The sequence below is a fragment of the Amia ocellicauda genome, chromosome 11, assembly GCF_036373705.1.
Source record: "Amia ocellicauda isolate fAmiCal2 chromosome 11, fAmiCal2.hap1, whole genome shotgun sequence".
Lineage (NCBI taxonomy): Eukaryota > Metazoa > Chordata > Actinopteri > Amiiformes > Amiidae > Amia > Amia ocellicauda.
Window position 1 is genome coordinate 19,469,638 of NC_089860.1, and position 144,179 is coordinate 19,613,816.

The following is a 144,179-nucleotide window of genomic DNA, read 5'->3' on the forward strand; positions in this document are numbered from 1 at the left end:
AATACCCTTACTAACGAATTGTACCGTATTTAATGTTTTAATAGACACAAAACGCCTTACTATTGTGGGTTGTTGGAAAAATAAAAAATAAATTAAAAAATGTCCGGACTTGGTAAAAGAACTCACGAACTAAAGGATTATGAACAAGCTAGGGCCCCAAAAACACCTACCCGAGAGAACATCCCCGGCCCTGTTGTGAACTCCTCTAATGTCCCAATGAACCTGGAACTATTACAAATGATAAATGATTTAAATAACCCCCAATTACCACCAATAGAATGTGAATTAACAGACTTACCGGTGAACCCCGACCTGTTACAGATGGTCAATGATCTAAATAATCACCTCCCACCGGTAGCGCTTATAGAGGTTCACCCCCTAGTTCACCCCGATTTGTTTGAAATGGTGGAGGCTTTGGAGGAGCTACCCCGACCAAATTCTGCCCCTATTATAAATGATTTGAGTCAATTAGAACACAGGATGGCGGCAGAAGCAGCCGTCACTATAGAGGAGGGTCTTGACATTAACCGGTTGGATATCTTTGAAGGACTTTTACAGGCTTTAAATGAGCCTCCTCAAAAAAGGGTTTTTGTAGATGTCAGCAGTGGGGGTGTTCGGAATGTGGAGGGTTCTGAGACTGATAAGGCTGTGGAGGACATGCTCTGTGAGAATGTAGGGGGTGAAGGCTTTGTTCAAAATGATGATGTGTCCAAGAGTTCCAGTGATCCCGTGATTATAGATAGACCGGCCTATAACAATTTTGAAATGATTCAGCGTTTTAATTTTGCAGAACTTTTAAATTGTGACAATTATGCAGAAATATTTGTCAACATACACGAGGCCTTGCAAAACATGCTTGAACAGGTTGCTGAAAGGGTCAGACCTCGAGATGTTGTACAGTTAGAACTCAGAGGGGATGATTTGTTTAGCAACCTATCTGTAATGCTGAGTGGAGATAATTTAGATGTTGATGAATTTCTGGCTAAAATCGAAGCGTTGTTGCAAAGTAACGCAGCCATCTTAGCTGATGAAAGTCTGTCTCTGGTAATGAATGTGGTTCGTAACCCTGAGGGTGGGGCGCTTAGAAGACTGTCGAAATGCTTGAAGAACGACATAATTAGGACCAAGCTCAGGCAATTAGTGGTGAGTTCCAGTGGGGACAATAAGCTCTGTTTTACTTACAGTTTAATAAAACTACTCACCCCCGACATGCCTGAACCCCAAGCTCTGCAAGAGGCTTTAATGCTTCATCAGAGGGCCGGCTTAAACTCTCAACAGATGGTTGCCTTTTCAGACATTACCAAGTTTGAGGAGTTGTTGTCTTTAAAAATTGTTGTGTGGTACCGTTGTGAGGTAAAGGAAGTATTTGTGAAATTTCAGACACATCCTGAAACCCATACACAGACACTGTTTCTCTTCCTAAGTGATAGTCATTACTTTGGAATAAAGAGTTTGACGGCTTTTTTGGGTTGTTCGTATGTTTGTAATTGGTGTTATAAGGCCTTCAATGATAAGCTTAAGCACCGCTGTGACGGTTACTGTAACGTCTGTTTCAATCCGCAATGTCGTAAGGGTTTGGCCCCTACCATCCGATGTAAAGATTGCTTAAGGATTTGTCTCTCAGCGTTCTGTTTTTCTGAGCATAAGGTACAGAGGGCCGCTGCTGAGGGGGTTAAAAAACTGAGTTATTGTGATCAAACTAACTATTGCCCGCAGTGTTGCCTCCAGTACCGTTTTCATGAGGTTAAACCACACAAATGTCTGGAGCCGAGATGCAGGATCTGTAATGCTGATTTAACCCCAGGGTCCGAACACCAGTGCTTTATTCAGCCGGTTAAAAAGGAGCCGCCGCACAACCGGTATGTCTTTTTTGATTTTGAATGTCGGCAAGAAAACGGGGTCCACGTTGCTAATTATATACACTGTATTGACATGTTGGATCGTGAGTGGTCAGCTAGCGGTGAGAGTTGTGTCAGGGATTTCTTTACGCGGTATCGCGGTCCAAAATACCTCAATTATCAAGGGTCCTACCCGCCCACCTCTTATTATGGGGTTGATACTATGACGTCTCATGAGAGGGAGGAATTCTTTAAATGGTACAATACGGTTAAGGGAGGTGTTTTTGATTTCCGAGAAGAGATGGCCGCTTATTGTAAAAATGATGTGGTGATCCTTAAAGAAGCCTGTGTGCGTTTCCGCGCTGAGGTTATCAACACCTCGGGTCTCGACCCTTTGCAAAGTGTGACCATAGCGTCTCTCTGCATGAAAATGTATCGGTCCAATTTCTTGCAGAAAAACACTATAGTGGTCACCACTTCTGACAACTATCGTGCTAGACAAAATAACTTTTCGACTGTCTCCATACAGTGGCTGGAATACCTGAGTGCCCGGGATAACATCTTCATCAGACATGCTTTAAATCAAGGGGAAGTCAAAATGGGGCATTACTACTTAGACGGTTTTAGCGACGTGTCCGGGCGGCGTACCGCTTATGAGTTTGCTGGTTGTATTTACCATGGCTGTCCTCAGTGCTTCGACCCAAACACCTTTAACCCCGTAACACAAAAACTCTGCGGTGATATGTACTATGATTTCCAGGAACGAATTGAAACTTTAAAAAACACCTATGGTTTGAACGTGCTGGTGATTTAGGAACACGAGTGGATGACCCTGAAGCAACAGGATGCGGGGGTACAACGATTTATGGAAACCTTGGACTTTCTTGAATGTCTAGAGCCCCGGGATGCGTTATTTGGGGGTCGTACCAACGCCCTCTGTTTACATTATGAGGTAAAGGAGGGTGAGAGAGTAGATTACTATGATTTCACCAGTCTGTACCCTTATGTCAACAAGACCAAAATGTACCCGGTGGGGCATCCAACCATTGTTTATCGTGACTTTCTCAAAATCGGACATTACTTTGGTTTGATCAAAGTCACCATGTACCCTCCTCGCGAGCTGTTCTTACCCGTGTTGCCTTACAGGTGTTCGGGAAAATTGATGTTCCCTCTGTGTAGAATGTGTGTGGAAACTGAAAATCAAACTATCTCTTGTCTGCACAGTGATGAAGAGAGAGCGCTGACGGGTGTCTTGTGTAGCATTGAGCTTGACAAGGCGGTGGAGAAAGGTTACAGAGTCGGTAAGGTGTATGAGGTTTGGCATTTTTCTGAAAAATCTGATACCCTTTTTGCTGATTACATTATGACCCATCTGAAAGGGAAACAGGAGGCATTGGGCTATCCCTCATGGTGTGTTGACGCCGCGGCCAAAGAGCGATACGTTCAGCAATATTTTGAAAAGGAAGGGATCCGTCTAGAGCCGGGGAACATAACTGTAAACCCCGCCAAGAGACAAATGTCCATTTTAAACAGTCTGTGGGGTAAGTTTGGGGAAAGAAATAACCGTCTAAACACAACCTTGATTAAAACCCCTGAACAGTTTATAGAATTTATGTTTTCCAAACAACATGCAGTATCACACTTTCAATTCTTAAATGACCACGTGGCACAGGTCCAGTGGAGGGCCCCTAAAGATTTCCCCACCAAACAGGGGAACGTTAATGTTTTCATAGCGGTTTTTACCACGGCTTACGCCCGGCTTGAACTGTACAACTTAATGGATCAGTTGCAGGAACGCACGCTCTATCATGATACTGACTCTGTAATCTTTGTCACCAGGCCAGGGGATTGGGTCCCTCCCCTCGGGGACTACCTTGGGGAGTTAACGAGCGAACTAGATCCTCAGGACCACATAGTGGAGTTTGTTTCAGGGGGTCCTAAGACTTACGCATACAGAACGGCTGCGGGTAAGACCTGTATGAAAGTTAAGGGTTTCACTCTGAACCATTGTAACAACAAGCTCATTAACATCAAGTCTCTGACGACCCTGGTACAAAGTTTTGTAACCGAGAAAGACACGCCTCCTCGTGAGATTATTACAGCCGGAAATCAGATCTATCGCAATAAAAAGGGGTACACATTGGAAAATAGATCACTAAACAAACGGTTCAGGGTGGTGTACAATAAAAGAGTGTTGAAGACTGATTATACCACTCTGCCTTATGGATATTAGCAGTGGTTTTGATAACAGACTTCAACACCCTTTCTCCTGTATTATAGCCGGTCCCTCCAATTCGGGTAAGAGCTATCTTATAAAGAACATCATAGAAGATGTGGACGCAACCGTGTCCCAAGCTCTTGACAACATAGTGTGGTGTTACTCTTGCTGGCAACCTCTCTACGATGATTTGGCTTCGAAAAAAAATAATCTGAAATTTGTGCAAGGTCTCCCCGCCTCGTTGTGTGACGATGACTTGTTCCCGCCCGGTCAAACTAATCTAGTGATCCTTGATGACCTGATGGAGCAGGCCGGTGACAACAGTGAAGTGGAAAAAGCTTTCACAAAGTACACTCATCATAGGAATTTAAGTATTATTTATTTAGTTCAAAATCTATTTTTCCAAGGTAAAAAATGCCGCACTATTAATTTAAACGCCAATTATATAATTCTTTTTAAAAACCCCAGAGATAAACTACAGGTCACCGTCTTGGCTCGTCAAATGTACCCTAATCAGACCAAGTTCTTTTTGGAGGCATTTGAGGATGCCACCAAAAAACCCTACGGGTACTTGATTGCGGACTTAAAAGCACAAACCCCAGAAGACTTTCGCCTCAGAACAGGTTTGTGCCCGCCCGATTGGCCGGCAGTGTATGTGCTAAAGAAAAGGAAATAAATAAGAATGTCTGTTCGGATTAAAAGAAATCTGCCGCTTTTGCAAATGTTATTTGAGGGGAGCCCGCGCCATAGGAAAGCTGTGCTGGCAGGGGCCCCCTCGGATTTGATCGAGACCCTGTGTGAAATAGCTTTTAACATCTTACGCGGTAATATACCCCTAACCCCTTCTCAACATTCTAAACTCAAAAAACAAAAAGCGGTTATCAAGATCATCGCTAATAAGAAGTATTCTATTAAAAGAAAAAGAAAGAAGATTAATCAAACCGGGGGTTTTATTGGACCGCTGTTGAGCATAGCCGTGCCTTTCCTAACCAGTCTTCTAGCTTCCAGAGTGGGTTAATAATGGAATATGCTCAGAAAATGTTTTTGATCCCTCAGGAGCAGCTTGAGAAACTGAGAAAAAATGTTGTCGGGCCAGAGCCCATTAGACAAATGGCCGAAAACAACCTGGACTCTGAAATGAAAGCTATACTGGCCAGGGCCGATTTAAATCAGTATTCCAAAGCCCAGTTGTATAGCAACACGTTACAGCGCTACCTCCGTCTGGTTAGACAGGGTGAAAAAGATCAAAACATTTTAACTTTAACCATGGCCTCTCAAGAAAATGGTTCTGGGGCTGATGCGGGGGGTACGGTTGATAAAGATGTTGCGGTGACCGAACCTGTTGAGAGTTCAGAGGGAGATGTTGTAACGGATGTTTTGAGAAACATGCCGGCCAGAAGCAAAAGACATGCAGAATATATCCTGCACAAAATGGTTCAGAAACCGCGGGTAACGGCTTGGAATGAACAGGGTGAATTTGTTTTTAAAGGACAACTGATCAAAGGTTCACACATGTTTGATTTGTTGAAGAGTGTCACTAGCACTAATAAGGTACCCGATAGTCGCAGACCTGTAGGCTGGAATGCTTTCCTACAGGCGATGGCCTGTCTGAACATGCCCCAATCAACAGTTCCTAACCAGGAAACGCGACAAAAAAATCCGTCTGTGTAAAGAGGTGGAGACTGATCTGACTCCGATATCTCATTACTCTGACCGTGCTGAGCGACCATCCTCAGGATCTATCCATCGTTGGGAAGCTTATTAATCTCATGTTTTTATTTGTCTCCCCTGTAAATAATGACCCGACAAACAATTTTTTATTTTATTTTTTTTATTTTCAAATGTTGTACATTTATTTATAACATAACCCCTGCTTTGTATAAGAATTGTGTTGAATAAAAACAAAACTAATGATTCAAAGGCTGTTTTCATAATTTTTTCACCTTAACACGGATGACATCTTTTAAAATCCTCACAAGAACACCCCATCTGTATACATGGCTGGCTAGGGTCGTAAGTCATTGTGTTATAAGGGGGGGTTCACAGTGTCCTGACAAACTCTGCCACTTTTTTATCATTTTGGCCTAAATCCTCACTGTACAAGGCCATAATATCGGGGTATGACCTTCCTTTAGATCTATGATATAAGAATAACACACAGTGTTGACCACAAGTGAAGGTCTGAAGACTTTGTACTTGACGACCGCTGTAAATGGTTTCTTGACAGTTGTTGAGCAGAAAGTTATTGATCTTCCGAGGGAAAGGTCTGAAATCCGGGGGGTTTCCATAGGAATCAAAAAATTCACCACGGTGGTCCTCCCTTAGATAAATAGCCAGCCAATGTTCTCCTGGCATATTTTTAGGGTGTGTGTTGATTATGTACATTGCAGGTAAATTCTTGATCTTAAATTTAGGCAGCTGGTCGCAGGCGTAGACTCCTTGAAACAGTTTCCGTGAGCCGGCCAGGGCATTCATGATGTGGTTGAGCTCTCTGGTGTTCATTTTAATAATAATCATACAGAACGTTTCTCCTCTGATTCACCTCAGTAATGTTGTCAAACACAGCATACACGACCATATTTACAGTGCGTGGTAGAGGCTGCTTGAAACGCATCTCCAAACGCATATTGCCCGTCTTCATCAGTGAAAAATGTTGTCCACACTCTTCGTCAGGGGTCAGGTTGAAACCGTACAGGGTGTAACCGCTACAGTATTCCTGGCGATCGATCAGCAGAGGTTGATCCTTGAGATGGCGACCCGTAGCCAGTACTAGACTGTAATATTCACGAACCGCATTGCCGTTTTCAAAGTCAGGTTGAAAAGGTCTGGATGGAACCTGCACACCATCGACGTACAACGCTATAAATTCCGCGTTATAATGTTTAAAGTTAAAGGGGTTCTTGTTGTAAACCCCGGTAAATGCATCATTATCCACGAGACCTATAATAACCTGTTTTGGGAGCTGTCCTAGAAACAGATTTTCCTGGTTCATCACCCGTGTCCCTGCGGGGATACTGTGGACTTTCATATAGACTCTTTCGATCGGGTACTTGGCGTTTGCCGTCATTAACGCCTGCGCGTGTCCTAGTTTAATCGCCGGGGAGACGGACACTTTTTTCACAAACAGCGAGGCCGATAATATGGTCAGTTTATATTTTTCAGTATCAAGGGTCATCAGACAAAAAGCACTTTTACTACGGATCATTTTAATTTTAATGTCTACCCCGTTGAGCATGAGTTTTTCTTGGAAAAATATGTCTGCATGGATATGCCCCATTAGCTCAAAGGTCCGCCCTTCTGTTGAAAAGGCCGTTCTTTTTTGCAAACCCTTATTGAGTCCCTCTGGATCCTTGTCGTCCATAGCTTCCGGGGTGTCTTTGAAGAAAAGGCCGGGGCTGAACTGTTTGCTTAGGGTCTCCTCACTATAATTAAGGATACACTCCATCATGGCTCTATAGGGGTAAGTATTGCTGCTTTGACTAATGAGCCGATCTCCCAGGGTCACATCCACCTGTGAAAACATGGTGGCCACCGGGTAATTGATGACCCCAGCATTGGCCGTCTTCTCGATTGCATCGCCATCCTCATCAGTCACTTTACAGTTCATTAAAATAAATGTGTTATTCAAATCAATATAATCCTCGCCATTGCCAGCTATAAAAAACTCCAGCGGGGCCGTGTCTGAAATTGCGGAAAGAGGGGGAATCTCTACATATATGCTCTTATCTATACTCGTTTGAGTGTATGGAACTGTAAACAGATCCAGTTCTGATTTGACGCATTCTTCCGATAGACTGTGGACAAAGACATGTTTAAAAGATGTATCCTGAGGCTCTATTTGTCTTTCTTTGAGACTTTTTTTTTGCAGGTTTTTTCTTGTGCTGCTTCCTTCTCCGAGTGTTTCCACGATATGTTGGAGAATGAGAGATTCCTCGTTTTTTGTTAGCCACGGATCTTCGTCGCCCTGGTGGACACATGCTGTTTCTTCTTTTACCCCCCCTCCTCGCCATTACCATGAGACCTGAACCCTCCTGATGCTCATGGCTAGCTGCCCGGTTCATAACATTGGTGAACACGTCACTAACAATATTTTTAGCCACTGATTTCAAGTGGGGTCTGGCTATAGCAAAGCCTCTCTTATGCAGGGGTACGGCCATTCTAAAGAGACCACGAAAGAGTCCTCCTTGACCGGCACCATACATTGTGGGGGCTCCTACAAAACCGGGCAAGCCGTTCCCGGCTTGCATCTTGTAATAATCCACATAGGCGCTAGGATCTACATAACCCCTCAAGGTAGCCATTTTAATAATGTAACTTTACCGAAGCGGAAGGGTACGTTGATATTCTGATCCGATTTTACTTCGATCGTGATGTTGTCAGAGTGGGTCTTTGAGACTGGTACGTAGTGTGGCTTGTCATAAGTAATTATGACCATGTCATTGCTTTTACCTTTAATAAGTACATTTCTCAAAAGGGGGACATAACTATCCCCGACCCTCTGGTGGGTTATGATATCCGTATACACATAAAGAGTGTAAAAGCCGCCCCTGATGTCAGCCGGGAAGGGGGCCACCACTTCTGAGAACCTGCTCTCTGTGTCAGAATAGAACCCTAATATACGCCCCAGTTGGCCACTGGTTTGAATGCTAATACCTGGTTTTGACACCTTGTACACTCTGTTTTTAATAGGGTTGTAATATAGCTTGATGTTGGGGGTGCCTTCTGAGAACTGTTTATGCATCTCATCTAATATTTTATCCACATTGTCATAATAACCTCCTTGTATCGTGAATGTCCATTGACTCTTTTTAACATCATCAAAAATGGCGAAGGTGGCATCCTTGTGAAACAGCCCAAGTGTAAGGATACTGTATTTCCGCCAACCCCACTTCCCACGACCCCCTTAGATCTATAGATTTTCCAAATTGTACCGTGTAACTGGATATTTCATTTTTAGGGTATATATCGAGAGAGGCGTTACTGGGTAGAGTCACGTAGAAGCCTCCTGATTCCATCTTGAGTATCGAAAGTAATGCCCCCAACACACCCGCAGGCATGTTGTTATAAGGATTGAATGTCACAAACCTGTTGTTCCGGGACCCAACTATTGAACTTTTCAGGCCATCCAAGCCATTTCACCAACACATATTTTTTCCGGTTCTGGGTTTTTTCAGCTAATATCTTTTCAACTCTGTATACACTGTCTTTACCCACAATAATTTGTTGTAACTCGGCTTCGTAAAACGTTCCTTCTATATCCTCCCTGTCATAGTCTTTTAACCGGTACACGGGGGGGTCTCTAGCCAACTGTTCGGTAACTGTAAAATATTCGTCAGAAAATGTTTGTTCATAACCTTTGGCAAAAGTACTCCTTAGCTTTGAAACGCGAACCACATCACCGATGTTGAACTTATAAGTAGTTTTTCCCTTCTTAATAAATGGTCCGTATAAATTTTTATAGACCTTAAAAGAATTACTTTGATCAACATCTATAGGCTTCATTTTAATACTGGTGTGATACCCTTGGTTGTAAGCATCGATAAAATCCTGAACTTTATCAAAATACTTGAACGTGTTGACCACTGTAAAATATCTCCACATTTTGGTCTTTATGGTGCGGTTAAACCTCTCCACTACCGATGCCTTAAGCTCATTACCGGTGATGAAATGATGTATTTTGTGTCTCTTCAGTAGATTCTGAAATTCTCTGTTGAGAAACTCTTTTCCTTTATCAGTCTGCAGTTTTTTAGGACATCGACCCTGGGACAATATATCCTCAAAGGCCCTTGTCACCTGTTTTATTATGTAGAATGCAAGCCCAGGCATATTTTGATAACACATCGATACACATCAACATAATTTGTGACCATTGTTATGTTTTGATAAATTTGACATATCGACTAGATCCATTTGCCATTGTGAGTCTATCTCAGTTGCATATACGCGGTTTCTTTTAAAGTTAATCCTGAGAGGTTTATGTAAGGTATAGGCGTCTTGTTCCCGTAACCATTCTGAAACAACCACATCATTAACCTTCACTCCGGCCTCAGCGAGTCCTCTTTGAAAACCCTTCTTACCCGCCAAACCCCCAATCTTGGCTGGGTTGTAGTATAGTTCCTGCATTTGGGGAGCTTGCCGAGTCATTCTGTCAAATAACCACACAGACCCACACTATGCGCAAAGTTTTTATACAAGGTTTTTTATTCAACTTCAGGAGAGCAGATACCCCTTTTTAGACATTTGAGAAAAGTATAACATACACAACAATTTTTTCTACGGTCCAGACAAAAAGAAATCAGATGATTGGTTACTTGATCTATATCAACAAATACCTGTTTCTTTATCTTGTAGGCACACACCTCAGTTACATATGTAAATAAAACAACAATATGACCTATTTTAAAAGTAAACAGAGGTGTATTAAACATGCTCAGTAAAAGGTCATACAGATGTTGATGAAATGGCCTAATATCATTCTTGGCCGCCTTGAGCGCTTCATCCCAGTGTTCGTACCCCCCGGTCTTTGTTACAGCAGCCATTAACTTTTCCAGGTTTGAAAGTTGATCCTCATCGATGGTTAAATCTGTAGAGAAAAGGCTCGCTTTGGCTACTTTTTTGTCAAGCACATGGTGTAATAGCGCTCTCAGGTTAGCTGCAGAGTGTTGATGACAGAACCAGTTGCAGAAGCAGTCCAGAACATTCCCCATGTTCAAAGTCCCTTAGTTCAGGTCAGAGTCTGAATCAGTGGCGTAGATGTCGAATTCTTCATCGCTGCCCCCAGCTTTAACTTCTTTATGGAAGAAATAAGCTTTTAGCTTGCCAGCGGTTTTTCTGCTCGGCTCATCCAGGTCATTGAGCAGCTGCCCAAGTTTCTCTATTATAAACGGCTCCTTTTTCAGCTCCAGCAAAATCTCATCTATGATTTTCTGGACTTGTCCCGCAGTGACATGTATGTGGGAGTAAGACAGCGCCTTGATTAGTGCCGGTTTCAGCCACGGTTTGTTCAGTCTTCTGTAAAACACGTTGAAATAGAACAGGAAATAGTAACGGTCTGGTTCAAACAAACAACTGTGTCTCAACTGACTGGGGTGATTCACTTCACACCCCCGACAGACTTCTTTCAGAGCTCGGTCGATGAGAGCACTCAGAATATACACCAGGGTGCTTTTAACCACTCTGCTTACTTGGTCACATACCCCGGGCATAAATCCTGCGTCACGCCCCCGGGACAGTCCGATGCTCATTGGGTCGCCTGGTGGTTTGTGGGGTGTTTCTACATCCATTGGACTGACCTCCTCCTGAGACGCACAGACGGTAGACAGTTCGGCAAAATCGAGGCCCTCCATGAGCTCCAGAGGCTGGGGATCCCTGAGACTCATTTGGACATCCATCGCACCGCATGTTGTTTCGTCCTGAGGGACCGGGGTCTGAGGTCTTGGAGGGTAACCGCAGTCAGAGGGTTCCGGAGTGTATACAAAATCTGGGGAATAGAACCAGGGGTGATCCCGGGTTTGAAGAGGCCTGTAGAGCCTGTCGACGTCCGCAGCTTTCGGGTAAGACATTCTCTTTAATTTTAAACCATGAATGAATTGTTGCGCCTTTTATCCTATCTCTTCACTAGATCACGACACACCGCCCTCTTAGAAGAGAGTAGCCCCTGAGCCATCAGACCCCCCTCCAAAACCCCACACGTCGTCTGTTTTATCATCGTCGTCGTCCTTCAAGGGGGATATATAATCCATAATCCAGCATATTCTCCTTCTAACCGAATCCAGTTGCGAACATTTGGTCAAGATGTCAAAACCGTCATTTATACAGGTTATGACCTCTTTCAAGAACGGCCAGTCCACGGCGTCAAACATAATTTCAGTAACCTGTTTTTCTGGATCCTCCACACCCCCTTCAATAGGGTTTGTAATCAGGGTACTGCTAAACAAAACCTTACGATCTGTAGTTAGAGATAGACTCTTCACCACTCTACCGTAGTTCTGCAAGCTTTCCCATTCACACCTTTCAAAACCCTGAGTCGGAGACTCCGTTTCGCATTCTCTTGGACCCTCTTGCAAGCCTTCTAGAGTCTTATCCACAAGCCCCAGATCTCTCCAGGCCATCACCTTCAACCAGTCCTCATAAGAGTATTCAATTACCGTCTCAAAAGGTTCCAATGTACCCTCCTTCTCTCCCAAAGCAAAAAGCTCCACTCCAACATAGCTGGGGTCCCTTTTAAAGCGGTAACCCCGTCGAGCCCCCCAGAACAACACCCAGGAGCGTTCAATCTTCAAATTGGTGAGTACAGGAACCCTTGCCCGGGATTGTTTCTTGCGGGGTTTCATGTTGATGTCGCTGGACATGTTGAAGAAGCGGGATGTTTCAGATGCTGAGAATTAAAGAGGTATTGCCTAAAAGCAGCGCGGGTTCTTAAATAGAGAGGAGAGTTTTGGGGCGTTGCCTTCAGAGGGTGGGGGTATTTATGGGTGGCCTTGTTGTTCAGGGTTTTATGGGTATACACTTTCTGACGGATATGACGTAGGAATAATTAATAAGCTTAGGGCATACGTCATAACAAAATAGGCCGCGCCCAAAAAACCCTACTATCTACAGGTGTTCCTAAAGTATAAAGCATTAGACTTCCCCATTTCTTGCTATAGATGCTTGAGTTTTCTTTTATTTTTTAGCAATCTATTTTTCATTGAACAGTCTATAGTTCCACACACACACACACACACAATTTATTTACTAACTGTAAAACCTTGATATCTGTTTCACTTCTCTTAGTCCTTTTCAAGTCCACGTCACACCTACATAATTATGGAGGATAATCCATGCCAAAATTTAAAATAAATACAGAGAGAAAATAATAAATAAACACATGAATAAATAAATAAATGTTGAAATACATGTTGAAATAAATGAATCAATAAATAAATGAATAAATAAATAAATGTTGAAATGCATAAATAAATAAATGGACATTTCTGTATTTATTTCTGTATTTATTTCAACATTTATTTATTTATTTATACATTTATTGATTGATTGATTTATTCAGTTATTTATTTCAACATTTATTTATTCATTTATTTATTTCCCGTTTGCCGCTTTGCTATTGACACTTCTCAGTGCGCTTTTACATTTCGAAGCATGGTTCTGTATTTCTTTTTCTTTTTCAATGTGACAAAGCCCTTTCTGTCAATCACAGCTAGTGGGCGGGATCCAGTGCGCTTATTGGCTAATCCGATTCAATTTGAGTGTAAATTTAGAGTTTGAAAGAATAAAAGAGTCAAAACATGTATTGTTTTTTTTATTCCAATACATACACTTCAGTTATTGATGTAATCATCTACAAAAACAAACTAAACCCCACAGGAACCCCACTACAGTGTGCTGGAGACATCTATTGGGGAAAAGTGGAAGTGCTGGGACTATGAGAAGAGTGCTGGTCTGTGACTGTGACAATTCTCAAAATGGATTGTCATTTAATTTACATTCCTGTCCTTGGGTTCTGGTCTGAGGCATAGACTTGATTGACTTTGTGGGGCATTTTCATTATTTTTAGTATATCTGTCAAATCTCCACAGAGATTTGATTTTGTCCCCAAGCTTAAAACAAGTCCTTTAACCCCTTGATGGTGACATATGTTATATATATATATATATATATATATATATATATATATATATATATTTGTCTCTTTACAGAACAGTAGTGCCCTTTCTCTGTAGTTTGTGAATTTTAAACATCTATTTTATTTAATTTTTAAGTGTTGATATATTGTTTTTGTTTTACTTGTATTTGAATTTGGAACTTTAAAACATATATATTACCAATTGATCTTGGAAATAGTTGTGCCGGTTGTGAGGAAAGCAGTATATGTGATGAAATTCTTGTGCTTAAAAGCAGAGCATGGTAGCAGCATTAGAATAGATTAAGACAGCAGACTACAAACCACCTTGACAAGTCAATTTAAAGGATTTGTCCCTGAAGATTTCATAAAGCGGTGCTGGCTCCCTAACTTTTCCTATCACATTTACATTTTAATTAATGTAGTCATGTCCTAGGTGGAAAAAAAGATCACACACACACACCAAAATATAAAGTAGTACTTAATATTGGCTGGAAGAAAAAAAATCTATTCTTTAGGTGGATCGATAAAAAGTGTCTTTATCTGCTCATATTCTTCTAATGTTTCACATTTTTCTACAGTCATTAAGTATAGTATGCAATATTTTCTTCAATCCTTCTTATGCACAAATAATGCATGAACCATCCAACAGTTATTAAAAAAATGCTTTTATATTTTTTCCATGTGTCACTTTGGAAGGTCCAAGTATACAGCTGTAATCACAGAATATTTTTGCAGGGCACTTTCACATTTATTAAAGTTGGTGGCCTGTGATTGCGTTTTAATGAGAGAATGACTGTGAAGGAGAGATAACAGAGGGTTCAAACTGCGAGGTCCTTGGTGGGATTAAAATAATCATCAAAAATGCCATGTCTTTAAAAAATCACAATGAAACATCACTCAGTGCTACATTTCCACTTGGAAGGCAATCAATTTGCATTACATTTTAATGGTTCACTGGGTGCTTTTGAATTTTAAATTTGTCCCTTTAAAGTTCCGCCATTTGACAGATTAAGAAAAGCAAAGGTGTGCTATACAGCAAAAACTCTCATTATAAAACAAATGCAAGATTTACATGGAGAGTAATTAAATTTGCAGAACTTGGTGGTCCAGGTTTAATGAGCTGCATTTAAGGATATGGATTTGTAACCATTTTAAACCAAATGTACTGATCTATGGAACCCAAACAAGAGGGAAATAATGAAAACAATGGATTAAATCCATTTGTATGTTACAACTGTTTTCTTACTTATTGGATTTCAAATGCAAAAATATTCTTCTTGGTTTGTTTTTTCTTTCTTAAAATATTTTTAAATAAATAATTATTTAGTGCATAAGAAGCAAAATGCTGAAGAGTTGAGAACAAAATAAATTGAATGATTTGCAGTAGAGTTCTACCAAACCTAAGAGTTTCTGTTACATTACTTTAATGAATGAAATCTATCCAAACTTTATGCAAGGAACTTTTTGGTTCGCCAAGTACATTTTCTGCAGTCCTTACTTTACCTAGCATGCATCATGCTGTAGGTTTGTAATCCAACTTTATTGTCTGTTCTTCAACTCTTCAAATAATAGTGTAATGTTTGCCCACACTCTTTTGACAGGAGTTTCACAAATAGATATTTAATTAAATTACCCAGTTTATTAGCTTTAGAAAAAGACACATTCCAAAAATGCCTCGTACTCAACATTTTAATATAGATTATATGGGGAAATAAATGCAGAGTTCACATGGATTCATGAAGTAAAATATATGAAATCAATTTATTTTTCTTACCCAGGAGGTGAGTTCTGAGGAAAGGAAACAGTATTAATTAGGTTGCCAGCTGTCTGCTACCTTGTAAGTCTAGATAAGAAAATTTGGGTAGTGAATTTATTTATTTATTAATTTTGCTTACACCACTGTATTAAAATGTAACACCTAGCGGGCCCTTCAAAGTATGCATTTAGTTTGCATTAACATTACGACTGCAGAAATTCATCAGATTGTATCCTGCAGCATCTCACTTTATCAGCAACAACAGAAAAATTTGACAACTGATTCCATGTTTGTATCTCTAGAGCTGTCTCCTATGTATTACTTGCCTAATTGGACTCAGGTTTAAAGTACAGAATTGCCTAACCTCTCTGATGGTTTAAATATTACCCATTGTTGTTCTTTGTTTTACACCACATTTTCACTCATTTCACTCCTCTAGAAAGGTAACACACTTTGACCTCAGGATCTTTGGCATATTTCTTCTATTGATATGGTACAGTAATACCTTTTGCCCACTGACAAAGAAATTATCAGTCTATAATTTTAATGGTAGGTGTATTTTAACAGTGAGAGACAGAATAACAACAAAAAAATCCAGAAAAATGCATTTCAAAAAAGTTATAAATTGATTTGCATGTTAATGAGGGAAATAAGTATTTGATCCCTTCGATTTAGTACTTGGTGGCAAAACCCTTGTTGGCAATCACAGAGGTCAGACGTTTCTTGTAGTTGGCCACCAGGTTTGCACACATCTCAGGAGGGATTTTGTCCCACTCCTCTTTGCAGATCCTCTCCAAGTCATTAAGGTTTCGAGGCTGACGTTTGGCAACTCGAACCTTCAGCTCCCTCCACAGATTTTCTATGGGATTAAGGTCTGGAGACTGGCTAGGCCACTCCAGGACCTTAATGTGCTTCTTCTTGAGCCACTCCTTTGTTGCCTTGGCTGTGTGTTTTGGGTCATTGTCATGCTGGAATACCCATCCACGACCCATTTTCAATGCCCTGGCTGAGGGAAGGAGGTTCTCACCCAAGATTTGACGGTACATGGCCCCGTCCATCGTCCCTTTGATGCGGTGCACTTGTCCTGTCCCCTTAGCAGAAAAACACCCCCAAAGCATAATGTTTCCACCTCCATGTTTGACGGTGGGGATGGTGTTCTTGGGGTCATTCCTCCTCATCCAAACACGGCAAGTTGAGTTGATGCCAAAGAGCTTGATTTTGGTCTCATCTGACCACAACACTTTCACCCAGTTCTCCTCTGAATCATTCAGATGTTGGCAAACTTCAGACGGGCCTGTACATGTGCTTTCTTGAGCAGGGGGATCTTGCGGGCGCTGCAGGATTTCTGTCCTTCGTGGCGTAGTGTGTTACCAATTGTTTTCTTGGTGACTATGGTCCCAGCTGCCTTGAAATCATTAACAAGATCCTCCTGTGTAGTTCTGGGCTGATTCCTCACCGTTCTCATGATCATTGAAACTCCACGAGGTGAGATCTTGCATGGAGCCCCAGACCGAGGGAGACTGACAGTTATTTTGTGTTTCTTCCATTTGCGAATAATCGCACCAACTGTTGTCACCTTCTCACCAAGCTGCTGCTCCAGCCTCGTGTAGGTCTACAATCTTGTCCCTAACATCCTTGGACAGCTCTTTGGTCTTGGCCATGGTGGAGAGTTTGGAATCTGATTGATTGATTGCTTCTGTGGACAGGTGACTTTTATACAGGTAACGAGCTGAGATTAGGAGCACTCCCTTTAAGAGAGTGCTCCTAATCTCAGCTCGTTACCTGTATAAAAGACACCTGGGAGCCAGAAATCTTGCTGATTGTTAGGGGATCAAATACTTATTTCCCTCATTAACATGCAAATCAATTTATAACTTTTTTGAAATGCATTTTTCTGGATTGTTTTGTTGTTATTCTGTCTCTCACTGTTAAAATACACCTACCATTAAAATTACAGACTGATCATTTCTTTGTCAGTGGGCAAATGTACAAAATCAGCAGGGGATCAAATACTTTTTTCCCTCACTGTATAGCCTGAAAAGTCAGCCTCCTCACCCCCAGGCTAACTTGGAACTGAAGTCTGTCTTTCCATTGAATGTGCTGCCCGAGTCACTGCGACACTGACGCTGACCGGACGGAGCCTCCCGCCGGCTCTCACACCCCCTGTCCCGCCCACTGTGATCCCCACAAACAGAGACCCCTCCCGACACACTTCAGTAACCAACTGTATATTTTACCTGCACTTCTGTATTTTCGAAACTTTAATTTGTATTATGACCGATTAGTAATTGTGTGCTGTATTTAGCACTTTTGTTTTGCTATTTGCTATCCTAATTCGCCCTGGATAAGGGTGCATGGCAAAGGAATACATAGTAATAATAATAATAATAATAATAATAATAATAATAATAATAATAATAATAAACTGCACTGCTTTGCGTTTAGTACGCGGATGTTTCCTCTTAAATTAGCATATTATTTAATCGTTTCTCCTGTCTTTACAAACCTCACAACGCACACACAACGGTTTGACGGTGTTAACTTTTTCTTCATTTTATCCCACACCTTGTGTTTGAATGCGTTAGTGAAAGTTTCCGAAAATAGCGCCAATTGATACATTTCTCTACATTATATTTCAATAACTAGCATAGATTATCAGTTAACTGGGATCATCGCCATTTTAGAGAAACATCCGCCATGTTTTTTTTTCTTCAGGTGTCTTAAAATTCCCAGAATGCAATGCGTAATTAACTAAGTAAGACCAGTCTAAGACCAGTCTAAGACCAGTCTAAGGAAAGACTGTTTTATGCAACAGACTTAATGGGGTGTCTATCGTTAGTAGGACTTATTATCATACTAAGACAAAGACTTAGTCTATGTTTATGCAACCGGCCCCTGGACTCATTCTGCCCAATGGACGGTCCCAGTGGCCTTTCCAATTGGTCAGGCCATTGCTCCCTCAGACTGGAAGGGTAAGGGCAATGTATTCGATTCTCCATCTACACATTACTTGGTGTTTGGTAAAAAAAAAAAAAACAACATGTAAGCTTTCTTTTAAGTGAAGCTGCTGTAATACATCTTCACAAACTCGAAGAGCATATCAAAAGTTAAGGAACCAAATTAAGCATAGTTTTGTTATTTAAAAAACATTTGTGGGTTTTTCTTGTACACGGATCAGGCACAAATAAGTGAAGGGCTTTTCTACAGCTTAAGTTTGAAGGAAGACGCTTGTGTTCTAATTCTTTGGTGTGTCAGTTCAAACAGAATATATTAAGCTCTGCTTCCCCACAGCTCTCTAAATCGTACATAGGTAATGATAGGATTTGTTGTTTCAAAGAGAAGCTAATTTTTATTATATTAGGAACAGCTACTGTTTGTTAGTTACTGTCTTACTTAGCGTATTTTGTACTATATATTTGAAGACTCTGTATAGGACGTTGAAGAAAGTGTTTTGTGATAATTATATAATGTTTTATATTAATACTAGCATTAGAAGTAGTTTGTATACAGACTGAGCAGATTAGATTTAGCAGGACAAGTAAAGGGTCAACAAGGTTGATTTGTTAGAAACTCGTGTCAGTAATGAAAGATTACACAGTGCCGAAATAGCCTACAGAAGTCTGCTGAGAATTTGTTTATGACTTAATCGTTTCTCAAGATAGGCAGAAATTGTTTCTGTTAACGAGCGATTGACACTAGGTAAATGACGACCGTGGGATCGCATCTTCCTCGTGCACATCAAAGACAGACATCTGCTTTTTGTATCCATCACCTCTTCACGGGAGGACAGATCGTAAACGGACCCAGACCTGCTTCTTCTGTTTGGATGAACGGCCATAAGATGTTACGTCATTTTCCTATAAAGCTGTACTCATGTCTGTAAACATTAAGTCTCACTGAAGGAATTATTCCTGACGTGGGGCTTCCGAGCGGCTCGATTAAAGTTCTATTTGCTTTATCTCCGCGACTTCTCCACTTATTTCTGAGACGGTTCTACAATATTGAATCAATTTCTGTAACCAGAAACGGCTGCATTGCATACCATTGTAGTGAGATATTGTACAGTGTTATTGTGCGCTTAGCTTCACCTTTTCTGTAACCAGGATAGTCAGTTAATAGAGTTAGCATTCCAGACATTCCAAGCACTTAGTTCGGCCGATTGCTGTACTAGGGCGGGACCTGCGGGCTCTGGACAAAGCAGTGAAATCCAACGCAGTTCAGGTGTGCTGTCTTTAATTAGTTACAGGTGGACTATTTAACAGCCTCCCAGGACCTCCGCACCAGCACTCAATGCCAGCAGCCTTCAGTGCCCCCCTTCCGAAGGGGAGGGACTCCAGTGAGGAGAAGACTGTGAGGAGACATTGCACATCAACACCAGGCAGCTATGACTATCTCTCCAATTCCAATCCTGCTATCTACTTCCTCTCGGCATGCGCCTGCACGCCATTGCCTCCTTAATCCCTCTAACCTCATCTCTCTGCCTCTTCCCTCCTCCTCCCTCCCCTCTATTCCCCTCTCTGGAGGTCTGTGGAACTGCCACTCAGCTTCCAGCAAGGCTGACTTCATCTCCGCCTTTGCCTCCCACCACTCTCTGGATTTCCTCGCAGTCACAGAGACATGGATCTCCCCTGAGAACTCAACCACCCCTGCTGCCCTATCCTCTCTCCCCTATCCACTCAACCAGTCTTACTGGGCGGGTAGGAGGAACAGGGTTCCTGCTCTCCCCTTCTCTCCTCTTCTCTGTCCCCCCTCTCTCTCCTCTATTGTGACTAACAGCTTTGAATTCCAAGCAGTAGAACTCATCTCTCCCTCTCACCTCTTCCATCTAGTTCTCTACCGCCCTCCTGGTCCACTCGCCTTCTTCCTGGATGACCTCAACTTCCTCCTCTACTCCCCCCCTCACTGTCTTCACCTACTATCCTCCTGGGAGATTTCAACATCCACCTTTCCAACCCCTCCCACTCTGCTGGATTTCTTTCCCTCCTCCACTCTTTTAACTTCTCTCTCTCCCATCTCCCCCCATTCACATTGCAGGACGCCAGCTAGATCTCATCTTCTCTACAGGCTGCTCCCCTTCGACACTCTCTGTGACACCCCTGGACATCTCAGACCACCACTTAATCTCTTTCTTCCTTTCTCCAATCACTCTTTGAATCATCTGTCAACAACCCCCACAAACTCTACTCAACCTTCTCCTCCCTCTTTGCCCCCCCCCTTCCTCTCTCACTGCAGATGATTTTGCCTCCTTCAAGCTCTTCAACAGCCCCCCCTCCTCTCCCATCCAGCCCATGTCTCGCACTGATCAAGCTTCTTTTAAATAATTCTTGCTACTTTCAGACTCTGAACTTTTCTCTCTCCTCCTAGGTCACAAACCCACAACGTGTGGGGCTTCCACTAAGAATCTAGGAGTCACCCTCGATCCTGCGCTCTCCTACACTCAGCACATCACCACGCTGACACGCACCTGCCAATTCTTCCTAAATAACATACGCCGAATCTGTCCCTTCCTCACCTACTACTCGACTCAGCTACTCATCCAGTCACTGGTCCTCTCCTACCTTGGCTACTGCAACTCCCTCCTGGCCGGCCTGCCTGCAACTACTATCCACCTCTCCATCTCATCCAGAACTCTGCGGCTCATCTGATATTCTCTCTGCCCCGATTCACACACGCTACTCCACTGCTCCGCTCCCTCCACTGGCTCCTGATACCGGCATGCATTCAGTTCAAGACATTGACCCTCACATACCGCTGTCTCGACTAAACTGCACCAAGCTACCTTCAGTCCCTTGTCTCTCCATACATCCCCTCCAGACCGCTGCCAGTGCCAGAAGACTAACTCTGCCTCCCCTCCACTCCCCTTCCTCCAGAGCCGCTTCTTCTCATCGATGGCCCCTAAGTGGTGGAACAACCTTCCCACCAAAGCCAAAACAACATAGTCCCTGAACTCCTTCCCGCAAATACTCAAGTCTGTACTTGTAATTTAGTCATTTATTCTCCTGTAAAATTGAACTTTTACAATGTTTTTTCATACTTCTTGCTTTTGCATTACTAGCCCTTGTATTATTTATTTTGATTTCCCCTATGATCCCTTTCCCATAGCTTAAATCTTGTCTGCACTTACCAGCTTTTACAATCTAGGATGTAAGACTTGTATATTGTTTACTGTATATGACCTATACACTTGTGTAAATTGGAATTTGAAAATTGCATTATGCCTTGAACTGTACTGTATTATTGCACTTTGTATTGCTGTTATATTTTGTAAGTCGCCCTGGACATGGGCATTTGCTAATAAATAAATATTAATAATAAAAATAAATATACATATTCTGCTAGTGTTCATTTCACCAAAATATGATCAACCAAACATAAATGTAGACAATAAATTAATCATCTCCTATTTTGACCTTTAGCATTTTTGGGATGGATGTAGTCTACCAGGCTTGAAGTGTCTTAAAAAAAGGTCAAGCGTTTGGTTTTGATATTAATCAGTTCCTTATTTTTTCTATAACTATTCTTCATCTAACAGGACATGCACGTTTTAAACTGCTTTTTGTATTTTAAAAACAAAACAAACAAACACAAACAGAAGCAAGTTTTGCGGTATCACAGCATACCGTTTCAGAAGAAATCTGTGATGCTAGATTGTGTCATAATCCTGCAGCAAGTCCACAAAAACAGTGCCGCTTTTCTGTCTAAGATGGAAAGCATTTTCAAGAGAGTTGGATTTATGCCATAGGGTAGGAATTGTACAACAGTTTAGACATTATTAAAGGGATTGGGCAGGAAATCTCTGCAAGATCTTTTTTTAATTTTATTTCTCATCAACAAGCCTGGAAGCCTAATACAATTTTAGGATGGCAATGATTGATTTGAGTAGTATGACCATAAGGCTATAATCTGCTGGCACATAATTCTATTTGCTGATGAGACAAAAGTGCCCTCCATCTGCTCAGATTATACAAATTTGTGTTGGAAAAAGATGGAAGAACATCATGTTACATGCAACCCCTAATGGAGAATACTGGTTATGGAGTATAGCTAATTATTGTCAATATGGACAGTATAGATTGAATTCAGTACTGAGAAATACTTGGGGAGAAAATAATAGTATTAATGATTCCTGTTGCTATAAAGTTATATTTCAAAGTGATAATGATACCACATGCATGTATTCATTTATAAAAAAACAAAAAAACAAAACATAATTTCTGAATTACAAGCAAGGAATATCCAGTCCAAGACTTGGATTATACTCAAACAAAGACTAAACCACTACAAAAGAATACGAGTGAATTTGAAGTAACATTATTTCCCACATACAATCCCAGACATTCATTTTTAATAATATAATTATAAAATTATAAAGCTTAATATAAAGCTGTACCAACATTATAATGAATGTGCAAAATACAGAATAAATATGACATAATCATTCAACTCCCACACCTCAAGTTGATGAGGATTTAGTTTAATATTCTACTTTTAATTAAGGAAGTACATAAAGAAACATATTTTCTGGACAACAACTCCTTGTCTCCTGCTATTTAATTTGTTGTGAATTGTAAAAAAATCGAAAACAAATGAACAAAGTCAAAATAAATTTTCATAAATATAACGTTTACAATGACCAGTACTCTTCAAAGTGTTTAAAAGTTGCACTAAAGAAATGGTTCTCTTATTCATTTTGCACTATATTAGGCAAACACAATTCATGATCTTGGATACATTTTAACTAGTCTGCTTCTCAACTCTTGTACTCATGGGATAGGATTATGTTTTTCACTGTTAAGCTTTTTGACATTCAGAGTACCTTTAAATTTCAATTACAATGGTTCATCAGACCTGCTGCCAGGGTATATGATAGCTTAAAGGGAAACTAGTGCAGTCCCTAAAATGATTTACATATGTTTGTTAATAGGAGTGTATATATAGATATATATATATGTATTTGTATATGTATATATGTGTGTTACTGGGAGCTAAGCAGCAAATGTATTGTATTAATAATGGCAAACAAATAAAGAGGATGGATACGAATGTGTTATGAACCATTTAGTCAGTATATTTATTGCAGTACAACATGACTCAATTTGGCAATGTATATATTGCTAATTATTTCCCTTGAAAATGTTACTTTAAAATCCCACCCCTTCTCAAAGTATCCCAGTGAACATGGAGTCATATGGTCACACTACCACTGAAAGTAATTCAGTCATGTAATAACATAACAGTTTATTGACAGTGTAACAAGCATTTACATAGACTTTGGCCTCACATTCAAGGGGTCTCTGCCCACCGTTAATTTTGGCAACGTTTGCATGCCTGACTGACTTCAACTTCGGGCAGGGGGCATATTTAGATGTATGTAAGCATGTTTGAGAGTTGACCCTACCTCACTCAGAACAACAAGCCACCCAGGTGTATGCATGGCCCCAGGCAAGAAGGAATGCAACGATACCCATTGTTGACCCCAAGTGAGCCGTGGCCCAGAATCGTCTCTGTCAGTTTTTAGAGCACGTTAGCAACCTTAGTGACCAGAAACACAGGCGGGGCAGTGGTATGTCCACCGCCCACCTAGAAAAAGTGTGGAATCCCATGACTTGCATTTGAGAACCATGGTGTCCCCACTAGGTAATAGAGTGTGACTGCTACCTGCTGCTCGTATTGTGACCTAGAGCCTTAACAAAGCCAAAGTTAGTGTACATACTATATAGAGGAGATGTGTGTGCACAAACTGGTTTGAGTGTACTAAGGGGAATGCACGGGGAAGGAATGTGTTAGCCAGCAACCTGTTTTGTGCAATACGATGTTAATATTTTAAAGCCTGCAGGCATGGAGGAGAGAAAAACTAAAAACCTGTGGGAAAAATAAATCTCTGGGGGTCCCAGGCCTGTGGCTGCCCCCCTCTGATCACTAAATTAGATAATTAGCAGAAATAACGTTGACACTGCCATATCTGATCCGGATCAAATGCATCGGTAGCTCTCGTCCAAGTCGAGAAGGCAGCGTGGGTTATTTACGTTTTCTTCCAAACTCTGGGCAATTATGCACATAATCAGGTTTAGATGCCCTAATAGGGAGAGGAGATCGAATTTGGTTATTGGGGAGATTGAGGGCATGATTTCCCGAATGTGCTGTAGTTTTGCAGGAAGAGAAGCTGACAACAGACATCGGAAATAGCAACACATACAAATAGAGATGAATAAAACACAAACAGAGAGTCCAGCTGCAATCATTTGACCAATAGTCCACCAACTGACGAAAGCCGATTCTCCATCCCATTCCCAGCCACTATTTTCCAGGGCAGTTACTTTCTTTGTTCCCATTTCCACCTCATATTGTCCTGCTTTTATTTCAGTCTTTGTGTCCTGCAAAGTTTTGTGAAGATCCTTCATCGTGGTTTCTAGCACCTTGTGTGCTAGAGGGACAGGAGTGTTGTCAGTGACCAACTGTCCCTGCCACCATGGTGATGCTACCAAGCCAGTGAAAATTCTACCTGGTATGTTTAGGTTCCCTAGGACCATAGTTTCAGATACCTGTAGACACATAGTGGGCTTAGTAAGGCAGGTTAAAGGTCTGTACCTAAAAAGGGGAAAAGGAGTTAGGAAGCACCATTGTGTGCTGGAAATCTGGACAGCCTCCATAGTGTCCCTCAAAGGCGTAACTGTGATGACAGCTGTGGATGTATTGCTGAAAGGGCGGAGTGTAGAGCAGGAACACACGATGAAAGAGACTGTTTCAGAGCAGCAGCCGGTAGGGTCATGTATAAAAATTGTATTGAATCCTATATGAAGGATTCCACTAGAGGGTGCCTCGTGCAGTGTTGGGCATGAGGCTGGAGCCTCATAATTACGAGTAGACAAATTAAAGCAGGGAATATCAGTGCATCCTAAATGTGATTCCTTGTGTTGACAATGTACTTGGCAGTACTGTCTCTCCATTCCATTCTGCCAGAGCATGGGATGGATCTCAGACCAACCTGACATGGTTATATATTTGTGGACGGTGTTTTTGTTTGTTATTGCTAGTTAGGGTGTATTGGCAAGTGTAATCGCCCAAACCTGTAGTCATGTCATAAATACTTCTGACATAAACCGTTCCATCTGAGCCCATGCTACTTGTAAGATTACACATTGAAGTTTAGTCCAATGTCTCCACTGCAGGTCATCCTCCTGTCTATCAATGCAGACACTGGTATCAGTGGCAAGTAGAACGGTATGAGGCCCAGACCAGCGTTCGCGTAAACCAGGTCAAAGAGGAAGAATATGTACCATGACAGAAGAGCCCAAAGGTGGGAGAGAGGGTGCAGCAGAAGTAGAAACATCAAGGTTATGAATGTCCTGTATTTCTCTGACATGAGATCGAAGAGATTGTAGTTGCTGACATAGAATGTTCACATAAGAGTGTAAGTGATCTTTGAAAGGTGCTGGAGAATCGACAGGTCCAAAGATGCCATGTGACAGTGCCATAGCTCTGCCAGTCATTAATTAATATGGAGAGAGATGAGTTGTGCACGAAACTTATATAGAACAGCAGGGAGAGCTATTGTCCATCCCTTGGCCAAGGTGTGAAGAGCCTTTGCTAGGCTTTCCTTCAGAGCGCGGTTAGTGCGTTCCACAAGACCTGAGCTCTGGGGGTGGTATGGAATATGAAACTGCTGTTTAACCCCCATGAACTGGCAGGCCTGTTTCATGACTTTACCAGTGAAATGTGTACCTTGATCAAAATCAAGGTGGCACGGAACACCCCAGCGGGGTATAACTTCTTTGGCTAGGATACGAGCTGCTGTTGTGGCGGAGCTGTCGTGGGTGGCAAAGGCCTCCACCCAGCGAGTGAAGTGATCTGTGATTACAAGACAGTATGCTTTGCCATGGCATTTCGGAAGAGGCCCCAGAAAGTGTCCCCAAGGTTCCTGAAGACGTGGTTGATGTGATTTGAAAATTTTCCCCAGGTTAAAATTGGCACATGTGAAGCACTGTTAGCAAAAGCGTGTTACATCTCTACCCATGCCTGGCCACCACCAAGACACTTGGAGCTGAGAAAACATGGCCTTGTGACCCCTGTGTGCAATACCATGATACATATCGAGTAGGTGAATGCACTGTAGCAAGAACAGCCATCTGGATGGCGGATGGCCCCTCTTTTTTCCCATTCCGCCGTCTCTGCTTGATCGCAATCAGCATGTAGGTTAATAATATTAACTGAATCAGTGGAGGTAACAGTGGCCACACTGGTGATAGTGTTTCAGCAGCATTCTTGGCAGCTGCGTCTATGAAAGAGTTACCTCTCTGTAAATCATCTGATATCTTCTGATGAGCTTTAATCTTGATTACTGCAATCTCAGAAGGGAGAAGGACAGCATCAGCCAAATCCTGAACATAGTATTGCACTATTATAATTTTAGATATCTTTATATTTTCTAGCTATAATTTTTTTAAACTATTTCTGCCCCACTCTTATTTTCATGTTCTGGTATTTTGCATCTGGAAGACCCAGAGTGGGGGCTTCACATAGGGCCTACTTGACAGCAGAGTAGGCTGTTTCCTGCTCGGATCCCCAGTTGATGCAGTTCAGAGAAGCTGGGCTGCCTGCAATGAGGCCCTGTATTGGGGCTATTAACTGGGTAAAATTGGGGATAAATGTGTGACAGTAGTTTAAAAGGCCCATGACTTTGCGAACACCATGAACATTATATGGTCGAGGGATTGCTTTGATGGCTGTTCACCTATCTGTGTTCATGTGGTGCTTACCATGAGAGATTACACCGATCAGACATAACATTATGACCACTGACAGGTAAAGTGAATAACACTGATAATCTCGTTATCATGGCACCTGTCAGTGGGTGGGTATTATTAGGCAGCAAGTGAACATTTTGTCCTCAAAGTTGATGTGTTAGAAGCAGGAAAAATGGGCAAGCGTAAGGATCTGAGCGACTTTGACAGGGGCCAAATTATAATGGCTAGTCGACTGGGTCAGAGCATCTCCAAAACTGTAGCTCTTGTGGGGTGTTCCCGGTCTGCAGTGGTCAGTACCTATCAAAAGTGGTCCAAGGAAGGAAAAGCGGTTAACTGGCGACAGGGTCATGGGCGGCCAAGGCTCATTGATGCACGTGGAGAACGAAGGCTGGCCCGTGTGGTCTGATTCAACAGACGAGCTACTGTAGCTCAAATTGCTGAAAAAGTGAATGCTGGTTCTGATGGAAAGGTGTCAGAACACACAGTGCATCACAGTTTGTTGCGTATGGGGCTGCGTAAACGCAGACCAGTCAGGATGCCCATGCTGACCCCTGTCTGCTGCCAAAAGCACCTACAATGGGCACGTGAGCATCAGAACTGGACCACGGAGCAATGGAAGAAGGTGGCCTGGTCTGATGAATCACAAGTTCAAGGTGTTGACGTGGCCTCCAAATTCCCCAGATCTCAATCCAATCCAGCATCCGTGGGATGTGCTGGACAAACAAGTCCGATCCATGGAGGCCCCACCTCGTAACTTACAGGATTTAAAGGATCTGCTGCTAACATCTTGGTGCCAGATACCACAGCACACCTTCAGAGTTCTAGTGGAGTCCATGCCTCGACAAGTCTGGGCTGTTCTGGCGGCAAAAGGGGGACCTACACAATATTAGGCAGGTGGTCATAATGTTATGGCTGATCAGTGTATATGTTCTAAGTACTGGACCTCGGAGTGAGCAATTTGTGCTTTATGAGGACTGATTTTGATTCCAGCTTGCTGGAGAGTTTCCAGTACCACAATAAGGGCTCCTATCTGTGTTGTCTGGTCAGGTGAAGCCATAAGAATGTCATCTACATACTGTATAATAGAACTATCATAAGGGCTGAGATCTATATTCTCTAATGCCTCAGACATAGCTTTGTGAAAAAGTGCAGGGCTATTGTGAAATTCTTGTGGAAGTCGATTCCATGTGTATTGTTTATCCCCAGTAGTGAATGCAAATTTGTCTTGTGAATCTGGGTGCAGAGGTAAGCTCCAAAATCCATTACTGATGTCTAATACAGTGAACACTACGTGATTAGACTGTAAACCATTCAATATATAGTGTTAGGTCTAGCTACAATAGGATGAAGGTGTGTTTAAGATGTGTTTAATTGATGGTGAGATGCCAGGAACCATCAGGTTTACGTACAGGCCAGAAAGGGGAATTAGTAGTTGAAGACGTTCGTCGAACTATATCATGTTCCTGAAGCTGTTGTATTATGCCTTTAACTGCTGTTAAGGCCTCAGATTTAATTCTGTATTGTTTATGTGCTTGGTGTGAGGGGCTTGTAACCTGTATGGGTGGAATGCAGGACAGGCCACAATCTTGTTCATTAATTGCCCAAACTTTGGGAAATTGTGAATAAGCAGTACCAAATGGAGTATCTGGCTACTGGTGAGTGAGAGGTGTTGCAGAACAGACTGAAGCACTGCCTGTGATGCTACCTATTTTTTTTAGTGAGTGATTTAATAATCTCGAGCAATTCAGCGTTATTCCGAGTCTGATTCCACGGAGCATTGGCTTCTTCCCCTCCACCCTTCTGCCAGCACTGTGCTACTGTATATCCAGCTAATGTAACTTTCCCTTATTTTGTTTTGTGAAGACCTCAGTTGCCCACTGTAAAACAGCCTTGTATGTGTCTCCCACAGACTCAATACTCAATATGTCAGCGTGGGTTTTACCGAAACCAACTTTAAGCATTTTCCCAAAAATAGCATCACTGCGCTTAGGATCTGGGTGCCCTGAATACTCTTTGAATGCTTTGAATTCCCTTTCAGCATTCTCATGAGGAGTTTCCCCTGAGCACTGTTTCACTTCCATTATACAGTGAGGGAAAAAAGTATTTGATCCCCTGCTGATTTTGTGCATTTGCCCACTGACAAAGAAATTATCAGTCTATAATTTTAATGGTAGGTGTATTTTAACAAAAAAAGTTATAAATTGATTTGCATGTTAATGAGAGAAATAAGCATTTGACCCCTTCGACTTAGTACTTGGTGGCAAAACCCTTGTTGGCAATCACAGAGGTCAGACGTTTCTTGTAGTTGGCCACCAGGTTTGCACACATCTCAGGAGGGATTTTGTCCCACTCCTCTTTGCAGATCCTCTCCAAGTCATTAAGGTTTCGAGGCTGACGTTTGGCAACTCGAACCTTCAGCTCCCTCCACAGATTTTCAATGGGATTAAGGTCTGGAGACTGGCTAGGCCACTCCAGGACCTTAATGTGCTTCTTCTTGAGCCACTCCTTTGTTGCCTTGGCTGTGTGTTTTGGGTCATTGTCATGCTGGAATACCCATCCACGACCCATTTTCAATGCCCTGGCTGAGGGAAGGAGGTTCTCACCCAAGATATGACGGTACATGGCCCTGTGCATCGTCCCTTTGATGCGGTGCACTTGTCCTGTCCCCTTAGCAGAAAAACACCCCCAAAGCATAATGTTTCCACCTCCATGTTTGATGGTGGGGATGGTGTTCTTGGGGTCATTCCTCCTCCTCCAAACACAGTGAGTTGTGTTGATGCCAAAGAGCTCGATTTTGGTCTCATCTGACCACAACACTTTCACCCAGTTCTCCTCTGAATCATTCAGATGTTCATTGGCAAACTTCAGACGGGCCTGTACATGTGCTTTCTTGAGCAGGGGGACCTTGCGGGCGCTGCAGGATTTCAGTCCTTCACGGCATAGTGTGTTACCAATTGTTTTCTTGGTGACTATGGTCCCAGCAGCCTTGAGATCATTAACAAGATCCTCCCGTGTAGTTCTGGGCTGATTCCTCACTGTTCTCATGATCATTGAAACTCCACGAGTTGAGATCTTGCATGGAGCCCCAGACCGAGGGAGACTGACAGTTATGTTGTGTTTCTTCCATTTGTGAATAATCGCACCAACTGTTGTCACCTTCTCACCAAGCTACTTGACGATGGTCTTGTAGCCCATTCCAGCCTTGTGTAGGTCTACAATCTTGTCCCTGACATCCTTGGACAGCTCTTTGGTCTTGGCCATGGTGGAGAGTTTGGAATCTGATTGCTTCTGTGGACAGGTGTCTTTTATACAGGTAGTGCTCCTAATCTCAGCTCGTTACCTGTATAAAAGACACCTGGGAGCCAGAAATCTTGCTGATTGATAGGGGATCAAATACTTATTTCCCTCATTAACATGCAAATCAATGTATAACTTTTTTGAAATGCGTTTTTCTGGATTTTTTTGTTGTTATTCTGTCTCTCACTGTTAAAATACACCTACCATTAAAATTATAGACTGATCATTTCTTTGTCAGTGGGCAAACGTACAAAATCAGCAGGGGATCAAATACTTTTTTCCCTCACTGTAGTCCCCTAATTTCCATTGCCCGAGCCCAGGGCATCCTTTATTGCTGCCCTAAACTCCTTGTATTTATCATTGACATCCTCTTCGGACACTCCCTCAGCCCTCTCCAAATCGGATCTCCTCTTTTTTCCCCACTCTTCCTCACATTCTGCAGATCTCTCCATCTCAATCCCCTTGGAATCTACGACACTCTCTCCTTCTTCTTCCACAAAAAATCTAGGAGTCACCCTCGATCCTGTGTTCTCCTACACTCAGCACATCACCACATCACCACACTGACACGCACCTGTAGATTCTTCCTGAGCAACATACGCCGGATCCGTCCCTTCCTCACCAACTACTTGACTCAACTGCTCGTCCAGTCACTGGTCTCTCCTATCTGGACTACTGCAACTCCCTCCTGGCCAGCCTGTCTGCAACTACTACCCGCCGCTCCAGCTCATCCAGAACTCTGCGGCTCATCTGGTATTGTCTCTGCCCCGATTCACACACGCTACTCCACTGCTCCGCTCCCTCTACTGGCTCCCGATTCCGGCACGCATTCAGTTCAAGACATTGACCCTCACATACCGCTGTCTCGTCTTCCGGTGCCAGAAGACTAATTCTGTCTCCTCTCCACTCCCCTTCCTCCAGAGCCGCTCCTTCTCATCCCTGGCCCCTAAGTGGTGGAATGACTTTCCCACTTTTCCCACCTCCTTCTGGCACTTACTCAAAACACATCTTTTCAGACAGTACTTGTAATTTAGTCCTTTACTCTCCTGTAAGATAGCACTTTTCAGCATTTTATCATACTACTTGCCTGGTGTTGCTAGTACTAGCATTATTTTGATTTCCCCTATGATCCCTTTCCCTTGACCCTGACTGTGACTTAACATCTTGTCTGCACTCAGCTTTTACAATCCAGGATGTAAGACCTCATATATTGTATACACTTGTGTAAATTGCAATTTGAAAAATATATTATGCTTTGAATTGCACTGTATTATGTCGATTGGAATTTGTAATGTTTTATGCCTTGAACTGTAATGTATTTTTGCACTTTGTATTACGCTTATATTTTTTACATCACGTCTGCCAACAAACAGATAAATAAATAAATAAATAATGTTTATCCTTAATTTCCTCTAACTGTTCCCAAAAGTCCACATTACCGTGGGCTGGTTTCAATTTTGGTAAATCTTTTAGGATAGTGTGTAATTCTCCTGGTGTAAATGGATGATGTATGCTAGTCGTCACCTTACTGCCTGATTCATCTGCATCTCCCTTTCCTGTTTTTATCCTGGTCTCTATTGGAGCCATTTTAACAGGTTGATCACTAAACTTACTAAGGCTGGAATAGAGAGGCTTGTATGAAGGAGGTGATGCATTGCCCTGTCCCCCATAACGCTCTCTTTCATACTCCCATGCCTTCTGATCTAAATCATCCCAGTCCATATCATCATTCTCACTGAAACTAGCACCAAAGACAGCAGCACATTTCTTTCCAGTCATATGTACTTTCTCTCTCTTTTCTTAAACATGCTATTTCTTTCTGCAATTCATTCACAATTTTCTTTCTTTTCCAACATTCACCTTTCTTCCTGCATTTCTTTTTCCATTCTCTCATAAAGCATTTGTGACTAAGTGTTATCTGTTTTATTTTGACTTTCCTTTCTCCACCAATTTCTTTGTGCACTGGGACTCCATTCTGGATCCCAGCCACCCTTATCATTCTGCTTTCTAGATTAATAAACTTTGTTTTCAAACGATTCAAGACGGACCATAAGTTTGGAAGTCAAATATATTATATAAAATCAAGCTAGGTACTTTTTACTATTTATCTATTTATTTATATAAGTATTTATCTATTTATGAATGTATTTGTTATCACAGTACGTTATGAACAGGGACTGTGGTTTATTTCCCTTTTGTTGTTCACTGGACATAGTGATGAGGGACTGTGATTTATTCCCTACATTGTGAATATACCTAGGTACAATCAGTGCCTTGTAAAACATATATATATTTTTTTTTCCCTGCTCGAACTAACTTGAAATCCCCAGCAACAAACTATAACCTATAGGGTGGTATAAAACAAACTCACCCTTCTTAATTTGTCCACTGACGGGGATTCCCAGAGAGTCAGAATCCTGTTCGTGACGCCAATTGAAGAGCTGCAGAAAATAGCATGAGACTCCTGTGTGAGGCTGATTCTTTATTCCGGCAGCTGCAACGGGAGCCTGACAGGAGAAGTTTCCTCAGACAGTCTCAACAATTCTAACTTACATTTGGTATTTTATGGGTTGTGTACAAGACAGAGAAGAGAGTTATTTCCTTCTTGATTGGTGCAAACAAGTTTAATAAGCAAATTGTTACTAATTAACAAGATACATTTAAATTACTTACTACATAGACTTTATGAATGAATAACCTCTTGGTCAAGGATGCCAACACAGCAAGTTTTGTTAAACAACAAGATGCAGGACAATGCAGAGCCTTAGCGATAAGAGAGCTATATTGGAAATGATAGAAAGTATCTATACTGTTGAGAGAGGCTGTGTCAGCCTTTGCCAGGTCCAAAGAGTAACAGAGTCGGCTTTAAAACTCCAGGAATGTGAAATGTATCTAGAAATATTAAATTTAGTTCTTCAGTGTTATTTGAACCGAAATGCATATTTTGTTGTCTTTTATTGTTGAAACCTGTTATGTGATTAAACACTGAAGTTAAATATACTGAGAATATTTCAACTATGACATTAATGTAAACTAAATTTTGACTATGCTCTCATTTGTTAAATGTTTGAAATTTCACCCTTTGATCAGATTTTTTTCATAGCATCTTATATTATATATAGATTATGAAGAAGGGAATGTAAAGCCTTTCTTTTTCAGAAATAAGTTTTAAGCAGAAATCTAACTTCAAATATTTTGTACCACTAACAGAGAGGTCAGATTTGCTTTCCAATGCCACTTGCCTAATCTGATCACCTCCACAACTGTCATGACTCTTGTGTGGTTTCTAATACATTAATCTGTCTTCCAGTCTCCTCTGATGTGGAAGAGAATACATCTCTCTACAGTGTGTTCTGCTCATTTAAGTATCTCATCTGTCTTCTTTCTAAAGTTTTTTCCTCTCTAATCTAGATAACAGATAGTTCAGATGGGTAGATGTCTGTCCTTTTAGTACATATTCACATGTTTTTTTTATCTTAAATTAACCATTCTTCTTTTACTGTGTTGTTCAATTTCACTGTCTTTTGGTCTTCACATAGTCTGCTCTTGGTTTGTGATGTTAATATGTTGAAGAAGACCTGGCTATTGCTTAAAACTTAAGTTTAATGTAGTATGATTTTTTTATTTTCTACATTTTAGTTTTTGCTCTGAAAGTGTTGGTGATGATTTAGAGAATGTCTTAAATGTTTCAAGAACACTATTAGCATCAGCTTAGAACATTCCTTAAATACAAATATGTCTTGAATTTCTACATGGAACTCTTCTGTGCCACAAAACAGATTGTTGTGTGCTAATGTTTTTTGCTGTGCATTTGTCTCTGTCCTCAGCATTGTGGTGCAGGGTGATTTACAGGCATTACAATCTGAAACAATGAGAACACAGATTGTAAATAGAGTGCAAAATACCTAACTACTGTATATTCATGGAGACGCCAGGGTGCCTGCAAATGTGAAAATTATATTCAATGCTGATTTTTTTCTGAAAGTTGAAAATGACACACAAAGGTCAGGCTGCAAAACACACTGTGACAGATGTCACAGGCTATTGGCTTAACAGCTCATGGAATCAAGTTAACCCTTTAAAGGAGAGGGAGTATATCTTACATATTGAATGGATTCCATACTACATGTTATTAAAGTAGTAATATTTACACTTCCCAGTTTATACATACTGTAACTGATGTCTAAACACCTCAATTTAAACACATCAGACAGGAGTGCTGTTGTGTTTGTACTATAACTTAAACATCTTATTAATTAAGAACACAGAGACAGGAATTCAGTTAACCTTGATAATATTTTATTTTTTGTTTTATTTCAATTTGGAAATTACACTCTGCATTCACTTTTGTAGATTCGACAATCAGCCACTAGAAGGTGTACATATATTATTATATACATTATTCTCCCTTTAATATTTTTCCATCACACGACTCCAGTTGTTAGATGCCAGATATTTCATCAGATTACTATGGGTGTAAACGACTTGCCTTTCAATAATACTATCACGATTCGGTTTGATTTTCGATTTTATTTGTAATTTTTCTTCACACACTTCACCAAATGAATAACCGTTTTTGACATAATTTGAACAATTATTTTAATACTGCCAGCCACGAAATCAACAATAACAGTAAATTAATGGACTTCTTTAAATAGTTCTAGATTTGCATGAACAATTTTTCTGGAGTTGTCATGATTGAATTCCAAGAAACGTTAGAAATTTGCTGAGCCGATCAGAGGACAGGCAGACGAGAGCTGTATCACCTGCGATTTGTCAATTGTTTATCAAAACGTGCTAATAAACATGAAAATAACTAATAATAAAATAAACTTTACACAATAAACTATGTAATCTGGTGTATAAATTGGTATGCACATATTTTAGCAGATTTATACAATTATGAAACATAAATAACCAGTTATAAAAATAGCATCAAACTGAAATATTATGCAATGTGAAAGAGCACTGAAATGGTTCTGTCTTACAGCTGTGTACATCAATGCAGAAAATGTGATTTTAAACACTACAGTGCCCTACACTAATAGAAAAGTTTTAGTATGATCAAACATGTGACTGATCAAGGCATTAATCCAGAAAAGTGGGTTTGCAATGTGATCGAGATTGAATTACAAAGGAATGTTAGAAACTTTCTGAGCTGAGGTAGAAGTTGTGCTTTTAAATGGATTCAGATAAACAACAACAGACAATGAAGAATAATGAATTAACCATTTATTTGGGCAAACATTTTAATGTAATTTAAAAGAGCCTGAAGGTTTAGCAGTTTACAGGCCATTGTTTTACATCAAAATATCCATTTGTTGCCCAGATTGATATTTCTGGTTGCTATTTAACCTGACACAAACTGCACTGACCTCACACAGTAATGGACAAATTGCCTCTGAGTGCCAGCACATAGTTCTCCTAACTGTAATGCCAAACTTATAGCTCACTACAATGGCAGATATCATTTCAACTGATATCACTAAGTCCCACAGGCCCCTAGAAAGAGACAGGGTTCACTGTTACTCTACAAGGCCTGGATCCCCCTGCCAGCTCCAAAATAACCTTCTAATCCTGATGATACTTAAACAGTTTTCTATTGCCAGTGGGGACTGCAGGCCACACTCAACGAATGACACAGCCTGGATGTGCCCTCTGATGTCAGAGACTCAAGAACTGGGCTGAAACTAGCACTGCCATTCCTTATACTTAAAATGCATAGAGAACATATACATTGTTTTTTCAAAATGAATACTGATATTATACAACTATTCTTCAAAAGGTTAAAAACGAAGTAAAACATCTCAATTCTTGAAAGAGAGATGTTTGGATTAGATAACTGTTGAGTTATCTAAACCTATAGAGAGACTTGTTAGTCATGGGCATGTCAGATACAGTTTGAAACAGTAGAAATGATCATAATGTGAACCAAGCTTACAAGCTTGCATACTATAAAAACACTTTATCTTACTATACAAGAATCGCTCAGCTATAAATATAATTGCTAAAGCAAAAATGGAAATTGTAATTAATCTAACTGAATACATTTACTGTTTTTTTATTTTAATCATTGTGATTTTATTGTTTGTTTGCTAATGAGAAGCGCAAATGCTTTCACAAACTTGGCCTAATCATGCCAATATTGAAGCAAAACTAAATCATACCTGAAAAATCACCCCAGGAAACTGATTCTTTTTACCTTATATTCTCTAGATGACTGTATCATCGCAACTTGACCAATTAATTTCTATGACCTGGACATTTTCATAAATAGAGGACAGGGCAGATGCTAAGTCAAGTGTTTTCCTTACATGCACAAGCTGTCTTTTCTTTTTCTCTCACTTTCCAAATCTACACAGAAGCATCTGGTTAAACCACAGGTCATTAATATTTATTTATCAAGAACATGAATATGTATTGACCTTGGGTGGGCAGATACTACACATGCATATTTGCTCCTGATAACACAAGGGAGATGTTAGCATGGTAGAATCCAATATGTTTTATAAGCCCTTCCAGAAGGATCTGACTTTTATTTATTTAATTAGGCTGGATATAAACACATTTACGTAAGAAAACGTTATGTTATACTAACTTTATAAATACATTGTTTGGTAAACAGTAGATTATAAAAGGAACATTTTTTTAAATTAATTTAGATTGAGAGCTACTGACATTACAAATAAAGAGTATGCAACAATATTTTAGAATGTGTTACATTAATGCAAACAGATTATGTAATGCTTTTGCAGTTGCCTATACATCTGAGTTTACAGTGTACCATCTGTACTTTTGAGGAAAAAGAAGATCACACAGATCCAGATCTGAGAAGAATCATGCAAAAGATAACCAGGGGTCATTCATCCTCAAGGACAAAACCTATTTCAGCAAGTTGCCACTTCTTGGAAAAAGAAAAGCAACAGTGCTCCCTGTTCCTTGTGTACAGAACAATTGTGATAGCTACGTCATGCCAAGACCACTACCTGTTCCAGCCCTGGCTCATGGCCCCTGAGCGGGAGTGCCTCATGCAGGGGCAGACTGGGACAAAAATACACCTCTGGACTTTTACCCAAGGGGGCGATGGCTGGTGAAGTCCCCAATAAAGTGCGGTCCAGGTGGGGTGTGGATGTTGCCAAAGTGTGGTTCTTGGTGCCGACAAAAGTGCATTCCGGGGGGGGGGGGGTTGTGGTGTTGGTGAAGTGGTCCCCTTGTAAGGGCTGCTTCATGTTCCTATAGAGTGTGATCTTACCTGTTGGGGCCCCACCCCCCTTTATGTTGTTCTTGACTGTAAGTTGAGGCCTTCCCTTAGCAGGCTTAGGCTTCGGGGCTGTCTTCCTTATCTCTCTGCTGCCTGCCTGCCTCATGACAGCTTGGGTATAATGTACCCCACTCCCATTGGGTAGTATTCTCTTCTTGAAAGATATAGATCAGGTTATCTGATAAAAGAGAAAACTACCCGAAGGCTGTGACACGTGAGCATCAGTAGATCAGGCAGGCAGTAGGGGGAGTAGAATGATGATCACAATGCCCTATAGAGGCAGATTTGTTAGACAAGTGTATTCACTGAGTTCCCATAGAAATGTCAATGCCCCACACCCTTTGGGTAGTATCTTTTTCAGATAACCGGGACTGCACAGGACTAGCCTGCACATGACCATAGTGAATATAAAATGAAAAAGAAGCATTTGAAGGAGGTTAATACTGGGAATTGTGAAAGATATTTCTTCCACATCATGACATGAAAAAGCAGGATAAATGAGCAGAATACAAACACAATGGAATTAATGTTTTAGAGAGATCACATTTCAGAGTAAGACAGCAATGGATAGATTAAAATATTCTTCTTAATCAGGCATTTAGAGAGATAATTGATTATCCTTGCCTCTTAACATTAAAAGGATGTTATCGGAGCCAAGCAACCAGAAAAATTCTATGAAAGACTAAATAATATCATCCACCTAAGTTGAAAAGGGCATGACATTTAGATGGCTTTATACCAGTATCTACATTTGCATAAGTACAACAGGCAGATGAAGCTGTAACTAAGAAATGATTTGCAAATTGACCAAACATTGGTCTCATAATTTGTAATTGTAATAATACCAAATGCTGTACAGGTAGACCCTACCTTGCATGACCCCGCAAGGCATAGATTCGGTATAGCACAAATGTATTAAATTAATTCTTTTTTTAATTTTTTTATTAAATGTTAAAAATCATTAAACTATCAAATGTTAGCAAAACTGAAAAGCAACATTCACCTTACATAGATACATAGATGGCATAACCTAAAAAAATATTCAGTTTAGTCATTTTAAAACAAAATTATTTTTTCAAAATTAATTCACAAAATGTATTTACAAAGTGAGTCAAAAATAAAACAAAGTGCATGTTCCCTGCAGTCAAACAACAACCCCTACATTTGAATAAAGTGTTGACAATGGTAGATCTTGTTAGCTGCATTATTTAGGAACCAACAATTATCATAATGGGCCCAAAATGTCCTGGAAGGGAGAATCTAAAATGAAAAGAAAGAGCATCAGTCAGAAGCCAGGAACTTTGGCAGATTAAAAGTCCAATACATATGGTGAGTTAATTCTTATTTGAATTATTGATAAATGATGAATCACAGTTTCTGATTATCAGCATATTTATATTAGTATTTATCTATTTTTCATGTTTGTTTTTGAGTTTATGAAACCTATGCCCATTCATTAAATGTATCTATTAACCCATTTAGCATACAGTGAGGGAAAAAAGTATTTGATCCCCTGCTGATTTTGCGTTTGCCCACTGACAAAGAAATGATCAGTCTATAATTTTAATGGTAGGTGTATTTTAACAGTGAGAGACAGAATAACAACAAAAAAATCCAAAACGCATTTCAAAAAAGTTATAAATTGATTTGCATGTTAATGAGGGAAATAAGCATTTGATCCCCTATCAATCAGCAAGATTTCTGGCTCCCAGGTGTCTTTTATACAGGTAATGAGCTGAGATTAGGAGCACTACCTGTATAAAAGACACCTGTCCACAGAAGCAATCAGATCCCAAACTCTCCACCATGGCCAAGACCAAAGAGCTGTCCAAGGATGTCAGGGACAAGATTGTAGACCTACACAAGGCTGGAATGGGCTACAAGACCATCGCCAAGCAGCTTGGTGAGAAGGTGACAACAGCTGGTGTGATTATTCGCAAATGGAAGAAACACAAAATAACTGTCAGTCTCCCTCGGTCTGGGGCTCCATGCAAGATCTCACCTCGTGGAGTTTTAATGATCATGAGAACGGTGAGGAATCAGCCCAGAACTACACGGCAGGATCTTGTTAATGATCTCAAGGCTGCTGGGACCATAGTCACCAAGAAAACAATTGGTAACACACTATGCCGTGAAGGACTGAAATCCTGCAGCGCCCGCAAGGTCCCCCTGCTCGAGAAAGCACATGTACAGGCCCGTCTGAAGTTTGCCAATGAACATATGAATGATTCAGAGGAGAACTGGGTGAAAGTGTTGTGGTCAGATGAGACCAAAATCAAGCTCTTTGGCATCAACTCAACTTGCCGTGTTTGGAGGAGGAGGAATGACCCCAAGAACACCATCCCCACCGTCAAACATGGAGGTGGAAACATTATGCTTTGGGGGTGTTTTTCTGCTAAGGGGACAGGACAAGTGCACCGCATCAAAGGGATGATGGACGGGGCCATGTACCGTCAAATCTTGGGTGAGAACCTCCTTCCCTCAGCCAGGGCATTGAAAATGGGTCGTGGATGGGTATTCCAGCATGACAATGACCCAAAACACACAGCCAAGGCAACAAAGAAGAAGCACATTAAGGTCCTGGAGTGGCCTAGCCAGTTTCCAGACTTTAATCCCATAGAAAATCTGTGGAGGGAGCTGAAGGTTCGAGTTGCCAAACGTCAGCCTCGAAACCTTAATGACTTGGAGAGGATCTGCAAAGAGGAGTGGGACAAAATCCCTCCTGAGATGTGTGCAAACCTGGTTGTCAACTACAAGAAACGTCTGACCTCTGTGATTGCCAACAAGGGTTTTGCCACCAAGTACTAAGTCGAAGGGGTCAAATACTCATTAACATGCAAATCAATTTATAACTTTTTTGAAATGCGTTTTTTTCTGGATTTTTTTGTTGTTATTCTGTCTCTCACTGTTAAAATACACCTACCATTAAAATTATAGACTGATCATTTCTTTGTCAGTGGGCAAATGTAGAAAATCAGCAGGGGATCAAATACTTTTTTCCCTCACTGTAGCATGAATTGTCCCCCACAGTGAGGTTTACCTGTTCGTTTTTCAGTTTATAGTAAAGACTGTTACATGAATCCCCTTGTACAAGACTAAACTAAACATGTATGATGACAGGTTATCATGGAGACTAAACAAGGTTTGCTGGTTTAAGCTCTTCCAGGGAACAGCCACAAATCATGTTACATGCAATTGTGTTGATGATTCTCCAAGCGGTTTGCGATCCACCACATTAATCTTCATTGCAAATAGGGAAAAACAATATGGCAAAGTGATCAGGTGTCAAAGATAAGCAACTGCAATGTATAGACAGACTGCAGTTAAACCCATGTCCAGACTAGACTTTCTGATGAAGCTAAAGTATGTTAATATATAACTAAATATTAAAACACAAATAGAAAATTTCCTGTATATATGCTTAGTAACAAAAATAATGCAATAGATTTGTCTGAATAGCTTACCTACAAAAGGATTTAGAGAACAAAATCTAATTACGTATGGCCTAGAACATTGTGACTATTTATTATAATGAAAGCAGGCACGTAAGTATGAATCTGGTTGTTGTTTGAGAATAGTACTGGAGGATAGATTTTAAAATTGACAGCAGAACGAAGAGCTACACCTGCACAGAGTAGAGAAAGATTTTTGAAAACATGCTCTACTAATGCAGCGTGTGATCATTCAAGATCTACAGATAGATTAACCTCCAGAAAGCAGTCATTCTCGGAGATGTGGATGAATTTTGATAAATTGAAAAACCTTTTGCACCTAACCTTTTCACACATGGTTATAAATGGATTAATTTAATTTATGTGTTAATCACTCATAGATAGAAGTCCTATGTGTGGGGCTAAGACTTTATAATTTTGTCTATCTGACGTTTTTTATGATAGGGACAGTTTTCATAGACATGATGACATTCAGTGGATGTTTCTCTCCAGCCAGTCCTAATGCTTCTTTTCTATGTGAATGACAGATGTGTTACAGATTAATTGTGCCTAATTATTAGTGCAAAAAAATCTCTGTCATTCATATTTCACAACAATGTCATGCTATTAAGGTTGACTAATTTGAAATTCAGCTTAGTCCTTTATTGCATCTTTATATTACAACTTGTTTCTGGTAGTGTCAATATGATTATCATAATTTCGCTTGAAGTACACTGGTATCGTAGAACAGTCTGTACAGCAGATGCTGCAGGGATCATTGCAGGAGATGGGAAGTTCTGAATTCGATTTAAAGGCCTTTAGCAAAGTATGCCAGTCAAGGTTGCACTGGCAAGATATTTATTATTTCATCTCAGTAAGCCTTATCCCAGGTGGCAACACCAAAACTGACAGGAAAGGAAATAATCTTGACAGTCAATTTGTACACAGGTGGCTGTGCTCAGTGGTATTACATTATGACTTCACATTAATAAAGTCTGTAAGTCCCTGTGATGTGCACCTGTGTTTAATTAAATCTTCCAATTAAATCATATTCCTCTACGTCCTACCTTTTCACTTCACACTGCCCTGTAATTAATTTCTAACATGCATGGACCCCCATTTTAGGTCTGATTTTTACTTTGGATCCTGAAAAAGCTACCATAAAAATAGGCGAAGAGAGAAGTATAAAAAAGCAAAGGGATTCAGATATAGCATGATGCCGTGCTGGTCAGGCACAGCCCCAAACTGCCCTGCACTTTCTCGGACCCCGGAGGAGGGAAGGACCTGCCGAACAGTTGACCTGCTGTTCCATACGCTACTAGCTCCCCTCTCCTCCTCCATAAAACTGAGCAGTTTCTAGTTTAGGAAGGCAGAAGGAGAGCCCTGGGGAGGGAGGGATCGTGTGTGAGTGAGAAAGAAAGAGGAGTACTGAAACAATGGTAAACGGGACTGTGCTTTGAACTTGACTACGGATTTCGGATTGGACTTGGTTGCTGTGTGTCTTTGTGTTTATATTGTAACGATCTCAAGTCTCACTAGGAGACCTGGGCCTTTTGGTGATGTGGTAAGTTCGCTGCATTGTGGCACAGCAGACCAGGTTTCAATTCCCCATCTTGACGGGGAACCTAAAATCCCCAAAGTGTTACCATATTATTTATTGAGGGACTAGTTTTTGTGTATTAATTAGACACAATTAAGAGCTAGGTGTTTGTTTTGGTTTTGTATTTTGTTTGGAGCGCTGACAGTCAATAAATTGTAAACAAATCACCACGGTTTGCACTCTTTACCTGCCTGTTTTCCTGAACCCCTACACTGTCAAAATAGTTTTCTTCATCCTGTATCACTAAGCAAATCAGAATAATCCCACCGAGCAGTTTATTGAACATATATTTCACTCACTGGGTTAGCAGACGGTGTTTTTTTACCTGTGTAAGAGCAGGAAACAGTGTTTAGCGGAGTTACTTCTTCATTCTTGGATTATTTTGTTGTATTATTTTTAGGGGGGCTGAAAGAGAATACAGGGGGACTGAAATAGGGTCTAGCGACGCCCCTGGGGGAAGCTATGAGTTTACCATTCGTAATATAAACACTATTACATGTAGAAAGCAAAGGAAAATAAATTGAGGTAAGTGAGCATTTCAATGAGGATAATATTTTCCTTTTGATTTACATTGTGAATTACAATGCATCTCTCCTACTACAGCTCCTGTAATAAGGTGCTCATTGAACCCCAACAAAACAAATTAAACTGCTTCTGTGTCGAGTTGCTCGAATGAAATACAGACAAAATAAACATTTGTTGATTACAGTTATATTACTAGAAAGATAGATTGATAAATCAACTTTTTATCTGTGTATCTCTCTGGGTTGTGGAAAAAAACTGCATTTATCTCAGCAGATATGCAAAATGTTCAATGAGCAAATGATGAGAACGAGAAGCTGTTTTATTTTGTTTTGTTGGAGGACAATGAGTACCTTATTACAATAACTCATTTTTATGAGTTTGTCTCACTGTGTGTAAGTGCTGAATTACACTGCAAAGGGACCAGTCTCTCTCAGGTTGCACTTGTTCTTCTGGTGTGTTTATTGCTGTGCGAGTAAAAAAAAAAAAAGAAGCTTATTCTATGCACCTATCTTTCTAGTAATTATTTGTCATTTGCAATTCATATTTTTTCTTAATGCTAAACAAAACAAACAAGAAAAGTTTCCATTTTGAATTGCTGCTCAAATTTAATGTATGTCTTTAGCTGGTCGACTATCTGTATGCTTTCTAGAAACAGCAGGATTCTCTGTGCATATGCCTTCACTTATCATAAAGAAATAGCTTTCTCTGATTTTGATAGCTAACTCTCCCACTACCTGTATTCTTTAATATTATTCTTGAACTAATCTTTACTTTCAGACTGCACCTGTAGTGTGAGACATAGTTTACAACACCGTCTGCCTCATTTTATTTTTACGGAGGGGAATATTTGTTAGTACTTAAACAGAAAAGGTGAACTACAATTAGCCTTAACATACAGAAAAGAACCAAATACAGTTCTCTGCATCATGTATGCCAGGTTTTTCCTGTTCCTCACTGTGTTTAAAAGCATTTTTGATTGGAACTTCATGTCACAAGGCAACTTGTTGTGAAATGACAAAACTGAATAGGTTAGGAGAATCAACTGATTATAAATGTCTTTAAATCATTGTAAACGTCATCTTCACTCTACTGACTGAATTATATACAATTGTTAATGCAGTCAGGGCTGTGTGTCAAAGCTTGTATAAAAGGGAGAAATTGCTTTAAAAATGCCACCTGACTCATGATCTTATTGGTCAGAGGGACAACTTTACACAAGGGTAGTATAGCAGAGAGAATATACTCAAGAGAAGACAACACTCTTAAACCATATTTGGTATTTGTATTTAAATTGGATGACAAAGCTATTTTCTTGCTAAAATTGAACTGTACGTAAAGTCCAAATAGGGTGTATTACTATTTCAGTGGTTTGCAAGACTACAGTGAATGCACTAAAAATCACTAGAAAAAAGGCAAGATAACTGAAAGTGGAAAGGTATTATAGCGGCTCCAGATTAAAATTAATATTTTAAAATATTGATTAGAATGTCCATAGTTCAAGCAAATTAGCAAGAATACTGAAAGTGGAAAGGTAATATAGGGGCACCAGATTAAAATTAATATTTTAAAATATTGATTAGAATGTCCATAGTTCAAGCAAATTAGCAACAATACTGACTGATCCATCAGGGGTAACCAATTAAATTCACAGCTTGAATGTAACATTATTGAATAAGTCAGCACTGGGATTTTGTTTTTGCAGTTTGTTGGCCTTTAATATAATCTGAAAAGGTCTCTGGCCACTGGGGTGATGGTTTGATCCTTGTAAAGACAGCTGGTGGCCAGTCACTTGCCAAGAGCAAAATAATAGTCAAATGATGAATAATACTCAGATATATAATTTTAAGATCAATTGTTATGACAATGTCACTGTTTAAAATTAAGTCAACTTTCAGAATAAAGCATAGTACAGAGGCTGTAGTTTATAATAATCTTCTCATATCAGAAGATTCAAGTTGTGTTTATACTTTATATTTTGATAAAGTAAAACCATACATAATAAAAAAATACTTTTTAAATTAATTTGAAGCCATGAGATCAACATTTTAACTTCTAGAGAATAAATATTGTGATGTAAACCTAATACATCCACAGAAATAGAATTGTATCCCTTCTGATGATATAAAATGTTTTTGCAGATTTACTGTGCTTCATGCCTATGGAATCATGGAATATCGCATTTTGATTAAGTAAAACGTGAAATACAACTGAATAAAACTTAAATTCAGTTTTTTTTTTTTGGTATAGGTAGATATGAAAATGATGCAATATTACAAACATGAATCCCTTTAAAGTAATTCCATTCTCACTAATTAACACCAGGATCATCTGTATTTTTGTGTCTCAGGGGGAGACTGTTTTTGATGTGTTGACATGTAATCTTGTTAAACTCAGTCAATCTGAAGGGTTCAGTACCAACTAGGATTACTCAGAGACAAACATCTAATCAATTGACTTCTCATCTTGATTGATAGAAGAATTTGACCTTGGTCTGTGCATTGTAAAAAAAAGTATATATATTACCTCAGAGAAGTAATTGAGTTCTTCGGTTTAAAGAGAGAAAAATCTTGAGATTTGATTGTACTCTGAAGAGATTACCATTCATGCGGAAGTGCATGGAATAAAGTTTTCAAATGTATCTTCTGCGGCTAAGGGTTCTTTCAGATGTGTACGTGAAGCTAAAATAAACAAGAAGAAGTGGATAAAGTAGTATGAAAAACTTTATTCAAAATGTCAAAACAATAACAATCTAATATAGAGATATGAAATGAAGTAATAATTTCTGACACCAGTGACATTAATCTTTTGCAGCATGTTCTACAACTTAATTCAAACACAATAGAACTTTAAAAGGGCAATGCTGCTCCAATTCACCCAATAGACATTTCAACAGGCCAGTGTTTACCTTAAATGTCTTAGTTTGTTCCCCATATATGTAGACTGTAACATTTTATAATTTGAAGCAAGTTCCTCTATATGAGAATTTATTGAAACAGAGAGGGCTCAAGGCACCATTTTTTCTTACTAAAATAAATGTAGTTGAATGTGACTTTCCACCATTTACAATTTGGCAGTAAAGGTCAAAGGGATGGAAATGTGAAACTGAAGTTCAAAAAAACAAAACTGACATTTATTATGATCAATATCACACTGGAGCATAGTTAGGGTATTTCTATGAAATTCCTGAACATGGTGTACTGTACAAGAATTCAATTATTTCCCATTTTGACAGCTTCTAAAACATTGTTTAAAAAAAAAAAGTTTGTCATAACTCAGAAGAAGGCATTTAAGCTGAACTCATAATATGCACTTATTTTTTGAATGGCCTAGTTTGCTCTGAATGGCTGTTAAATAAGATTAGACGCACTTGATAACACCCTGCAAAACAGCTCTATCTAGATTCGGCCCAGGGATTTAAGAACCCAGAGGCAATCTTAAAACAATTACTCTCTTCAGTTCACAGATGTAATAATTTCATACACACAAAGCAAAACATGTTCTCTGAAACACGTAGCTCATACTTCAGCAAAAGAAGGAGCTCCTCCCAACAATAATTTCTACAAACCAAAATCACATTTACAAACTCAAAAGGCCCCTCGTTAGAAAAGGTTAACATTTATGTATGAACATTTCGCCCTTCCTTATACTTCCTCACAATACTGAGGTGCACGCAGTAGACTACTGGAATTTGTTGGGTGAATTTAATGTAGATTATATAAAATAAAAAAGAGACTATGTTCAATCTGTCACTTAAATGTCACAGAATTAAAAAGACATCAATCTAAAATCTAACTTATTGGTTAAAACAATAGCCTTTGGATGCCAACTACACTGCTTTTTCACCTTATTGTGTCTTACAGTTTTATACGTTACTTTCACATTTTCTGCATACATATAAAATGCTGATTAACGTCGCTTTACAAATTGTTTCATGTATAAAAAATTAATTTGTAATTAATAATGTTTTATGAACTGTTTTTGAGCTGTGCCGTATTACCAAAAAACAAAGAACAAAAGCAAGGAAAAACCTTAATATCAACAACCACCACAAGAAGCAATTCATTATGTTGGATGGATTACATTTTCACAGTGCACTGTAAGAAATGTCTCTGTGCTGATGAGCAAGGTTCTGTCTCTTGTTGTTTTTGTCTGAATGATGCTTTATAAAAAAATAGCCAAAAACAATATACGCACCACATAACATTGCATTCTTTTTTCTATATATAAATCCATAGACAATTACCATGCACTTGGTGAGATTTGCCCTGAAAAAGCAATACATTGATTAAGGAAGTATAAAAACTGGCATATTATTAGAAGTCCATATATCACATTATTCTATTTCCATTCCCCAAGTCTGTGGTGTGTTGGATACTGGCTCTGGGAGCTACATATTTAACATTTTCATAGGCTATTTAATTTTCCTTTAAAAGGCCAATCTCTCTTGGCAACACCTGACATTTATCCTCACTGATTTTGGCTGCTTCTCTCATAGATACCCTCCAATCATATTTAGGCGCAACTTACATTTAATTTTAGCATGCAAAAATAAAGACATTTTACACTCTGAGAATTGTTGCTGTATTCACTTATCAGTTAAATACCACTTTGTTTAACAGTTTTCTGGCAAAAAAAATAATATATATATCATTAAAGAAAATAACCCATAGTTATACCCATAATATAATAATTATTTAAATAATGTAATATTCATTTAAAATAAATAACTATTTCTCATGAACTCAAATAAAAAACTAGGTAGGTCACACAGCAAAGCCTAGCCAAAACTTTAATTACAACGATGCTTGCAAACATCCAGAGGTTGATTATTAGGACATCCACAGGAAATCAAAAATAAAATAAATCTGAACCTGTGTTAATATCATTCTACATGCAGGTTTAACATCGCCTTCAAAAACATGATGCTATCATATCCATTTGAACCTACAGAACTGCTCATTGTAAAATAAATAAGATCACCAACTGTCAGATTGGTCTATAACCTTGTTTTGTGAGATGCTAATGTCTATGCGTTTGTAAGATTCCTGTTTTTCAACACATGGGGAAAAAAATAGTTGCTTAGCAACAGTTACTATGGTTTGGACTAATTAGAGATAGCCCATATTGAAGATGTTTCTGTGACTCAATGCCTTCCAATCTGCAGGCAGACCTCTATCTTTGTGATGCTATGACTCACCAAATCAATTTTGCTAGAGAGGATGCAGGTTTTTCCATTGTAACCTCAATGGTGTGACTAGATTTGTCCATGTCAGTGACCATGTTTCTAACTGTAAGGGTTGAGGCAGAAGTGTAACTTGAACTGTCCTTGGAGTAACTGAGGTGAATTCAATCTTTCCGTGATTAAGACTCACAGCTAGATGAACATCGGAATAAAGGAAATGCACACTAATCAGTGAATCTTACTTTTTGGCATTAGCTACAGAAATTTAAATATATGTTATGGTATGCCTACAAAGGTTTGTAAGACATCTGTTCTCAACCAAGTACTCCTTAAATGGATATAATTTTTGCCATTGATGTGGAATGTTTTATTATGCATTGCATATATAAAGAATAGTTCACAATGCAGTCTTATATTATTACATTTGAATTAATCCAGCGTTTCATAAAGAGGAACCAGATTTACAAACGTATTCAAATAATTATATTTCCTACGATTTTCCTTAGAGCTTTTTCTTGCCTCTTCAAAGCCAATGGGTTGTAAACAAAAATACACACACATACAGACACACACACACACACACACACACACACACACACACACACACATATATATATATATATATATATATATATATATATTAGCTTTAATTCAATTCAATTGAGTTGGTAAGGTAACAATGTGAAAATGTGAATTTGTACTTTAGTTTTGAAGAGAAGTTTAAGTCAAGAACTCAGCGATTTAATCCATATGTCCATGTCCATATTATCTGAACTTCCTAGCTGCACTGCATTTGCCTCAAATCTATTATTTTTTATATACAAAAATAAAACATCTTTAAATCTACTTTGTAAATATGCAATCTCACATAATGGAACAATATATTGTATCAGCCTCTAAACATTTGTAATCAAAAGGACAATTAATTTACAAGAAAAAATTAGTTTTAAATATAGTATTTATTAAGGAAAACCTAATGAACATATATGGCTTGTGCATTATTTATACCTGTGTCAAATCACTATTTGTGACTGTAGCAGCCCTTAAATGGCAGATGATCCCACAGAAAATTCAGTAGATCACATGCAAAAATTTTGAAAGTAAACCATATTGCATATTCTTCTGCCCACCAATGCAATGAGTGCTATTCAGAAAAATGTAGTTATTGTTATGCAAAAAGCAAAAGTGAAATGAAATGAAAGTCAACTGTATTCATGCACTGTAATTTCTTATTTAAAAAATAAAACAATCCTCACGCAGGGATACTTTCTGTAATCAGCTGATTATTATCAATTATGCAAAAGTTTACACTTCATCTTTATTGTTAATTTTCTTTACCACCTAACTGTAACCTCACTGCTGGCAAGTAACTCAATTATCTCTTTGAACAGTGTTTCATTGCATCCAGATATTAGGGGCAGGGAAAAAATGAAAATAATATAAATTACTGTCATTTCTTTGTGTCAGTAGCTCAAATATTGCAGACTTTCATACAAGAATGTGTCATTTCTACCCAGTGATTAATCAAAACCCCAAATATACACACATTATGAATTATCTAGCTGCCCAAATGCATTTGTTTTTATTTACGATTTAGTACAACCATTAGACAAAGTATCCTATAGTTATAGGGTCTGTATTCCATTATCTAAACTTGTGACCAGGCATCTTTAATGTAGAAACAAAATACATTTGAAACCACATTTAATGGTACAGAGTATCAGAAATAATCTCTCTAGTTTTTTATTTTTTTATTTTTTTTAATGAAAAGTAGTATTTCATATTATGGGGAATATCATATAAGTCAATTTGGTCACATTTTCAAACATTACATTTAGCTAACAAAAAATACATTTGAATAAATTTTCAACCAGGTATTTACTCTTGTCGGCCATGATTTCCACGTGAAATATAATTTTCAGAAATATGATTTTCTGCAATTAAAACTATTCAGAAATACACCTGAACCTTATTGGATCTAACAATACTATAGATTGCAACGTTTTAAACAATATTTAAAAAAGATAGTAAAGAGTAACTTACCTTCGAGTCTAAAGAACAGTATTTTTCCTTGAATTTTGTGACCTCTTCCCTAAAACTGGACTAGAGTAGAGTAGAGTAGAGAGGATTCAAATGTGCTATCCAAATTTATATTGTGTGAATACATTGCCCACTGATAGCAACGTAGGACACAGGCTAGATTAATAATCAGCAAATTTGGACTCTTAATGGAAATGGAATAGTGTTTTTTTTATTTCTGAGGTCAGAGATGTAGCACACAGGTGATTCGAAACAGCTGGGATATATTAGTAAAATCTATGTTTATTTGGTGCTGGTGAAAGCCAATTATCCTCCAATATCCATCGCTATTGTCCTCATCAATGCTCAGTGCTATTTTTGAGGTGGTGTTCATGTTTCCTCTCCAGAACAAAACAACTTAGCAGATACAGCAATGTTTTAGTTGTAGGAACAATATTAATTAAACGCAGCCGAGATAAAAGGTTACAATTACACAATAAAGAAAGCATACAGAGCACATTTGAAATGAAATATACTTTGATTATTATTCTCATTGAATATTGCCTAACTATTGATTAGCTGTTTCAATTTCAATTTCCAAAGTGTGGCATGACACCCACTGAATAAGGAGTTGGAAACTGGAATGAATTTGTAAAAGTTTGAGTTTTCTTAGTGAAAATTATAATTGATCTCCTATGTCTGAAAAATACGGAACTGAGTTTGTAATAACATCTTCCAATACAGTGCACTGCACCCATCCAACATGGCCTTGTTTTGTTTTGTGAAAGAAAAAAACTAAAAACTTACTCTTCTAAGTGAAACTACTGTATGTTAAGGAGGTAAAGCGTGAGTGTATGAGTGTTTGTGTATAATTTCCTAATCTTAAAAAAAGTATTCAATAAGGCAGACAACATTGTTGAACACGGATAATAACCAAAATATTGCACACCAAGACTTTTAAGTAAACAAGTCTATATAACTGGCACAGCGCAAGTGTCACTTTTAGATGGGTTCCTTTCGTTACATAAATCTACACTTTTACAGTTCATTTGTCTTCTTTATTGCAGCGCATGAGAGTTTTTAAACAAACAATTTATTTTAAAAAAGTATTTTGTAAAGTTCTTAGTATTTAGTCCATTGTCCATTTGGCAGTATATTTCCAGAAACTGTATCCCCATATGCAGCTGTGTTTCCATTACATGCCAGTTGCACTCAGTCCCATGCCGGCAGCATGACTCATGCAAGGTAGTGTCTGCATGGATTTCGGGAAATCATGGGTCACAATTCTTCCATTCTCACCTCCACTCCCATTGCCACTCATTCGGGTTAATGTTGAAGTCCTCATGGCATCACTGATGGATTGCTGGTGAATAAATACATACATAAATAAATATTAAACACAAGCAGTCCATTACATGTACATGTTTTTTATGTTCTTATGCACCTTTCAAATATTTATGAGTATTTAACCATTTGCCTTCTGATCTGAAACATTTCAGAGTAGGTTTGCTTATTCCTCAGCTGAAACTCCTTTAAGATATTTTAGTCTAGATATGTAAATTTATCTCACAAAAAATATTGAATGTATCTGTGTGAAATAACTAACTCTTAACCATACTGAAAGGAATCCATAAATTCTATCGGGGGTTAAGATTTATAAGGGCTGGTGAGCTTGAAACACAAGCTAATGACCCATATATTCTGTAGTGTCCTTACAGTCAGCAGATAGATGATTGTATTCTAACAAATATACTTTTCTGAAATTTAAATGATATAGTTGCAACTAATTGATAAATTTACACCAGCAGTAAAAAAGCTCTAGCAAGACTCAATTCTTGGAAAACAGTGGGCCTCAGTTTGTCTATATGAAGCTTGTTTTCCCAAAATAAAATCATAATATTATTCAACATTTTCAAGATCACAAAGTACATAAAAATGTGATAGTATGTGTGGGGAGGGTTTAGCCACGTATAAGCTGTACACAGAATGAAACTTAAGAAAAACCAATACAAAAATGGCACATAGAACAAACAGGATTACTAATTTATTCAGATTCAGATTTAGTGTGATGAAAGCTATGGTAAACATATTTGATACTAAACTGAAATATTAATATTGTTGATATTAATTGCTAATTGTTAATATTTCTGACTTTTTCTAAGGGCAGATGTTTGACTGTATTGACATTTATTTTAGGTACACAAAAAGTTAGATTAATGGTGTAGACATTTTACTCATTTGCTCAAATTGTTGCTGGAATAGTATGACCATGTTTCTGTATTTAATATTTATTAGTTTGCCAGTTGCCTTTATTCTGGGTGACCATAAATTATGTTTACCATTTTCTCTCAGATAAAAGGAATTAAAGTAAAGTGTTTCCATATTACAAACAGGACTATCTGTGGCAAAAGTTAGTCAATAAGCTATATTAGATATTTTTCTTCCTTATATTTAAGTAGAACATTATATTTTAATGTTGCCATATGCAGGAAGGGTACTAAGGCAAAGTCCTTGAAAATGCTGAAAATGAAAATTAACTAGGGAAAACGTTTGATTTCATTGTTCTTGCCTTATATATTCTCATACCAACGAGATGACAAGAACAAATCTACAGTAAAATAAGTAATTAAATACATGCTGGGTAATTATGTGTATCTTATGTAGAGTTCACACCTAATTACACTTCTTGTGAATGTGAATAATATTGTACATATAAGCGGCTTATAATGTATGGCAAGTAAATATAGGCTAACAATTGTGTTACCTGTGGATGAAAAAGTATATAAGTCAAAAGATGTATCAAATGGCTGCTCTGTGGACAGACAACACAGTTGCAACAGAAATAGTATACAGTGAAACTGAGTGCGTCTCACTGCTTGCTTTGATGTCAAGAATGAAGCACCACAGTACAATCATTCCTACCCCTATATCTTAACACTTTCCATCCCATATACGTTGTAACGTTCTTTACAGGTAGCATTAGAGCCTGTGTTCTCTAATGTAGCTGAGTTAAAAGCCTGTGTATTCTTTGCCACCTTCATTCGTCTTGACTCGGTTCTTGACTTGTAACAGAATTCAACCAGGGCGACCAGCATGGCCAATCCAAGCCCACCAATGAGGATGTAGAAGACCCCAGCCACATTGCTTAGGCTCAGCGCACTTGTCTTGTCCTAAAAGGAAAATAAAATAGATCAGGAACAGAGAAAATACTGTTTTTCAGACGCTGATTGCAACTGTCTATGTACATGTAATCTTCAAATGATTAAATATTTAGAAATATATTCTTATTTTATGCAAATAGAAACAAACAAACAGCCTATATACAGTAAATGTGGTCTAATTGACTAGATAAATCACTAATGGTGATTATATTATATTAGATACATAAAAGAAAATTAAATATGTTATATATGCCTATATAAAAAGATATGCATATCATCGTTATATATATATATATATATATATATGCATCTTTTTTTAATCCATTAATCTATTGTCCATGTATATTGTATTGACAAAACATGCTTAGGCATGCACAAATCACAAACCCATTGCTCAACAGTTTAATATCTCTTTTCCTACATATTTTAGCTGACTAGGTAGTTTTCTTGAAGTCATAAACCCCAATCCATGAAGTGTGTTATATTACAATTATTTTAACAAACTGTACTGTATTGGATGTATCTTTTGAAATTTCAGATACCAGTTTTGGATTTCACTGGTTCACACCATGCAGGAAGAAACAAATAAAATAAACTGATAGATTTTTCAATTAATCTTGGTTCTTGCTCAGGGTTCAGGCTCAATGTTTTATTAATACAGAAGTGAGGGTTAAGAGTTTGTCTCCTTTGGCACCTCAGATTGGCATTCTCAGATCATTTGTAAGACATTACAGGGAAGAGAAGGTATTCATTTCCATGCATTTCCGTTCAGTGACCTTACCAAGGGCATAATATATAGTAATAACTGGTAAATTATCTCATCCAAAAGCATGCAAAACAAACGTATTGACAAGAAGGGATACAGTTATAAAATTAATAATAGGTCTATTGAGGAATAAAACAAGGCATTTTCGCTCCACGCTGAAATTTAATTGTTTTGAAGTTATTTATTTGTTTTTAGAAGACCACAATCTTAATTTTTATTTTAAGTGTCATGGATGACTGTAACCCTTGCATTATATATAGACTATTGTCAAGGTTTTAGAAGATCAATGGAACCATGGGAAGTTGAATATCAAATGTAAAATATAACCATTGGAGTTATATATGTATAGGTTACAGTTCATAAATCTCAAATTCACATTTTACCCGTATGTTTTCAATGACAGGGATAAGCCAACACAGTGAATGCAACCTATTAATGGGGGACATTGGCCTCCCATTTAATGAAATATGTTTACACCAGTTTGTTTACTAAACTAGTATTACACATTACTATTGTAAATTAATGCCTCTATTACAAAACATATATACAAATACAGCCAATTTTGATAATTGTACAATTTTTAGACTGGAAGATATATGCAGAGAAGATTTTACAATTACTCAATACAGAAGAAGAAATATCTGATAACTGCTCATCCACAAGAATATGTACACATGTGAAGAGTGAACTCTTAAAGAACAAAAAAATCAATCCAGTTTTATCCTTCCACCAGCATTTCAACTCTTGTCACCCCATCTTTGCAGTGTCACTGGCAATAACAGATACTGGCTGAGAACAGTCGTGAGTCATAGACATCTAAGTTATAACGCAAGGGTTCAGTTATCCAATCTTCATGAATCATACACAGTTCATGTCTTTTTCAGGAATAAATTACAGGTTGGAGGGAAAGAAACTTTCAGAAAAGTGCCCAGTGCTTCTGAAGAGAGCCTTTTACTTAATTTTTTGCTGTTAAATATGACCAACTTGTGGACTAACCTTTCTTCCGGAGTCCTTGCTTCCACACTCCCCTTTATCGTACCACCATTTGTTTTTCAGCTTGTCTAAGACGGCTTGCTCATTGAGTTTCAATACCGCTAGGTTTACAGGAATTCTTCACCAGGGAAATAACATAAATAACATTATCAATGTTATTTTATGTTATTCAGCACACATTAAACATACACCCATATATATATATATTTTTTTATTTTTTATTTTTTTATATCACAGTCATATTTTGAAACTGCAGTTTCAAAGTGATATGCATTAATACTCCATCTAGCCTTTGTCTTTCTCCCTACTGCGAGATGTGTATTACTATATCACTTTGGGTAACCGGCAATTGCAAACACTTGGTAATATAAAGAGCATTTTTTTGTGTGTGTGTTCCATAAAGGAAGCTGGTTCACGACACCTTTTTTGTACCAATGTGAAACAGAATGCCATGTCCTCATAATATTAACCCGTAATATTGTTTTTATTTTATTTTGGTAATGTTTGTTTTTCTCAGCCATTTTCAGGTCAATGCACTATCCAGGTGTTTGCCTTCTTCAGTTGCTGGTTACCCTCCATTTTGTTGTTACCCGCTTGTATGCTCATATTGAGGCTGACCTTGGAATCACCTCCCCCGCTGCCGCACTCTCCTTTGTCGTACCACCATTTGTTTTTCAATTTGTCCAAGAGCCCCTGCTCGTTCAGTTTTAACACTGCCAGGTTTACTGGGTTTCTTGAAATGATAAAATAATACTGGTCAGTACCGAGAGTGTACGGCGAAATACAGTGTTATGAAAACAGAGGGTTAAGATTTACAACACTGTCACTGCTGGTAATTAATACTACGTTGTGGAGATAAATGTTATAATGCAGAATTATTCTACTGCGTTTTATGGAAAATGATGCTCTGCCAAAGTAGGACCAAGATTTTACCAAGCAAGACATTTGGAAAGCTTACTTGGAAGGAAGTACAAACATCAGTAAGGCCTTTGATTTAAGCATGGTCAATGAAGCATAATTTGCTTTTGAATTCTGCATGAATATAGAATTACTCCGCCAAAAAGCATAAGTTCTTGAACTCTGCACCCATGTGAATACAGAAGGTATGGGGAGCTGTACACTAATGTACATAAACTTTTATTTTTCCAGATTCATACAAAATTCATTCAAGAGGAAATTACGCTTAATTAACTCCATGATCAAAATCATTACACGTCTTATCCTCCCTCCCAGGGTCAGCTGCTGTGCGATGCCTTTCTTAATAAAATCCATGAATTCTTTCTTATCCCAAGATATTTAGAAAGAAAGAAGTCTGAAAGAGAGTATGGGCAATGAACATCAAATCCGCATTCAGTCTTTGAAGACTGATGTGAATTTCTGACGGCAGTGCTCTGGTGAGATGACTTCTGTATACTAAAATAAATATGAATGTGGTACGTAAACAAATGTTAACAATGTTTTAAAAGAAAGAAAAACCCATTCTTGCCAAAATATATTTCCCATTGTCAATTAATATAGATTTGATATTTTTAGTTTTGTTTCTTGTTTTTTAGGTTTCTGTATTTTTCTGACAAAGGATAGATATCTAAAACCCTATCAGGTATATATAAATATATATGTGTGTATGTAAATACAACACATACTGTATATATGAGGGGAATTCAGTGAGTGTCCAGCCTGGCCTAGAAGAGAAAGTCATAGCCTTTAACCTTTCCATACATAAAATTACTGTCTTAACTTAATCCCTGGCAACATCAGTATGTCTGTTAGCAATGTTTTATTGTTTGGGAGACTTCCAAGAAATATAATAGATTCTGGCCCACAGATATTATATCTTCATCAACCTCAAAATGTTGTCCTCTGAGAATTTCTAATAAGTTTAGATGATGTTGCTGATGTTGCAAGATCAGGTGAATACAACAGCACCAGCTCCAATTCACAATGTTTTAAAATGTCAATGCCCAAATAAATACCGTGAATAAGAATTTTGTCTGAGCTTATGAAAGCAGATATCAATGGACTAGAGATATCACTAACTAGAGATGGGTATTGGCCCCAGTGACACTCCCTTCTCAATTAGGCTCAACACTTATTGAACCCACCTGCATAGTATTATTATCTCAAAACAACAATATAAATATCAAAGACAATAATATAGGTGTAATCCTCTTTTAAGTCCCAGGGTGACTAACATTTATGATTTTCCCAAATGGCTATTCAAGACATTTAAGTAGTATCAGAATGGAATTGATACAGAAGATAATTGAGTAATTGTAATATTAGCTCACTAAACAATGAATGCAAACTCTGCCCTTAGTGGCTTATTTGAGTTCATTCAAATTGACTGCTGTTATATCACATGACTCACACCCCCACCCCACCCCTCACCTACACACCACCCAAAATTAAAAATTAAATAAAATAATTGTTATGCAGTCGTGGTTCCCATGGGACTTTATCTTATTATCAGTTAATCAGTCATCATAAAGTCATCAGCTGATAACAACCTGCCTTTAAATTGATTATTATCCTGTGCATTGGATGGCAATAATACTTAAATTGTGCAAGATGGGCAACTGAAAAATATTAAGACATGACTCTCTGGTCATGTAAAAACATGATGTGGATACAGCAATTCTAGATTATTCCCTCAAACTAATAAATATTTCTAAAAACAGCTATTTTCATATTATTTGTTATCCTAAAAACACTGCAAATATACAATAATTCACATTTTATATCAATTACGTAACTTAAAGCAGCTGCACAGGAATATCAGAAATTATATCTGGTATATCTATGGTAAGATAATATGCTGTAGCACATTTAGATATCGTTATTAAATTTAACTAAAATACTGATTCATTTTTTAAATAACGAGATTCATGCATGTAAAGAAAAATAATGATTCACTACTTGGATATCTACCTTAACGGGGATCCCTTAGGTGTTGCGATTCCATATCCTTTTGAGTCCAGGTTGCCTCCCACTTTCATGGTGTCACAGGGTTTCCTCTGTTCTATGTATTCGTTCATGGTGGACTCTAACAGATATGCATATTTCCCTTTGGATTTCCTTACTCTGAGAACACCTTCATCAGTTGTCTTCACGAAAACAGATGTATCAGCTGATTTCATATATGACCACATTTTCTCAAACACAGCTATCTTGGATCTCTGAAGAACAAACAAAAAGATGTTACACTGAATGGCACTAACAGGCTGCATGGTGGCTGTTCACAACTCCAGCTGCAATACTTTCTTACTCAAATTAGCCCATTAGCAATTAAAAATTAGTGTCCATTCCTTCAATATACAACCTCCAAATGAAACCCCTAATTTCACACAGTTATCAGCCTATATTACAATTTCTCTTTAGGGAAGAAACCTTAATTAAATTATTAATGTAATTCTATTGAAAATATAAAGCAGAGGCTAAATTTCCTGAACAGCAATAAAATACAAATGTTCATTTCATTTTCTTAAAATAATTATGTGTGATCTATAATTCAGTCACACTATTTAGGTAAAGTACTTGTGTCTGCACTTCTCAGACAATAATAAAATACATCTGACAATCCTAGATGGTGTTCTTAAACCTTTATTTGCCAGCTCAGTTCCTATTGGGACACTTGTAATACAAGATATCTTTGGTGACTGCGATTATGATATGGGCCAGTTAATGCAAAAGATCACACTATTGAACAACGTCTTGCTGATAAAGACCATTTAAAACCTACTGTAGAGCTTCCCATTACTGATACCCAAGGATCTCACCCTGAAGAATTCCTTTGTTGATCCAGCGTCGAGGGTCCCGTACGCTATCTCTGTCTGCTTTGCCAGATCTTCGGCACTCTCAATGGGGGATACCATCCTCTCCACTGTCAGGAAGGCAGCGAGATTGGCAGTGTAGGATGAGATTATGATCAAGGTGAAGAACCACCACACACCTCCAACGATGCGGCCTGAAAGAGATCTAAATACAAAATTCACATGAGATCAAATTCTTCATTTAACGAGATCTAAATGAACCTGAACAGTTCCATACTGTTTGTGGCAAAAGGGACATTTTCATGATTTATTTTAATATATAGTTTTGAATGATCAACATCACAATGACTGGAACCTGTGTGTGTAAATGTTGGTTGCTTATTTTCTGTAATTCCAAGGGCTATTTCCCAGGGGATGGATTCACTATAAAGACTACCTAAATTAGCGTAACAACACATAATAATAGCATGCAGGTCCTGTAATGTGTTTTGTACTGCACTTTACAGACTAATGCTCTATTGTTATCTGTATTTTGCTTCTCTGCAATGCCTTTCCTTTGCATTCCACTCTTTATAGTTCCTTGACTATTATTATTCAAGAAGATGGAGAAATATTAGATCTTCTTCAAACAAAGTCAAACTTCCCAAACACATGAACGCAATGACCACTGGGGTGTTACAAAGGATTTCAAGGGTGTGATGAAAAGCTATTTATCTCCCCTGAAAAAAAAAAGAAAAACCAAACATAACAAGAACCCAGAAAATGTTAAGCAGTTAGTTTATTCTTCAATTTCTATTTGGAAGGTAAAACCTGCACCGATTAAGAAGAACATTCTGATCCATGGGCTATTCCAACCCTAAAATTAAGGCAGATGTATTTGGATAAAAGTTAGAAGACTTGATTAACCAACCTTATCACTGCAATCCCTTAAAATCAAAAGAACACACGTAACTGAAATTGAAAATGAATGATGGGAAGGAACAAGGAGTTGAAATGCATGTGTAAAAATCGAAAGAACATTACTCCATCCTCTCTAAGATAAGAACAAATGATGGAGGTGTTTGATTTGACTGCAGAGCTTGCAAATCTAATCATGTTGCTAATTAAAAAAAAAAAAAGATCATTTAAAATATTGCCAGTCAGTCAGTATGTGAAAAAAAAAAAAATAGCCAACCTTTTTAGTATTCTGTATTTAGTATATGTCATTTTTTTAATGTATTTTAAGTTGAATCAATGAAAGCAACATACATTTTGGAGGGTAAAAAATATCAATTTAAGGGAACACATGTTTCAGTAGTGCAGTTTAAAACACTGGAATGTAATCACTACATGGCTTTGCAAAGCCAAAAGGTAGCTGCCTAAATAATGCAATAAAAATAAATTATTCAAAACAAATTGGTTCAAACCATCTTATTTTCACATCAGAACGTGTCCCCTAGAGTCCAGGAGCAATGCATGGACAAACCTATAGCTGATAGCTGTGATGGCTATTTCATTAGAAGATACTAAGTGGAACAGAACAATAAGAGTATTGAATAAGAAAGTAATGCATTCAAGTGATTCTCTTTCCTACTTCTTCCTGATAGAGTGAACAACTGTGAATGTGCCTGCCATTCTACTTTACGTTTTAATTATTCAAATATTTTTTTTCCCTTTAAGCGCATAGTCCTTTAAACAATCTCAGATTTTTGCTGTTCTTAAGAAGGGAAGTTACTATAGCATTTAATGCAGGTTAATCACAGACTAGCACATTCTGCCTTTTAAATTTCTCTTAGAAACATGAATCATGTGCTGTTTCTGGCCACATTTGCTAATTATTTAAAAAAACAGACTTCTCACAGAAAGCAGGTAAGAAGTACAAAACAGCTACACAAAAGGAAAACACTTTTGTTTGCTATTGTAGGAATCTGCTGTTTCACATTTTAAACATATGTTTAAAAACACAGAAAAACATATGTTACTATATATCAGTGCAACATGAAAATAAGAGTGGGGCAGAAATAGTTAAAACAATATATAGCTAGAATATAAAAAGGCAGCTACAATTGTAATAGTACAATACTTTCCAATACAAAAATGACATGATTTTGAATAATAGTGTTTTTATATAGAATCAATAGTGTACTTAATCCATGTGTGTGGTGTAAAGGGCTTGGAAGACATCTCAATACCATTGTTATTTATTTATTTTTATCCCTCCAGGTATTATTACTACACTTTTATTACGATTACAACTTCTTTTTTTTTTCACATACTGTTATCCCATTACAATGACGTGCTGCTGTGATCGTAGTATGTCATGTGAATGACCCTGTGAGATCTATGACATAGACAGGAATACTTAACAGCTTACAATTTAAAAGTGACAAACAGCACATACATATTAACAGGAACGGCAAGGTGGAACGTACTGTGCTTCACTATGTTTCTTTGATGTTGCTATGACAATAATTGAAACCAGGAAAATGGGTGTCAAGGTGCATCTTCTCTCAATCATAGCTCTTCAGCTTTTGAGTGTCAGATCTGAACATCCATAGACAGGGAAAGCTTTAATGGACACCCCCTCTCCAAACACACACACACACACACATACACACACACACACACACACACACACACACACACACAACACTACTTTTGGGGTGTCATTAAACGTCAACATCTGATGTCAGCACTTTTTAAGTGTGCATTCAAGGAGACAGTACCAGCAGCTTGAATTGGTACATTGGTATTGCAAATAATGATTTAATACAATGAAAGGTAGCGCCCTTATTATTAACAAATGTAATATCTTCTCATAGAACTGTCTGTGATTTATTAAAAGCACCGGTTATCAAATTCATAAGATGTTGAAAGATATAATTATAGTATGCTAGAAGATTGAACGGTTTGTAAAGAACAACTTAATATATGATAAAGATATATGGGGGGGATTGGGGTTAAGTACTTTAGCTACATTAGCTCAAAAATTTATCATATCATGTAAAGCAAATACATTAAAATAAGTAACTTCACACAGAGATAAACACATGTGAATGCACACGTATTTCAAAGATAACTGGAAGGCATAAGTAAAATTCAATAGCTTTAATCAAAACTGAACCAAAAGCTATGAAACTGCAATGCAATGTGGCAATACAAGTAAAAAGTAACAATAAAATAAACCATCACTTTACAAAAAGATAAAAACAATAAGAAGTGGTTGCAGACTAGCACAGCAATATAGATTAAAACTTAATTATCTCAATAATTAAGCAACATGATTTGCAAATTTAGGCCATATCTCAATCTCAGCCTATCTGTTTTTAAATTTGCGCCATGTTGTCTGTTATTAAGAATATTTTATATGTTAATGCACTGTAAATTGTATGTATTAGGTATTATGTACATCTCTCTCTCTCATTCTCTCTCTCTCTCTCTATATATATATATATATATATATATATATATATATATATACACTCACCTAAAGGATTATTAGGAACACCATACTAATACTGTGTTTGACCCCCTTTCGCCTTCAGAACTGCCTTAATTCTACATGGCATTGATTCAACAAGGTGCTGAAAGCATTCTTTAGAAATGTTGGCCCATATTGATAGGATAGCATCTTGCAGTTGATGGAGATTTGTGGGATGCACATCCAGGGCACGAAGGTCCCGTTCCACCACATCCCAAAGATGCTCTATTGGGTTGAGATCTGGTGACTGTGGGGGCCAGTTTAGTACAGTGAACTCATTGTCATGTTCAAGAAACCAATTTGAAATGATTCAACCTTTGTGCATTATCCTGCTGGAAGTAGCCATCAGAGGATGGGTACATGATGGTCATAAAGGGATGGACATGGTCAGAAACAATGCTCAGGTAGGCCGTGGCATTTAAACGATGCCCAATTGGCACTAAGGGGCCTAAAGTGTGCCAAGAAAACATCCCCCACACCATTACACCACCACCACCAGCCTGCACAGTGGTAACAAGGCATGATGGATCCATGTTCTCATTCTGTTTACGCCAAATTCTGACTCTACCATCTGAATGTCTCAACAGAAATCGAGACTCATCAGACCAGGCAACATTTTTCCAGTCTTCAACTGTCCAATTTTGGTGAGCTTGTGCAAATTGTAGCCTCTTTTTCCTATTTGTAGTGGAGATGAGTGGTACCCGGTGGGGTCTTCTGCTGTTGTAGCCCATCCGCCTCAAGGTTGTACGTGTTGTGGCTTCACAAATGCTTTGCTGCATACCTCGGTTGTAACGAGTGGTTATTTCAGTCAAAGTTGCTCTTCTATCAGCTTCAATCAGTCGGCCCATTCTCCTCTGACCTCTAGCATCAACAAGGCATTTTGGCCCACAGGACTGCCGCATACTGGATGTTTTTCCCTTTTCACACCATTCTTTGTAAACCCTAGAAATGGTTGTGCGTGAAAATCCCAGTAACTGAGCAGATTGTGAAATACTCAGACCGGCCCGTCTGGCACCAACAAACATGCCACGCTCAAAATTGCTTAAATCACCTTTCTTTCCCATTCAGACATTCAGGTTGGAGTTCAGGAGATTGTCTTGACCCGGACCACACCCCTAAATGCATTGAAGCAACTGCCATGTGATTGGTTGGTTAGATAATTGCATTAATGAGAAATTGAACAGGTGTTCCTAATAATCCTTTAGGTGACAATGGACAAGATGTAACAATGGAACTTTTTTAAATCCACAACACTCCTGTTGCAAAATTAATGCAATTTTGTTTGGGAAGCAGAATGTCAGCTGCTTCTTAATTACATTGTATTATCCACGATTATCATGTTTCATACAATATGCTAATTTACATGAAGTACCAAGTGTGAAAAATTAAGCATTAATTGAGACATTATAATGCATTACTGATTTAACAAGTAACAAGAAGAAAAGCGAAGCATAACCAATGCAGATTTTCATAATGAACACATTTTATAATCATTCTCTTTTTGGTATCTGTAACTTATGGCACTTCTTCATAATTTAATTAGTTATATATTTCATTACAGTAGGTATTATTGGCTCTGCATATAACCACATTAATGTCACAAACATGCCTAAAACAGTTTTGATAAAATATGTTTTGCATTAATTACAATTTACAAATATATAGCATTGCACATTTGAGGTACAAGTGCAACTTAGTACGTTTTACTTAAATATGCACATTTCACACTAGTATTGTAATTGTAATGTATCATAACTCTACAAACAAGAGACATTTAATTTATCAATTGCCATATCCATTAGTTAACAGAATAATCAAATGTTATCGATCTATCTATTTATTTATTGAAGACTCTCACAAATGGTTTGGTTTCTTTTCTTTTTTTATGAACAAATAAATAACTGCACAAACATTTTGTGTACATTTAGGTTCCATCTAGACACAATTCAGGCACACTTGAAGCAAATCTCCAGACAAAAATTGTCAAGTTTTAAGTTCCTTATTTTATTGTAACTTACTGAATTGTACTATAGTGTATATTGTATTTATTTGTATGTATTTATCTATGAGCCATGTAGGAGAATGGTTCAATAATAATAATAATAATAATAATAATAATAATAATAATAATAATAATAATAATAATAATACATTAAAATAACAGTTATCTTAGTAATACAAGGGTTATAGATTAATTAAAAGTCAATTTCCTGGACTCCAAAAATGGGTCTAATTCTAGCATCGTGTACAGTATCCGATGAGTGAGGTGCAGTGAAATATGAGTTATTGTGCCTTTCCCAAAAGCTATTAAAACCGATTTTTGCTTCTTTAATAACATACTTGATTTTTTATTGATTATTGACTGTATTTTTGTTTTTGAATTAATCATGTATTTTGATAAAAATCTAATTTATGGTTACAAATGTCAGAACATACAAGCAACAATACATCAGAACGAAACAAAGCAAACAAACACAATAACCCCAACAACGTGGGCTGTATTGACTTGGTATGCTGCCCACATCTTAACAATTGTAATTCAGCTCAGACAGTGCCTACGCCCATGGTTGATATAGACAAAGTAATTACATTGCAGTTATGGTGTCTCTTTTTTAGCTTTAAGCCTAGAAATTGTTCTACTGCTTATAAAAGGTCAGTATTTACATTCTGCTCATGAAGAATCAAGTAATTATGTTAATGCTGTCTGCATCAAACAATGCCCTAAGCAAAGGTTGATAATTACACGCATTAAAGTGAGAGATGACATTTTTACATTAATTTTTCTATTTCCATGCATTACTGGTATTTTCTCTGCTATGTACAGTGCCAGAAGCAATGCAGCTAAATTAATATTATTATTTCATGTGAAAATTCAGTTATACTTTAAACTGACCTATGACAAAACTTGGCACAGGAGCACTTCTAAATTGTTTTCTACTCTTCACAAATACACATATTAGCACAATCTTTAAGTATCATATAGGTCGTTTTGTGCACACTATAGTACCAATAGAGTCAAAAGGGGTTTGTCTGTTGGTTTGACTCCAGGAAGAGTGGAATAAATAAAAATGTGGCAAAGGATATACTGAAGAATACCTCTAGTGGCTCAGAGACAAAGCCTTGGACACTTACCAGCATAAGTGTCAACATCAGAAGGCCTGCATGCTGTGCATGAAACTAATACAGAAGAAAAAAGCCCTAACCATAGATTAACTTGCACAAGCATGTAGTTCTAAATTAAATGTACTCCTGTATGTTTGCCTTCTGAAGTTCACATCCTTTTGTAAGTAATATTTTGTAAATCTGAATAACGTTTCAAATGAGGGGTGAATTTCAGAGAATAACAATATCTATCATTTTATCTATATATACTAAATATGAAATACCACTTCAAATGTGAACATGGGACTTGCATTTTTTCTGAAAATACTTGACTTTGAAGTGTGGATACAGTGTGCCCTTCAATTAGTGAATAGTGAATCAAATAGTTAAAAGTGCTCATAACTTCTTGTATCTCCATAGCAGCGCATCCTCCACATCAAATAAGTGTTAAAAAGCAAAAGAGACTTGATAATGAGTTGTTCTCTGTGCATATAAAAGGAATGTAATTGTTCTCTTAGCTATACATCACACAAAAAACAACTCTTGCATATGTATTTATATTAATTTGCAAGAAACAACCTGCTAATGTTCTCACAGCCTACCTTCCTTTAGACAACTTTGAACGTGTCTAAAATCTTCTGATGGTTTTACCAAAAGGTGAAAAAATAAATAAGCACATAAATAAATACAAACTTGATGTTGTCATACACCATTACAGCACACATCCTTTTGGTGTTTACTGCTAAAGTATATAACAGTAACTGAAAGTAAATTGTACAGAAAAAATATGATCTTGTAATCCAGACCTCACAATAACCACTCAAAATGAAATCATACATGGGCCATGCATCGGAAGAACACATTTGGATGCTTCATTTGCAAGTAAAAGTATTAATATCATTCAAAGAAATGGGGTTTCACTGCCTACTGCAAATGTCGATCCTACTCTGATGCTCTTTGTGTGAACATTGTAAGACTGATAGAAGGGTGTTTAAATAAAATAATAAACAATACCCTCATATCAGAAGAATGTAGTCCTGCAGCATAGTCCCGGAGGGTCTGTGGTTTTTGCTTTTCATTGCTCCTCAGGTCTTCATTACTTAATTACTGAAGTAATTATCAGGATAAGAAGCCAAATCCCCTGTTCATTCCAGGTCTTAGTCAGTTGCTAATTGAAAATATGTATAAAACCTTTAGGAACATGGACCTCCAGGACTGGAATTGCCAATCCCTGTCTTTGAGTATAAGCGCCTGAAGAGTCGCACAAATCCAGAGAGAGATGCACCTCCAATCAAAAGGTTTTTATTACAAGCAGCTGCAAGGAAGAGACAATCTCAAGAACCGTTTTAGAGAAGTTACAAACTACAGGCACTTTTATGCAGACCAGACAGGAGAGAAAAATAACAGGCCCACACATCTGTCCTATGAGTGGAAGTTTGGTTTCTGCCTGACAACTGCTCAGGAAGACACATATATGACTAAACCGGGGAGAATTAAGGCATATGTAATGTTTAATATAACGGGGGTTTGTACGATGTATCAAACCCAAATTGCTGGTGAAAACTGGTTCTTATAAGACTGTGTTCTTCTAGGTTTCAGGGTTGAACTATAGCACAGTACCATAGCAAAGTGAGACAGGGACCTTCTTACACAGACACAGGGAAAGAAATGCAGTTCTTCAGCGCCTATAGTTGTTGTAACTATCTGTTTTCTATATATTTACTGCATAAAATATTAGACATAAGATATACATTATACATTGTGCTGAATATGCCCACACTGGGATTTGGAATGTATTAATAAAATAACCTACTGCCAACTACTGAAGTGACATAGAGCAGCCATTCATGGGAAGATGATTTATAACAATGGCACAACAGTGCCAGATTGTGTAGACCAGGTGCTGAATGCCAAGTACTCAAGTAAAAAAAATCTGTTTATTGGGACACTTTAATAGGTGATCTGCATCTCCAGGCTAAAAGCTACCGATATTGCCATATAATATACATTTTAACTGTGTTACACTTACAATTTATAATAACATGTCTAATTACTAGAGATATCAAGGGATGCATGTATATTTTTGGGATATGTACCAAAAATATAAAAATGTACCATAGCTAGGCATTCATGCTCCAGGGTCAGCACAACCTATCATCTCAAGCAATGCAAATAAAATGTCTACATTTTATTGGCAGGGTCACCTTTACAATGTGGGAACCAGCTGCCTTCTAGGTAAGAGGAAAACATGGACTAGTCATCTTTGACACAAGAGCACTGTTGACAGACCCTGGCTGTGGGAGAGCCAGTTGTCTTTGTGACTGGAAAAACAAGATTAGCCTGAAGCACATTTGCCTGCTAAAAGCAATTCTGTGGTATACTATTAAAAAACAACATAATTTACCATTTCTTTAGGCCTGATTAAGTCCAAGTATAACCTTGACACTCAATCAAAACACTCAGTTTGCTTTATTCGAATAAATTCAAATTAGTTACTAATTATAGTCAGTAATTTGACTTTTTTTCTATCTATCTATCTATCTATCTATCTATCTATCTATCTATCTATCTATCTATCTATCTATCTATCCCTTTATTTCTAATATTCAAATTCAATATTATTTCTTAGAATGTTTAAATAAATGTATTACAAGGATTTTATATACATTGTTCCACAAATTATGTGGTCCTACTAGTAAACTGAAACATTTAAATTATTTAGTTACACATTCTAAGAAATAATATTGAATACGAGTTATTATTAATAAAGGGATACTTTACTAAATAAATGTCTGTTGGTCACGTAACACGTCGCACCCTAGTTATAATATTTAGTAAGGAAGCAAAATGTATCCTTCATATTTTATAATAATTGATGGGAAAGGTAATCTAAATGTAGTTCACATATAATGACTGCATATATTACATTCTTAATTTGGCCAACAGCTCAGACTACCAGGGCTCAGTTTGGTGATATATTGGATTCTGAGAACTCCCACCACCTTGGTTGGAATTTAATACAGAGAACAAATAAAACAGCAAGTTAAGGTGACTGTAGAAGTTGTGAAATGCGCTATTGCTTGTTATTGACACAGCTGATTTAAAATATAAAGCTCTGTGTCTAACAATAATTAAGTCAATGTTGATGATGTTCCACACTAGTGATTGTTTTGCTTTCAGATGTCTTGATTAAAGAGTACAAAATAAAACACATACACACACAAACATATCCCTCTTGCCCCTTAACCCTAAAAAAGGATAAGATTAGTCATGATAAATATTTCAAACCCAAACTTTCACAGCCTCTAAAACTGACCTATCACCTCACATGAAACACAAACACATAGCCTAATAAACACATCTATAAGGACTTCCTCATAGAATTCCTAACAGGCTTCAGTCAAGAAAGGTCTGCTATGTTCTCTTAATCATTCATATTTCATCTGAAGCTACCACACAATTAACACAACTGGGGGTAACAATGCGGAGTAATGTTTAGAGCTCTGGACCAGAAGATTGTAGGGTCAAATTCCAGGAGACAGATGTAGAAACCTTCAGCAAAATATGTCATCCATATTGGTCCACTAACAACCCATGTTTCTTAGATAGAAATGCCAGGGAAGTAAATTAATAAGTACAGTGAAGATATTCAAATTGTATATCTACTTCAGTGGTCTGAATCAGGTCTGAAGACCATCTGATTGATCAGTTAGAGTAAAGACACATAAATCAACAGTTTGGTAATGTTTGCAAAAGTACAAAATACAATAGTAAAAGTCACAGGAACTAAGCCTTTCAATAGTGCATTATCTTCTGTGACATTGTTGTGTCTTGAAAGCTAATACGATTTTAGGTTCAAGTATTCAGTTTAAAGGTCAATAGCAGAGATTTCACTAATCCATGTAACATGTCGGAGTGTAAATTTCTTATGGTTCAACGAAAAAAAGCCAACAGAGTGCTGTGGGAGCAGTTAAGTGAATGTATCATAATTATGAAGAAAGCTTGCAGTCTGTTGCTAGGTTATCCCAAACTTTACAAACAGAGCTGGATCTGCAGGGAATCCTCAACCTTGACACAAATATGTTCCATTTAGAAACACATTGTATTTGTATCTTTATTTCTTACTTCTTATTTTTTACTTCAGACACATAGAAAAAAAATTTAAGCTATCGTAAATTATATTATTGCAGCTTTTTTTGTTATACTGAACCAAGCCCTTTCAGTTTTTCAGTATAAGAAAAAGACATGCCAAAGACAGGCACATAATATCACGAAGAGTCAAAGGAAAATAAGCTTTTATTTTGAGCAATCATAGCATTTTCTTTTAGGGTGTTTCTACAGTAACTGACACAACATTTAGTGCATTTCAGCATTTTCTCTGATGGCCAAACTTAAACTCCGTAGCACACATCTTTAAGTACTTATACCAGGCCTAAAGCAACAACGACACGTTTTCTGTTGCAAGCACATTATACCTTCAGAAATTCAAAAACGTAACTAGCTATATTACAAGATGAAAGACCGAAAACATCACCTATTTTACTGTGCAGTGCATAACAAGGAATATAAAAATATAAAAAATATGTTAAATTCAGAAGTGATGAATACAGACACACACACAAAAATAAGACAAGTGCTGGTCCAGCCAAAGGCAAAACAAACCATCATCGAAGAGTCAGAAAATGTAATGAAATTAGTGGCTGTAAGGATTTATTATAGCTAAAAGCAAATATGAATATGCAACAGGATTCTAACAGCATTAAAAAAAATACATACTTTGAAAAGCTTAAATAATATTTTGTCCACCATGATATTATTAGGATAATATTGAAAGACACTGTTACACAAAAATATATTCATTTAGGTTGTCATTAGAATTCATGGAAACTTTATATAATGCTGCTTGTGTATGTTATTCTCAAAGGAGCATGTCAAAATAAGTATTCTAGGAACGACTGCTCCAGAAATATGTTGGGGTTTAAGATCACTTAATCATCAAATAAGTACAATATTTTCCACCTGATCAAGCTTAGTTCTTGCTAATGCACGTAAAACAACCAGAGCTAAAGCTATCCATGGAGATCAAAGGATAATGTACCAGGATTATAGTTTGTTTCTTGGGGAACTGTCCTGTGTGCTTCATGGTGAGCAGGGAGAATGTTTTTGAAGTTTTTTTCCCAGCATTTTGCACAATGGCCTGGATTCCAGAGAAGCCTTCCAGATACTTTAAAACCCCAGCGTGCACATCTTGACCCACCTAAGGAGCTACATAAATGTCTTGGCATTCCTCAAAAGGCTGCTTTTTCTGTATTAAAAATGGGGGGGGGGGAACAAAATTTCCTAAATGTTTAATGATTCTCTGCAAATTATTAATATACCAAGATTACAAAACTGTACAGTGTCTATTACTTAATCATAATACTTAAACATGTAGATCTATGCAAAGCCAAAATCACATTTAAGTCACAGTTGCCATCAGCATGCCAGTCCAATCTTAGCCTACTTTGGTCGCAGGTTCACAGCTTCCAAAACACCATGTAATCAATCCTAACCCACACACATACAGAACCTAGTGCAAAAAGTAAACCTTATTACATTTTTCAGTATAGGTTTTATTTCTTATTTTATGTATAAAACCTGCATACAATTATTGTTTTCAAAATGCAGGCTTAAGAGAAGTACAGTAAAAAATAAATTTGCGTGCTGATCCTAAAAATCAAGCAACTCTGCTTTACCTGTATCTGTTTTTTTAGTTTTGTAATTAACCTGTTTCACATCTCAGCTGTAACTTCATGCTGTTATACTGAAAAGCTAACAACTAGCTGATGGGAAAGATTGCAAATTCACATGGAATGGAGCATTGTGGGAAACATTGACACTATCATAATCCCACTACTGCCAGCTACATAACACCTTAACAGGAGATGGGAGCATTATTTATATACCTCAGCAGAACTCTCTTTACAACAAAAGATCTGCCTGTCTGAAGACCAGCATGTATTTTCCTCCACGTTTTTCAGTCTCTGTCCAGCTTTATGTCAAGCAAAAGCTTTATATACACATGAACCGTTGACCGTAAAATGGGAATATGCAGCAAAAACACGGTACCCCTCCAAGGGGGTGATAGCTACACCAACTCTATGCATTTCATGGCCTCGGCATGGTGTATATAAGTTTTTATATGCAGAAATGCATCAATGACATCGCTCCCAATCATTCATGCATTTCTCTGTCTGTCTAAAATAAATAAGAAATCAATAACTCGGACTACAAAATTGAAAGCCTTATCTCCACCTTAGTATGTCTTTCGAGACAGACAATATACAACATAAAAGGGTTACGGGGAAAAGAAAACAAAGAAGGAAGACAGGAAACAAAATAGAAATATATGCACCATGGCATCAGTTTGGGACCGAAAATGCACAAAGTTAAAGGTACTGGGGGTGGAAACCAACCTTGGCGAAATATCGCATCCTTGCTGCATAAAGGCCCCCAGGGAGAACCAGAGACTGTTAAAAATCCCAAACTCGTTAGTTTGCTCCTGATTCTGCTGCTGTTGCTGTTGGGGCGTTTGCTGCTGCTGCTGCTGCTCTTGCCCGTCCTCAAAGTCCTCCGCGTGCCACTCGTACGGGCTGAAACGGCTCACCAAAAACAGGACGACACTGACTCCAATGTAGGCAAATACAATACACATCCAGATCTCATAGGCCAAGGGATCCAGGAACGAAAATACTCCGGGTTTGGATTTCTGAGGCTTTTTGATCATGATGGAAATGCCCAGGCTCATGAAAGGTTTGGAGAAATCGATAACCTCTTCCCGTACTAATGTAATTGTGAGGGGTGCCACAGCAACATCCGCTTTCTGAAGGACAGAATGAAATTGGAACGCTTAGTTAAATCATAAACATAAACAAATACCAGTATAACGCACAGTAAATATAAAGATTTTAATTTCTTAATCCACGTTCATGAAACCTGTCATCGACAAAGGCTTCTGAGGTTGTCTAGAATCCGACAACTTTTTGGTAAAAGGAGAAAACAGGGTTCAGGATCGACACGGGATTGTAAATGTGGATACGTATGCAGAATATACTTTCCCGTCCCCTGATAGATCCAGTTACTGTAAAAAGTATTATTTAAGCTTGACAGGAAAATATATCTCACAGCCTCTCAAAGGAATACAAAGGTCTTCTTGACACGGCAAAGTAATCATATTGTCTGTTGCAGTGCACAGTTTGACCGCATAACTATACAGCCATGCTGTCTGATACCCAAAAAACACTTCTCCTCTTTCCAAGGTGTCAAATAACTCCTGACCTAGAAATCATTAGTCTTCTTTTTCCTCTGACCCTCCATGAAGTGCTTGTATGATAAGTGCTTGAAAATAAGACGTATGGAGAGGTTAATAGATTCTTGTTCCCATCGGCCTCCTCTCACATACTGCTCTCTTGTAGCTTGTGTGCATATTCTGCCGATTTGTTGCACATTTCAACAAGCATTTTCTTTCTGATTGTTCTTATTATTTGTATTGGTTATGTTCGTAGTAGTTAGAGTAGTAGTAGCAGTAGAAATAGCAATGTCTTTCTGGTTAATATTTTATTCTATTAAATCAGAATGAATTACTACTTTAAATATAACAGATCAATTGAAAATGCGATAAAACAATGTGTGAAGGTAATCCATCACCATAGGAGAGTTTGTCCAGTTTAACAAAAATACATATGTGGTATCCATACTAATGACCTGGGCTGGGATTAAATCAAAACTTTGACCCACCCGCTAATAGAAAACTACAGAACTGTACTCAGTTGCGGTTTCATTTTTAGTAAGATGCCACTTTCTTCTAATCATAAATGTAACCGCTATGATGAACATGTTTGTAGTTTGCTATTAGCGGGTGGGTCAAAGTTTTGATTTAATCCAGCCCCTGGTTTATATGAATGTAGAGATTAAATCAATGTTTTACATTATTTACCAAATAAATACCAAATACATTTATACCATAACTAATAAATACAAACTGAATCCCAATGGCAGCAGAGTGAGTCAGTATTTATTCTATTCCTCGCTGGAATGCATAATAAATCAGAGTTATCCAAAAATAAGATTCAGTTACTGAAAATAATTGGGTGACGTAGATGTAGTTCTAAAATAAGCAAACATTGTAAATGCAATATTATAAACATTTAAAATATATATCTTAGTTCAGAAACTGCATTTCATTAATGACCAAAACAAATTCAGCACAATCTGCACATAATCCTCTCTATTATCATAGAACCCTAATTTACGTTTTTATTACCCATATTTTACTGTATTGGAGATAATTACTTAAATTATGTGCATACAATGGATACAATTTAGATTGAATTGCTTTATTAAGGTAATTTAATAGATGGAAGATAGCAAATTACTAGGAAGAAATGGCACGCTCTATTTCGCAGAAAGCAATCAAAAATAGAAAGGAATTAATTTAATATTGTTAGCAGTATTCTTTCTCTCCACATATAAATAATCCTTCCTTACACTCTGCTCCTGTATCACACTACAGATATTCTATATATTTTTGTTTATATATATATATATATATATATACACTCACCTAAAGGATTATTAGGAACACCATACTAATACTGTGTTTGACCCCCTTTCACCTTCAGAACTGCCTTAATTCTACGTGGCATTGATTCAACAAGGTACTGAAAGCATTCTTTAGAAACGTGGGCCCATATTGATAGGATAGCATCTTGCAGTTGATGGAGATTTGTGGGATGCACATCCAGGGCATGAATCTCCCGTTCCACCACATCCCAAAGATGCTCTATTGGGTTGAGATCTGGTGACTGTGGGGGCCAGTTTAGTACAGTGAACTCAATGTCATGTTCAAGAAACCAATTTGAAATGATTCGACCTTTGTGACATGGTGCATTATCCTGCTGGAAGTAGCCATCAGAGGATGGGTACATGGTGGTCATAAAGGGATGGACATGGTCAGAAACAATGCTCAGGTAGGCCGTGGCATTTAAACGATGCCCAATTGGCACTAAGGGGCCTAAAGTGTGCCAAGAAAACATCCCCCACACCATTACACCACCACCACCAGCCTGCACAGTGGTAACAAGGCATGATGGATCCATGTTCTCATTCTGTTTACGCCAAATTCTGACTCTACCATCTGAATGTCTCAACAGAAATCGAGACTCATCAGACCAGGCAACATTTTTCCAGTCTTCAACTGTCCAATTTCGGTGAGCTTGTGCAAATTGTAGCCTCTTTTTCCTATTTGTAGTGGAGATGAGTGGTACCCGGTGGGGTCTTCTGCTGTTGTAGCCCATCCGCCTCAAGGTTGTACGTGTTGTGGCTTCACAAATGCTTTGCTGCATACCTCGGTTGTAACGAGTGGTTATTTCAGTCAAAGTTGCTCTTCTATCAGCTTGAATCAGTCGGCCCATTCTCCTCTGACCTCTAGCATCAACAAGGCATTTTCGCCCACAGGACTGCCGCATACTGGATGTTTTTCCCTTTTCACACCATTCTTTGTAAACCCTAGAAATGGTTGTGCGTGAAAATCCCAGTTTGAGCAGGTTGTGAAATACTCAGACCGGCCCGTCTGGCACCAACAACCATGCCACGCTCAAAATTGCTTAAATCACCTTTCTTTCCCATTCAGACATTCAGTTTGGAGTTCAGGAGATTGTCTTGACCAGGACCACACCCCTAAATGCATTGAAGCAACTGCCATGTGATTGGTTGGTTAGATAATTGCATTAATGAGAAATTGAACAGGTGTTCCTAATAATCCTTTAGGTGAGTGTATATATATATATATATATATATATATATATATATATATATATATATAATTGCTTTAGTTTTGTTAACAATTTACCTATTGTTAGTCTGAGTATTTTTATAGGACATCTTGAAGTGAATTATACATTCAGCAAAACAATTCAAATAGATGTATCAGTGGTGAAAAAGAAAAAATGAAGATGGAGATCGATAAAGTGATATAAAACAGCCAAAACTCATTATTAAAATCAAATACATAAATAAAGCAATGAAGGTCATACCAAGTTTCATCATTTTATACTTATTAAGAAAATTATATGAAAAATTATGTGGTAATCTATACACGTATACACTTAAACCACAAGGGCTGAGATTTGATTACAAATGAAAGAAAATACTTACACCATAGACTAGCTCTCCCACCATACCATTCCACATTTTTGAGTCTGGGTCTCTGGCTCCATATTTCCCATCTGACACAATCTCCAGTTTGTACCTGTAACCCACGTGTTTTGCAATTTCTGCTGCCAGTTCCACACAGTAGCCTTCATACTTCTCATTGCCTGTTAGCTGGTCATGGTTTTTCTTCAGCATCACATAAGGTGATTCCTAAATTAGAAGGAGAAACACAGACACGATACAAGACATTTTAATAGAATTGTGGGTCAGACATTTTAGTCTTCCATAATATATCACAATCCTTTTTAAGGCCACACACTATTAGCTGCTACAAGACAAAATCATTTATATCTCGACATTTGCTTGTCCAGACATAAAGTTCAATGTCAAAATTAAATAATGCACATGCAACTTTTCACACAGGCTTCTATTTGAGTTAGTTTTTCAATCTAAACATTTCTGTGAGATTCATCAGCCTGAGATGTATACTGCAGACACAGCACCTGGAGCCTTGCCACTTTAATCACATTTAATTACACTTTTTTCTTTTTTTTTTTTTACTGTAAGTCTGGTGTGAAACTAAGAAAAACAAAAAAAGGTGTCACGGGATGATAAAAAAGTGAGTAAAAAACAAGTTTACAATCACACTGGTTCTGCTCAATGCTTATTGTAAATTAATATGCTTCGTCTTATGCTTAAGATCCAATCTAACCATGGGAAATTACAAGTAAAATCACAACTGAACTAAAATGACAAATAAATTAAAAAAACATTTAATTGTATAGCAACAGGCTTCATTGCCATTATCACTCAGTTGAAAGACTACTAGGATGTGGCAGAAAAGGTCACAGCTACAGGCAGTCACTGAATATCTTTCCCTGGGCAAGCCAGTTGCAAATGGGATCCCAGTGGTACAATCTGTGAAACATAATGGGGCCTCGGAGAATGCCTGCCATTTCTGTTAGTGCTGGAACACTTCACAGACCATCAGGACTCACTGCAGTTGACCAAGCCCTGGCAACTTTATTTTCCCTTTGCTATGTAACAGATAACAAGGATAGGGGGGTGTCATACACCCTTAAATTATTTGGTATTGGGCTTCAGCTGTGAATCGACATTCAGTAAGTGATATTCTAGTACTGAATGACATACACCATGGGACACAGATTCCTGCAGCTTATTTAAAAGAATCTCTAGACCAAGATGAGGGCTTACACCGCCGTGGTCATGACTGATTCATGGCTGGGACTGTAACTCCCCAGTTGAATCATTTGTGAACAAAATCAGAGCTGCTATCCAGCTGTCCATGTGCAACCCATTCGCTTTCAAATATGATCCTTAAATGCCAGCCAATAGAGATTGCTGGACCACGCAACAGTGATAAATAAACCAGTGTGAGAATTTCAACAGATGAATGAAAGTTGAATGTTTTGAGGTGGTAATCTTCAGAAAAGGACACATTGGGAAAATTGCAAGCCTTGTTATTCATTCCAGGGCTGGGAAGGCAGCTGAGAAGATGGTAGTTTAGGAGCAAATTTGGTTATTTACAATGGATTTTTATTCCTCTTTGTTGTTTTATTTTTAGCCTGCAGGTCATTCTTTTCCTCAAGAAAAGGCTTTTGGCAGAAGCTTGGAGGCACTTTACTACTGTAGACAGATGACTTAATTAAAACAGCAACAAGCACATGCCAGGGTATTGATGATTTAACACTTCTGATCCAGAGTGTGTTAAAAAAACATACACGAATGCTCAATTTCTGCTTGATTAATCTTAGATAACTAGACTCCTGAATTTCAATTAATACAATTAAGTATTTGAAGCATTTACTGGACAACAAAAACTACATTGAGTGTAAGTCTGCTTTTTTGTTTGGATATTTCATCCTGAACTTACTGAAACATATTGGTTACAGTGGGGAATAGATTTAAAACATTATTTATTTCACATTTTTAGAATGACTGTATTTTTTTCTCCTTGAAACCAAGTCCTGAAAATATACCATGTAACTTGAAATTGGACTAAGTTATTGTGTATTTTTCAGAACAAAATGTTTGTTAATACATTGAAATACATAGGACAAGTTTATATAGTTCAATGATGTTAAACCTGATATAACTAATCTAATGCAAATGCTATATAACAACTGTGTACAAGTTACCGAGCAGCATAGCTTTTGATAATTTTTTTCATAGAAAGCTTTCCAGCCCATGAATAGGTTGGAAATTCTCAATATTAAGAGCAATCACATTCATAGGGTCTTAACTGCTTTTAGACACAATGTTTTTTAGTTTTTTAAGCATGGCTGTTTTAATATATACATTTGTAATAAACTGCATAATGGATAAGCCAATAAAACATACCAGAATTGTAGTCACTATATAGGTCCTGTTCTGTAATCCGGTGGTATCGTTTCCTACATGGGAGTAAGTAGCTGTGTTCACATAACTCTCATCTTCGTTCCAGTAACCAACCTGTGGGTGAAAGTAAATAGACCAGTGTGTCAGAGACTTAGAGACTGTATACTTCTCTATATCCTATTTTACTACACTTAATTCTGAAATACTGCTAAAATTTCCAGGATTCAGTTTTAACAAATGGGTATTGTAACTATTCTGGTTACAAATTATGTCTTATATACATAGGCCTTATGTTTCAGTGAAATCTCCACTGTAATTACAGCCAAATTTAGGTGACTATGAGTTGGTTTTACCCTGGCAGAATGCATTATTAACCCCAGAGCAGAGTAGCCTGTTTGATAATGAATGGTTTGAAGCAAGAAAACCAGTTAAATTCATTTTATTAGCATAATTGAGCACTTCTAGGTATATGCCTTTCCTCAGATGTATTTGATTTCAAGGATCGATGCTTTTTTCATTTACAATGCGGAGTTCAACGACAAGAACACAGCTTCACTGGTTACCTTCTTTGGACCATCGGGTCCCAGTTCCAACACACTAACTGTGTAATTAGTCCGCCGTCCTTTCTCATTAAACTGGATATGTCCCGTCATGCCCTCTATTCTAACCTGTAAGGGAACATAAAAAACAGGTTTCATTACTGGGAAAGCTTGAATTATTATCATTAGTTTATTATTTTGTCAGATTAAAAACATAAGCATTACAGCATAATAGTGTATTGGTTTGACAATGTTTTTTGTATAGACATATTTGTACAGCAAGTGTTGTTTTGAATGGCTATACACATATATACTAAAGTTAACTCTTGAAAGACAATGTTTCATTATTATAATTATTATTTTGGTTATCTGTCTCCAGTCATGGTAGATAGCAATTGCTTTGAAGGAATATAGCAGATAAGTATTCCTAGGTATTAAATGACTCACAATTAAATATATTAAATGTGTACAGATTTTTTAAATGTAACTGCATAAATGGCTTACAAAAACTGAATTATTGCATTGCATATATTGTTTATGACAAGACAAAATAGGTAGTTGAATTTTTGAAATGTCACAAGGGGTCAGCAAGACTGTGGGGGGTCTTATAGGAAAAGGCAAAGCTGAAACAAATTAACTTTGCTTCACACTTCAATGTCACTTGTGTGCATGTATTTGGTAGGTTTTTTGGAATATGTAAAGATGTATTTATTCTAAAATAATATGCAGTTTTTTAGGAATGACTCTGCAATTCCCAATACTCTTGTGCTGTATTGTATTGCTTTGCTGTGCATGCATTGCAGTATCCTTAGGCAATTCTTCAGTCATCATTTGTCACATTTCCATAAATACTGGGATATATATATATATATATATATATATATATATATATATATATATATATCTGTTTGAGAAAAACACCATTCAACACATTTCCACAAAAATATTTAGCAGAAAATTACTATGATAGTAATGGAGAGAGCACAATACTTTCATATTGTCTCTTTTATTTCAAGGAATAATTTATTTTTAAATATGCTTAATTACCCCCCAAAATTAATACTAATTGAGATTAAAAATATATTTGATTTTGATTTTTCAAAATTAAAAATGGCAAAATAATTTTGTATTACATTCATTGTATTTTTTCAGGTAATATATAATCTCAGCCATCTGCCTGCACAACTGAAATGCAATTACTTAAGAAAGGAAAAGACAGCTTGAAGAAAATTGACTGCCATGATTTTCCCATTTCAGTTTCCAATTACAATATTTTGCTACACATATATTATCCATCTTTGGTTCTCATGGAAGATTCAGGCACAGAAATGCATTTTTCAAACAAGTATTAAAAGTGAAATTACTCAGTTGGCAACAAATTAATAAAGACTGCATTATTTCAAGCCTGTCTACCCCCCTCCCAAAGTCAGGAGGTATGTGAAGTTTGTAATCAGTAATCAAAAACAATTTCAGTTAGACAAGAAGATAACAATTTAATGGAACTGCACCAAAAATAATTGATTGACTATAGATTCTATTATTCAGTTCTGGGACAAAAAAGTACCTGCTGCAAAGCTCGCTGAATGTCAATTCCTTGCCCCCATGGAGCAGGCGGGTTGGCCAGACAATCCCCTGCATTTCCTCTTCGAGAAATATCAATCCGCTGTTTTCGTAGATTTTGGAAGGCAGCTGACATCACACTCACACCATCATATGTAAGGGCTCCTGTGTACTGTAACAAAAAAACAAAAATACTAAAATCTCATTACTAGAGAATTTAGGCTTCATTTAGGTTTCCTTAAGATGGTATATTGTAAACGACCATGTACACATAAAGCGTTTGTAGAGTTCAGCTCATACGCTCTTTTATTGTCATCCTATTGTGTATTTCAACCCCCGTCTTCTTCCAAACACAAAATCATTTTGTAACATTAAGACGTACATTTTCACAGCACAAGAAAATACAGCTTCAGTTCAAGCAGAAATGTTTAAATACTTAAATTGGTTTGAGTTTTATCTTCTGATAATTTTCTTTTCTTTTTACATTTCACAGATGAGGGTATCTTGAAATTCTGTGCAAACACCAATTATAATCGTACCATTTGTGTTTTCGAAGTGTACAAAGCATGTGGAGGAATATACAATTTTAGAAAGCAAATAAGGCTATCAGATTATTTTTTTCACTACTGAATAATTTAAATGCAAATATATTGGCCTGTCTACATCTACAGTCACAATTTAATCTTTGCTTTAAACTGTTTGTTTATTTCCAGTTATCTGGAATGATATGACCATGTAGCCTGTATAACTCACTGACTGTATACATAATTGTGTAAAATAAAAAATGTCTTTATCATTATAACCTCTTACTCCTCAATTGTGGTTGTTAAATTATTTTTTTAATGCTGTTGCCAAAGGCAAGGTATTCAAATTGGAAACTAGGTGATGCGTGCTCATAAACAAATATTTGAAAAACACCAACAAAACAAGGAATGATGCCAGTGCTTTTCTTGTCCCATTTTAAGGAGTGACAGAATTCCCTGATAGCCTTTTCTCCATGGCTTTGTTCTGAAAAAGTCATTGAATGTCAACTTGCCTTCAGCATTTTCCTGGGAACTTTTGTGTCTTTGCTATCAAATTCCATCCATTGCTGAATGATTCTGCTGACGTTGTGGTCTGTGTAGTTCACCAATTGAAAGCCAGTTACATTAGCTCCGCCAGTCCTGAAGTCAGTCAAATCAATGTCTAGAAACCCCTGAGAGACAGAAAACCACAGGTTACAAAATGCTACATCTGAAAACAACAGATTATTGTTTGCAACCAAATCCAAACAAACAAAAAAACAGCAGTTACTCATTTTGAAAACTTTGTATAATTAACATATAAACTCACATCCCATGTAATGGACCAATAATTTAAAGGTACTGTTTTGAGTTTCATTCATCTGCAGAAAATTACTGATTTCAGTTACCACCGAAAAGTGAACTAACTGCCAACCACCATCACTGACTGACAATTTATACAAACAGCTGGAATCTTCCATTTTATATGATTCGATTGTAAGCAAGCCAGGTCAATTACTCTCTGTCACCAGATAGTATAAATAACCACAGCTCTGGATTCAGACAGATGCAATATGCATTATGTGAGCAGTACTCACATAAGACCACTTTGGTATTCAACACTGGCAAGACAAATGTGAGGCATTTTGGTAACCTTGTGAACACAACATTTATAAGGTATAAAATAATTAATTACACACAATATGCTAGGGGTAGGGTTAGAGTCTAAAGTTAACTTACACATTTCTTTATAGTTAGGGTAAGCTATCCTATAAACTTAAATAAATTGGCAGAAAAATTGTAAAACTTGAATTTGTGGTGTGTTGGGCTTCATAATATTGTTTGACCTTCAGAAGGGTGTAGGTATGCTATTGGCATAATTCAAAATAGGGAAACATTTGTTTTCTGCAATGCAAGGCAGCATCACAATTAAGAATAAAGGTTCTGAATATTAATTTAGGGTTTAGAGAAATTATTTTTCTTATCTCTATGAATTAAGGATTTTGACATTTCAGATAAATCTCTCCATTAAAATTCTAAAATGTTAAGTTAAATAAGATAAATTAACTCAACTGGATTCGGAATGGGCCTTGTTTGAAAATGTTGGGGTTCAGGCTGCTGATTGACCCTTAATTGGGGAAGGGATGAATTTAATGCTCCTATTTGAGGTAACCTCAATATTTTTTCATCCTTGTATGAAGTAAATGTTTATAAGTTTAATGCTGGTATCTAATCTTTTTATGGAATATAATAAGGTACTCCTACTTAACTTATTTTAAGTACATTAATGGATGTTTAATTTAGCTATGAATTTCTTAAATTTAAATAAATGAGAGGCTGAAACTTTTATGTTTCCCATGTTGACTTTTCAAAAATCATGTGAAATTCATATTACTACCTGAAGGCACACTGGTAGGGAAACAAGCTGCATGAAACCTATTCAATGAAGTAATATCACCTAAAACTAAAAAGCTGTTTAATTATATTAATCCATTTCAGATTCATAATTATTCAATTAGTTCAATTTTACATATTTGAATCTTTTTCTACACCCTAATTATTTTCACATAATCTATTTGAATGCTAAGATGAGAATACACGTGACATAATCAGTTTTTGTTTTCTAGGTAATGTTTGTACAAATACACATTTATGGGGAAACCTGTAAGCATTAATTTCAGCAATTGTTCAAGCAACTCAAAGAACCCCAGGCTACGAAAACTTTTTGTTTGCGTGGGATGCATTACTGTGCCGGGTACAACACCTCCACAGCAATATAATTGTAGTTAATCCCCTGAAGCTTTACAGAATCAATAACAGTGTCAGATCTGCTTTTCTATGAGGAAAGCAAAAAAACAAAGACAAATGTTATTCGTATAATATAACAGCAAAACCTTGTCTCTTTCCATAGCAGCAGGAATAGAGCGCATTTCTGAGACTGAAATAGAATTGTGGAAATAACAAATGAATGCAGTATATCAGACTTCCGCACAAAGAGAGAGAGAGAGAGAGAGAGAGAGAGAGAGAGAGAAATCAAAGGCCTGGTTCTGCTCATCAAAAATTAAAGGTAAACCCCTTACAATAAAGCTTACAGACGGATGAATGTGATTTAGCTACGGCCAAGAACATTTTGTTAATGTATGTTCATAGTGCAATTACCAATGTAATAATGATACTTCCTGCTGCTTACGTCACATAATGCATTTATGGTGTAGCTAACAAACATGCACATTTTGTTAATGGCTTTAAATGTTCTCCAGAGGGTAGCATTTCCACATTGTAAGAAAGTTTTCAAAAGCACAATAATGTTTTGCCGCTTTGATTGGAATAATAGTTTTAATTGCTTTAGAAGTGATAAATCCATCTATCCTAAATATTTGCCACTCATATTTAGATGTAATAATGGTTAAACAGCAGTGATATATTCCATTACTGGGCAAATATCATATAAAATTTAGCAGGCCTCTATATAATGCTTCAAAATGCTAGTGCTTTGCATTCTAATGAATCCCGGTGAGTTCTTACTAGCCTAAAGCGAAGATGTGTTGCTAAATTTGAGATCTGCACAGCCAGGGGTGTAAGTAGATTATTCCCCACTGCTGCTCACTCATCAATAGGCAATGGCAGACTAATGATCCTGTTTCAATCATCACCCCACACAGTCTCCGTAGGGCTCACTGTATAGTGAACTCACAGGGATTTGTGAGAAACTTGACGTGGGAGTGAGGTTGTGAGATAAACAAGAATATTTTTTAACAATTTAAAAGTTAACCAGCTGTTTCAAAGTATTTCAGTTTATTCTCTAGGCATCTAAGATTCCAGGTCAGCTTTTTATTCTTCTCGTTTTTTCCAGGAACATTGCTGATCAATATTTTTCAACCCTGCCAGGTATATTTACTATTTATTTCCTACTCACCTGGGCCTTATGGCTACAATACAAATTGTAAAAGGTGCAGATTGGACTTTGATAAGAGAATAATGTTCCTACTACAAACAGGTTGCATTCAAATTTAGAACAGTGTGTCTCTTATGGAAAACCTGCTTGCTTCACAATGAGCAAATTAGGAAAATATAGCTGTACTTGTATAATCCTTTAAGAGAGGAGTAGGAAACTATCTCTCTCAATAGATAGATAGATAGATAGACAGATAAAATGTGTATATAGAAAGACAGATATCTACATAGATAACTTTGGTTATAATATAATGCCTTTGGTTTACCCAGCCTAACCTTGCATTAACTGTAAAAGGCTTTATTATAAAGTGTACTTTTTAGACTTTGTAGTACATACACATTGAGAGGTACCCTAGAAATGGGCTTCTGTATGTAATTTAAATTTGTTATACTGCAGCAAATGCCACGTAAAACTAGACTGTACTCTGTCTTACTGCGTCTTAATGTCCGTTCCTATCCTTCATACTGGCAATCACAGCCAGGGACAGCTTTCTCTAAATTGAAGGCTCCAGCAGCTGGTTCTGCAAAAGGTTTAATAATGCATTGCTGCACATGATGTATTTTCACTCTCAAACACTTATATGGGTTTTACAATAGATCCCCAAACAGAAAAAAAAGCCATTTCTTTAATCATGTCAAAAGGACCAATATTTCCTGTTACCTTGGTAGCTTGTGAAAGGACTTGCAATCTGGAGCAGCAAAAGCTCAACAACAACAGCCCAACAGTGTCTTAAAGCTCAGTGTTGCATAACCGCTGCTGACATCACTGTGTGAGTTAGCCAGAGAGAGGAGGATGAAACAGTACTCCCAACATGGCAAGCAGTTCCTCAGTTGTGCCTGAGCTCACAATTTGAGAGTGTCCGCACTGCCAAACTTCTAAGCACAACTCCGGCACCTCCTTGTGACATGAAAAATGTAGCGCATGTTTACAATCAAAAATAATCGTGAAGACGGTAACTGTTTTGACTCCTGGATGAAATTTCTGCAAGATTTCACACTTGGTGCTCTGGTTCCACTGCTATCCCTCGTACATCTGCCCTCACACATTCATATTGAGTTCTGGCACCTCGTCATTTACAAATTATATTACATATTGAAACCTGATTGAACCTGTGCTTACTGACACTGCATTCTCTCACGTCTGACTCAATGTTTTACAAACTTTGAACATTTGTAATAAATTACTATAATTAAATGAAGATTTATAAGAATTTAATAAAGATCATGTATTCAAATAAACACTGAATAGCATTTTTTCAGTTGTGATAATAATAACAACAATAATAATAATCTGCCATGGATCAGCTATACTGTATTTAAAATATATATACTGGGACTTTCCTTTCAATGTACAAGGACATTATATATGGGGTTTCTCCTCTGTTTGGTTAGGACCAAGATACACACACATAATATGTGTACACTAGTAATATAGGGCCCAAGAGCCTTGAATGTGAGATAGAAAGGAAGATTGAAATGAGGATCATTAACCACAGCTGATCAATAGAAACTTGTCTTGGAGTGAGGCCGTCAATATATTATTGACTTGAGACACAGCTTGCTTATTCTTTTGGACCTACCTTGTATTCAGATCAATATTCCCAGCGATAAATGAATGTTGAGGAATGGATGTTAAAATGAATTGTTTCTTCACTTAAAAGAATCCTTCATTTATTAACTAGACATATGGAAGGGGACATCTTTACTTTGCAAAATAATGTCTCCACTCATCAAAGAGGCCATGTGAAGGCAAAGGCAAAACATCATGTTTTACCTGCATATTGCAACAAAACATACATATATGTAGGTCATTTTAGAATGTTTGACAAGCAAAAGATTATTGTTAAAAATGTTGAACAGTCAAAACATTGTAAATGGAAGAATATCAAGAAAATACAAACTTCTGACATAAATGTTGATAATTTATACTGTCATGGCATGTTTTCTTTACAAGCAGTCTTGTTAATGGGCCTGAAGTACAGAAAAGGTGAAAGGTGATCTTCTGAGAGTTTGGGATTTAAGTTCCTCTTAGCAAAAAAAGACAGAATCCAGTCACCTGTAGCACTCATACTAGAAATCATAGGAATCATATGTTGTTAATGGACTCCTACCTAGTTCTGACAGCTTTTACATTTCCAGTACAAAAAGGCAATGATTGCTCAGACTTCTACAGCACCATGTTAACTCACCCCCGGGAGTTATGCTGGAGAAAAGGCACCGTTTTTCAACAGCAAAATCAGGACCTTGCATTCCCTGCACTCACGATATCCTGAAGACCAGTGTAAAACCAAGGTAATAAATGGCAAATCTGCATAAGTGTCTCAAGTTCAAGTTCTATAAGTAAAATTCTTTAGTATATATCTTACATTATCTATATTTACCCATAAGTAATGAGAACATTTGCTTAGCTTAATAATGATCACCCAACAAGTAAAGAGCAAGAAATAAATAAAGAAATAAACAAAATACTCTGGTACTCAGTGTGCTAACCCAAAATGCATAGCAATAGCTTACAATCTACATAATGGCTCTGACCCTGAGAGAGAGAGAAAAAGAGAGATAAAATATGCTTGACTCAAAATTACAGCAAAACTATATTAATGCTTTTGTAATACAGAGGATTTCTCTCAAAAAGAAATGGCAGCACACTGTTTCAAACATTGTTTGAAGATTGGCAGGTGACAAGAGTCACGCTGATTTACCAAATACACAAGAACAGCTGGCCTTCTTTGGACCAGGGAAGTGTCTTCCGATCACCAGGAAACTGCTTTGCCCTTCCAATTTATATTATGTAATTCTGACACAGACACACACATACTATAGAATGCACTGTAATCCAGATTGGGGGATGTACTCTGTTAATCAGATTTTAAATAAAAGGAACTTTTGCAAGAATAAGCATTTAAAACATTTCAGTGTAGCAGTGCCATGGAGAGCAAATTAAAATTCAGTAGCTCAGCAGGTAATATGTCTAAATCTTGTATCACAAAAAAAACAAAAAGGAACTGTGGAGACATACAAAGAAGATGGATTAGCTGCTGTACATTAAATAATGCCTCTATTGTTTGCATGATTGCCACAAAATGCTGCTTCTAAATTACTCTAGTTACCCCCCGACTCCCCTCCCCACATAAAATATAATCACAGTAGTAGGGCATCTTTTTTTTGGATGTGCCTCCAAATTGTGGTTCAGAGTTATTGATCTCTTAAGAATGGCAATCCTCTGATTAAAATAAGTTTAACCTGCTGCTTTCTACATTAATTCCGAAGGGTTGTAAAGGAACAATGTGCTACAGAATGAGTTAAAACAAAAAACTTTGGGCCTTCTAGGAATTTACCATTGGAACATATAAATATATAATATGAACAGTTCTTTGGTATCAAAAGTATCACATGAAGATATGCATGGTTAAACTATAAATAAAAAAATATATACACCCCCTTTTTTCATAGGGTTTCATGCATTTAAATGAGGATTTTTTTTCCACTTTTCTACACACCATACTCCACACTCTTTTGGGGAAAAATATGAAAATATATATATATTAAAAATATAAAACTCCCCCCTCCCCCCCTACTTGGTGGAAGCATCCTTGCATCCTTGGCACCAATTACAGCTGTGAGTCTGTTGAGATAGGTCTCTACAAACTTCACACATCTAGAACATTGATGGACAGCAATCATGACACAAATTCGGGTTTAAGGCTCTGACTGGGCCACAGATAGCGCTTTTCCATCGACACAGTGCCTGTGCTGGTGCCAGAGCTGGTGTCTAATCTAGAACTGTTCCGTGCTTTTCCTTCGAAAAAACATTGCTCTTGGCTGGCAAAACCGTCTCTGTGCCATCACCAAAAAGTTGCTGGTCTGGAACAAAGGAACCTGTGGTGTCAGGGGCCAGGGGGCAGGGTAATGTCGTCACCACCGAAAAAGTGATTTGCTTGAGTACAACCGCAATTGAAAAAAAACAGAAGAGACGCGAGCAGTCAGGAGAGTTTCAATGAAAAAACTGCGAAATCAGCAGTGAACAGTGGTCTGTCAAAGAGAGCAACACTTTAGTAACAATATGGTCCTCACCAGGTCCCCTAACTAGTTAGGAGTTGGCAGACGGCAGCAATAAGAAAACAGCTTCAGCGCACCTTCCGTGAAAGTGGTGTGATGATGAAGAGTTATTACGGTGATATAGATTGGACAGAAATGGAATATTGTTTGTTACTGAACTAGTCAGAAATGCAGTTTCTTCCGCCACTGTCAGAAATGCGACACTGTCAGCAGATATACAGGTGGTGACAATTTTGCTGTGTCTGGCAACAGGGAAAATGCAACAATGTAGCAGTGAGGATTTGGGACCATCACAGCCTTCAATAAGCAGAATTCCCATTAGACCATAATGGCATTAACGGCACCCAAGATCGTTCGGCAGTTGATTGATTTCCCCACCACTGCACCGCAAATATCCTCAAAACAAGCCAAGCCACATTCATAATCAATAGGCTAACATATATTCATCAAGGGTTTTACATTACACCAATATATATATATATATATATATATATATACACATATATCTGGCAATGAGATGAATATGCTGACGTTAAAAACTTACAAGAGCGGGGGAGGGGTGTAAAGCTGACGGTAAAAACATGAGAGCGGGGGGAGGCTGTTTCGGTAGGGACTGACGGTACCCCTAGCACCCCCTCGCGGACCCCTTGTGGGTCACAGACCCCAGTTTGGGAACCTCTGATGTAGACTATATTTTATGATTGTTATTATGAATATGAAATCTAGAATTTTAAATGTAGCACCTTAACATCCTCGTAATGAATTAATAAGGGGGAGACACTTCTGTGTCAAATTATAAACAAATAAAAGTCTGAGTTAGCATGGTTGGTGATTATGGTTGCCATGTGTTTCTCGACTACTATTCCGTGCTTGTGAACGCCCATATCCAGTTACGTAACCGTTCAGTTCTCAAACTGGTGGAAATGCAGGCCAGTTCGCAAAAAGTTTATCTGTCAGTAAAAAAGCGCTATCAAGGTCATTTACCATTTGATCCTTAGCCACTGCAGTGTAGTTTTGGCTGTGTGCTTCGTGTCATTTTCATGCTAAGAGATAAACATCCATCTCAGTTTCAGCTTTCTTGCAGAGGGCAGCAGGTTTTTCTCAAGGACTATTCTGTACTTTGTTCCATTCATTTCCCCTTCTATCCTGACAAATTCCTCAATCCCTGCCAATGGGAAAAATCCCCATACCATGATACTGCCACCATGATTCACAGTAGGGATGGTGTTCTTTTGGCGTTGCGCTGTGTAGGGTTTACGCCAAACATAACACTTTGCATAAAGTTTAATTTTAATTTCCTCAGACCATAAAATATTTTGCCACATATTTTCCTGAGTGTTTTTTATTTGGCATACGTCAAACAGGATTCAAGGCGGGCTTTCTTGATTACCATACAGGGCAGATTTGTGGAGTGCTTGAGACATTATTTTCACATGCACACAGCCTGCAGCTTTTGCAAAGTTGCCATTGGCCTCTTGGTAGCCTCTCTGATAAGTCTCCTTCTTGCTCGGTCATCTACTTTTGAGGGACAGCCTGATCTAGGTAGGGTCTTGTTGCAGGCATACACCTTCCATTTCTTAATAATCATCTTGATTGTGCGCCAAGGGAAATTCAAGGCCTTTGATATTTTTTTATAGCCATCCCCTGATCTGTCCCTTTCAACAACTTTATCCCAGAGTTCTTTTGAAAGCTCCTTGGTGCTCATTGTTGAGTTTTGCTTTGAAATGCAATACCCAGCAGAGTGAACCTAAAGGAACTGCTGAATTTATCTTGACATGATGTGAATCACTGCCATTTAACACAGGTGGAGGCCACTTAACTTGGTGAGTGATTTTGAAGGTGATTGCTTACACCTAAGCTAATTTTGGATTGCTATTACAAGGAGGATGGACACTTATCCAACCAAGCTATTTCAGTTTTATTTTAATTGATTTTCTACAAATTTCTTTTTTTTTTTTTTTTTTTTTTACTTGTAAGTTATGGGGCTGGATGTGTAGATAAACTATTTTACTGCATTTTAATTCTAGGCTATAAGGCAGTAAAAGGTGAACATTTTGAAAGGGCTATTAGGCACTCTATGTATATACTGTTTTTATTATAAAAACAGTTGTGTAGACATATGTAACATTTATTTAATACACACACACACACACACACACACACAAATACGTAAATATCAATTTCCACTTCTTTGTTATGATTTTAGTTCACTCCTTATATGACCTACACAGAGCCTGTTATGTGGTGGCATGCATTTTAGCCAATGGCATTTCCCCAGTGCATTAAGACAACAGGCTTACAAGCATGTGAGATTAAGTGATATTTTTTCATCATGTCTGGGTCATGATTTTAGGACACTTGCCTGGACTATCAATTCATTAAATACTTTGAAGAGTGTCATAAACATTAAACGTTCACTTAATTTGGATGTAGCCATACATTTTTTGTTCAATTTAAATGACTGAATTTAAAAAAAAGGTGCCATTGTTTTGTTTAAATAATTCTGTGAAATTTCATGGTGCTTGTTGTTGTTAGCATTATACGTTGTAGCTGAATCTCTGGACCCCTATGACTGAAAAGGGAATATCTGTTATTTATAACATGCTACAATGCACATTTAATTACTGTTTTCAATAAAGCATATTGCACATAAACATTCACTGAGCCTTATATATATGAATGAGCAAAATAAAAAAAAATAAAAGCATCTCGATAAAACTGAAATTCATGAGTGTAAAGTTAATGCATTCCTCTCCCTCTATCAACATTATGTTTTATTTTTCGGCAGTGCATCTCTCATTTCCAGTGCTCTATATTTCCAAAAAAGAACAGACAGAATCGTACATTTTCCTATCTCAGTGCCAATAAAACCCAATGCAGTGGATTGAAGGGGTTACTATAGAAACAAGCTATCAAAAGGCCCACATCCCACTGTGCATGTTTGTGCACTCCTCCGTCATACACATTTATGAAATAAATCAAGCTTGCTGCAGAGAACAAAACTGCACACCTGTGTATCCCATTTTGGTTTGAAATCCTCATTTGCATGCAGATATGAAAGAAACCATTCCTGACACACAAGAATGCAATTAATTTTTTAGAACTGATCCAACAGAAACTTAGATCCTACTGTGATTTGCCACACTGTCAGCACTGTTTTCTTCTGAAAGAACATACCCAGAATGCCTCTATTATTTAGCTTATTTTCACTGCAATGATGTAACTCAAAAATTAGGAATGTATGCCTGTTATCACAATTCAGAAAATGTTTAATTATGTTTTGATACATCCATTGTACTTCCTTTGCATACTGATGCATATCCAGCTGTGTTTCACTCATACGCTGATTGCATTCAAATCAATAATTTCATTGCAGTTGCTGATTGCCCACATTTTATTCATGTAACTACCTAATTTATTGAGAAACAAGCCACAAATCAGTCTGAATCCAGTATAAAAGGAGCACAAAAAGCTCAGGCAAATGTATCATCAGAATTACAAATATAAACAAGTTTTTTCATTGTCAAAATATTACAAAATATGTCATATGCATGTATGTATATAATTATGTATTATTTATATATGTACATATGTATATATGTATGTGTTTTAGCATAGTGGCAACTTCCAACCAGTATTCAGCAGTCCGGGCAGTTTATTTTAAATTCTAAAAACTACTTTTTGTCTCAATGATCAGCAACTGAGATTCCAATGAAATGGATTTTGACCAGAATGTATGCATTACTAATGCATGTAAGACACCTGGAAACATCACTGGTAATTAAAAAGTTATTATATACACAATAGATGCTTTCCAACATATTAAATAGTCAATTTAAAGTCAGTAGGACTAATACCATGTTGCTGAACTACTGAAGTCTCTTGCTAAGATGCCAGAATGGATTTGCATTAACTGTATTTTTCAATAGGGATATTTCAGATAGGTGTCAAAAATAAGTAAGCAAGAACAGAAACAAAATACATTTATGTCACTGATTTTATGCTATTTCCCCCATCTTCTTTTAAGCAAATTTTAAGTACATTTCCTACATGTTCTGACAGCTATCCAGATGTAAACTTAAAACTGCATATGTCTTCAAAAACTCAAAAAAAAAAACTAGAGAGAAAAAATCCTTACCAGGTTCGCAAGTATGTAATGGTAGCTTTTCAAATTCTTTCCATGACTAGCAATCTGAAAAGAAAAGAAAATAAATATGTGGATGCTTGTTTTCCAATCACATTTCTTTATGCATGCCATGAAATCACTCAATATATCCTAGACCCAATGTGGGATAAAATCAAAATAAGATGAGATAAATAATCAAGAGCATAGTTCATTTTAGAGGATGGCTTGGTCAGCACAGTTCAGCACTACTACTTTGAGGAAATGCAGTATTTAAAATATTTATGGGTGTCACAAAAGTCACCTCTTCAACACTTTCCATCAAACTGGACCCAGTTCCATCAAATTACTGGAATTGAAATCCATACTGTAGATGTAGCCAATTTTACAGTCTTAACAAGGATTGAAGGATACCTGTAAGAGTACTTGAGTTTGTCTAATCACCACAGACATTTTGTCAAGTGAATTGTGTAATTTCAATAGCTTTATATATTATACATCTAAACAAACAAACACACAAGTATATTTCATCACCCATGAAGTGTCTTTAACAGGCAAGCTTTAACTGGCCAATTTTGTCATTTGCTTCTTGGTATATCCCATGTTAATGTGAACGTTAAGTGAATATACTCACGGAAACAACTGACACGCTCATACAGAAAGCTGACACACTCATTTCAACACCTCATACTCATTTAATTAATTCAACCAGTGAAATAGTCTTTTCTGTATATATATTTATGTCACATATATATGTCAGTGTGCCAAATCTGTAATTTTGGTAACTGATGTACTCATTAATAGCTGATGCAACTCTCATATTAATTATATCCATGTCATTTAATATATTATTGATGTATGAAAGCCACACATATTTGGTATGTTTCCAACATCTGTAGCATCTGTTCATCATCCAATGTGAGCAGTAACATGACATGTCTCACTTATAGATCTTTTCGTTAACTTTTATTGGCACAAAAAACATTCTAAAATAACAAACTATTTTATGAAAAAATCTAAACTGATATTTCTCTTCTTATAAAAATCCCAAGATATATAGAATGGCCTTTTCAGACTAAGATAGAGGTGCTGATATGATTGTTGGGTTAGTGTGACTTTTAGTGCAGAGAACAGTTTTTCTGTGGCTTGAGTTCATTTATGTGTCAGTTTCTGTTTGTTGTAAAATTTGTGAGCATAAGATATTTTACACTGACAGCTGAATCCAAGCACAAGAAGCAGAAAACATAATATAATTGTGTCTATATTTTGTAAGTCCCCCTGGATAAGGGCAAGGGCGTCTGCTAATAAATAAATAAATAAACAAATAATCATAATAATAATAATTGCATTAGACAGTGTTAGCTAATCCCAATAACTTCTTACATAAAGTTTCCATCCTGCTGGATTTCACAGTTCTTCAGATAATTTAATTTACTGACGACTCTAAATGTATCTGTTTAAATAAACCTTTGGAGGAGTAGGTTTTATAGTGTGTGTGTATGTGTGTGGAAGGGGTGTATCATTGAATGTATTAAATACACATGCAATTTAAAAGCCAAGGTCATATTATGAATTATAATCTAAATACAGCTGTAAAGCCACAAAATCTTTACATAAAAAAAGTGTTGTGTTCTTTATTTTGTTTGTAAGTAAGTAACTAAAATGTTTGTTTTTATTTCTACTCTTCAAAAAACAAATTGTGTTGGTGCGGCAACAAAGACTTCTAGCTCTTTGAGTCATATTCATTTGTAGAGGAAGCCAAAAGCTCCTTTCATCAGTAATATGCAGGGATTAGAGATTTACACTTAATACACTTAATATAGTGTTTTTCCTGGTTGCTTTCAGATAATGTGTGTATTAATTTGTTTAATGTAATTAGTTTTTATGTTGTGTTTATTAACTCCAGATGTGCCCTAGGATAACATTTTGTGTCCAGGCTAGGTATAAGGAAAAATAGTCCACAGTAAATTTTGACTTATAGGTTAGATAACACAAATAGGTGCAGATTTACTTGGGTCTAGTTTCAAATTTTAGTTCAGGCTATTGTTGGGCCTGTATTGTGTGTCATCTATTAACATAGTATTAAGTTCCCATAGTTCCCATACCAAGATGTGATAAAGACCATATATCTTTAACAAGATTAATTTTGTATATTCTTATTTATATTTCTAAATAACCATTGTGGTGTTGTTTGTGTGGCTGCTACTGGGTAGGTCACCCCCCGTTTTTTGTAATTGCTTCAGTTAGAGCAGCTATGTTAGGTCAACAGGAAAACCCAACTGCATCATCCTGTCAAAGAGCCTCTTTTCTCCATTCATTCAAGATTATTAAACTTGTGTCCCATTTTGGTTAAAGAATGCTTAATTTTGTCCCAGAATGCAGCCAAGTAATAACCATGGTTCCCAAAGACGCTCAGCATTCTTGGGCACTGACCTAGAAATCCTCCGCATTGTTTAGCGGGGCTAATTAAGTTAAGCACTGAGACGAAGCTCTCTGAATAAAAAGAGTGCAATGAATACAAAATGTGGCACTTACCAGTTTCAAAATGGAAGTGAGCTTTTCCATCTCACAGTCGATGACAATCTGCCCCTCTTTTTTCTTGTCCAGATCCTGGAAGACTTTCATGAAGGCAGCCTCTGTCATAGTTTCCAGGTTCACAGAGGTAACAAGCCAGTTCTTTTCGGCTGCAGTGTCCAGCACTTTCTGCAGCACTGCGAGTCCTACAGCAAACAGAGGAAACAATTGTAGGCTAACAAACATACAGACCTGCACTATATCAACTCTGCCTCAGTAAAACATTCATAAACAAAGTGATAATTAACAAAGTCTAATAATTAGTTTCAATGTATACCTCTTCTTCACCATCAAAACAATATTTTACTTCTGAAATATGTGCATGAGAGGCTTTTTGAGACTGCTCTATGGAGCACAAATAGTCTCTGTGCTTTGACATTGTGAAATCATATTTATATAGCTTGTCAATGTAAATACTGTTTTGATCTTACCTTTGCTAAGAACTGTATACACTATATAGGAAAGCATTTTAATTAGGATAAACAATAATCTGGAATCTACATCTTTGAAGGCTTTCTACTCTGTTTATTTGTTTCTGTTTATAACCAAAATGTTTTATAAATAATAAGAAGCAAGTAAGTAAGAAAGAAAATAACATATTAGGAGGGTGCTTAGGTAACAACATATTATATATGATCACTGATGAAGAAGAAAAACAAACTACCTTCACATGTTTCAAGACGCTTTGTTATAATGTGTCAGTGCAAGAAAGCCCAGCTGATCAGTATAAGAGATAATCAGTCTATTCATTTTTATACTGCGGAGAGTGCAGTGTAGCCGAGAGCGGAAAGCTGCCTCCTGTGTCTGATCTCTGCGCATATTGCGCTTAGAATACGGGTGTTTAGCATAATAGTATAATAACTGCTTTTACTATTTTATTTAAATAAAAATTATGATCAACCTTGGGTATGTGTATGACTGTATTGCGACTAATAAAGAACCTGTTAATACTTATTCATGACAGAAAAACTATTTACTGTCAGTCGAAGGCATTAAGTCAAGGATGGTTTAAAAAACAAATCTCTCATTCCAAATATACCCTTTAACTCTGTGGAACATGTCACTTCCACAAGTCATTAGCAAAACCAAAGATAATGAAGTCTTCCGTAGCCACCCAGCACTGAGGCTTCCTTTCAAACCACTTTTTACATTCAGGCAGAGAAAACATATAAAAGATTTGACTGGCTCTGCATAAAAAGGGAATTGAGTGCTGCTTAAAAGGCATTGATCGTGGCAGAAGGATTTACAGTGCAAACAAAATCTCATTCAGGGTATATTACATGGATCAACGCATTTCCTAGAATTGAAAATAGCTGAGCAGTGCGGCGCATACAGCTCTTATCAATGGGCAAGGAAAGATACATTTAAAATATTGTGCCCCACTGAAAAATGTACCATCAACCCACGATAAACATTACTGTATTAATCTACCATCGTTTAAGATTAAGTTATAATAATTTGCATTATAATCAAACATTTACCATTTTGCTACAGGTTTTTTTCTCTGAATGCTCTCAAAATGTATGTCATACCCATTAAGTGCTTTGATTACTCACTATTAAAACTGGCAGTATATACAGCTCTGGAAAAATGTAAGAGACCACTCCAAGCTCAGAAATCAATGTTGTCTCAAAGTGGTCTCTTAATTTTTTCCAGAGCTGTACTTCAGACAGCACATACATATCAGATAGATTTATAAATCCATATTTTGTAGGGAATAATTGTGGGGACAGGATAAAGTAGAGGCTGAGCTAAACTGTCAACAGGAAGCACAACAATACCCATCAATCTGTCTAGCCATTTCTACTCCTGATCTATTGCTCCGGGTCCAGGTAGGGTCAGAGAAACCTTACCATACAAATTCTCAAGCAGTGCTCCATTATACTGAACATACAATACAGTACCCTTTGACAACGGTATTGTACTTATGCTCTCGAAACATTAGGGGAAATGTGCACAATTACTGGCTCAAAACTATTACAGAGTCGTTTCAGGATCCAGGGTATTGAACTTGTGTTTAAAACCATCCAACTCCATTGATACAATTAGGTCTTGGTTATGATACAGATTGGACATATTGCTGTTATCATATTATATCCCAAAAATGCCATTTTGTAATTAGCCCACATATCATGTAACATACATGGTGACTCTCTCCGGTCAGCTTTATGATTTATGTGGAGAAAACTGGTCCAGTCCTAGAGATTATAAGAGCACCAGTAAGAATAAGACATGGTTATAAACATCACTCTTCTTGTAATTATTAGTCATTTTGTTATGTGCCCTGACCTCCTTCTACAAAAATAAAATAAAAAGATCTGTCCCTGGGCCAATATGCAGTGACCGTGTTCTGAATTATTTTATCTGAGGTAATTTCCTTGGAGGTTTATCAGGACTAAAACCTTTGCTTGACTACATATTTTCCAAATCCAGTTCATCCAACATAGGAACTCAACCTGAGACCAAAAGAAAGCTACATTTCCCCTAAAAATAAGATGCTTTCCATGATTCTCCATGCCTGAGTGCATCTCCATAGGATTGTCATCTGTTAAGCAATTTTTATCTTATTGTCCTGTACAGATCAGTTACAGTATTTTATAAAGGACAGCGTCTACAGTTAACTGCATTTAATAATAAACAACAATCAACAGGAGACTGTAGAAATTAAAAAAACACGAACAGTGTGCTTGTCCAACTCTGTCGTTTAAGTTACAGAATTATTATTTTTTTAAACATCTTTATGGCAAGTTAGGTTGAGACGAGAAGGGAGTGTGTGAGTGAGAGGACAGAGTTTGACAGGGCTTCGATTATGAATAGAAAATCAACAGGATGTTTTAGAGATTTTCTTTGATGAAACAATGACAGCAGAGACAGGCACGGGTCACAGCAGACTGAACATATTCTCACACCTTCTCACATCAGTAGTGTTTAGTTATTGCTGTTTCTTCAGAGTTAGATTTGTGCTATATTATCTTGATATAGTGTTAAAATGTATTTTCATTTAATCGCATTGTTCTGCAAAGTTTAATACTTTTTATATACATTAATTTTAAACTAAAACAAACATGCTATTATTTGTTTGAAAAAAAATATACTAATTGTTCATGTTATTTACTGTTTGTTATTGATTGTTTGTATTGAACAAATACGTGTATATAATGTTACATAAGAGTCGAGGGATTGTTCAGACAAGTTTTATTTGCATGTAAATATTTGTTTGAGGTCATAACACTTTGTTGTTTACACCTCCAAGCCCCCACATTTTGGAGTGTCCTCTTTATTGACAGTTCAGATATGGTAACCCTAGCTGGCTCTGGTTCTCAACTCATTATGGAGCAATAACTTTAGCTAATGGGTTAAATGGGGCTTCTTAATGTACAGTGTTAAAGATGCATTCCAGTGATGCTGGGGGGCTGTGTACCCATTCTGTCCAATCAGGCATTTTCTTTATTTTTTATATTAAGGGGACCCTAATTTGTTCATGAATACCATTCCCTCTTGCACTGAACAAATGCTCAGGGATGTGTCCATATTGAAGCACTTTTGGAGGTGAGATGGGTGGAGAAGTTGTCTATATTGTCTGTAAGGTATCACTGTTGTCTAATGTGTTAATGTCAATTTTAAAATAATTTTGTAACTAGCAAATATGGTGGTACATTTTTGCTGGAGTGTATGAGTAGCCCAGCTTATCCTTCCAATTTGCTTCAATCTTAGCTTACAAACTGAGTTTTTAAAAACATCTTCCCTGGGGAGCATGTCCCCGGACCCCCCTAGCACATATCAGCCCCTCTGTAATAATCATGGCCCCCTTTTGGCCCCCCACTTTCAAAATCCTAGAATCGCCCCTAGTACAGAGAGTACTGCTTGTTAAGTATCTTCGTGACTTCAAGTCCCATACAGTGATCAGTTTACAAACTACATGCTTTGCATAATCCCCATGCTTTTAAATTTACTTTTCCATTGTGCTCATTTTATGTACGCACAATCCAAAGGTAGCTTACATTATTCAAAACAAAACTCTTGAGCATTGTAGACCTGCTTTCCAGGTCAGAGTACTTGAATTTTAAACACAAAACGTAATGCTGTTGGTAGAAGCCCTAAAAGCCCAGGCTAAAGAGAGAACAAAAATACATCTCTCCATTTTTAATCATGTTATTGGGGGAAGGGATTTGTAGATACTATCACAAAGCAATTATTATCTATGTGAACTTTCTATTAGCATAATTAATGCACAGTCACAAAAAGTAAATATTAAATACATTTAAAATAAAGATCCCAAGGATGCATGGGTCATAATGCTGGGGGGTGTATGATTGGTTTTTCCCCTTTAGGCCACCATCTCTCTCACTTTTGTTTAATATTCGGCACTATTCAGCTGCCATTAACATATACTGCAGACAGCTATTTTTCTTCTTAATAAGGTAAATATATTTAAAGACTAATTTCCCTTCAAACGCCATGTTTTCTAAGATGCATGATGGGTTGGGTTTTTTTTTTTGCAAGAGACAGAGTATTCTACAGTGCAATCGTTTGATCTTCATCTTATATTGTAACGGTTATAGAGATTGATTGTCCCTAGCACTGATGCGCTTGAACATCCCATCCATAGATATCGACCTTTGCCATTTCCTAAGTTAAGACAACAGCTTTCATCATTCATCATCTGCACCTGAATCGCCACAGCTTCCCTGGAAAAAGCTAACAGTCACAATAAATAAGGCTAAATAAGCTGAGAAACACTAACAATGAAGGATGTTTTTTTTCTAGCTTCCCTTTATCCCTAGGGATAGCCCTGAGAGGGTAGCAAAGCTCCACATGAACAAAGGCAGGGTAATAGCTCAGTTTTACTCAGTTCTAATATAATAGAGGGAAAAGTGGCCCTGACAATTTTAAACATGCACACTTTTAGCCATTGAATCCAAGACAATGAGATTACCATGGAAATGGAATATTGGAAATAGAATTTGATGTCATGACATACCAAATCGCTTACACTCTCCCATAGTGTTTGTCTTTTTTTTTATCTATGAAAGACTCACATAGGACACACACAGACTTTCTTGCTAAAATAGCATTCAATCTGTAGCCAGGCAACAACAGGTGAAAGCTAATGCTAAAGCTAATTTAATGCTACCTAAACCTCAACACTGAATATATTCCACGGAGGTAAAACACACTGTTGGCGAGCTGTTCAGCAATTGTGTGTTCTTGTGAATTTTGGCTTTGACCCGTTTTCATTGAGGATCAAATTAGGGAGGACCTGATTGGACCAGGGAACGTGACCTCAACCTGCCTGGAATACAACCATGAGTCCTGCTTATCGAACTTAAATCCTGGTGCCTGTATATCTCTGTTTGACATCGGGAAACCATTGGATCCCTAGGGCTTTTTATTGTCCTTAGTGTCAGCAAACGCCCTACACTGGGGCTAGGTTTATTTTGTGTTTTCACAGTCTTTTTAAAGCCTAGTTTTTTTGTGTGTCCTGCGGCACCTCACGCTCCTGGCTCAGCTTGCACCCTATCCCTGACCTTCTCCATTAGTGACCTTAAATACGGCAACCGGACCCCCACTGCCCCCCCAGTCATAACGGTCATAACCCCTGTGGTGATACAATACATTTCTTAATGTGGCCTGAATCACAGACCAGGATTTGGTTCTCCAATTTCATAGAGACATAACACAGAGAATCCTATGTGTCTGTCACTGGACCTCAGAAACAGGTGCTTGCATTGTACAATATTAGTATTATATTTCTCTATTTCAGATGCAGCTTTTCAAACAGAAATAATATTATTCCAGCCTCATGGTTCGCCGCTTGCCATCAGCTTGACAGCTGGGTTGTCACTTTGAAAATACTTCAGCTGATTTAATATGGGAAGACTGAGAATGTTACGACTGATGACCAAGTGTGTGACATGCTTAATTCCCATTCACTTTCCTGGCAAGCGAAGTGCTCAGAATACTTAAAACAGCATTTTAGATCTGAATTGAACACACATCTAATCACACATTTAATACAGCCATCACACCCTGATTTGTATGTATTCCCTTGCCTTTATTGTTACATATTTAATTTGAGTGGCATTAAAGAAATCTGAAAATGGGTCTTTAAGAAGGATTACATTTTTTGTATTATTACATTGGTTGCAAAATGGCAGTGTAATATATTTATTGTTGATCAGGAAAAACATAAGAAGGGGAGAGTATTTTTTTGTATTTTTCATTGTAAATTTGTGCTACTGAAACAGGTGAATCAACCCCCAAATTCTTCATTCCATTCAAAGCCTTTCCCAAGTGACAAGACAGTGAGTTATTAGTTAGTGCTTATAGTGAGTTATAATCATATTTCTAATGATTATGACTTTGAAATAAAGAAACATAGATTTGAATTATCACAGTAATATTTATAGAGTGAATGATTGAATTCTGACTAAAAGTCCCCATTACAAGACATTTAGTTATGATTATGCAGAGGATTAAACGGCAAGGAGTGGTCGTGAAAGGCACATTTAACATTGGTCAATGTAACATTTTCAAATACATTGTATATTGTAAACTGGCACATAGAGTTGTAGCTCATAGTATTGACAACCTTCAATAGAAACAAGGTATTTCAGTTATTAATTTAGTTTAATATATTGTAACTTTGTCATTGCACTAAATTGTTTATGAACAGCATATTTTCAGAGTTTGCTGAACATTGACTCGGGCTAGAGGCCAAAACGTTAGAAAGATTTAAGAATGCATTAAACTAAGACAGTGGGTTTAAAACCTTTGACTGCCACTCCAAATAAAGCAATATAATTACAGAGAAAGGATTTAATATTTTACTTTTGTACTGCCATGTGTTTAATGTGAGTTGCTTTGGAGAAAGATAGCAAACAAACAAACAAAAATACATATATACAAATATATATATATTATACATAGTGACAATATTATGAATATAGTAAGAAAATAAATAACCTTACCTGAATCCGAACTGTACATATACACAAATTTTGTCCATTTGTAGTGGTCTATTACACTGACAAGGGCATCCTGCAACTCCGGCCGCAACTGTATGACAAACTGGTTTGATGCTTCGATGGGGAAACTCGGAGTCACAAAGCACACATGCAAAGCTCCACAAAATGACATGAGCATGTTAACTGTCTTTCTGTCATACAATCCAATTATGGCGTATACTCCTTTTGAAAACTGTGAACAAACTGAAAAAGAATCAGTATATTAGTAAAACAACAGAGATGTCCAGCATTACAAAACTCAAGTTAAACTGAAATAAAGTTAGTCTATATTCATCTTAATAGAGCTGTACAATATATGTATTCAGTGCTATAAACTATGAACAGTGTTGATTACAGCTGGAAAGGTACCAGTTAAAAAGCAAAAAGAAAATATAACAAGACAATTTTGTAAAGGTGATAGACATAGCAAAAAAAATATTAAAGGAACACAAAAAAATCCAATCCTACATCAGATCCTGTATTTCTGATGGCAGTTAAAGCAAAATAAATAAATAAACAAATAAATACATCGCACTGGGGCTAAATGTAAGTAAATGCGACACTAACTGACTAGTGGTTAGAGCAGTCTGGCAGTTATAACTGAACCGTGGCACGGTCTGTCTTATGCAGATGTGTATGAGGACGATAAGTTGCCAGAAGTTTTAAAATTTAAATGCCAGCTTAAGCAAAGGGTGATAGGCCTGCTACGTGTTACACAGTCGATTCAGAGTGATTTTAAGGAAGAAGGGCTCCTTGGCCAAATAATACAGAGAAGGAGAACGGCTTTTAGGGAATTAACAAAGTGTGCTTCTGAGGGAGCACTGGGCTGAGAAACTCCAAGACTAATGTTATGCTACTTGAAGTGACATTGCTTCAAAAACACATTAGTAGATAATTATATATAACTAGAATTATATATATATATAGAATTATTATAGAACAAGTATAACAAGTTCACAATATAAGCATGACACTACTAGATGGTAGACCATTTTCATAGAAGTGGTTTGCAAAGAGTTTTCAGATGCTACGACAAAACTGACCTGATAAGCAGGCATGCACAACACAATGCTGTCACTACTGTAAAGCATAATCCATAATTATTACGAATCATATATGCATATGAGTGTTTATTTACAGTGAGGGAAAAAAGTATTTGATCCCCTGCTGATTTTGTACGTTTGCCCACTGACAAAGAAATGATCAGTCTATAATTTTAATGGTAGGTGTATTTTAACAGTGAGAGACAGAATAACAACAAAAAAATCCATCCAAAAACGCATTTCAAGAAAGTTATAAATTGATTTGCATGTTAATGAGTAAAATACGTATTTGATCCCCTATCAATCAGCAAGATTTCTGGCTCCCAGGTGTCTTTTATACAGGTAACGAGCTGAGATTAGGAGCACTCTCTTAAAGGGAGTGCTCCTAATCTCAGATCGTTACTTGTATAAAAGACACCTGTCCACAGAAGCCTATGACCCCAAGAACACCATCCCCACCGTCAAACATGGAGGTGGAAACATTATGCTTTGGGGGTGTTTTTCTGCTAAGGGGACAGGACAACTGCACTGCATCAAAGGGACGATGGACAAGGCCATGTACTGTCAAATCTTGGGTGAGAACCTCCTTCCCTCAGCCAGGGCATTGAAAATGGGTCGTGGATGGGTAGTCCAGCATGACAATGACCCAAAACACACAGCCAAGGCAACAAAGGAGTGGCCTAGCCAGTCTCCAGACCTTAATCCCATAGAAAATCTGTGGAGGGAGCTGAAGGTTCGAGTTGCCAAACGTCAGCCTCGAAACCTTAATGACTTGGAGAGGATCTGCAAAGAGGAGTGGGACAAAATCCCTCCTGAGATGGTGGCCTGGTGGCCAACTACAAGAAACGTCTGACCTCTGTGATTGCCAACAAGGGTTTTGCCACCAAGCACTAAGTCGAAGGGGTCAAATACTTATTTCACTCATTAACATGAAAATCAATTAATAACTTTTTTGAAATGCGTTTTTCTGGATTTTTTTTGTTGTTATTCTGTCTCTCACTGTTAAAATACACCTACCATTAAAAGTATAGACTGATCATTTCTTTGTCAGTGGGCAAACGTACAAAATCAGCAGGGGATCAAATACTTTTTCCCCTCACTGTATTATTACCGTTTGTCTTTGTCCTTCCATTATTTGTTTCGTTCATATGGAATATACCTTAAAGCCATTAATGCATTCCTTTGAAATATATAGTACACATATAATACATTAAATATAAATAAGAATACTTAAAACCAATGTGTATGTATAACTCAAGGCTTGATGTGTACATCATATGTATGCTAAACTAAGAGGGACAAGAAATGAAAGATAACCTTTAAGAATGGAAGTGGATCAGAACTGTTTGATTTGTCATATTGTTAGTTCTGTATTCTACTAAAGAACTGGTTCATTTTAATAATAAAACAAAAACCCTGGAACAAAAGCCTTGTCAATGCAAGCTAAGCATTTACTAGACATGCTATTAGCAGCTGGATCGCACACTGGATTGAAATAATATTGTTTTAGCCTGATCAGCTGTGTTTAAGTGCTGGAACTTCCTGTAATGCCAAAATGCCTGCCATCTGTTTTCCATTTTATTATAATGCTATTGTTTTGGATTTGTTTTTTGCTTTCTTCACTCTGTGAGGTTTTGCTATGGGTCTCACGTCCGACTATTTACTAAACAGATTGAAATTCCAGTCTGTTTCCTGACCTTAGCCCAAGTCACAGTGTGATGTGCACTTTCATACAGGGAGAGGAAGACAGGCAGAGATGGAAATAACCCAAACACAGAGCTTCATCGGAGTTCAGCGGTGTGCCCTTACCCTGAGGATTTCCTGTACAACACATTAAAGTAAGGTTCCTTTTTGGCACACTCCAAATTAGATTTTATGGCCTAAATACTGCTGCAATTGGTAACCATGTTCCCTGATCACCCTTAAACCACTCAATATGTCGCTGTCTCATCCAGCAAACTGAATTTTGAAGAGACAGTTCCCAGAGCTTGTGTTTGATTTGATCTCTGCCGCTGCCATTTTAATAGGATCTGTGATTTTGCTTCGTACTGATTGATTTCAGTTGTCCTTCCTTGAAGATTTTTCATTTTACCTAGTGTCTGATCTGAGGGGTCATAGCAAAACAAGCCTCTCTGACCACCCATTTGCTCCAGGCCAACACTAAATGATTTCAGCAACAGCTGCTTATGTTGACAACATTTTCAAATTGAACATTGTCATTGCTTATGCATTACGACAGATCACATACAGGGATCTGCCAAATATGACTGCAACTGCCACCATTTTCACCCATCTTAAAATTGTTATTCCCTGCCTTTACTGCTATCCTTAATAACTTTGCATCTGAGTGAGTGCTGAAGGAATGATGTGTCAAATCACAAGATTAACTTAACTTACATTTCTCTGTCAAGGGACTTGATGCAGCAACAAAGTTTTCCAATACAATATGTGGCTAAATATTGCAATTTGTATGTAAAACAAGAACATATTACATGCATTTTGTAACCATAAAAATTGAACTTTCCAGAGACAAATTAAATAGAGCGAAACAGGGGGTTTGGCTCTATTTAACACCTATTTATTTAAAGTAAACACTGGCTAATTAAGATCATTTGTTTATTTATTATGATTTGCTTTTTTCTTTCTTTTGTAGAATTATGGGCTGATGGACTTCTTATGTTGTGAGCATCTTTTGATTGGTATTGTAGATGTTCTACACTTCCATATGTCCTTATTTTTCTTGTCTGCTAAATGGAACAAAAATAAATTAATTAAACCAGACAATTCCCCAATTTATAAACCTAAAACCATGGGGACTATTTGGACCCCAGGTGGTCCTTAATGTCGGTTTTCTGATGCTGGCTGATGAAAGCTAATCTGTCTCATGAATTGAAATAATTTGCATGTTACACAGAACTCTGAGCTTAACTGCAGACGGTATTGCTCGTTTTAAATTGCCTGTGTGCTCCCCTGGGAAACCAGCAGCCCATGGGATTCATTTTACATTATGCAACATATTGTTCAGGAGTTTCAAAACAATAAAAACCATGCTCAGTCCATTTCATGGTGCCTGAGCCAAGTCCATGGTAGGACCCTAGGTCAACCACGGGGAAAGATTAAATTTGAATAAACATGTATGGCTTACTCAAGCTAAATTCCACACTGGGAATGACTTCTTCCTGTAAATACACATATTCAATGTTTATTTCACAATGTTTGTGGATTTTACTGGTCATGAAATGATACTTAAAATGAGGAGCAAATAGGAACAACATATCCAGCAGTCAAAGGATGCTTGATATAGGGTTTCTGTCCAGAAAGTGCAGTGTTTTTTTGAAGGTCTAATCAAATTCTTTTGTCAGCAAAGGCTAATAAGAGTAGCAATCAAAGGGGGAAAGAAAACTCTGCTCATAGCAAAAACTGTGCCCAGTAACTGCTGTTGAGTGACGGACAGAAAAGAGGTTTGGACAACCATCCAATTGACCAATTTTTTACATTCCACTTCTCCATATCTCCCACATATCGAGTACAGTTCTAGTTTGAGATTATGTATTGCTTGTTCACAAGCTGACAATACTTTGCAGTGTTGTTTTATGAACATAATTTTTTAAAGTTAAGATGACATATCCTTCCACTTTTATTCCCAGCAATGCAGAATAACCATTTGACTCATTTGTCACTGGTATACTTTGGGACTGGATTGGAAAGATGAAAGAAACTTGTAAATTAAGCATTACACCTTTGCTGAGGAGAAAATTGGTGCTTAATTACCATATGGAGCAAACTAATCATCTGTTTAGTATTCCTGCTGCTGAGTGAATAGCGGATCAACATTACTGATCTGGAGAAGAACTGTTTTTAATGTATGAATGACTGCAAACAATTTCAAATATTGTACACAACTATACTGCACACAGCAATAAAAACATGTAACCAGGTTTGATTCTTTATTTGTATTGCAGTGCACCAGTAGTCAATAAGAATGGCATCTGTTTGATTTGTCCTTGTTAACAAAACACTTCTATTAAGTGACCATGGAGCCATGTGAATACCCCATTATTATTATACTCTACTCAGAGGTTAAGAAGACATGCGTGTGTCCAATGGAAAGTTCATCAAAAAGACAGGAACAGCTGAGCTTTAGTGTATTATTATTGTATTTATGTATTTATAGGGAGAACTCACACAGCCTTTACATAAACACTTACTGATAACACTGCATCTTTTAAACATTAGTGTCAGGTATTTGGTTTTAAATTATTCGTTTGACTGCTTCAATATGTATTACTTTGTTTGTGTTACAATTTCTATCAAATTAATCACAAGGCATTCAACGTTATTTCATATTCAGAGATAGTCATGAAACTAATGTAATATCTGCCAAATATCAACAGTGAGGCTGTGACTGTAGGCCACAGAATGTGAGTGTGGCTGTGTCGATGCAGGGAGACCTGACTGCACTGACAAAGGATATGTTACGTTGCCTTTATGGAATTTGACCCTATCCCACAGCTATTTCTTTGGCACTACAGAAGGACCTCAATGTGTCCTAATGTTTTAAGTCATTAAAATAGACTGCCTGGCTTGTGAAAAAACTCTCTGATAGTTACAGTAGCAGACCTATCATTTTCCACATCAGAGACTGACACATTGGTATAAAGATGGTTTGGTGCACTGAAATATATACAGTACCTGAAAAGATATCTTGTTGGGGGAACAAAGCAATAAAATACTATTTACTTTTCACTCCCTGATGTTAAGTCTAATCTCTACAGCCTTGCTGTACAGCTTTTGATTGACAGCACCCCAGGGCATAACTTAGAATGCTGCCACCAATTTTGATCATATAACTGATAACGGAGTATGTGTGTAGTCAAATTGCCAAAATGTTTTATCAATAAGGTGTGAAAACTTGTCTGAAGGCTAAGGGCTTTTATATTAACTGAAAAACTACACAAGTGGTAATTTCAGCAGGTATCTGAGACCAATAAATTAGCAGACATAAACATAAATCCAAAGCAATTTATTCCACTTGTTTCACTACCAAACAACTGACTAAACTGCTCCTCTGGTTGAGAGCGGTGATGGAGGGCTGGGGATTTTTTTGGAGCAGGCAGACAGAATTCATGCTGAACTACCTTTTGAAATGCATCAAACTCTAAATGTGTCTTACTGCAATTGTAACAGTCCCATCTGTTCAAATAAACTTTTATGTATACTGCTGAATCATCTAAAAACCCCTGACAGTGCAACAACTTTTTACTTTGCTTGATGCTTGAGATTGTGAATGTATTATTTATTGGAAAGACAAGGACAAAAGACTTTGCTAAAATGTACCATTACACTTATGAAATTGGAAATGATCGCTCCAAATAATACCTTTCTCTCACTCATTGTTTATTTCTCAAAATGCCAATGTAAACTGTGCAACTAAACTGAGCTCTACCCTGTTTGTTTTCATGAAATGAATATGTTTTCAAATTGCAGTGAATAAAATGAAGGTATAAGGCGAAGAGGATTCGATTATGATTCTTTGCTTAGAATGTATAGAATTTAGAGTTGCCCAACAATACAATTATAAAAATGGTTGCTTCCTTATAAAGTGGTGAATGACAATTTAGAGAAAAATAAGCAATAATTGTACATGAACATTAAGTCCACAATGCCCACGTTTAATTGTGGAGTCGGATGATTTCTGGAAGTAATTCTAGTCTGGGTATAGTCAGCACCTGTAGACCTACTGTACATTGTAAAAATCTAAACACCCTCTGTGGGTGAATGGCAAAGCCCAAGAAAAAATATAGTAGTAGTATGTGTATTTCATGGGTGCAGGGACATTACTAATGGGAAGCATAAATTAGCTTAAAAAAAAAGGTTGGCTTGTCCAACGTGATAATTATTGTTAATTAGTCATTTCCCTGAGTGAGCTAGGCAGCAACCTGGAAGTGTTTCCCCACAATAATACAAGCCTAGGCCTTCTTTGGGGAATGTACAACAACAGTACAAAACCCCACAGATCTACCAGTTCAACATCACTGCACAAGATAAATGGGCCTGTTCTTAATTGCTTGGTTCCTAATTGGAAATCCATATGTATGCAATAACAAGGGTTCAATCACAAAGAATGCTCCATCTAATTTATAGGAACTTTAACGTTGCCAGTGTGAGGACCATCTGTCTCCATTATCTAAGCAATACTTGAACATTTACCAGTGCATTAAAGCATCAAGAGTCATCTACAGCTGTCCCTTGGTGGGAGTGTCCAAATCCCTGAACAAAAGTCTTTAATTCAACGGTCCATTGGCAAGCTTCTTTATCTTTTAATTCCAAGATATGAGGAATACTATGTGCCTATTCTGTGTACTGTAGCAAAGCTTTCTGATAGGGAAACAGCAAATAAATATTTAGCACAGCATTATGCTGCAGAGAATCTTAATATCGATAAAAAGCAATGCTAATTTCAATGATTTCAACAGTAGCCGAGTTGAAGCTTAGTAAGTTTCTAAAATGAAATACAAAGATCCCTCATGTTACATGGACTGCATTTCAGTTGATTCTCAAATCAATCCTGATTGCTTGCTTTGTCCCACATTCATCTTGAATGCAGTTTGGAACCCTAAAAAGCTGTTTGTGAATTTGTTTTTTCACATAAAGTTCCAAGACTTGCTAATCATGTCAAAATAAGCTCTGGGCTGGCAGGCAGACCACCCCCTACACACACTCCTCCCCCCTGCACCTCACACCTTTATTAATCACTTGACAAACTGATTTTTATGTGAGATCCTTGGGGTAAATGATACACTTAACAATAAGAAATCAATTTATCTGACAGTTAAAGATATATAGGCTCCGTATGGCATTCACCAAAAATGTTGTTTTCCATCTAAAACAAATGAGGTTCAGTCCTTATGGTCCCCTTGGGCTTCTTTGACACCTTTCCCTCCACATCTGCTTGAAGCCTGATCTGAAAGTTCCTGCTGCCGTTTATATTGATAAATCTCTGAAGCAATTTGAAATATTCACTGGTCTTATGATGTGGAAACATGTTAATTAGGGACAAACTGAGATTGTTAAGGGAGTATAATTTATCATCTCAGTGAAATGTAATCTCGAATGGTTGGAGGCAAGAGGTTTCAATGTCCTGGGAATTAACCTACTCCATGACACAGAGCCTCTAATTTGCACTGTGGGAAAGAAGCTAGATGCTGTCCACTGTAATAGATGTGCAAACGCTATGGGTGATGCCTCTTTGGTTTGCTGTAATTTGATAGAATCCTAAAAACTGCAAGCAGGAAATAACATTCTTGACATTATCCTCAGTTCAGAGCAGTTAAATAATGCCTATTGAAAGTTGTTATGATGTATCCACCTTTTCACAGCATGATATCAATACTTAAAATGCAGCTTCCCTTGAGGAACGCTGTCTTGCACTAGCTAAATGCTGTCAATCCATTTTTGCTTAAAAGGAATTTTCAATACAAAGTCTTTTTGCTTCCTTGAATTCATAATAAATATTTACAACTAAGACTCCAGAGACTAATCAGTTTAGTAACAAGTTGATAAATAATAGATTAAATGCTCTTGATTAAGCAGTGATTCCAAACAGATCATGCAAGCAGACATGATTCTGCAGGTTTGCAAACACCAGTAATTATTAGTTTTGTTTTATTTCCAAATACAAAAAAAGGAACAAACTTATGTGTGATTGGGCTTCACCGAAACAGCACGAGATGGCATATTGTAAAAATCACATCATTTTAACATCTACCACTCTACTACTATATAGTATTCTACATACAAAAATCTACCATATAACCTTTCTATGCATCAGTAAAACATGTCAAAGCACCACAGAATTTGCAGTCATCTCAGTCTTTCTTGTATAATCATGTGCCAGAAATCTGAATATTTTCATAAGCACGCTGAATACATTTGCTCATTTAATTATTTTCCTTTCTAAGATGCAGGCCTACTATGTTTTTCAAAGTCGTTTTTTATTTGTTTGTTTTGCTTTATGCATAATTTATCACATTCATTGTGCTAAAGCTAAAGTTCAAATCACTTATGACCTGAACAAAACACAGGCCTCCCAGTGACTGGTGCACTCATTTACTGTGTAATATTAATTGTATTCATCACTGCATGTTATTAAGTCTAATTCAGACTGGTTGTTATGATTATCTGGTTTTACTCAACCAGGGTGCTGTTACGTCAAGGAACATCAAAAATAAAAGTACTCTGGGGTAAATTTATGAAGATTTTGTCTCAGATAACATTTTGACACTTACAGTTGTAATAATGGATTCATAATAGGGATGGTATGGTATACAATTTCCACAGTATGAAAACTGTAAGCAAGAATACCACAGTAACCTTAATATCATGGTATAAATCATGCAACTTAATTCTCTATAGATCTACATTATTTTAGAGAGTAATATAATATGCTTCATTGGTTTAATATATGATGGAGCTTATTCTATTGTCACAGCTTTAAAGGCAAGGAGTGACAGCACATATACAATTTGAAAGTAGGCAGCCAACATTATTATTATCATTTACCCTTTGCTCAAAAGAAAGCTGTGCCGCAGGCCTTGTTTTTAAGAGCTGTTTTAAAAAAAAAAAAAAAACATCAGCTATGCTGCAGAGAAATCCAACATACAAGCTAAAATGTATAAATAATTAAAGTGAAGTATATTTGCTGGTAAACAGAATTAGGAATTAATCGGTCAAACTGCTTAAAACACTAACTAATATTGATTATTTAAAGCACTAGCTTTTAAAGACTATACAACTATACCTTGCTTAGCACGATATGGAGGTTCTAGAACAAGCCGTGCTAAACAGGATCATAAATACATCAAATTAACGGGGACAGGTTTCATAAATGCGAAAATGAACATGAAAATATGTTGCACACTAATATAAATGTACTGTTAATAGAAACACATGCATGGTTAACAATAACACAACTATTATTATAATTAATAATAATAATAATAATAATAATAATAATAATAATAATAATAATAATAATAAAGTCACCAATTTTCATTCTAATCTGTTTCTGGCTCCTGACTGATACTCTTTCGCTTTCGTTTTGTTAGTTGGAAACCATCTTAATCAGGCATTATGCCAAGACTTGAATTATCATTGCCTTGTTGGAAGCAGACATTGCTAATGACCAACTGGATAGCACTCTTTCCAACACAAAATTGCTGGGATGATGATTAACAGGAAGGGAGTTGGTTCAAGAAGTGAGAGCCGAGCACTACAAATGCAGGTCCAGTGTGAACAGTGAGCTTCCAAAATAAGGGAGACTCTGTGAGTACTACACTAGAGCATTATATAGATATGTCATCAATCCAATTATATTTCTATAGCTATGCAGGACCAGTAGGGCTCATGTCACAGAAAGGACATATGCCATTATGTAGTGTAATTATGATAATAGTAGTACAGCGCAACAGGAACGGTATCTATACTGCAGTGTGAAAAAACAATGAAACCATGAGATTCCTTCAAAAAACTTTTATACAGTTGTTAAATAATGTAACTAAAATGTTCCTTGGCATCAATGTGAAATGAGATGACTAACAGTGCTGTTTAGCAACAGATGTAATGAAGAAACATACATAGGCAGCATTTAAACCCCAAAATATATACCCAAAAGCATGATGGGAAGTGGTTAGTGTAGCTTGTTGTTTTGCATCAGATGGATCCCTAAATTAAGATTCATAAATCTTGAATGTATTGATCTTCATGACAGTTGACTTTTTAATTTAATAGCAAGCTGCAAATTATTCAGTTGCAGACCCAAATAAAGATGTATTTACTTGAGGATAACTGCATTTCCAAAAGAGCTCCAATGCCACTTCTATTTAACAGTTATTCTAATGTTTGAAAAATCAAGTTAAGGGAGGATATCTTTTCATGAATATGCTCCGAGCGAATTCATACCTATTTCTATTTAGCACCATTATCTACTTCTTTTACTACTTCACAGGGTCAACACTTCACTTTACACAGTGAATTACTAATAAATGTGTTTTAAACAATTACAGTTTTGAAGAATGTTGTGGGAAAATAATGTATATAATTTGCATAAAGATCCTGAAATGCTCACTCATCACTGCTCCTGAAATCTGTCTTCAGGTTTCCTTTTCTAGTTATATTATGCTAGCAGGTGTTTGAGAAGCAATTCCAATCAGGAAAACTGTATTGTAGCACCCAGCTGTGTAAAATAAGCCAAATCCTACCAGGCTTTCACAAAAGGACATCAAGCAATTCAGTGCTGAATTGTGCGTCATCAACATACTGATTTTATCATTTATTTTCTTTTTTCTTCTTAAGGGGCCAGGTAGTAAAAAAGGTTACATGTTAAATTCCGAGAATCTAGGTTTTGAGGTGAAACCAGTATGGTTGATTTAAATTAACACCCAGCTACATATCTATACATATCTAGTATAAGTTAACAAAAAGAGAGACAAATACACAAAGACTATACTATATTCTCCTATTACTACATGTATGGTCCTTTGATGACCTTAATTAGCGTTTTTGAGTACATAATGTTGCCCTGGGTTAGTGTCTGCTTTTTCACAGGAGTAAGAATCCCCTCACCCACTTTTCCAAAACAAGTAATTTCCCCATACTAAAACATAGATCTTTGTTTCGATTAAGTACATTTTCTTTTGACAAAGTGTATTTTCCTTTTGTTTGTTCATTAGGGTAATTGATTAATTGGCTTATAACAAATAGTGTAAAATATTTGTATAGCTTAATCTATTAAATCACATATTTTTAAGCAATATGTAAAACATTAAGATTAATATCATCATTATTATTATTATTTGTTCACATCAAAGTGCATATTATGAATTCAATATTTTTAAATAAGAACTCAATATGTAATAATTCGCACAAACATAACAGTTCCCTTGCTTTAAACATTCTGCTCCAGAAGATACTCATTTTCTATGATTGGGAACAGTACTACAGGATGTACAAAGTATTGTTCATAACTATATACATATATACATAAAAATAAATAATCAGTTATACAGATTACATAGAAATCTCATCCTGCTACTCTAATGCAGACATTGGAAAGCAACAGATTTCCCAGCTCAGACACCAATCGTACTTCACTGCAGCAACCAATGTTGCCCTCTAATGGTAAAACATCCACAAACACAGCTGTTCCCACACGAATACAGCTGCATGAATGTTGACACACACACACAAAAAATATATATTTTTAAAAGTGTACAAAGTATATTTGACAAATTAGAAGATAAATGCACAATGAATTCAGAAACAGTAGGCTAGTTTGTTCACTCACTTAAAAGCATCAGTGGCGGTTCACCCTGAGCATATTGATTACCATCAGAAATAAACTACATTAAATTAAATTAGAAAATTATATGAAATGTGATGTTTTTGTTTAGCACAGTGGCAGAAAAAGTTAAATTCATATTGCTGGCACGACTTTACAATATATGATAATATTATTGTTATTGGAGATTTGTATTTGCCTTTGTTTATGGTAAGATATAAACCCAAAAGAGAATGCAACTGATTAAACGGATTTACTACATATATTGTGAATCATTTATTACTACTACTACCACTATTATTATTATGATGATGATTATCAGGTTTTATGTGTTCTAATATTCATAATCATTCAGTTACAAAATGACATATCACGGGAGATATTTTAGACTTACATGCAGTGAAAAAGCACTTGATGAGTTAATGGTTTTTATTCCTTATTTGCTTACACTATGATGAATAAGATACTCTGTGTTTATGCATACAAATATTAAATGCTTATATATGACTAACTGCGTTGCATTAAATGATCCCACTGCAAAAGACACACATGACAGACATGTCTTCTGATTTTCAACAAATGGAACTGGATTTAAAAAACCTCTGCATCATTTAACCACAGTTTGTATCTTTATAAGTATTAGAATTGTTTCTAATTGCTTAGGTTCAGCAGTGAGCTTAGTTAGTATATGTGAATGAGCTTACAGCATTTTTTTTTTATCCATTGCATAACTAGTTACAATGCTTCTTCAATATTTTTACACTTAACACGACATAATTATGCCATGCTTGGGATTTACTGCTGTCATATTTAACTTAAACATAACCAAAGCATAACCAAACAATGCACTGAGAGAAATTCAGGTTACACAAAAACATAGATGAAGTATTTGTTTTTGCAGCTGAGATTTTGCAGTAGTTCGTAAAGAATTCAAAATGCCAGTAAAGGGAATGGAAGGGGGGACTCTCAGTTTAGGAAAACTGAACACACAAAGCCTTACCATCAAAACTAGCAATTAAAAATCAAAGCAGTATTCACAGTGCTTTATATCTTAGGCATTAATCTTTAAAACTGATGCTATTACAGACAATTTATAGCATCATTTCTGTAAACTCCTTCAGGGGAAACAGCCCAGTGGAAAATGGACTTGCCAGCAATAATATTAGCTAGGCATTAAATTACAGGTGTTACAACTGACATCTGTCTGCTATTAGAGAAACATTTAATCCATCTTAATGTTACAAATGTTACATTTACAATTAACCAGACCTTACTGCATTCCATAAAGTAGTACCATTACAATAGCTTTGCAATCTGTGAGGATTTTAATGGGGTGCCCTTAGACACCTATGTGGTTTCAGTTTAATCAAAGATAGGAAATACACAGGGGTGTTTTGAGATTAAGTATAAATATCTCTATCGTGTTTATAATGCAGTCTCTACGAGAGAGAGGGAGAAAAATAAATCTTATATAGGATCTATTCTACACCATTAAACACTCTAGTAGTGTGTATGTGAGAACCAGTCTATGCCACAAGAAAAACGATTTATAACATGCGATTGACGTCGTGTTACTAATCGATGAATATGTCAAGACATTTAAAAACCATGACGAATGCATGCCTTCTTTGCAATAACCAATGCAATGTTACCCACGCTTGCAGAACCGCAGATTTGCCCCAGCTATCATCATTGTATACCACACAAAGCCATCAAGTACCAAAACAAAAGGAAATGAACTTGACTAATTGAGTAGACCAAAATCTTTCAGCTTTAATGGTGACTTTTGGAAAAATGACCTGTGGATACAACATATAATTGAGGTTTTAGGAGGGAATTTGTGGGTGGACTGCAATAGCCTGACAGCATTGCGCTTCGGTGTGATTACTGTAGTACAAAGGGAACCACAGTACTACCCTGCTAATAAAGTAGCTGCTAGCAGCACTAGCAAATTGCATACAAATCTACTGCCAATTAGGAAGACTCGCAGCTGCTTCATTTACATAAGGAATCCAAAGGAAATTATTATATGATCTATACATCATTCAATACAAATATGATACTTAGCAGAATGAACACTGAGACAGGTATATGTAAAACAGAAAGTGAATGGAAAATAGCAGAGGAAAAACAACAACCTTGCCAAATCAGCTGTATGTATTAAATCATCATTCATACTAATTGGAAATAAAGGTAACATCTTACTAGGAAAATCGAGTGCACACCATGGGCTCAGTAAAATGTATTTTTTTTTTTCAAATCCAGAGACGCATACAGTTATACTTACAAGCATATGTCATTGCAAAGCTATTGCCTATATTCAGCATATCCACCTGGGGTACCAGTTTGGGGATGTCTTGGTGGTGAGACAGTGCAAACCGAAACACTTCATATTCGTGGGAACCGGTGGGAAATAATCCCCCTGAAGAAACAGAAATAGACACACATGTTATATCAAATTGTTAATGGAGTTAAGAGCTGAAAAAAAAAAAAAAAAAAAAAAACTGGATTCCTCCATCATTACGGAGAGACCAGTAACAGTTGTGATGCAGCTCATTTCAAACTCTTATTCGGCGCATCACGTTTTGCTATCTTTCCACGACAGAAATGAATCGATAGCGCCTGCATGTAAAACCGTGTATCCGACAAAGTGAACAAAAGATTACAAGGTAGACCACTCACATAATAGAACATATATCTGTTACTTACCTATATTGATATTACTTGGGAAACTCGAACCTAAACACACCCCCAGAAAGCTGGTGTAGAAAAAGGTAAAACTGCGCTGCATATTTCCTTTTGCATGGGCGAAGAAAAAGCTGAATTCCAACCATAGATGTGTCTTTTCTGTGTCGCTCCTCGGGTCTGGGTGCCCTTAGTTACACTGCTGTCTAAACAGCAAATGACAGCAGGATCAGCTGAGCTCTGAGAGAAACCCTCTTCCCTCTCAGCCAGCACTTCATGCTAATATCTGAGGCTACTGAGCGCCGTGGCTGGGAGCCCTATGGTCTCCAGAGAGAGAGGCGCATGGGTGTCTGCATTATTCGCAGGTGGGGGATCGCTTCGCAGTGGTTTTCGCAATGGTCTTCCTCTCCTCAGCACTCCTCTGCCAGCTCGTACTTTGTGGGACAGCTCTATTAAGACGATCCTGTGTGCAATGCTAACAACCGACAGTATTTTTAACCCCGGCGGTATTTTTACGCATGCTGCAGAACATACCATTGATGGGCTGAACACCCGGGGTCTATCTATGCACAGCTTCACCGAGCTGTCAGTCACAACAGTGTCTTCATTTGTTCAGGAGACATCATTAGCAGGCTGGGATTAGCTTGAAGTGGCGTATAACCCATGAAGAAAAGTAACTGTGTTTGTGAAAAGCAAGTGGACTCTCACAGCTGAAGCAGAACCCTTTGTTTCCAAACAGAAGGCAATAATCGTATAACACTTACATACATATATCATATGTTCCGCTGAGGATGCTGTGAGACCACTACTGCTGAACCAATAGTTACGTATTGAGTAGGCTTATATTTATCATATTGTCCAAGATAGACACTATAGCAAGGCCTTCAGTAGTGACCCCCCCCCCCCCCACGATTGTCCTTTTCATCTGCTGTTTTGTTAGTTGGATTTTCACATCAATGAACTTGAGATGTGATGAGCAAAATATTTTAATTATCAATAAGCATTAAATACATTATTCTATATATCCACCATTCATTTTTTTCCACCCTGGGTTCTCACCAAAACGTATTGAAGACATACACTAATGGTGAATAGTTTAACTTGAACTTAAAGGTGCTGCTGTTTAATACTATATATTCACAGTGTTTTATATAAAATGTGGTTGATCGTTTTAACACATTTGCAGAGAGTTTTTTGGAATAAGACTGAACCCCCTTCCTAATTAATACATAATCAAAACCACACACTCTATAGTAATATGCTATACACTATTAACATAAAATTCTGTAAAGTTTAATTGTTGGTATACTGAGAAGTAGCCAGCAAAGAAAAGGCATTCCTTCCTTTATATTTTTTTCTTTAGTTAGGATGTGCTTTTGTCTTCACTAGCATGTAATGATAGATGTAAGGATGTATGCTCTAATTTAATTACTAGAGTATAAATATAACAATGCAATATAGTAACTAATTAGATTGCCATTGGAGTGATAATGTGAATATTCCAATTACCTGTATCAAATTACTATGATAAATATGATGTGATAATGTCTTACTAATTTATTAGAATTTTTTGAACATGCAACTGCAGCTATAGATCACGTGAAAGCATATGATATGATATGATATACTTAGATTTCAAAAAAGCTTTTGATAAGGTTCCACACCAAAGACTGATCCTCAAATTGGAAGCTGTAGGCATTCAGGGTAATGTAAGTAGATGGATTATGAACTGGTTGATGTATAGGAAGCAGAGTTGATTAGAGCAGTTGCTTCTAACTGGAGTGAGGTTGTTAGTGGAGTTCCACAGGGATCAGTACTAGGGCCTTTGCTTTTTCTAATCTATATTAATGATCTGGACTCTGGGATAGTTAGCAAACTTGTCAAATTTGCAGATGATACTAAAATAGGTGGCTCAGCAGATACAATCTTGGCAGCACAGGCTATTCAGAGGGACTTAGATAATATTCAGTTGTGGGCCGACACCTGGCAGATGAAATTCAATGTGGACAAGTGCAAGGTAATACATGCAGGTAACAAAAGATCTAGATGAAGTAACACATGAGAAAGACCTAGGAGTCTATGTGGACTCCTCACTTTCTCCATCCAAGCAATGTGGGGAAGCAATAAAAAAGGCAAACAGAATACTAGGGTATATTGTCAAAAGTGTAGAATTAAAACAAGGGAAGTAATGTTCAGACTGTACAATGCGCTAGTTAGAGCTCATCTGGATACTGTGTGCAGTTCTGGGCTCCACACTTCAAGAAGTATATCGCTGCTTTAGAGGCAGTTCAGAGGAGAGCAACCAGACTTATTCCAGGTCTGAAGGGAATGTCCTACTGAGAGACTTGAGGAACTGAACCTTTTCACCCTGGAACAGAGGAGACTACGTGGGGACTTGATCCAAGTCTTCAAAATCATGAAAGGCATCGACCACATCAAACCAGAGGAGCTTTTCCAGATCAGCAGGGACACACGCACCCGGGGACACAAATGGAAATTGGGCTTCAAGGCATTCAAGACAGAAAACAGGAGACACTTTTTTACACAGAGAGTTGTCACAATCTGGAATAAAAAGTCCCCAGAAGTTTGGGAACATTTTAAAATAGACTGGATAGGATCCTTGGATCACTTAGATATTAATGGACACCAAACGAGCATGATGGGTCGAATGGCCTCCACTCGTTTGTAAACTTTCTTATGTTCTTATGTTCTAAATTAATGTCACATGGATGTATTTCTAAAATATTGAAGTTTGCACAATAAAGTAGTTGAACTCATGTATAACTCCTCTTCACTGTGTATGCATTTAAGATGATCTATTAATGTATCAACATATGTTTAAGATCAAGAGCACAATTATCTACATACTGGCATCACAATTATTTGGCATTAATTTATTTATTATAAGAACTAAATAATGACATAAAAAAACAATTGTTTACTGTTTATATCACAACAAAATCTGTCTCTTACAATTCTGTTTTCAATTAGATTACTTCTATTTGTTGTTAGGATTTTAAGTTGGTTGCTTCAGGATATATGTTTACAATTTTATGGCACACAATCTGCCTGGCTAAAGCTTAAAAATAAAACCCCTCACAGCTCTAAGTACTAGCTAATGGACTGGCATCTGGCAATGAAGTACTAGTAATACAGATCCTAATTGATCCAGCAATCAGCAAATTAGCCACCAGGTAAACACACCACGGCATGTGAAAGGATCTGAGATTAATTTTCACACTTACATTGCTCGGAATGAACATGAAGGAAATCCAGACTAGAGAACGAAATCCTATAACTGAGAGTTCCCACCTTCTTGATAAAATAATGCCCTTTGTTTTTTGTTTTTGGACCTTCTTATTAAATTCAAGATTATTTGCTCAGTAAAAAAAAAAAAAAAAAATACAAATAAAGATTGTATTACTTAATTGGACATTCACAAAACACTTACAAACTATTTGCATTTTAATTAAAAAAACATAATATTAAAGTAGAATGCAAATTGCAATGTTAAAGAAAACAAATCTCAAGCCCATGACATAAAACAACTGTTTTCAATTTTTCTATACATAATTCGATTTATATTTCCTGTTCTACAAAAGGAAGCATAAAAGGGATACATTTGGAATGACATTCAGCCGCAGAATACCAAGTGGCCAATCGTGTTATGTGTGGCTCAGGTGGCAACTTTATGGATAAAGGTTTTTTTACATTTTACATTTAAATTTACATTATAGTTCACATTTTATAATGTTCATTTCTTCTTCCTTTTTTTACAGTTTCAACCAGTTTGGCTGCTTTTGTAAAATGATTTGCCCACACATCGCTGGCAAGGGCATTTGGCAGTAAACATCATAGAATGTAATTGTATGCTGTAGCAACCAGCACATTGTGTTGGTTTAATGAATGGGAATTGATATAAAGTGGTGATCCTCTAACTCTTCTCCCTCTCCAGATCTCTGACCCTTCAGAGTTCTAGCAGGTCGTATGATGCATCAAAGATGTACTGTTATCTCTAAAGTCCACAGTTTAGGAGGGATACAGACATCTTGATAGAAAGCCATCTATGATTCTGTTCTGTAAGGTGTCAATCGCCCACCATCAAAGATGACATATGGTCATAAATCCCCTGACAGCTACCTGATGAGCAGCCAGTCAGCAGGCGATGTGTCTATCCCATGTAGGATCCACCAATGAGGAACATAGCACGAGGCCCCAGACTTTACTATTTAAAATAGTATTTATTATTTTATCTTACGCTGCACTATAGCAGCTTCACACAATGTATATTAGAGCCCAGAATAGATCGTCAACTATACAGTATATACTTGCTATTTTTCTTACAGTGCTTCATGCTAGTTCAAATAAGATTCAAGAGAGATGGAATATGCATTTAGCATCCTTAAGGCTAGCTTTTTACATTAAATTTAATATGATGCATGGACTCATATGAGTGCACATACTTTAACACGCATACACTTGCACAAAAAGATACTTTAAAGGGTCACATTACCATAAACCTATATATATATATATATATATATATATATATATATATATATATATATATATATTATATAAAAGGAAATTGTGACCTTAGTTTTAAGATATGCTTAGATGCTATATAGCTTCATACATTCTTTTAGCTTGCAATTAAAGCATCTTTTGGTTTTGTAGCAAATGTGAAGACCTTGGGCTAGATGTACGATTATTGCACATGTTTATGAGTCGTAAACCTATCAGTTCAGAAAATGTCAATTGACATGTACGAAACAAGAGCAATTACTTTTGCATGGTTTAAAGAACTGTTTTACGGAAATAATTAGTCTTTGTTATGCCGTTGATGAATATTTAATTCCAGGCAAAATGACATACAAATGGGGTGGGGATTATGTTAATGAGGTGTACGATTTATTAAAATGAGATGTACTAGATCTTCCAGCTTTAACGGCATTTACAGTTGAATGTATTTTTTTATTCTATGCTTATTCTGTGAAACATAAGTGTATGTAAGGCAATGGCATAACTTTTTTTTATGATAGAACAGTACATAATAAAATAAGTGCTGAAAAAAAAAATGCTTAATCTTCAAATCAGATTTTCTATAGGGCATGATACCCATCAATGATCTACTGTGTAATCAAAGTAAAACATATTTTTGCCTTGAGATATTTACCCAGCTCTTGGTTAAATGTGATGGAGTATATATCATTTTCAACTGTTTAAAGGTACAGTTTACCTGTACAGTCCCAGTCTGCCCCTGTATTTGAGTGTGAGTTTTGATTCACTGTGTAACAACACCTGAGGGTCAACAAACCACTGCATGACTGAATGGTATTAGTACTGGTATTGATGAACAACTTATGAAGAGGCAATGATCAAGAATATGTGCAAATAGAACATTCTGAAAAATAAGAATTTACAGTATAGAATTCCTTTAGTACACTTAATATACAGGTGCATTTATTGATCTGTTATGGTTAGTAGATAAGGTATAACACTATAACCTTTTTCATTGTGTCATTACACATACTACTGTTTGTCTGGTTTTATTTTTATTTGGACAAAGATTATAAGGCATGTTGATGGGTATAAAATGAGTCTGGACCTACTATTGGATGAGAAATTGTTCCTTTGCCATATCACTCCATTGTGAACTGTGATCAACCACCCTTAGGTCATGGTGAGGAGACCACAAAATATGTATTAGTGAGTTAACCCTTTTTTTTCCAAACCAGGTACCTAGTATGTTTATTTTGCTTCTACAGAGAAAAACAATAAAGAACAACTAAACTATACATATTTCATTGTTAATTATTAACTATGAAGTAGTTTTAAGATGTAAATGTTTGAGTATTTGTGTACATTGTACCTCAGATGCATTTCCACATAACATAATAAATCACTGTGGTGTCTCCTCTAAGAAATATTCAACTATTAATGAAATGCTAATCCATACATTGTTTAACTAACGATTTTCCATCTTAATGCATGCAATATAAAATTGAACCTAATATCTTCCTCTGAATATCTGTTTAGTCATATGATGCTGTTATCAGAGTGTGTCTATACTTTTGTGCAGTCTCTCCAGTATTCTGTTTCCTAGAAGTAGCTTAACACTGTTTGCCCTCTTTCTTGCTCACTACATAATTGCATTTTCAATTCACTGACTGCAGAATAAAAGGTGTTCAAAGCATATCTACAGTAATACTGATTGATGGACTCAATACTCCACTACTGCTAGAACAGTAAGAATTTCAGCTATTAAGAGAGGGTTGAAATTTCAACACGAACACGATTATACTTAAAATGTGCTTTTATATAGATTTATTTATTACATACACTAGTGGTCAACAGGGAGAAGAGAGAAGGGAGAACAATGGAGAATGTGTGAATGCTGTTTGAAGAAAACCGTTTTTTTTTTTTCTTTTGTTTAGTTTTTTTCCATTTCTTCCCAGGGTAAACAGACATAGCTGTCCCTGGTGAGTGTGTTTCATTTGTGTATATTTGAGGACCAAGAGAAGGGTTAAGTTTTTATTTGTTTCTTTTTGTTTACAATATATACACACCATGGCATTTCAACATATACCTGGGGGAGGGGGGGTGTTTCCAGATTTTGGCAGTACAGGGAAGCTAATTCTTCACAACATATATATTGTGGTACCTTGGTGCAAAGGGTTTATTGTACAATGCACTGTGCTCTCAATAAAGAGATGTACTAAAACTCCAAAACAAAACTCTACCTCTAAACTAAACCAAACACACTTAAACAGTTCCCTATATACACATATAGCTAGTCAAACACAAACAAAACGCAACAAACAACTACCATAGAAAGTCTGTGATCCAAAGTCGTGGTGAAGTACCAAAAGCAAAGTTGCAATCCTTCATCTTAGTACTCACACTCAGGAGATATGCATTGAGAAGGAAAAAAAAAACATGTTCCTATTCTTCTGTCTGGGTATTTAATTTAAATCTCATTAAAATATCAAAGCTAATACGACTTAATTTGATGCAGACAAGATTTAATTTCGCAGAAAAGGGTTTCTACACATCATCTGCATTCACCATCTTCATGAGAAGAATTGTGATTCCTTTGCTAAATGGTGCCATGATTAAAGCTTTGAAAAACACACACATTGCCTAGGTTAATACTGGATATTCAGTTAACTGGTGTGCATTATTTTATACTTTTACAGTTTTTAAAACACATTTGTCATCAAACCCTATGGCAGAGCAAAATGTAGTTTGTAGTTTGTTTTGAGAGCAGAAGAAAGCAACATCTTGCTGATGAGCACTGAGGTTGCACACCTAAAACAAGTGTTGTTCAAAGCTAAATTTGAGCTGACACATTTCTAACAAACTAAGAACAATAGTCATTTTACAACTAACTGAAACTACAGTAGCCATCTTTAAAATAGGACATGTGCAGATTAAAAAGCAATCTAGGTGAAGGTGAAACAATATTTTTCCATAGTTACATTTAAATAAGAAACCATATGAAAAATACATTTGAATAATGATTTCATAAAGCTTAATTATATTTACAGTATCTATTATTTCCATTACATACAATGGCCAATTGTATATAAGCCAAGTCATATATACAAGTTTTTAATATATTTTAAATTATATATATATATATATATATCGATCAGCCATAACATTATGACCACTGACAGGTGAAGTGAATAACACTGATAATCTTGTTATCATGGCACCTGTCAGTGGGTGGGATATATTAGGCAGCAAGTGAACATTTTGGTCTCAAATTTGATGTTTTAGAAGCAGGAAAAATAGGCAAGCGGAAGGATCTGAGCGACTTTGACAAGGGCCAAATTGTGATGGCTAGATGACTGGTCAGAGCATCTCCAAAACTGCAGCTCTTGTGGGGTGTTCCCGGTCTGCAGTGGTCAGTACCTATCAAAAGTGGTCCAAGGAAGGAAAAGCGGTTAACCGGCGACAGGGTCATGGGCGGCCAAGGCTCATTGATGCACATGGAGAGCGAAGGCTGGCCCGTGTGGTCCGATCCAACAGACGAGCTACTGTAGCTCAAATTGCTGAAAAAGTGAATGCTGGTTCTGATAGAAAGGTGTCATAACACACAGTGCATCGCAGTTTGTTGCGTATGGGGCTGCGTAGCTGCAGACCAGTCAGGGTGCCCATGCTGACCCCTGTCCACTGCCGAAAACGCCTACAATGGACATGTGAGCATCAGAACTGAACCACAGAGCAATGGAAGAAGGTGGCCTGGTCTGATGAATCATGAGTTCAAGGTGTTGACTTGGCCTCCAAATTCCCCAGATCTCAATCCAATTGAGCATCTGTGGGATGTGCTGGACAAACAAGTCCGATCCATGGAGGCCCCACCTCGTAACTTACAGGACTTAAAGAATATGCTGCTAACGTCATGGTGCCAGATACCACAGCACACCTTCAGAGGTCTAGTGGAGTCCATGCCACGATGGGTCAGGGCTGTTTTGGTGGCAAAAGGGGGACCTACACAATATTAGGCAGGTGGTCATAATGTTATGGCTGATCAGTGTGTGTCTATATATATATAAATATTAATATTAAATCAGTACAGTCAAGTAGCTACAACCTGACTAGTCAACCAAGCAAACTGTGGTTGTAAGGCCTGCAGGCAATATCTCTTTGTCTGCTACTACATTGTTTGCTGGTGGTATTCCAATGAAAAACTTGTGAATGAATGAACCAAACATGATTTGTTACTTGTTAAGATCTCCTTTGCTTTTTAACATATAAATTACATGTACACGTAATCAAAGTCAATCCAGATATTTAAGAAATGTGATTGTTTTAAAGTCCACTCAGTGGCTATAATGGTCATTAAAGGTATTGCACTTGGACACAGTGACGCTGTTTAAAAACTGAAAAATCGAAAGGAGCGATCAATGTGACAAAAACAAATGATTTTTGGATTTGCTTTACAATAAAGCAATGGGAATTAACAAGTAGGAGAAGACTGTTCTGCCTGCCTATATTGACCTAGGAATTCGTAGAATACAAAGTTGTAAAACAAATGCAATCAAGGCCATGGAGGTAGCATCACAACAGGACTGAGCAATATGATCAAATTTCCCAGGTTTTATGAAGGCAATCTGATGTAGAGCATTTGAGGATGAATTTCCTGTGAACTACAAATTCTAAGAATGTGTTGACAACCTTTTTTTTTCATCACTATATTAGGGAAGCTGGTGTTTGTTTTCAAGGAGAGTAGAGTTGTCAAAGTTTCAAATAAGTCATGATTTGCAAACTGCAATATTTTTTTAAATTAAAAAATAAATATTGTAGCATTTCAAGTGCGCTAACTAAATACATTCCTTGATTAATAACAATGACGACAAGGTGATCTGGTAAATGGGAGGTAGACTTTATTCTTCCTGTCTCTACACCCCACGGGCTTTGTTAGCCAAGCCCACGCCAAAACAATAAACCCACAATGACTTCAAGTTCCCTATTTTTCTGTGTCTTAATGCCAGCCACTTGCTCTGGTTGCTCAGGCAAATTATTTGTACAGCTTTAGCTCCAACAACACCCTCTCTATACAGCGTCCTCTTCTCCAACCCCCGCCCCTCTCCCCGTAATCGCTATTAATAACCCCTCCCACGTGATTCCCTCCCTCCAATCGTTGTGTCTCCTTGGCCTGACCCTTGACCCCACTAAAACGCGCCAAGATCCCTGGGTTCTGGATCAGGGAGCTCCGGGGATCCACAGGACCTCCCACCCTGCAGAAACACTTTAACAGCCAATTATGTACAGTCCCGTCAGGGGCAGCAATATAGCAGTCCATACAAGTCCAGGATCGCTACAATATATTGATCTCTCTCTCACTCTCACTATATATATATATATATCAGATCTGTCAGTCGAATTAAAATATTTGATTGGTAAAACCAATGGGCATTAGTTGATTAATCAGTAGACAGTGTTAAAAGTGTCACACAGTAATACTTTAATAATTACTACGCATTGATTTTACAATACAACAACACCAAATGGTAAAAAAATAGAAATGCGTATTTAAAAAAAAAAAACACTAAATCATAATCAGCAAACTAAATTACAATTGTTACAGCAAACAAATGTTTTGCTCACAAATGATACTGTAAACTACTCACACTGCCCTTGTAAGAAAAACATTGCATGAAACCGAAAACCCTTACGAATCCAGTTTGAATCCAAAGCTAGACTGCAGTTTTCCCTTTAGAGGCTGTAACCCTGCAGTTTGTGCGCAGATACTGTACTGTAGCTCTCTGATGTGATATCTTGCATGATTCGCCTTTGTAATTTAATACTAGAAGCGCAGGGCTGGTCAGTTTGACCGATTTATTTGAAATTACTCTGTGTTCCTGAATACATTGTGCATACCCGTTCTTGACTTTTCCTAAATATATGTATTACATATGCCAACAGCGTTTTAGCTACATAAACATAAAAATAAATACATTATAAACCCATCTACCTAGAATAGCCAAAATCGGTTATTTTGACCAGTCATTTAAATAAATTATTAATAAATCCTGCCTGCCCTTTATAATACACCTACCTCATCTACAGTCTTTCATGTGCTTGAAAAACACACGCATTGTATATCAGTGTCTTCTTACTGTACTCAGATTGATTGGACACTGAGAGTGATTACGACGCAAATTAGTTTTGACTGTGCAGTGTGCGTTTAGAAAAATACGATTTGATGTTATGTATACCAATCATTTTAATGTTTTACTTTCATAATTCCATTTTAATAGCCTACTCAATTTGTGCTAGTTTTATTTGATCCTTTGGCTTTTCATTATACCACAGCGTTTAAAGAGCTATCAGTTAAAGTGACCGGTTTTGGTTGTAGGTAGTTCGAAATGTCGGTTCTTCTATTGTCGGCTCTTGCCAGTCATTATAATGAATTTGAAAAAGAAAATTAAAAAAATCTGCTCGATTAAATAGAGAAAATATTGATCGTTGATCAATGAATTAGTCGATTAATAGACCCGATTAATCGAGGCAGCCCTAATATATATTGTGATGATGTGCGGGGCGTGGTGCAGAACGGGACCCTGGACACTGAGCAGTGGCTGCACCAGGACAAGCTGCAGGGCAGAATTCGGGAACAGCTGCCGGATACTCACACCGGCAGACTATAGGATGCCACTTCCATTCACACCATGCAAAGTACCTGAGAAGAAATGCAAGGAGGGTGTTTGGTGCGCGAATTAAGAGACAAGGAGAGAAGCAAACTGATTTACTGGATTTTGACTGCCTGTGAGATCCCAAATTACAAACCCAACCTAGACCGACTGACGACTATGATTCCTGTATTTGAACCTTGCTTTGCTATATCGATTCCGAGTCTCTTCCTTTGTTTGTTTTGTTTTGTATCCGGGAAGCCAAGTAGTGGCCCGAGAGTAGATAGGGAAGCCATCACAGTGGTAGTAAGCGCCCTAACCTGGGCTAGGATTTTCTTTAGTTTTAAAGTCTTTTTCAAGACTTCCCTGCATCTTCTCACTCCCCTGCTGTGACCTACAACCCAGACCCCCACACGTCAGAGGCTGACACACACACACACACACACACACACACACACACATATATATATACACACAGTTAGGTCCATAAATATTTGGACAGTGACACAATTGTCATCATTTTGGCTCTGTATGCCAACACAATGGATTTGAAAGGAAACAATGATGTCCTTTAAGTGTAGACTTCCATCTTTAATTTGAGGGTAGTTACATCCAAATTGGGTGAATGGTGTAGAAATTACACATAAAAAATTACATTGGTCCCCCCAATTTTAGGGGCTCAAAAGTAATTGGACAAAATAACATAATCATGAATTAAACTGTGAGTTTCACTACTTTGTTGCAAATCCTTTGCAGTCAATGATTGTCTGAAGTCTGGAACCCATAGACTGGGTTTCATCCCTGGTGATGCTCTGCTAGGCCTGCACTGCAGCTGTCTTTAGTTTGTGCTTGTTCTTGGGGTGTTTTGCCTTCAGTCTTGCCTTAATGATGACATTGGCACTGTCCAAATATTTATGGACCGAACTGTGTGTGTGTATTAACTGCTCAAAACAATTAAGGGAACACTTAAATCACACATCGGATCTTGATGAATGAAATATACTAAAGATCAAAATCTTTACTGTACATTGTGTAATTCGTTGAGAATAAAATGACATAACAACGGTCAATGGAAACCAAAATCACCAACTGATTGAGGGCTGGATTCAAACTCACACCCAAAATCAAAGTAAACAATTGAAATCACAGGCTGTTCCAACTTGGGTGAATTTCATCACGGCAACTCATAATGTGACTCAGTAGTGTGTATGGCCCCCATGTGCCTGTATGCACTCCTGGCAACGTCTGGGCATGCTCCTGATGAGACGGCGGATGGTCTCCTGGGGGATCTCCTCCCAGACCTGGATCAGGACATCAGTGAGCTCTTGGACAGTCTGTGGCAATACTTGGCGGTGCCGGATGCGCCGATACATAATGTCCCAAAGGTTCTCAGTTGGATTCAGGTCTGGGGAATGTGAGGGCCAGTCAATGGCATCAATGCCTTCGTCATCCAGGAACTGCCTACACACTCTGGCCACATGAGGCCATGCATTGTCCTGCACCAGGAGGAACCCAGGGCCCACTGCACCAGCGTAAGTTCACCACGGCGTCTCAAGACTCTTTCACATCTGTCACATGTGCTCAGTGTGAACCTGCTCTCATCTGTGAAGAGAACGGGGCGCCAATGGCGGACCTGCCAATTCTGGTGTTCCCTGGCGAATGCCAAACGAGCTGCACGGTGCTGGGCTGTGAGCACAGGTCCCACTAGAGGACGTCGGGCCCTCATGCCACCCTCATGGTGACAGTTTGGTCAGAAACATGCACACCAGTAGCCCGCTGGAGCTCATTTTGTATGGCTCAGTGCAGTGCTCCTCCTGTTCCTCCTCACACAAAGGAGCAGATACCGGTCCTGCTGCTGGGTTGATGCCCTTCTACGGCCCTGTCCAGCTCTCCTCGTGTAACAGCCCTTCTCTTGGTATCTCCTCCATGCTCTAGAGACTGTACTGGGAGACACAGCAAACCTTCTAGCAATGGCACGTATGGATGTACCATCCTGGAGGAGCTGGACTACCTGTGCAACCTGAATGGGCTGCAGGTACCGCCTCATGCTACCAGTAGTGACAAGGACACTAGCAAAATGCAAAACTAGAGAAGAATCAGTCAGGAAGGATAAAGAGAGAGCAATTGTCTGTGGCCACCACCTGCAAAACCATTCCCTTTTTGGGGGTTGTCTTGCTGTTGCCTCTCCAGTGCACCTGTTGTCACTTTCATTTGCACCAAAACAGGTGACATTGATTCACAATCGCTTAGGCTTCCTAACTGCATAGATTGATATCCCTTAAGTTTAATTGACTTTGTGTTATACTGTGATGATTATGAGTTCCCTTAATTTGTTTGAGCAGTGTATATATATATATATATATATATATATATATATATATATATATATACCATATTCATCCTAATAGAAGAGATGTCCTGAAATACTAAAATACATTTTACTTAAAGTAAATGAAATTAAAAGGAATACTTAATAAGTCACCCACTATATCAAAACTATCCATGCATTAACTACATATATCAGCACATTAAATGGACTAGAAAAAAGGGCACTCTGACTAACACTAATGTATTTAACATAAAATAGCTCCTGTTCGTCCTGGTTCCCAGGCTGTTTTGACAATGTGATATCCTCGTACGCAAGAAATAAACTCAAATGTGGTTGCCATTGATGCATTTTCCGGTATTACAAGCTCAAGGATGAATGCACATGCGCATATGTCATCTTTATTTGATCGATAAAACTTGGAAGGTTTCCAAGAATGTACGAATATTGATGAAATATACATAATGCCCAAATCATGACGTTGTGGGAAAAAAAATAACGATTTTGGTGATTTCTACTTAATAGACATGCATGCAAAGGGTCTTGTCTTTATGCATTGCGTGTCTATTAAGATGAATATGGTATATACAGTATAAAAGATTGGTAGATTGGCAAGATGCAGAATTCTACCATTCGTTTGTAAGCACAAATGTTGTACTGCAATATGCTATGTGCAAGTTGGTGTATCCTGTCTTATCATAAGTCATCCCTGAAGTTTCCATCTGCAGTTGAAGATACATTGCATTATATTGATATTTTTTCTGCTTCTGCCCAGCTCACCTCAGCATGCTCAAAGCTGCTCTGACAGGTCAGCAAACATGAAACAGCATTTACACAAAAGGGAAGCAGTAGCACAATGCTGTTATAACATTAAAGTGTAATGCAGAATGGTGCAATGAGATTATTTTGATTTCAGGCAAAGTCAGGGACCTTTTTGGATGACACCCGCGCGTATTCTCACAATCCTGTTTAGATTTTTTTTTACCCTTTCTAATGAAGGCTAGATGAAGAAGTTAACGTTGTAACAGTGAATTTATCACACATTTTTATCATATATATGTGTGTGTATATATTGTATGTACTATTTTTTGTACAATATATATAGTGACACTCTATATTGGGTGAACACAGCGTATGGGGCTCTTAGACATGGTTTAGGAAACAATAGGCATGGGTGGGGAAATAAGTGCGTATGAATTTAAACAGTAAGTGAAATAGACCAAAATAGACATACAAAAACAAACAAAAAGGCAAACAGAATGCTAGCGTATATTGTCAAAAGTGTAGAATTGAGAACAAGGGCAGTAATGTTCAGACTGTACAATGCACTAGTTAGAGCTCATCTGGATACTGTGTGCAGTTCTGGGCTCCACACTTCAAGAAAGGTATCACTGCTCTAGAGGCAGTTCAGAGGAGAGCAACCAGACTTATTCCAGGTCTGAAGGGAAAGTCCTACTGAGAGACTGAGGAACTGAACCTTTTCACCCTGGAACAGAGGAGACTACGTGGGGACTTGATCCGAGTCTTCAAAATCATGAAAGGCATTGACCACATCAAACCAGAGGAGCTTTTCCAGATCAGCAGGGACACACGCACCCGGGGACACAAATGGAAATTGGGCTTCAGGGCATTCAAGACAGAAAACAGGAGACACTTCTTCACACAGAGAGTAGTCACAATCTGGAACAAACTCCCCAGCGATGTGGTAGAAGCTGAAAATTTGGGAACATTTAAAAACAGACTGGATAGTATCCTTGGATCACTTAGTTATTAATGGACACCAATTCACGATGGGTCAAATGGCCTCCTCTTGTTTGTAAACTTTCTTATGTTCTTAAAACCCTAGCTCCTCTGGAGCCTAACTAAACACTAAAACAGATCCCTAAATAAACCTACAACTAATAATAACATGAACACATAATCAAAGTCTGTAATCCAAATCCAAAGTCCAGATAATTGACCACAAAGTTAATTACCGTAATCACTCTCTGTCTCTCTCTGTCTCTGTCTGTCTCTCTCTGTCACTCCTTTCTGCCTCTCCAACAACAAACGAAGCCAGCTTAATGCTTTTATGCAGGAGCCGGCCAATGGGGGAAGTTCTGCACGTCATTTGTTTCCAGCCTTTACCTGACCCACCCAGCATCGTGTCACAATATATATTGTAGCGTTTAAGCCCTTTTGCTATGTGGATTCACTGGCACAAAACAAAATGAGAGTGAGTAGGATATTATAGCAACAGCTTTTTTCCAGGCAGCGTTTAGCAGGCCCTCGCGCAGAGCTCAGATGCACTAGCCTTAATGCACTGTAAAACTGACTCTAACTCATCAGAACCGGGGAACCCCTATTTATGCCTTTGTACCCCATGACCGGCTCCCCCAATCACATGTTCCTGTGCAGGACTAACACTTGAACCCGGAACCCACTATTAACTAAGTTCAGATCCCCAAACTATCTGCCCCACCCCCCAACACACAGACCTGACAGACACACACACACAGTCCCAGAAACAACAATATTCCACATTAAAAAAAGGATTTGAAAGAAAGTTGAATTATGTAGAAAATAATTATTTTTCAGATGCATAAAACACATATTATCCAGGTTATTTTTAGATGTACCGCTGTAGGAAACTGTAACCATGCATATACCTGACATAAATAATACTATTATTTATGAAAATATTTTTCAGAAAGGACCTATGAAAATCTGTGAAAGTTGCCCTGTCCCCAAAGAATATTAATGATGAAATAGAAGTTTCTCAGCTGACATTATATCATATGGGTATGTACACTACACTGTATAGGACAATTTAAAATATTTATTGGAACTAATACCTTATCCACCAGGTTTAATACAGTTCATTGAAGTAGCACACTATTTTTAAAATGTATCTATTAATATATATATATTTGAAGTAAAAAAAAAGTGAATCCAAGCTGGTCCCCTGTAGATAATCAGCGTTTGTCTTTCTCCTATCTGTTCGCAATTTTCCTGAATTTGAACTGACTCATGCGGACAAGGCTTTTGTATGAGTGAAATGCAACTATAGCAACGGGAGAGAGAGAACTCCTCGTGTTCTCGTTCTGTAGCCAAGACTCCAAAGGCTTTTTATAGATATTGAATGCGGTAGGAAAAGATGGCTAATGCGGTGTGTCAGACTTCAACATATTTATTACCGATGGAAAAAAAAAAGACACCTTCTTTTCTAAAGTTTGTACTCTATAGATCAACGGATCTGACCCCAAACCGCCCATAACCAAGTTCATTGCTAAGAGAGATGTGCATTGTGTTCTTATCCAATTAAGCACAACCCAACGCCATTGAAATTCAGTGTGAGAAAATAACTCTGGTGATGTTCAATGGCCCCTTTCAAGCCCTAAATTGTGTTGATGAAATAAAGGTACTGATAGGAACGGCAAAGAAAATAGAGTTCTTCTGCTGGGTGAATCTGTTCAGGACTGCAGTGGGAGCAGCAAAGAACTGTGGGTTATGTGCTTTCATTAGCACTTTAAATGCAAATGAATGAATATAACCCTTTGAAGATTCTTCTCTGTTAAATATGCATAGGGATCCCACTATACTTACACAATGCGAAAATAAAAGGAGGAAGAACCCCTTTTCTAATAGTTTTCCCTTGGGTAAGACTTGGAAACCCTGACATAATGAATCCATTATAAACGAGCTGTGAGCTGCTTTCAGAAACTCAGATCTGTTTTTTTAGCAATACGAGTATATTGTATTAGCTATGTGGAGATGCATTGTTATAATTTATTTGAAATTGTAGGTTTTTGAAATCTATTCACATTTTATATTTATTGGTGTTTGCTGTTTTTATTATTATTATTATAATTATTATAATTATTATTATTTTCTTGGCATAATTGTTCAACTCAATATTTCAGATATACAATAATATGTAAAGAGAGAACATACTATGCTGAAAACATCTTGTTAAAAAGCTAGGGGCATGTGACTGAAGTAATACTATCAGGGAGAAGGTGTTTGTCTGCTGCAGTGTTGCATTTTATTCTGGTAATAAAGCAGAAAGGAAATAAATCAATGGTATGATTGTACTGTTACAGCAGTCTCAAGAACACCATGCTTCCATGAAAAAGTTATGTACTCACTTACTCCTGGGTATTGTATCTGTTCAGCACATTGTCAGTCATTCTTAATGTATAATTTTGGCAATACATAACTCACATTATAAAAACAAAGTGTCCAGCATTGATTACTGTCAGAGAACATATTTCGAATTTTGTGAGCAGAATAGGGAAAGATCAATACGACAAAAGTCAGGAATCTATAGTACTGGTTTGATCATTCTGGTATTTGTTTTATTTTTACAAATATTTGTTATTTCTGTCACAGAAATAGTTTTAGGGTGTACACACTGTCTGAAATTAAGTTTAATGCCTTTTCTTTTCATCACTTCATGAATGGAGACCATACTGGTGGATTATCAGTTGATAGAAGTAAAATAAATGCATTATTTATTTATCCTATCCATTTACAGACTTATTTCTGTTTCATTAATGGTAAAAATTTGTTTGTTTAACACATATTATAGAAAATGCAGAGATATATTTAATATAGAGTAAAGTCTCACGTAATAGAGAAAATTACATACATACATAGGTGTTGTGGGTTTAGAGATATACAGAACATACAGTACAATGTGTGGGTGTATTTAATTTAGCCACTTTTTATTACAAGCACATTCTCATACTCCCACAGATAAGCTTGAATCAGTGAATCTTCTGACTTCAGTCTTTAAAACACCAGCAAAATATTTTCAGTACCATATATGTGTCAAAGCATTCTATTTTTATTACTATGACCCCTCACATGGGTTTAGTTTATTAACTGATGATTCCATAAAGGTCTACAACTCTGTAGCTATGTTTGTAAAGCCTTCATGACCATGTTTCCTTGTTTTGTTTGTTGCTGTTTTTGTTTTTCACCTTGCATGAAAACAGCAAATACCTACCAACCTGTATACAATGATAACTGATAGTACAAACATTTGTATTTTTTGATTGTATTTATTTATTGTTGTGCTTAAATATACATAATTTAATTCAGAATTCTGTTGGATTATAGTTAAAATCTAAACAGGATTAAGGAGGAACAATGTGGATTCTGTCCGGGCAATGGAACAACGGACCTGCTCTTTGTCCTCTCACAGATATTTGAGGGTGCATGAGAGTATGCTAATCCAGTCTACATGCCCCAATGGGCAGAGACCAGGTAAATACAGGTAAAGGTTATTATGGTCTTTCATTCAAATCCTTTCATTGACTCAACTGACTTGGAGGGCTGCATGAAAGTATGAACGAAAATAACAATTGTTTGAAAATTAATACTGGAGCTTTTTCCATTCAATCAAATGTTTTCCTTCAAGTAATCCTCTTAAGCATTACGATTAAACCTTTAGTTTGTTTACAACACAAATAGACCTTTATTAATTAAAAATACAAGTAAACGTGCTTTGACAGTGTTAATTACTGCTGTCAAATGACAGGTAGTTTTCTACTGTTCTGTGTCAAAGGGTTTTTAAATAATAATCTGTCTACATTTTTCTGTGAGACACATCCAATAAAACATGTTTAAATATGTAGCGTTATGGGGGTGTATTTTGATAAGACCATTTTAGCTCTGAGCTGAAGCACTGATCTAAAGAAGACCTCTCCCCCCAAAGTTATCAGATTTCCAAAAGATGGCATGGATTGACATCAGTCATAAATCAAGCCCCCCTCCAATAGGACACTGGGGGCTGAAACCGAAATCCAATCTCACAAACTCAAGAACCAATCATCTATTGATCTGACAGGCATATAAAGGACAGCGCACGGCATCTTTCTCTCTCTCTCTCTCTCTCTCTCTCTCTCTCTCACCCTCTCACCTAAACCAGTAACTCGCTGCAACAGCTCAACCTGTAGCTCTGTTGCCAGAACCGGAACCAGAAAGTCTTTGACGGCAACAGAAGAGTTAAACTGGGAGAAGGAGATTGAGCCGTACGAAGAATTCTTTTAAAGGACTTTATTAAATAAAGAACTTTACAAACTGTGCATGCCTGCCTGTGCCCACCTGATCAGTGGAGTTTTACAGCTGGACAATTGACAAGTCGACTGAATACGAAAGTGTCAGTCATTTAAATAGCTATTAAGAAACGTGACCCTTGGAAACGAACAGGGCCCTGCTTTCCTTAAAGACTTTGTATTCAAGTAACTACGGTGGAAAAACCCTGCTTGCAAAGAAGATTTTGTGCACACCCTTGGAGCCTTCAAACCAGTGGAAAATCTGTTTGGAAAAGACTCTGTTTCGCGAAACCCCAACTTCCAGGTGCATCGACTGATTGGAAGTTCTTCGACAAAGCCGAACCGGACTGCCTTTGTTCCAAACCACACGGACCTCGTGCCGTGTGCTGTTATCTGAGCCCGAAACCAGAGAGGCCTCTCTGCGACGAAGTTCAGATACGTTTAACAGTTTGGAGTTTATCATTCATGACATTTGAGAAATCAATTAGAAATGTTAATCTGTGATTCATAACTCTAGAATGTGTAATATCATTTAGTTTTGCTTAAATATAAATGTGTGTTGCATTAAACTGTTTTGTTTGACAATTTTAGAAATAAAACTTGTCAACGCCAAGAAATATCTTCTCATTCCTGTTTAACTGTTTTAGTCTGAAATTAACACGTTAATAGACGTTAGATTATTGGTGGCCCTGCCTATCCTTAATCATTGAATAATAATCAGTTAAGGGAAATTGTGGTAACATGGTAACATGGTAACATAGGATCTTTCTCAGCACCTAAACGTAAATGAGACTGATATATATATAACGAGAAGTTACCTGACATAAATACTAACCTGCGTAGTTATTTAATGTCTGACTAACAATACTAATGAGAGACTCACCTTCGTCTTACTAACCGGTATTGTAGTCAATGTGTTTATAACCTTTTTTGTTTAACGATTTGTGTGTTATCATATGCGATCCCATGGTCTTTGTTTTGGTCAGGAAGTGATTTGTCTTTGATTTGTTGATCTAGAGTTGAATTTTAATTAGTTTTTCCCTTTTTGTATAACTAGTGTAGTGCTACATTTAGTCTTTGTTTTTAATAAATTTGACAATTTATATCTTTGAAATTGGTGTCTGTGTCCAATTATTACGGAAATTGAGTTCTACAAGATTCCAGGATTCGTGATAAGGTGATACTATAAATTCACTTCTTTAATTGGAATTTATAAGTGTACCTTATGCTACAAATACAAAAGAGAAGCAATATATGTTTCTATGTACAGTTTATTACACAATTTGGCATTGTTTACTTAACACTTATGGAAATGTTTTTCTTTATCTATTAGATAACTAAAATGTTATAAGTAATGATGCACTACAAGAATAGTTTAATCATATTGCATTTTAATACATTTTCATAAAATTGTGAAATATTTTTTACAGTATTGATGGGTCTAGAAGAACCACCATTATTTGAATTAATAGATGAAATACATGTTATACATATATACATGAAAATGGTGTATATTAAGATTAAACAAATATATGTTCACTTTTAAAGAGAGCAGTATAAATTAATGATCAATGGACTGGATATGTAAAGGTTTTACAATTTTACTCTGCCATTAATGAATAATGCTGAATCTTTTTTTATTTATCCGATTCACAAAGTAGCTTTAATATGCACTTATTGTTGCCATAGTGATGTTAATTTAAGTACTCCTTTTGTGTGTCCTCTAGCCTCATTAGTATACTCTGTGGCTGGTTCATGAAAATGTGAGGTGTTTCTGATAAGATTAAATGCATCTTTTCTCTGTGGCTCCTTATTTTATTCTATTATCTGTGACCATGAATCTTTCTTTCATTCGATTTTTTTCTGACATCTAATTGATACAATTTCCCCAAGCCTATAATTATAAATATCGGGTTTAACAGAATGATGTTCAGAAATATCCCACGCTCTCTTTCTTTTTAATTATTTTCACCTCATTGATGGCAAACACTATCTTTATGTGACTGACTAACATTTTTACAATTTGAATCACACTTCTTCTTTATTACTTCATAAACGTTTTTCTTGGGCCACCAATAATAATATATAACGTGTTGGAGATAATGACTCTTAAATTAACCTTACATTTTTCTTCTATTCGAGATTACACTTTCCAGTAAAAAATAATATTTCCAATAGCAGGATAATAACAATACAGTTTATGCCACTGTGACAAGTTTTAGAAAGTGGAAGTGTCTGCAGGACTAGATCATTGTATGATAGTCTGTCCTCCACTTTTGCTTCACAGTTTCTGTTTCGGTTTCCTACATGTGCCTCTTCTGTTTCATATATTCTTATCATGTTTTATTATTTTACAGTCTGCTCACTCTTTTCTGTAGGAGTGTAACCCCAGTAGAAGGCATTGTCCACACAGAACCATGAAAATCACTGTACACACACACACACATATGATGAGCGATGATCTGTACGTAAGCAGGCCTTGCATCACCCCCTCTCTCGAGGAGTCATTTGCTGCCTGACTGAAGAATTGAGCAGAACTGTGCAGTGGAGTGCAATCTTATTTCATATTTTCAAGTGAAATTGTGCTTCCTGTTATCAAAAGTGACTGCTGTGTAAAAGAAAGCAAACTGCTGGAAGCACATGAAGGTGCTATAAAGGTGTACTGTTGTAAATAAACTCCTACTTCATCTTGATCTTGGGTCTCAGTGTTGTTCATGTTCATAAATAGGCTTTTGTTTCTTGGCTGCCCGATTGAACTGTACCAAAGCTCTCTTCATGGCATGCTTTCAGCTTTCTGTAGAACAACAGAAAATAAAAATAAGCTTGTCAAAGACAGGCGTTGAAATTTAGGACATTTAATTGAAAGGGTAGGAATGTAGGCATCTCATGACAGTTTCAATATGAGGACAGAACAATAGCACTCACATAGACACATTGTGTTTGGTTCAAGATTACTTCATGGATACATTGACATTAGGTACGCCTTTCCACCATTTTAATGGCAGATATTAAGAAGAATCCATGTTAACTGAGTCAGAAAGCAATGGAAGAGGGTAGGGTGGGCGCACAGGGGGATCTAACTGGGATTAATGTTCTGTTGAGTGAATCATGTTTGTACCTCCTAAGAGAGAATTGGCAGTCAAATGGAAATAGAATGTGTTATGAATTTATGGCTATATATACAGCACTTATTCATCAAAAGAAAGACTGCCAGTCCGCAAAGGATTGTTACTCATCAGGATTAGCCTTCATGGTGACAGAGCCTTGGTGATAACATTTGAAATATTGTGAAGGCCTGCATTTAAAAGCATGGTATTCTTTAGGAATTACACACAGATACACACACACATATTTCTTCAGTGAAGACAACACAGTCAAATTGAAGATTAACAAATAAGGAAATAGTGCACGGCTAGTGAGATGATTACAACATTTGCTGCATTTGAACTGTGAAGAGAAGCATCCACATTTGCTTGATTTTAACCTAAATGACGTGAACTTACAACTTCAGCGAGATTCTGCTCAAAGTACCCACAACCCTGCATGTACATCAATACCTCCTGCAACGTGCCCAGTTCTACATTCGCCTTCTCTTTATTGCCACCTGTGATCTCCTGTCTGTATTTCAGTGTTCTGTGTTAAACAGTCATATTTGAGTTAGAAGCTATTATTTTTCACTGACATTATTCATCCTACCTCATCATTACTCAGTAACTGAAATACATCTCATTTCCAGTGTATTGCTTTGGGAATAGGGATGTGATTCCAGAACTACAGTGCTGCACTTTTTTTCTTTTTTCTTTTTCTGGTAGAGAGCATTATTCAAACATGTCAAAATCTTTATAGCTCTTTTCCTCAACAAAATAAACACATAACTTTTAATGTTTTAACCGAGTTGTTTTATATATACTTGCTTAATTGAACTTGCTAATTTAATGTATTGTTAAAAGCAAATACATTTCTTGTCCTATTAAATTTCACTTTAGCCTATGGATAGATTCTTAATTGCAACAGAATGAAACCATTACCAGTTTAAGAAGAGGCTGTGAGCACAATCAGAAATTATAGGAAAGGGTATTAGGTATTGAAATATCCAGTATTCTAGTCAACAGGAGGAATATTTCACAAAATTAATATCTGTTATTGTATGAATGGTGTGAATAAGTATAGTTGCATCTCTAGAAAAGATAAATGAAATGTGTCCAGAAGCTTTATTTCAGAGATACCTGGGGTCAGAGAGCAGATTCCAACAGAATGCACTTGGGAGAGAAGGAAGACGATAAATAATCAAGATTATGCATTTAGAATTGGAGACTTGGACTGATTGCTCTGCTCATGTTTGTTGGGGGATTGGGAAGAGGTTGAGGTTTTAGGTTCAAAGGATTTAGGATGTTTTTGTTTTCACCTCAGCACTGTAAATAATACATTTGTACCATATTCCATATGTATGTATGTATGTATGTATGTATGTATGTATGTATGTATGTGTATGCATGCATGCATGTATGCATATTAAACATTCACATTTTACAAGCTTGCATTTTCTTTCCTTGTAAAACTTGTCTTGTCTTGTCTTGTCTTGTGCTCAGTCCATTTATTATTCAACAGCTTCAAAAATATATTTGAATTAACCTATTAATGTAATGTGCCTTAACTCATAATAGAGAAATATTACAGAAAGATGATCTTTCAAGGTATTGAAGAAACACATTATAATTATGATGCAAAATTACCTCAGAAGCTCCCAGTTCTGCTTATTTAATCTTAAAGCAATATTCTCTGTGTTCATTAGTGTTTTGAGAAGAAAGAGCATTCACCCTATAGCAAATACACTCCCAGCACCAACTACAATTACTGGTAATGCTGCCTTGTAATAACAGTACCGTTATACAAACAACCTTTCATGTGCCATCAAAAGAAGGGTAACAATGATATGATTATAATTCTCAATCATTTAAAAGAGTATATTTGGCATCATCAACTTTTTCGAATGCTTTATTAAAGGATGCTAATAGTGAAAAGGCCAAAAGAGCAGAGCAAGTTACCTAATGCTATAAACTACAAATATTAATTTGTGACAGATTGGCAGGGAAATGTCACGTTACAGCTTGGGAAATTTGTAAAATTTGTAATGAGGAAAAGTAGCGAGTTTCAGTCCATTTTTGCATTATGGCTCATCAGCTTTCCCGCACTACATTTAATTGCTTTTTATTTGGTTTCCATGGAAACTATATTACTCTTTGAAGCCATTAGAGATTTCAACACTCCAGGGGGTCTGGTGCCATACTCTTCAGCTTTATAAACAGACTACATCACAGCAGTGTGCAACATAGGAATACATTTTGGGGAAAATCAATGATTTAATCATATTTGATAAACAAACACAGCCCATATCAATTATGTATTTTTTTTTCTTTCAAATAAATAAATATATGCTAAGGGCCTGTGTCTTTTGCAGTATGCATCTAGTGAATAATTCAATTTGTGTTTCTTTAGCATTATTAGCTCTGCAAACATTTTTACTTTTAAGTGAAAAATGTGGAACTCAGTTGTATCGAGTTCAGTCCCATATTATCGAGTTCAGACAGTGGTTCAAATCCCAGCAGGGACTGATCGGCCAGGGTACATATGTGCGGTGTATTTCCATTGCTGTACACTCTCAGATTATACATTCATTACTACGTATTGTTGAAGTGATTATAACTAATCAACATTTTGATGGACTGTGTATGTGTTTCTCATTCTGTTTATTTTTTATTTTACCCATTTAACATAGCAATACTGACAGAAGCTCAGATATTTCTCACTTATGTAAAAATCTCAAACCTCAAAGAAAACTGCTAATGACAATTTTAGTAATGCTATTTTGCACAAAACCCCCAACTAGAATAAAACATATAGACATCCAGCAGATGATATTACAATCCCAGAAGCCTTAGCGACTGGATCAATTCAGTTGCCATTTTGGTGGCCATTGCTTAATGCTAGGCTCATACTACACGATTTCTACAATCTGAACCGATGTTGAAAATGGTGGGCAGCTCACACTTAAGGACCATCTTTCACCGAATTTATGTATTTTGTGACGCGAAGGAAAGCACACTACATGATCGTTTAAATACAGGGGGTATTACACTGATCTGAAATCCTTTGTCGTGGGGTCGTGGGATCTCTGACGCACATGATCCATCCAGAGAAGAAGTAAACAAACATTGACCTGTACACTAATGAGTTTGCCGCCCTTGTTTGTGAGTTCATCTGTGCGGACAAACACAAAAAGCTTAGCAAAAAGAGAATGTGGGTGAAGACATGGCTGAGGAAGCGAGGGCAATATGGCCTGTATACTCTGCTGTGAGAGCTGGAGGTGAGCAACAGTGATAGGCTATATCCATCCCACAATATGATCATCGCATTGAAGGTATCGATATTTTGCGCAGAACACGGGTTAATTACAGATACAAATTGGTATTTGTATTTGAAAATATGATTTTCCTGTATTAGAATATTTTTAAATAACTTGCCTCAAAACAACCATTTTTATTTTAATAAATACTTATGAAAATCAAATTCACGTGTTATTTTTCTTCTTCCTGTTTTTCTTCTTCTTCAGTCAGCTCAACTCTCATCTCCATTTGACACTGATCACGCCACCCTACACGACCCACGCCAATCGAGTCATAAATATTAGACTTGTTTAATAAAATTGTAGGAGCTCATACAAGCTTTCAATTGGATCGGAGGGCAAGCGCTTGCATCATGGACCTTTTCACACAACATGTTCATCGATTATGTGCACATGCCCCGACCATGCTGCTTGTCGTCACGATCAGTGCAGATTTGTTGATAAAATCAGGTGTGATTTCAGCCATAAAATGAGCTAAGAGTATTAGCCAAAAGACCGAGCGATGGAATATCTGGAATAACCTACAGGGATGCAATGATGGCAGTTTAGTGATCATTTAATTTTGGGTAAAACATTTTTTACTACTAATGGTTTCCTTAGAAATGCATTGATCTATATTCTTATATCCTTTTACAATCATCTGGTGGTCCCCAACTTGGCAATAATTAAAAAAATATATAAAAAAACATGAATACATTAATATACACTTCTGTTCAAAAGTTTGGGGTCACTTAGAAATGTCCTTGTTTTTGAAAGAAAAGCAAATTTTTTGTCCATTAAAATAACATCAAATTGATCAGAAATACAGTGTTGTACATGACTATTGTAGCTGGAAACGGCTGATTTGTAATGGAATATCTACATAGACGTACAGAGGCCCGTTATCAGCAACCATCAGTCCTGTTACAATAGCACGTTTTGTTTGCTAATTCAAGTTTATAATTTTAATAGGCTAATTGATCATTAGAAAACCCTTTTGCAATTATGTTAGCACAGCTGAAAACTATTGTGCTAATTAAAGAAGACATAAAACTGGCCTTCTTTAGACTAGTATCTGGAGCATCAGCAGTTGTGGGTTCGATTA

At 37.2% G+C, this 144,179-nt stretch overlaps 1 protein-coding gene across 5 annotated transcripts; it reads right to left on the reverse strand.

The window, feature by feature from the left end:
• Positions 1 to 46,002: 46,002 nt before the first annotated feature.
• Positions 46,003 to 117,711, reverse strand: LOC136763097 (glutamate receptor 1). 5 transcript variants are annotated; one of them, XM_066716824.1, is made up of 16 exons: positions 117,206 to 117,711; positions 116,784 to 116,918; positions 102,080 to 102,319; positions 95,070 to 95,254; positions 92,550 to 92,603; positions 81,433 to 81,591; positions 80,401 to 80,568; positions 78,861 to 78,965; positions 78,301 to 78,411; positions 75,943 to 76,149; positions 72,204 to 72,610; positions 59,193 to 59,391; positions 58,345 to 58,592; positions 55,420 to 55,534; positions 53,532 to 53,666; positions 46,003 to 51,859 (listed from the first exon to the last, which is right to left on the reverse strand). In XM_066716824.1, the coding sequence occupies exons 1-16, from the start codon at positions 117,285 to 117,287 to the stop codon at positions 51,692 to 51,694; spliced, it is 2,718 nt and encodes a 905-aa protein (XP_066572921.1). In that variant the 5' UTR covers positions 117,288 to 117,711; the 3' UTR covers positions 46,003 to 51,691. The 5 variants fall into 5 exon arrangements, 4 of the variants coding, with proteins under 4 accessions (XP_066572921.1, XP_066572920.1, XP_066572924.1 ...); XM_066716823.1 differs by lacking the exon at positions 55,420 to 55,534 and adding an exon at positions 56,035 to 56,149 and having other exon boundaries at positions 117,206 to 117,706; XM_066716827.1 differs by having other exon boundaries at positions 51,773 to 51,859; positions 53,419 to 53,666; positions 117,206 to 117,708.
• Positions 117,712 to 144,179: the final 26,468 nt, after the last annotated feature.

Bases quoted from the DNA above. Each gene is read 5' to 3' on its own strand.
- LOC136763097 (XM_066716824.1), bottom strand. From the start codon at position 117,287: ATGCAGCGCAGTTTTACCTTTTTCTACACCAGCTTTCTGGGGGTGTGT. The intron at 78,412-78,860 runs GTAACCAGTGAA...TTTCACCCACAG, and splicing joins GACCCGATGGTCCAAAGAAG to GTTGGTTACTGGAACGAAGA. The intron at 58,593-59,192 runs GTGAGATCCTTG...TTTGTTCTTCAG, and splicing joins CAACAAAGGAATTCTTCAGG to AGATCCAAGATAGCTGTGTT.